Source organism: Corvus moneduloides, chromosome 9 (genome assembly GCF_009650955.1).
Source record: "Corvus moneduloides isolate bCorMon1 chromosome 9, bCorMon1.pri, whole genome shotgun sequence".
NCBI classification, from domain to species: domain Eukaryota; kingdom Metazoa; phylum Chordata; class Aves; order Passeriformes; family Corvidae; genus Corvus; species Corvus moneduloides.
In genome coordinates, this window is record NC_045484.1 from 15,019,974 (window position 1) to 15,164,152 (window position 144,179).

The following is a 144,179-nucleotide window of genomic DNA, read 5'->3' on the forward strand; positions in this document are numbered from 1 at the left end:
CTTCCACAGAGGGACGGGACTCCCACGGCTCCCCAGCGGCCACTAACACAGCGCAGCGCTGTCTTTCCGTGCCTTAACGCCGTAGGGAAGGGGGTGACCCGCACCAAACTCCGGAGGTGCTGGCTCCCGCAGGATCCGTGCCCAGGAGCACATGGTGCAGAGGAACTATGAGATCGAGACGAGCATGAGCCCGTCGTCCTGCTACACTTCAATCTCACTTCGACGACTTGTGCACGTCTTTCCTCCGTCTTGCTCCGTCTCCCAGCGTTGTTCCAAGTTTCCTGATATTCTGTAACCCTTTCAAGGAATTTCACAAGTAGCTCAGGCCACGGCACAGCGCAAGACAGAGGTGTGCATGAGCGTTCCCCCGGCATCCAGCCCTGCCCGCGGCCGGTCCCACTCTGCCCGGGCTCCCCGACCCCTCCTCTCCGGCGGCGGTCCCACACTGCCCGGGAAGGGCCCGAGGGCAAGCATCGCCCCGAACGCAGAGCCACCGCCGTCCTCCCGGCTTCCCTGTCCTCAGTGCCGTCATCCCGGTCCGGCGGGGGCTTCTCACTGCATGCGGCAGTTCGGAGGCCCCCGTGAGGGCCGGGCAGCGCCGGACCGCGGCCGCCGGTCCCTCGCCGAGATTCTCCGCCCCCCTCCCCCCCCCCCCCCCCACTTCCCCGGGTCCGCCGCGTGCCGCAGCAATCCGCGGCGCGGCGCATTCCGCGGCGGCGGCCCTCGGTGCCCGCGGATTCCTTCCCGCTGACGTCCCCCCGCTCCGCTCTGCTCCCCGCCCCGGCCGGACCCCCGGGCGGCGCCCGGCGGCGGCGGGCGGGGCGGGCCCGGGCGGGGCGGGCGCCCCTCCCCGCGGCCCCGCGCCCCCTCCCCGGCCCGCCGGGGGGGCTGCCCCGGCCCCGCGCCCCGATTGGCGCTCGGCGGCTCCGGCGGCCGCGGGGCCGGGCCAGGGGGGAGGGACTAGAACTTTCCGCGGCCGCGGGCGGACTCTCATCTCAGCCCGGAGCCGCCAGCGCCTGCGATCAGCGCCCCCGGACCGCGGGAGACCGCCGACATGACCCACTTCAACAAGGGGCCCTCCTACGGGCTCTCCGCCGAGGTCAAGAACAAGGTACGGGCAGCGCGGGGTTCGCCGGGCTTTGTCTGCGCCGGGACGGCGGGGCGGGACGGGACGAGGCGAGGCGCGACGCGACGCGGGGCTCCGCTGCCTCCGGCTACCGGCGGGGGTCCCGCCCGCCCCGCGCGGTGCAGGCGCGCAAGATGCGCCCGCCGCCGGCCTGGGATAGCGCTGTCCTTCGCGGCAGCGCTCGGGAAACTTGCGGGCACCGGAGAGCTGTCAGCGCCGAGCGGACCCGTGTGCGGAGTCGCGATTCGCGCGGTCGCCCGGGCTGCACCTGCCCGCGCCGGCAGCCCTGGCACGGGACATCCCGCTCGTCCCTTCTCCTCCCGCCGGGGCAGGGCGGGGCGCGGTGCGGGGGCCGCAGCAGTCCCACAGCCAGCGGCGCGGCGCGGCGGGCAGGGTGCCCCGGCGGGGCAGAGCCGGGCAGGGCGCGGGCGGTCCCGCCGAGCGGGGCGATGCGCGGAGGGGTGCGGGGGGGTGCGGGCACTGCGCGGCTCGCGGCCCCCCGCGCGGCGCATTCCAGCCGCATGACATCATGGGCACGGGCGGCGCGCGGCCAATCGGCGCGGGGCCCGCACAGACGCGCATTGTCCGCCCGCCCCGCCCCGCCCGCGGGGGCGCACAAAGGCGGCGCGGCTGCGGGCGGGGGTCCCGCGCCCCGCGGGGAGCCCCGCCAGCGGGGACAGCCAGCACGGAGAGCCCGGCGGCCGCCGCCGTGCCAGGGGCTGTGGTTGAAAGCGGCAGAAAAGCCAGGGCTGACAGCAGCCGGGCCCCGCGGCCGGAGCGGCGGGCGCCAGTTGTGCGCGGCTTTGCTGAGGTTCTTCTCATATTCTTAGGAACAAAAGGTGTCTCATGTTGTCCTGTTATAGTGGCTGCTACGTTGCAGCGAACAATTACCTGATAAGAGGAAAAACCTTTGCAATAAAAGTTACACCGCTAAACAAGTGGGGATAAGTTGGTGCTCAGTGTCTGTATTCACAGGCTTAAAATCCAAACCTGGTATTATTTAATAACCGGTTGTTTCTCACGCATGCCTGGTTTCAGGCTTCAGCATCCCCAAATCCTGTTTTACTTGTAGCTGAGTCGAAAGGAGAGTAGGGAGAAAAGTCGTTCCTTTAAACATTGTAATTTATGCTTTACAAAATAACATTTTGCTTTTTTTTTTTTCTTTATTGGCTTTCTCAGGATGGTTGTGGGTTCTGCTGCAAAGTTTGATGACATCATGTAACCAAATGTCTTCCAGAGTGGTTGCTTCCAGCATCTAAACTTAGTGATTTATCTACACCATTACACACTGAAAAAAAACCCCAAAACAACCCAAACCTAAAAAAAAGCCTAAAACGTGTAGTGTGTTATTGCATGTTAATTAGGAAGAAAGTAGATGCTCTTCTACTTTAAAAATTATTGCCAAAATTATGTAGGCTTAACAGTGATCCCTTAATGGGGACAAGATGGGAAGAAGTTAGTTCTTTGTTCTTTCTTTCAGTTTCTTATTGCCATCCGCTTCCTTAGGCCCTCCTGAGGAACTGTTCCAAGCCCATGCATTAGCAGAGGGTTTGAAACTGGTGTATTTCACACCTTTATGCAAAGGGCCTTCTACTTCATTTTGCTGAGTTTTGTTTCACTCACATTCTTTGCCTTCAATGCAAATATTGCAGAGGGATGGATGTTTGGGGGCAGCTCCAGTTTACTTGTTTGCAGGTTTCTGTTGCGTTCTTTGGAAATGTCATTGCAGCAGTGCCATAGAAAATAATTCAAGTGCACCAAAGAGGAATGAACTCATCTCCCTTCAAAAAACCCAAGCAAACAAAAAAGCCACCAATGAACAGCAAAAACTCCAGAAGAGATGTAGCCTTGAGCTTTTAGAATGTTGTTCTCACTGTAAGAGATCAAATTTCAAAGCAGTTGTGTTATATACAGATATATTGTGTACCTCCAATCTAGTATCTTGCATGTGTTTGTGGGTTAGATGTGTGTCTGTCTGTTCATCTGTATAATTCTAGAGGATCAGCAGATAATGTCTCTGTAAAGATCAGAAATGCCTTTTTCCAGATTTTTCTGTCTCATGAAGATTTGAAGAATTAGTTTCCAACTCCTGGAGGATCAGTTTTTGCTACTGATTATAATCACGCTTTCTAAAATATTGGCCTTTGTGCAAACTATTGTGTTATGGGTTTTTTAATGTGCTCTTAGGGTAATGTTTGTAAGTAGCTGTAGTACCTCCCTGCTTGAATGATAGTGTTAGATACCCTTGTTTGAAATTTTCAGTGCTGATCCCAAGCAATGTTTTTCTGCAGAAAACAGACAGCTTCACAGCTATGCTGCCTGAGGGTCCAGCTGTGCTGGATAAAAAAATCCTTAGGTTTTGGTTTTTATTTTCTCATTTGACATTGTATTAGTGTTCAGAGAGACCTTTTGTTTGCTGTGGTATTTGAATAGATGAATATAACATGTCCTGATACTTTTTAAGAATTTTATTTAATTGAGGTTCAGGATTCAGTCTCTAAGCTTAAAATCTATGTCTAGTTTGGTGTTTAGGGATTTTTTTCCTTTTTTTTTTTTTCTTTTCCTTTTGAGGCTCCACCCTTCTCTTGTTTTGCTACTTACCTTAGTTCACACCAATATGGTGTCTGGTCTCTGTTAGGGGTCTCTTTTCCTCATTTCTACAAAAAAACCATGGAGTTTGTGTACTGGTTCCCAGCTGTAAGGAAACTTGTCTGCATGAGAAATGTGTAGGTAGTCTTAACTAGTGTAATCCCTTTGAAGCTGATTCCCTGTTTGCTTGAGATCACAGAAGATATTTGATCCAAAACAAATATTCAGTGGGGAGCTCTTTAAACTGATTGAAATGGATGGTTTCTTCTGCAGGCAAGAAATAATTTTCTTCTTGAGCAATGGGGGAGTTTCTGCAGTATGTGAGGTTGACATAGCATGAGATGATGATGCAATTAGATAAAGCTGCAAACTCGTTTTTATATTTGTCTCTGATTTATGCTCCATTGTCTCACTGCAGAAGGTGTGGAACAAACAGGAACACTGGGCAGCAGGAGGAGAGGTTCCAGTTCATTCAGCTGCTTCCTAGTGACTCCACCCTTCCCATGGAAATGTTATTTGTATGGGGCAGGCATTTATCTTCTCCCTCCTCTTATGTTTGATGCAGTGCCAGTTTCATCTTCATAAGAAAGTAAGGATGGGCAGGAGTATGGTTTGTATGGGGAGTTAAATTTTGCATAGCATTTATTGCATGTCCCTGACTTTCCTTCTGAGCCATGCCTGTATTAGGAAGCTGTCACTGGTCAGTACCATTTTACAAACTTTCTAAAGACAGCGGAATAACTGAAGTGAGTTATCCCATCCCTGCAGCTGCCACGCTGAAAGGTCAAGCCCTAGCAAGATGGAAAAGGAAGGGAAACAAACTTTTTAAAGGGAAGGCTGTTAGACAAGTGAAGCCTGTAAACAAAATATCTCCCTATTTTGCAAGTGTGCAGGAGGGCAGTAGTGTTTCTTGCTTTCCTTCTTGAGGGCAAATACAGATTAACAAAAAATAATTGAAGTCTGTGGTGAATAATGCAAACCAGCCCTAAGTATGATTATTGTGTTCCTCTTGAAACTGCTGAGAAGAAAATTCTTGTCCTCTATTTTACCTGCTACACACCAAATAAACAGATTTAATTGCGTCCTCCAGAAATTACTTTTTTTTTCTTTTAATAAATATTTTTATCTGGGAACCAGATTAAAATAATTAACTTTCAGATTTTTTAATTAGTGATTTAATAGTGAGATAAGTTTTGGCTGTCTGTGGTTCAGCTGTTAGGCCCTCTTCTTCCTCTTTCTCATCCCTCCTTTCAAAACAGAAAAATATCCTTTTCCATTCTTAAAATGCAACTCTTCCTACTATACATTTGCTTTACCATGCCATACTTCCTCTAGACTATTTTCCTTTAACAAAATTTTAGATTTGCTCACCAAATTTTATGAACCCTAGGTAAGAATGTTTGCTGCTGATAAAATTTCTATTAATGTTGTTTGAAATGATGTAATAAATATTGATACTGTAGTGGATAAAGGCAGTGAAAATTTAAGCTTTGAGAGCAGAGGACAATAGCTTCTGTCATCATAAGTGACAGTATAAGATCTCTGCATTCCTTCTCTCTTGCACGTAGACAGCTATGTAACTTTTAAAGTAATATATTTCATTTACAAATTTTGAATTAAATTCAGATGTTTAGTTTAAAATAAAATCAGCCTGCATGACCGTCTGCATTATCTTCATTTTATTGCATGGGGAATAAATAAAAAAATCTAATATTTTAGTGCTCTCAGAAATATTGTAATAGAAATATATACTGAAAATGGAATTTCAGAGAAAGTGGCAGAAGACTTTATAGGAGCAAGCATTAAACTTCAGTTTGCTCTGGTTAATTCATGGTTTCTGATAGTAGATCATAGCTCTTGAAGTTAACATTTCCCAGCTAAATATCAGTTTCACTGTGGAAAGCATTAGAACTTTTCTCTTTGTGTCCAGTTTTTGTATTTTTTTCAAAGAACTGTGATTTTCTTCCAGCTAGATACAGACATTGGTAACAGATCTACAGTTCAAGTAAACTGCGTAACTTTGTACTTAATGGTACAGTTTTGATAATTGAGTCAACAGCAAAACTGTCCATGAAACATAAATATGACAGTAGAATAATTCCATAGTTAAACTTACCATCAATCAATATTTGGCACAATAACTACGTGCATCGCTTAAAAACATGTTGGTGATATAAAAAATGAAAAAATGAAACCATCTATTTGTCAGTTAGTCTTAAGATAAATTGGTTGTTGATACATTAAAAAAATGAATGAGAAATCTCCTATTTGTTTACAATTTCTCTGCTGGTTACTTGTTTCTGATGCTTAGTTTTACTTTGACTGACAATGTTAAATTTCAGTTACTTGCATTCAACAACACTTACTTGAGCATGGTCCTGCTGTCCTCCACTTCCAAAGCATGCTGTATTCCTTTTCTGGGCAGATGCCTCTTGCACTTCTGAGAACGTGTTTGCACCTCAGCTGCTGAAACATGAGTTTAGTCTCTTGCTGGAAATTTTGCAGAGGATTTTTTTTTCTTTGAAACCCAGTGAATCACTGGTGTCACTGTTGTCCGCAGGCATGGCATGAAGAACGACACAAATTCAGGTCAGAGAAGATGGTCAAGGCTGACTCTTTAATGCCAAAAACCCGTCTTTTTATAGCATGATTCGCAATAGAGAAATTACATGATTGGCCTATTGATTAACCTCCCACCAAAATGATTGGTTGAGAGAAATAGTTCCCATTCTCAAAATATTATTCTCAATGAACCAAAACAATATCTACTGCATTGTCACAACACTCTGCACCTGCAAGTAGTTTACAAAATAGGAAACCGTCTCTCAGCTAGTTCGCACGAGAACAGAGACTTTCATAGGAGACTGTAAAAGGTAGAAAATTTCCCTGCTTGCCTCTTCAGCATCTATACACTGGCTTTATTAAGCTGTAGTAACCTATCTCCTGGTGTTAAATCCTGTGTGTGAAGGCTTCTCATACTGACTGAGAACTGGTATTAATGCAGATTAATTAGATTTTTTTTGTTGTTTTTAGACAAGCAAGATAAGCCAGCAGTGGAGAATCTTACCTACAATGTTTCCACTCATCTTCATCCTTTACTCTCTCAGTGTGTCTACTCTACCTTGATGTGTCTAATCCATTTTCCACTTTCACTATTACAATCTCAGGACAGGTCTGTTCTCTTAGGCATGATCAAGTGTAGGTTTCCAATTCTGTGGCTACTTCAATAGAAGTATTAATACTACAGCACTAATAAGAGGTACAGACTAATGGCGATGGAGCCTATGTAGCATTGGGTTGAGAGTTCATAGCAGGGATACATCTCTTTTTACAATGAGCAGAAGCAAGTGATTTGCCATGGAAACATTTCTCTTGCCAGCAGCTGGGATGTTAGCACTCATGCCTGTTCTGCACACTTGCCCAAGCCCACAAACGAGACTTGCCTTTGGGAGCCCTCGCACAACCCTGCCTGGTAGATATGCCCTGTACCCAGTGTCACAGCTCGGGAGCCCCAGAGTAGATTAAACAGATATATGAAAGTGGCTGCCCCGGGAACATCTATTGCTGTAAACCACTGACACAGGAGTTAACTTCCTTTGCCCAGTGGTTTAAATCCCCAGAAAATTTTGACACTTCATTGCAAAGTTGGCAGTTATCTTTTGGAGTCCTCAGACCTGAGGCATGGAGCAGCGCAGGCCGTGCTTGAACTGCAGGGCAGGTGTCACTGCCCGTCTTAAGCCCTGAGTGAGGGGTGTAATTTCCAGTTCTGCCTCTCATCTTACACCATTTTTTCTAGGAGGAAGGTGATGAATGGCATGGCATAGCCAGGATTAGCTCCTGCTGCCTCATGAACCTCAAGGCAGAGGTGGAGCACCACACGGGTCTGCTCCTGTGTGGGGACAGCACAGACAGAACTGCCAGTGCTGCACCAGCATGGGGCACAAGTAGATGAACAGTGAGGATGTTGGCTGAAACTTTTGTTATGTTTAACCTTAGTAAGCACACTGTGTCTGCACTTTAAAATTTAAAGCATTTTCTGTGCCTGTATAAAGTGTATTACAGTGACCTTGTTTATGGTGGATTAATAACCTTCTAGTAAATCTTACACTGGTGGTAGAAAATCATAAAACTTGCTAAGGTTATTTTTTAAGGAGATAAGTATTGTGCATCCTTTGAATGCAAGCTCACAGTGTACCTCTTATGACTAGAACACTTCTGAAGAAAGCAAATAGAGCTTGACAGTCACGACAATTAAATGGGATTAGCGGCCTCAGAAAATAAAAACTATGATTTGCATTACAGTAATGCTTGCTTGTTTAAAATTTACAAATGAATGTGGTCTTTATGTGGTTTCAGAGTTAGACTTAGCTTAAAATTTAGAGAAAAATACTGATTATAGTCCTGTTGCTGAGTCAATACCCATAAAACAGATGAATGCACACATTCTTGTGGGAGAGCAGCACATCACTGATTTTTGTCTCACCTTGTCTTTTTTTGACAGAACATTAATTTGGATGCTTTTTCTTGCCTGCAAATAGTTTATAATTTGCCTTGGAGAATAAAGGATAGACACTTCTTTGTACTCAGAATTGTTAGCTTCTGTAGCTGCATAACAGTGGTATACACTGGGCATCTGACACGTCCTTTTAAGGCAAACTTTGTAGAGATTCCCATCCCCTATGGAACTGTACAGGAAAGGCCTTCAGTAAAAATGGGCTTGAGGCCAGGACACGTAGGGCAATTTGAAACAGATTTTTTCTAAGTGAGATCATGTGAAAATCTTTCTTTTTTTCTTTAAGAGAGACTTTTGCTTAAAAATGCTTTTTGTAAGTATCTGATTCTAAACAACTGTTAACTTGTATAGCTATGTTCAGCAGCAAATACTCTCTTTTGAGTAAATACATTTGGTTCTGCAGTAGTGTCTCACAGTAACTTATATCATTGTTTCTATTTAGTGGGGTTGAATTACAGTGTTTTTCTCAAAAACTGTTTTGACTTTCTTCAGGTGGGTGGTTCCATGTTTGGGACTTTTTTTTTTAAGCCACAGTAACCCTTCCCTCCTCCCCCCGCTTTTTTCCCCCTCCTCCTCCTCAAACCTGTTCAGATTTTAGTAGATATTTAGAGGGGGGACCTAATTAAACTTCTTGCTGCTTATACAATCTCTTTTACCCGAAGTGGACGCTATTCTGGATGTATAACTGGCAAAGGCTGGCAGGCACTGGTGCCCCTGGAGGAGCTGGCAGTATGGGGAGGCCACTGAAGCGAGGATGAAGTGCTGCTGTCACAGCCACGGTCTAGTGCCCTGCTTGGACTCTCCCCAGCGCCTTGCCCAGTCCCAGCAGCTGGGCCAAGCAGGCTTTAAGCCTTGGGAGCCTGAGCTTGCCCTGGTCACTGATACTCATTCGCTCATGGAAACCAGACTTTAACCATTCAGTGCCTTTGCTGCTTCCCTTCCAAGACACAACCCTGTCTTCTGGGGTCAACACAGGATTTTTCTTGAGGACTTTATTTAGGCAGACCTTTATACCAAGTAATCCTTAAGAGGTACAGTGAAGTGAAACAATATGTAGCTTGTGCATACACACAGGATCTGAACACCAAGTGGTTTCCTAGGTTTGGGCAAAACCGAAATATTTCTGCGCTTTCTTGCTGTTCTGAAACACTTGCATGAAGATGGAATCTGATCTCCTGAAAATCCTAGCTGGCTGAATTATAGATGGATTCTAAACAAATCTTGTCCTGCTTCGCATGTTTGTACCATAGCTCTTCCCAGGATAAAACTGGATGTCACTATTGTAAAAACCTTACTTTGCTTTCCTGCTAAGAAAGCTCTCCTGTTATATTGCTTTCCTGCTGATATTTCCACTGCTACAGCCTCTTATTTACAGACAGCATTATCTTAGTATCCCTGATTTTGCTTGAATATGAATAATTTAATTAAAAAGTATTTTTCTGTTGTCCTTAATCAGTTGACTAAATACTAGAAGTCTTCACAGCAAAAGGTGAGGCATAAAATACACATGCATTTGGGAAGGGATTTGGTTATAGTTAAGAGTTCATGGTGAAAAGCAGCTCCTGCCTTGCTGCTGACATGGACCCCACCGGAGTATTTTCCTTCTGTGTTGAGCATGGGCAGAACACAAAGTCAGAGCTCAGGCCAGTACACACCAAGCAGAAGGATGTGTTGGAGCAGGACCTGTACTGCAGCTCCTGTTGTGATTCCCGCTGTGTGACCAGCCTGAGCTGCCACTGCTTTGGTTCACTTCATAACACTGCGGGAGATCAATTAGAAGTTCCATTATATATCGTAATTGGAAGGCAATACAGTGTTAAGTCAATGAAGATGTAGTTCATGAATGTGTAGTTCAGGCACGTATCTGGTGTGCTAAGACTAAATGCTCTTTGCTTAATTTTGCAAGAAGCTTACCTTGCAAGTTCCCTTACCTTGCTGACATTGTTGTATTAATCAGGCCCTATACAAGTAAAAAGTACAAGTAACTGTTGAAGAAAAAAAAGACTAATGCCTTCTTACTATGGTCTGTCTTGATAGCAGCCTTTATCATTAATAAATGATGGTATGAAAATGTCTTTGATATGGAAAGCTACTTCTATTTGAAAGAATCTAGATGGTTTTAATAAAAAAGTAAACAAAGATTGTGAGATTAAATATCAGAGATAAAACACTGGTCTTTGAATGAATGGAACAGTATGGGAACAAAACATAACTAACAAAGTTAGTCGGCCAGTGCACCTGAGCATTTTCTTCTACAGAACAATTATGGAACCTTAAATAATTGAGGATTGAGACATCTCGCAGTCATTTGCAGCACAGCATTGCCCCCATTCTGCTGGGTGGGTATTTCAAACCTACTGTCAGTTCAGGTGTGCAGCATAATGACACCACAGCTTGCCTTGTGGCATCCTGAGTTTTGGACGCAGTGTGTATGTGCATCTCCTACCCACCCCCAGCAGTGCCAGCTGTTCTTTCTGCTTGTGTTGAATTGCTGGAAAACACTGCTTTGAAAGTTTCTACAGGGTATTGAATCAGAACCTGTTACTTTGGAGTTTGACTGTCTTTTCTGCTTTCACACTTGTACTTTCTTCTTTACTCATAAACTCCAGTGTAGTGGGCTTATGGCTTGATTTGTACGTTACTAAAACTATATTTTCATTAAATAAAAAGTTGAGCTAGAAGTTCATGTAATCATAAATTTTGTCACTTTGTCTTACTTTTCTTAGACTTTCTTCTTAAAGATGTATATTATTAGAAAATTAAATAAACATTTTCTAACGTGTTTGTGGCCATCAACCTTTTTTAAAAAAAAATCATTAAAACACTTTTTATGTGGTTAAAGCACAACTTGTCTGGGTTGCCAAATCCAAAATATTTTTGAATGTTTCCTGGATTATAATCAGCCTTATGCATCACCTACTGAACTTAAATTGGTCAGAGATATACCCAGGAGGGGGTGAGGTGGAGGACCAGGAGCAGCAGATTATCATTGTCTTTCATTCTTTGTGCCAAGTTCATTCTTGCAATATTTTTGCTGGCAGTAAAGCAAAACCAGAGTATGAAGCTGTTGATAGACAAAGTCTTCTAAAGCTTAGGGTGTGAAACCTGCATTTCTTGTGCTTCTGCTAAGAAAACTAGCAATGGGGAAAATTACGTCCACCAGAAAAACATGCTATGCATGAATTGAAAGATTTTGATCTACTACCTTTATGAAAGATAAATCTAGGCAGCTCTTACTACCAGAAGCAGCTAAAGGAAGTTCTCAAGAAATCATGTCTTTCACCTAAATTACAAAATTGAATTGTTATGTGCAAGGATGAAATGGCAGTAAGAATGAGAGGAAACTGTGTTTTCTGTATGAATACCTATCACAGGCACCTCAGTGAGCCTGTTCAGCTAATGTGAGTTCATGGAGTTAAATTGGTGCAGGCTGACAGGCAACCAAGTAGTGTCACTGCAGTCGGGTGGGAAATGCCTGTTGCCTCAGGACCTGCCGTGTCATCTGTTCATTTCCCAGTCAAGCCTATGCCTGGCATCACAGCTGGCAGCAAGGAATCAAGTACCTGAGCTTACTGGGTGCAGGCAAATTAGAGCAATAAGAGCAGAGCCTTGAGGTTTACCTTTGGAAAAAGTGCTGAGAAAATGCAGCACAGACTGTGCCTAAGCTTGAGAGGCAGAAGGAATGTGCATTTTGAGTAAATTTTACAGCACTTTCTTTAGCCAACTTTTCTGAGAGGTGTGTTTGAGTTACCAGTTACCTGCTTGCTGCTGTAGAACATAATTACTCTGGTTTTGGTAAGTGAAGAGGGTTTGAAGAGAAAAAAAAAAGGCGTGGAGAGAGACTCAGACTGAAATAATCAGATTCTGTAGTCCTATTTGGAAGGTAAATTTGAAAGACTTGTCAGCACAGTTGGGCCTTGGGGAAGGGCTACCAAGTCACAATACAGTTCACTTATAAAATTACATATTTAGAAGGCATTCTACTGGGGAGAAAAGTGAATAAGCTTGAAAGAATATATAATTTCCTGGGTTTCTGTAGTAGCAATAGATTAAAAAAGTATTCTGAGAAAGACTAAGTGATGATTGATGTTGCTGTTTCTGTTTGCAGGTTCCATCTAGGCTTTGAGAACTACTGTTCCACCAGAGTTACAGTAACAATTGTCTCAGGAGATGCTTCCAGGGTTGCTACTGGAAAAACTAAATTGTTTTCAGATGCTTTGGAGTTTTTTTCTGTTTATGCACCAGATTTTTCTGTATGATTTTTTTTCCTTTCCCCCACAAAAGAAGATTAACTAGGCATCACTGAGGTCTGTCAGGTTACCAGGATTTTCCGTGCAGCACTCAGTGTGTTGTTTCAGGAGACAGTGCTGCTTGTGATGTCAGAGCCTGCCCAGATTTGCTGTGTCATATCAGTCATACTGGTGGTGGATTTCAGAGCAAGGAGAATTAAGTTCCCATCAGGGACTAACAGGCTTTTGTTCATTGGGTTGGACCAGCTGTGTTTTAGCTGAGAAGAAATTTCATATCCCAGTGGTTTTTTGAAACAAAAAACCAGCAGTGATTCAGAATAATAGGTAGTGAATACTACTGGAACCATGTTCTGTGAAGAAATATAAATAGTTCAGCAATATACAGACTAAATAAACAGAGCAAAGGAATTCAACACCAAGAAGTATAATGTATGGTGGCATGACCACAAGGTGCTACAGTTGACAGTGGAAGCTGATGACTAAGGAGAATTGGAGTTAAAAGCCAGAAAATTGTGACTATGACAAAACATGATAAGAGCAAGAAGTGCAAGAAAAACTGAGAACATGTTTGAATAAGTGAGGGCATTGCAATAGCTGCTTGAGAACAAGAGGGAGCCAGCATTCAGTCCAAGGGCAGGCGTGTGTCCCAAGTGTTGGTGCACTCTGGGGGAAGAGATGGTAGCACTGGCTTCTTGAATAGCTTGCAAAATGTCATGAAGTCCTACTGGACAGCCAGGGGGTAGAACACTGTTCTTCCAGCCAGCAGATCTGGCAACAAGCACCACGCATGACTACAGGTATCTGTACTTGTAAGATGACTTGGAAACTTTGAGGCATGGTTTGTTCTCACTTCAGAGTTTAAACTTGTGCCTATGAGAAGAGTGCCAAGAATTTTGGATTAATGCTCATCCCTCTCTTCTTTAAAGATTGTAGCCTAAATTTTGATTTACAGAGAAAACAGTGAGATGTTGGCAGGGTATCAGTTATGCTACACATAAAAAAAAAAATTACTGTTGAATATTAACCAAAATGGATACATCTGTAAAGTTTTTGTTCTAAGTAGCATATTGGGATATAGTGAGATCTTTCAGTGTTAATGCAGTGTTCTCTGCCTTTCTGTACAATAGTCCATAATGACAGAAAAAAAAAGCATGTTCAAATACCAGGGCATACTGAATGGTGGTTTTGAGTTTTTGAAGTACTTTCCCCTTTGGTTTTCATCTGGATTGTCACATTCCCTTTACATTTGGGTTTCTAGTGCACAAATATGCCTCCTCTGACGTTTGCTTTTGCATGCAATCCAGGTGAACATACGTGAAATTAACAGGGAATTTTAATTTGTCCTTATGATGAAAGCGCATTGGGTTGATATGGCAAGAAGCTCCCCTTGACAATCACCTTGGTACCCTGTCACTTCCTCTTCTTATCCACTTTCAGTAAAAATCAAACTTTATATTTTTCCACTCTTGTGTTCTCTGTCTCAACTTACAGGGTGTGCTATTTATTTACGCTATGACTAAATAATCAATGATTATGTCCTTGCCACTCTCTGTCACCTCTGAAGCTGAAGATTAGATATGTATAGTAATCTAGTCACACCATAGAATTTTAAAGGAAAGTTTTAGCTTGCTTGTAAAATTAAAAAGAAAAAAATTAGAAAGTCATTCTCCCTCTCCTTTAATGAGAAGAGTTTACTCTTCTGTGCCTTTTTCTTGGTTACTCACATAGCCAGTATGCTCTTAACACTTTTCTTCTCCCAGATATTTTGCTGTGTAAATTTTAGATAGGTGATGCAAAAGTGTGTTCTGGAACACCAGGTGATCAACAGGAATTCTGGATAACAACTTGGGACTGGCTGTGGTCTGCCTGACTCCCCACTTCTGAGCAGTAAGGACTTTCAAGAGCTATTTCTGTCTTGATACCAGGAGAGAATTTCGCTTTCATCTTTCCCCATACCCCATCATAAAGCCTTAAAAGGGGTAGGAAAAAGATTTCATCACAAACTAGTGCCAAGCAAAGAAAAAAAGAAGTATCATCATTGCTGTCTTTGGCCTCAGCAGGACAAATCACTGCTGAAGGTAGTGCTTATTTCAATGCAAAGGATGTTTGCAAAGGCAGCACTGAAACCACAGCAATTCAGTTTCACTCAGATAGTTCCAAATTAATAAGGATTGAAAAGTTGATACAGGAACAAATTGCTACTTAAAACTGAAACTGTACAACCTTAGGCCTTAAAGCCTGGAGTTTTCCATTTGTTGTTTTTGTTTGCTTTCAGTAGTTTATGATCTAAATGTGTAAAATTAATATTAATCCCCTGGCTAGACATTAATTAAATTCAGTACAAGATGAATATGCTCCTATACTTATTAGAAATTCAGTAAGCCTTCTCTACTCAATCTTGTTTTTTAATTAAAAAGATAGTAATTTTGTGTTACTTTAAGCAAGAATATGGGCCATACCAAACTTCGCCCTATGAAGAACGTTAAAATCCAAAACTTAGGGCTCTATGTATTTTTCTGTTCACTTTGGTGAAAAAGCATATATGTAACCTTTTCCTAATGCTATCTTATCTTGGAGTAAAGTCCTGGTTATTTCTCTTGCTGTACATGGCCCTGTACTTTATTTACCTTGGAAAACCAAAATGTACAACCTACTTTGCTGCAGTTTTATATGTACATACATCTTAAGTTTTATTGACAAACACAGTTCCTATGATAGAATTGTTGATGCACTTTGACAAGTACAGGCTTTTCTTGTCAAAACTTATGACTAGAGAGCAGTTTTTTCAAATGCCTACTAGTACTTTAAATTTAGCATGCTGTACATTAAACCGACTCCTGCTGGGGAGGGCAGGAAGCCTGCAGCTTTAATCAGAAATTTCATCAGAACAAAGAAGTGCAAGCTGTTATGACACGATGTTTAACTTTGAAAGTTTTGTCTTTTATACCTGCTTTTTAACTTAGTAAGATTTGTGTTTGCTAGTCCCAGTGTAAAAAGAAGTGCAGTGTGCTTAAACTCTTTCTTGAGATCCTGTTACAGTATTTTTCCAGAGTAGCAGCAATATAGCCAGCTGAACTCTTAAACTGGAGATTTGGCAGACGCCTTGCCCTTAGCGTACAGTGTGTACTGTGTAATTTGGAAAAGATTAGTATAAAAGGACAACTGAAAGTCCATGTGATATCAGTTATGGTGTGAAGTACTGGTTAACATCATCACTCAAACTAAACATGCTACAGGCACACTGAGTAACTTCAAGGGACACAGACAGATCATTAAAGTTGGCCAGCAGAACTTCGCTAGCTTCCAGGAATTCATGAGCTTGATAAAAACAGTGATGATTATTACTGTCCCTGTACTACACACTGAGGGAGGGCTTTTACCCTCCAACATGTCCCAAACCAGAAAGTCCTACCTGAACAGAACTAGGTGTGAGGATCAGGTGTGAAGTTGCCAAAGGAATCAAGTTTAACCCAAGGATTCCAGCCTGAGGCATACATACATTGGCATAAACACATGTATATCAGTTTGTAATAGGCAAGTAACACCCAGTCTTTTCCTTCCACAACCTTGGATCACCTATAATTTTGACCACTTGTATAAACATTAGTTTCCTTTCGAAGATATTTCTAACTATTAAACCTGTATCTTTGAAGTGTCAACAAAAAGAGCAACATTTACAACTTTATATATTTTTCAGAAGAAAGGAAAAAAATTAACAGTTGGTTTCCTGCTATCTTATATTAAACTTCTGTAAAATCTTATATCCATTGCTACAATTGAGTAATTTCTACCGTATTCTGAAACTGTAGCTTTTTTTTTCATGGCACTGATGGTACTTTGAATGAAGCTACTTAGCTACTGCTTTCATCTTCAGTAGACAATGGTTTCTTTTGCTGTAGACTTGTAAGATTTAAGTATCTTCCATGAAGTATTTATAAAGGATCAAATGTTGGCACGTTGATGAGTAGTAATGGAAAAAGACATAATTTTTTACATTTATATCAAAGCCTCTGTCTTCACCTCATAGATAGCAATCAAAGGAAAACTGGAACAACTCTGATATCCACATATGGAAAATATGAAATATTCACTAAGAGTGTTACGTAACTTCTGGTTGTGCCACTGGGAATAGAAGAGCTAAGAATTTAGAGTAAGCATAATGCCTTGCTTCTGGTAGTATCTGACCTGTCACTCTCCCTGTTTAATCCCTTCTTCTCACATGTTTAAAGCCTGATTCTAAAGATTTCACATCACTAGCTTTCAGGTAGATTGAATATAATTTGCAGAGAAAATAACACCAATTTTTACTTTTTGTAACTTAGTTTCCCACTAGCTCAAAAATCAGAACAAAAATGTTATCATATTTAAGTCAAACACTGCAGTAGGTGAAGACAACTTTGAAAACTAGGAGATTTAATAGTAACGCTTTTAGTGGCAATAAGAAAAGTCTCATGTGTATAAGCATTTTTTACTTCCTATCTCTAGATAACCACTGTAGTGATATCCCAAAACAAATCCTCTTGAAAAGCTCAAGATTTGAACACATGGTAAAAGTACTCCAACATAAAGTATATGTTTTTCAGAAGTGATAAAATTCCACCTGATTATTTCTAAGGTTCCCAAGCAATGGGGTCAGCAATTTAATATTCAGTTCAGTTGTAATCTCACATATGGAATGCACTTAGTATTAAATGAGGAAAATTTCTGCCATGTTTTTTCTTTTAGATGCTTCCCAAGAAAGATTAAAATAGCCCCACTTCCAGAAGTCTTTAGGGTTCTCACTCCTACTGGCTTCCATATTTACTTTTTTTTTAATATTGGGAGAGAAAAGTTTAATCTTCAAACTGTGTGTCTTGGTGGTATGATCACAAACTAAATTTCCTTTTTTTTTGAAGGAAAAAAAAATATTGCTAGTGTTTAAAAATAAAAGCGGTAGAAACAATCTAGTTCTATTCCAGAAAATTTCAACTGCAGAATGGCTAGCACTGTCTTTAAGCTACACTGAAACTGCCTGAATTTTCAGAAAGCACAATGTTCTTTATATATGTAACTAAAGAATTGTGGAGATTAGCTCAACCCCTGTTTTGTACCCACATGCATGCTGGAATGGTGATTTTATCACAATATGAACTGTCAGCATATGAATGACCAGCCCAAATTATCTGCTGTCTTCTGACTGGGGCATCAGAATAGAAAGTTCTGGCTTTTCTATAAATCCTGTTCCTTCATTTGAAGTGGGGTACAGAAATAAATTATACACTATATGTCTTGCCTGTACACGTAACTTAAGGTTTTGTGGGTGAGGTCACTTTTGCAAGATTTTAATAGGTCTCTAATTTGTAAGAAGAGTACAATGCTACATTTCAGTCTTTTGGGGGGGGATGTTTTGGAATCTTTCTCTCTTGCACATATATTTATTTTCACACAAAATCTAAACTGACTCAATTCTGTCCAAGACTGCTTCTCTTCTATAATTTTGAACAAGCCAGCTGGGTTCTGCCAGATGTTACTGGGGAGACAAATTAAGGCTGTGATCACATAAGCTTTGCTTCCACAGGAAATAAAAAGATCCATGAAAAGTCATTTGTAAGCTAATCACCAGGTTAGGAAGGAGAAAGATGACAGCTGACTTCTTCATACACCATTTTCAAGATGTTACCCACCCCTGCTATTACTACCATCACTGTATATGAATGTGGTTGTGCTGCTGCTGGTGCTAAACTTAAGGGAAGTGCAAGAGGGGCTATTTGCCACTCAAGAGGGGAGACCACAGCCATGTCTGAAGCTGTGACCTTCAGTTAGCTTTCCTAGTCTGCTTCTAGTCTTAGCTAATATCCAAAAGGTATGATTAAAAAATAAAGTTATGAAATCTTCCTTGTCATCTTGTACAAAATAATGACCAAAATTTTACACCTTAATCAAGATCTGAATGTAGGAATGGGTTAGTCCATTATCCTCATCTGTAACTAAGGCACCATAGCACTACTATTACAAATAGTCTAAGGAAAATAAGTATTACTCAGACAAGTTTTTGAAGTAAAGCCAGAGATACAGGAATTTTCCATTCCCCTTAGAAGAAACATAGAGAAAAGAGTACTGTAATTTGTAGTTTGGTCAGTTTGGAGTCAGGGATTACTAATGCTAGCCAAAATGTAGCAATTGCCTCTATCCAAGTAATTCAGATATGTTGGAATTATAATCTCCTGCAGTATAAATATAGCTGCTAATAGCTGGCTTTTCTTGGCTGAAGTCTTAAAACTATATGTATAAAGTCTCAAATGTACATTTTGATCTAAATGTGATAGGCTGTACATGAGTTTCTTGTTAGGAGTTTGTAAGCAACTGGTGTAGCTGAGCTGATTTTCTACGTGTTAGAAATACTGCAGGTACATTCTGTGCTTGCCTGTCAGGTTTCTCAAGGTAACCTCACTTCCCACCTTGCTTACTGACCCATGCAGGACAATTAATGAAGGTGGAAGTGTTGCCAACCTCTGCACCAGTGGAAGTTATTTATCCCACACAATCTTGTGCTCAGATAACTTGTTTTGTTTGCAGAAAAAGTAGTGATGATTCAAGTGACAGAATCCATTTTGTCCAACTTGCCAATAGCGAAAAGGATTGCAAAGGTGACAGGTTTAACCTGAAGGAAGTTGGAGCTGCTTTTTGGTGCCTTCAGGGGAGGGGAACAAAGGGCAGAGTGAAGGAACACGGATGCTGTTGACAGCTGGTGCTGTTGAAGTTCACTGGTTTTAAGCATTCCTTTCACATGGATTGATTTCTAGTGACTGAAGCATAAACTTACAGAGTAGTGAAGTCTGAACATCTGGAAAATGAGTTTTTAAGTCATCTTGCTAACAGCTCTGGGTCTCTGCTTGATGCCTTTAACTTCAAAGATTATTGCAGGTTTTCTTTCTTTGCAATTAAAATATGAGATCACAGTTTATTCCAAAAGAGTCTTCCAGGAAGATCGAAGAGAAAAGAAATAGCAGGGATACTAAAGGTTAATGATAAACCAAGACACACACGCAGCCCCCAGAATCCCCAGCAAGATAACTCTTAATGTTGTAGCAACAAGGAGAAAATTTATTAGGTCATCTCCATTAATCATAAACTAGCTGTAAAAGCAAACCCACTATAATCTTCAGGTGAATAACTTCAAATCTATTACATAAAATTTTTCATGTAGTGAAATCTACATGTGAGCAGTAGTACTTGATGGCATGGCAATTCAGAATACTTGTGTTCATAATATACTATTTCCCTTCCTTACTTCCTGCCGAAGTACAGCTTGAATCAAATATTTTTTCAAAAATCATTCCTCTGCAGCTGTCAAAAGACTTTCCAGGATCTCCAGGAATTCTTACCCTAGGAAAAACTGCTACATGCTTCAAAGTGCTTTTTGCAAATAGACCTTTAGTAAAGCCATGAAAATTATAGTTAGAGGGATAAAGTGCTTACATCTGTACTCTGATGCATAAAATACCGTTTAAAAATCCAGCAGTAAAATTATTGGATAACAGCTATAGCATACTCTGAAATGGAATTGGGGTGGGGAAGAGCTGGAGATTTCTCTCCTGAAGTAACTTTATAACTGCTTGTGTTACAGATTGCCCTGAAATATGACCCCCAGATAGAAGAAGATCTGCGTAACTGGATAGAAGAGGTTACAGGGCTGAGTATTGGTGCAAACTTTCAACTGGGATTAAAAGATGGCATAATCTTATGCGAGTAAGCATTTATTAAGTAACCTTATTTTTAGGAGCTTTCTACTTTCAAGGAACTAAGAAGGGACTTTCTGAAGATTCCCTTTCAAAAGACATCAACAATAACAGTCAAACATAGCTGACTGTAGGACAGGAGACAACTTCTTTGAAACTGTTGGAAAAATGAACACTTAAATCTCTTTTATATTGCAGCTAAGATTTCTAAGTGTTTCTAAATTTAATGGCATAACTCATTTCTATAGTAATCAAATGGCACACAAAAATTGTTACTCTATTAGACTTGTGAGACCTGAGAACTGAGCTAATCCACTGTATGAACCAAGAAATTGACCATTTTGATGAAACTAATGCAACTTAAAAGTATGAGTAAAAGTATTATATGATGCCTGCACAGATGGTATAAGGATGAGATTTATTGTTTAAGCATTTCCCTCTTTTTCACCTCCCCAGGCTTATAAATAAGCTGCAGCCAGGATCAGTGAAGAAAATTAATCAATCAAAACTAAATTGGCACCAGGTAAAACAAAAAAAAACCCAACCTCAGAACTACACCTCTAACCCCCTTAACCCCCAAACAATTATTTTGTTCTGTATTAACAAATTTGCTGTGAAAGTGGTACATCTTAAATCTTAGTAGCACCAAGTTTACATATGATACATATCCAAGAGTTGAGGATGCTGCAGACATGAACAGTGTTTAACAGAATGCAGCTACAGCTGAGGTGGTTCATCAATGGCAGTTGAGTACCTGTATTTAATAGCAGCACTTTAGCTGCTCAGGGAAGTGTCAGATGGAAGAACAACTTAGAGCCCTATAGCAAGGCCTTTTCCCAGTTAAAAAACCAAGATGTTTACATTTTATTAAATCGCAACTGAGTTTTCCATCCAGGCAGTGCTGCAAGGTATTAGGTCAACAGCTTGCCTGTACCCAGACATCTCTGTATGAAGCATCTTCTTCAGAATGTGTCTGGAGAGGATGCAACATGCACTTGGAACAAGCATTGGAAGGGTTGCTGCCTAGGGTTGCTGCCTTTGCTGTTGCTGGGTCTAGCTTAATACTGTTATGTCAGCCTCCTTGTTTTCTTGGCATTGAACACTTCTAAATATGGGCGAGGATTTTTTTTTTAAGTTTTAATACCTCTTAAAACTTCAGAAGGAAAGATGAGATTTGGTCCTTACTCTTTGTATTCCATATTGCCTCCCAATTTCTACAGCACATAGTGCTAAAATGTGCTAATAAACCCCCAAGCTTATTTGTCCCAGTAGGTGAGCAAGATAATGCCTTCAGTCCATAGAAGGACCCCATCCACATAGTTATGTTTTTATTTTATTCAAAATTATCAGTTCTTGAAGTCAAATAGCATGGACATTATGTAAAATTTTCTAATTTTGAAGCAGGTTTTAGATTAGAATTTCTCTTGGAAGGGACAGACAGTTGAGACAAGTTTTCTTATCAAAGCCCACTCTAACAAAGTATATGGTACTCACTGATGGAGGAATGCCAGGCTGGATAACCTTTTAGTCTGATTTCTGAAATCAATATTAAAACTAACAAAAAATAATCCCAGACTTCCCACCAGTCACTCTTAACCATGCCAACTGTTTTGTCCAGCTTGCACAAGGTAAAGAACTTGAGTAAAACAAGCAAACAAACCAACCAACACCAGAAGGCTTAAAATTACTTTGTTTCTGATTTGAAACACTGTGTAGAAAACTGGCTTTTTTGTTTCTGTTTAGCTGGAGAACATTGGGAATTTTATCAAAGCCATCCAAGTCTACGGCATGAAGCCACATGATATTTTTGAAGCAAATGATCTTTTTGAAAATGGAAATATGACTCAAGTACAGACTACTCTAGTGGCACTGGCAGGTCTGGTAAGTATTTGTACTCCTGGAGTTGGCCCAAATCCACAGGCCAGTTCAGATGCACCCTTCCAACCCATGTAAATACAAAAAAGAGTGTCCAGCCTGTCAGGAGAGGACAGACAGTACTGAGAGTCTGAGATACTGCAGAGGTTGCACTTCAGAGGGCTGTGTGCTCCCACATGCCCCAGGGAAGGCTTAGTTCAGAGTGAGGGTTCCTGACTGCTTCCATGTGCTTACACAGAACAGGGGAGGCTCACAGGAGAACACTAATCCCTGCAGAATATCCTTTTGACTCAGGTAGCTCTGGAGTGCCACCTTCAAATGGCATAGGAAACTGGTACCTTCTCTCAGCCCTGACACACAGTCTCATGGAGATAGACCTGCTTGTGGCATCATTTGAGAGCCCAGGCTCAAGGTGTGGAGACAGAAAATACACTTCAAACACTGAATATTCTATTTTCCCTCTCCCTACATAGGCAAAAACTAAAGGTTTTCATACTACAATTGATATTGGTGTCAAATATGCAGAGAAACAAGCACGAAGTTTTGATGCAGGAAAACTAAAAGCTGGTCAAAGTGTAATTGGCCTGCAGGTAAGTATGAAATTCAAGTTTGCAGTTAATTTTTTACATTTGAGAACAACTTCCTTGCTTTGATTAACTGATACACTGTTTATGCAAAACCAGGTGCAGAATAACACTATATTCTTATCTTGGAAGGAGGAATAAGGTTTTAATTCTTGTAAGCAGTTGATTGGCTTTATAAGCTCAAGTCACTGCCTGGAAGGTTGGTTTGTTTGTTTTAAATCTTCTGTAAGAGTGATAAGGAGGAAAGGAACAGCTAGTATTAGCAGCATCATCCTTGTCTTTGGATAGCTGAAGTTCCTTGTATGGTAGAAACTTTTTATTCTCTTCTCTTTCCTTAGTAATCATAAAAGCCAAAATAAAGTCTTAAAATTCCTGTGGTAGAGAAGTCGTGGCAGTATAAATGACTCATTACTGTCCAAGGTAAAAGTTACTTATTACATTTTGAGGCATACATCCATTCCAATTGCAATGCAGTTGGGCAAATGCCAGTCACTGAAATGCCTTAGGATGACAGTTGCCTTTATTTTTCCTTTTGAAACTCAGTAAGGAGAACAGGTAATTTATTACAGGTAGTGGTCAAACTACATGAGGGAAACATGCACTGAAATTACTTCTTTTTATCAGCCATCACAGTTACCAACCATATTTGTTTCCTTAGACTGTTCTTAATGTACAAATAAAAATAATTTCTTCTGTCCACCTCTTCCTTTCCCCAATAAAGATGGGCACCAACAAGTGTGCCAGTCAGGCAGGCATGACTGCTTATGGAACTAGAAGACACCTCTATGATCCAAAAATGCAAACTGATAAGCCATTTGACCAGACGACGATTAGCCTACAGATGGGCACTAACAAAGGAGCCAGTCAGGTAAGCAGGACTGTGTGTGACATGTGCAGGGTGGACACAGCTCTCAGCCTACTGGGACAGGAGAGCCTGGAGTGGTGCCCAGTAGCAGAGTCTAACAGGCAGCAGTGAGTGGGTATAGTTCAGCTGTGCTCTTATTCAGTAATTGAGGAATTTGAATCTCTTACCTTAACCAGTGTGTCTGTGCTGAGTGTCTTAAGGCATAAAATTGACCTGGTTCTTCTAGAATTTCCTGCTGGCAGTGTTACGCCAGAAGAAAACAGTAACTTCATTTTAAGTATTAAGTAGACAAAGGCAAAAAAGAAATTGCTTACTGGCACCATCTTAGTCAGAGTACTCGTATATTCTTTCCAAAGAGGAACATAAATTGGACCTTTTTGCAAGGACTTTAATCTGTGACTTACCTACTAGTGAACACATGCTGCTGTGCTGTGCTTTGTTATACTTTAATTCCTAATTTTCAGCACTTTCAGTGAGGCATACTAGTTGAAATCATACATCCAGTAATCACAGCTCTTGACCTTCTTACTGAACCTCTACAATCCTGTTTTATTAGGCTGGTATGCTGGCACCAGGTACCAGGAGAGACATCTACGATCAGAAGCACATATTACAACCTGTGGATAACTCAACTATTTCGTTACAAATGGGTACCAACAAAGTAGCTTCACAGAAGGGAATGAGTGTGTATGGGCTTGGACGGCAAGTGTATGACCCCAAGTACTGTGCTGCACCCACAGAACCTGTCATTCATAATGGCAGCCAAGGAACAGGAACTAATGGGTCAGAAATCAGCGATAGTGATTATCAGGCAGAATACCCAGATGACTATCACGGAGAGTACCAAGATGACTATCAAAGAGATTACCATGGTCAGTACAGTGACCAGGGCATTGATTACTAGCTTTGCATCAAAAGTTCAGTATTAGTCCATTATTTTATTCAGTAAGAACGAAACTAGCCTTGTGGAATTGTTACTTGTCTTCCCTACACTATGCTTAATGTACCTAAAGAAATACTGCCTTACATACATTCCTTTTTCCTTTCTCTGCCCTTTCCCTGTCTAGTTGCCTTTAGCGCTGTAACAGTTGTAGTCTACAGCATAAACAATAACTGCATATGAAGTAAAAGGAATACTGTGAAAGGGGGAGTGCTCTCGTACAGCCAGGTTGTTTAATAAGGAGCTATGCATTCTCACAATCTCTACTTAAGTAGGTCTTTACATACCAAGTTAAGCCTTCATTTTACATATTTACAGCTTTTCTCCAGAGGAGATAAAAGAATCTCATGCTTAAAGTTACATGTGGTCTTTGCCAATTAAATTTAAGATATCTCATTAGTGATTTAATATCATTGTTATGTTTCTTAAGGTATTGTTTGCTAATGGTAAGTCCTGCATTTGTGATTGTGTATTCATTCCATTACCAACACTGACCAAACTTAGAAATAGTTGTCTTACTAAAAAGGGAGCTTGTACAAAGTCTTGAGCCAACAGAAGTTCCATGATTGATGGTGCATTTACCTTTTATTGTGCCATAATATATCCATGTAGAAATGCTTTTTTTCTTCCTTGAACTGTATTTATTGCCACACTTCTCAAACTGATCCCATTGTATTTTTATAAATAAATATTTTTTTCTTAAAGGTATGTAGACAATCTTGTCTCATTTGTTATGCTATCTGTCTTAAAGATTAGATGTCACAAGAATTATTCCCAAATAAGCATCACCTTTGCCTGTGTTAAGGGTAATGTAGAACTCTGGTCTGTTGCAGTTCAGGTTCATTCTTTTCCATGGGATTTAATCTAACAATTTTGTAAAAACCTCTCAGGAATGAGTGACACTGACTTAAGAGGGGAGGAATGTACGTCCTTCACAGCCAGGTTCACTTTCCTTCTTCATGACTCTGAGGTTATGACCGGAGATCCTTAGCTGTTCACTAAATCCCTGCTGTTTTCTCAAGGCAAAAAAGGATCACACATGTTTATTGCTGCCTCTGCTTCAGCCTGTTGCCTTTATACCATCACTTGGAGAACTCAAAACACCCTTGCTGTAGATTATGTAGAGAGACACCCAATCTTTGTGCCTGCCGGTCTGCAATCCCAGTTACTGATAGTAGAGCTTTATTCCTAAATGGAGGATGCTTTCTTCCTCACCATGGAGTGCAGAGAGGCTATACTAATTTACTTGCACTGTTTTTAAAAGGAGAGAAAAAAGAGCATGTATCAATGGGGGGCAATGTTGCAGTTTCTGACTTCTGTAAAATAATTCAAGGTTGTCTTAAAAGTGTTCACTGCAGTTTAAACATACTACATTCACATGTGAAATGTTTTATATTTGCACGTTCTGGGTTTATGAAGGATCTTCCCTTCCAGACTGGAAATTGTTTGTGTGTGCTACATTAGTTTCTATCATCTTTGAATGTGATGTGGTGATCTGACTTTCAGCTGACCTATTTGTTGTGTAAGTCTTAAGCTTATTTATTTCACAGAATTTAAATTAGAAAGGCTCTGTAGAGGTCACTGGTCCAAGCCCTGCAGCTGAGGCAAGAGAATTATTAGCAACACATCTGTTAAGACCTGCTTTTCCTGAGTGACACTATTTCTCCCCCTTCAAAATAATAGTATTTAACTATTTAGAACTATTGTATTGAATGCTGAAAAGCAGTTCTAAAATCAATAGCAAAAGCTTTGTTGTTTTTATAGTTTGGGTGAAAGCAATCTCTTTTCTGAAGCCTCACCATGCCCTCCTTCCTACTCCTTCTGAATCCAAAACTTAGGCTTTAAACTACTTGCTCACCCTTATTATGTACTTGAACAGAAGAAACAAACAACACACAAACTGTTGTCAGTATGCATGTTTTCTTTCATCCACAGAGGTATCCAGTGGAATCATAACTGAATTGAGAGTTTGAAGTAGACACCAAGCAAGACCAAAATCAAGCTGCCTTGCTTAAAACCATAGGCTGCAATAATTAGCCATTTTCTGGTAAACAGACACCAGTAGTCCCTATCTCCTATTTTTAAGGAATATAGTTATAAAAGTACCTTTCATTCTGCTGAATCTAATCTTCCATAGCTGCAGGAAAAACAAGTCCACACTTACTGGGCTGCATTGCAGGGCAGACCTCAAATTATTGGAAGTGGCTTAGCCCACCCTCAGAACCAGCAGGAACCGTATTCCCAAGAGCTGTGCCTACATACAGCCTCCTTTGCAGCTGCCTGACTACAGTACTCTGCAGGGAAAGGTAGCACTGAGAAACAAGCATTAAGTAGCATCAGCTTCTGTAGGCGTGCCTTATCCCTCTGAGTCAGGTGAGGAACTCCTGCCACACAGGAATACTGCAGCTGGAGGTTGTTGACACAATTGCTAGTGCAATGTATGTAAGACTGGGAGGTCTTGAGTTGTAACTGAAAGCTATAATGCTATGCTTTCTGTACAAATTTAATGAAAAGCTATGTGTTTGGAAGTCTTCTATAAAAATACACACAGTTCTCAAAACTTATTTTATAATGTAATTTCTGGACTAGTGACAATAGAGTATTCCTTAAACAGAATACACTCAAATACAGCTTAACCAGCATTTTTCAGTACCTCCCTTCTTTGAAAGTTAACCCAGAATTTGTAGGAAGTGTCTGTAAGAGTCCTTTCTCCACTCTGGAGCTGCAGATGCAAATGACACTGCATCATAATTGCAATGAGCAGAACCATAGAGTTGTTGAGATTGGAAGGAACCTCTGAAGGTCATCTAGGGATTAGATAAAAATTTCCTTCCCTTTTTTCCACCAAAGTTCCCGAGTCAAAGGCCAAAACATGCAGTGTGAGTATCAAATACAAACAGGAAAAAAAACCCCGAATGTGTAATAAGAACTGGGGGGGTTTTAACTTCAAAGCAAACCTCTTATGCTTTGTAAATTGGTAAATACTGTGTTTACATTGTGAAGACACTTCTGCTCTGAAGCAATCTTGGCAAACCCATGGCAGAGGAAAAGTTTTGCCCCTTTGTAAGTACTGTATCTGCACACTTCCTCAGGGTTAGAGAGCTATTGCTTATTCACGACTTTTCAGAAGTTCCCAAAGCATCCACAAGCCGAGCACCAACAGTATCCAAGGGTACAGATTTAGCTAAGGAGAGGCGGTGAGTCACAGCCAGTACATTATCAGCTTCACCTGCCAGGCAGAAAGTAATTAATCTGTTTCTTTCCCTTTTTCATCGTTTATCCTATATTCCACAACTTCTTGAAGTGGCTCATATTAAAGTAGACTGAAGTTAATTAAATGATGGATAAAAAGCAAGTATTTCTTAGCATTCCGTAGCAGATTACTAGTCTCCTTTCAACAGCAGGAGACCAGAAACAGTATTTAAATGAAACAGATTTCTTATTCAGGCCATCAATGAGCTTTTCTGTACATCATTTCCAAGCTGTGACTAATCAAGGGTTTATCAATATATTCATTAAGACAGTTCTGAGTCACTTACCCTCACTGATGTCTCACTTCCTGTATAGATAATTTACTGAAATCCCTGGTTGGCATCATTTTCCCACCTCAAACCTGTCCTGTTTTAAATTTTAAACAAAATTTAAAGGAGCGTTTGAACAAAGAGAATAAAATGTGCCACCAAGTAAAATCTAAAACTACTCCATACGCAGAACAAGGTGGAGTCCCCAAAGTGTATTACAATCAGGATCCAGGTACAAAGTTTAAACAAGCTTTAAAACTGCTCACAAGAAAATGCTGGCAGACTGTTACCATGTTAGTTTTTTTAAAAGTGTCTGCACTTATGTTCCTCTTCTGCCTAGAGCCCTGACAGTCGCTACATTCCTCCATGGTGTATTTCACACCCATGTTACAGGTAACATTTCTATATAGTATTATTTATAACATCCTTTTATCTCATGTCTGTCCTGTTCTTCTATCTCTGTCATCTGCTACTTTGTCAAGCTCTAAATCCAGATACAAATTCTTCTGCTTCATCTTTTTAATTGCAGAGGGAAGGAAGGAAGGACTGTTCCTCATCTGCCTTTTGGAGAGGACCTGGACAGTTTATGATACGAACTTGTAAAAACTACTCCCAAAAGAGTATAATTAAAAGAAAGACACCTACCTCATAACCGCTAATTATCTTGACTACAGAGAATTTCTATCAAGGGTAATTTCCATCAGTGAGCTCAGTCTGTTCCTTAATTGGCTGTTCAGATATGCAGAATAAATCAGGACACAGTCATCTCAGAGTACCTCCTCTACAAATGTTTCTGCATTTACTGATCTAGGGATGACTGACACAGCATACCCAGAGAAGCCTGAAAAAATCATGTTAGCAGACACACCAAAAGAACAGCTCCATAACCTTTTTGACTTACTAGTTTTAGTCTGACAACATAGAAATTACAAAGAGTGAGTTTATTAACAACTTTCAGACCATCATAACAAGTGTAGTAATAAAAATCAGATGTGATGACACACAAAATATTTTATTCATACAAACAGATTGTGTGTCATTTTACCAGTGCAGAAGATACAACAGATTTAGAGAACTAATACTTTGTCTTGGGGTATTGGTAACCTTTACTTCTATGACCATTTTTGCTATTGCTGCTCTACTTCCACACTTCCTGGTGTACACCACATTCAAGTCTACAAAGAGAGAAAAACAGAGTCAAATAATGTGTAGCACTCATTCTGTTTCTGCATTTAAATGTCATAAGAGTAAACTGGGAAAACAATCAAGGTTCTTTTGTATCTCAAATTCACAATCTTGCAGGGAATAATACCCACCCAGCTTCTGGTTTCTGTTCTTGGCAAAAAATTACTGAAGAATGCAATAACAGACCCAAAAATGAAAAAATTTCGTATAACTATCCCTCACTGTAGTAATAAACTGGAGGAGTGCTCTGCCTGTAGCAGAATGCCCACAGGATTGTGTGAGAGCTTGCTAGAGCCTGGTACCTTTTGAAAGCAGATCAAGAAAAATCACTGACATCTGTTACACTTGTGTAAGTAGCTGAGACAGCAGAGGACGTGGAGTAGTGTCCAGCAAGTGTGGGTGCCAGAGGAGCTGTTCCTGCAGAATCTTTCTCTAGCAGGCCTAGCTTGGCCCCCACAATGCTTGGGGAAAATCAGTCCTGATTCTGAACTTGCTGGGACAGCTTCTCAGGTTGGGCAATTTGCAGTATTTTTTCAGATGTCAGTGAGTGAGTATTGACCCTGAGGACTTTCTCAAGCCTGGGTGTGGGGAAACACTCCCTTCTGGCACCTCAGGTTTGTTACCCCATCATAAAACAGAGTAAATAAATGTATATACTGATAAGAAAGGCGAGGGGAGGGGAGAGGAGGGGCGGAGAGGAGAGGAGAGGAGAGGAGAGGAGAGGAGAGGAGAGGAGAGGAGAGGAGAGGAGAGGAGAGGAGAGGAGAGGAGAGGAGAGGAGAGGAGAGGAGAGGAGAGGAGAGGAGAGGAGAGGTGAGGCGAGGCGAGGCGAGGCTGGGGGAAGAGGAAAGGCTTCTAAACTCTGATCTTAGAGGTCTGGAACTTCAGCAGGTCTGGCATGAAATTAAGCAGCCTACCACTCTTCTGACTGCTACAGCAGGCATGTGAAAGACTATCTGAATAGCATTTATCCTCCACCCCCTTGCCACAGGCCAAACTTTCTCTTCCTCTGCTGGGCAAAATGTGGAATGTGAAGAAAGAAGAAATATTTGACCTATCCATTTTGCAATAGCAGAGGGTTTCCTGAGGAGGGAAAGCAATAGAAGAAAAAAATAGGATACTGGGTACAGCATACTGGTTGCTGTGAGATGTCAGGAGATACTTGATAACCTCCATCCCTTCTTCTTGGAACATAAAGGCAAACACATTAGCTGGCAGATAAATACATATCCCATGCTTCTGTCTCACCATAGGTTGGAGCTCTGTCCCATCTTCATTATCCTGGAATGGTGTTGTGCTTCTGTGGTTTTGCCCTTCTGTTAACTTGTTACTCTGACTCACAAAGGTCTACAAGCAAAAACTAGGGTAAGATCGTTTGTGAAAGGAAACAATTATGCAAATAAAAATACCTGGTAGAGGAAGATAATTAGCCCAGGGCTAAGAAACTGTGCTGGTTCCTGGCTGGATGACACTGAGTGATACCGGGAGGGACTGCAGAGGCAGCAGAAGTGATGAATGCAACTGAGAGGGATGAATCAAGAATTTCTGTTATATCTCCTACTGTAGGAATGAGGACTCCAGCTGTATGAAATCCCTCCCATGTCTCTCTGCCCACTGCTGCATATTGTCCTGAGGGCCACAAAGCCTCCCTTCCACCCTCAGGGATGTTTGTAACCTTATTGTAACACAGACGAGTCAAATGCCTTCATGTGTTGGGAAACTCCAAATTCTTGTCTGTGTGAGCAAACTTACTCTTGATCTTACAATGAGGAGGAGTTTGGATGTGCTGCCCATGGTTTTTCCATACAAGGGTACAGAACCTGTCCTGCTTGGAAGACTCCTTGTCCCTGTGGGAAATCCTCTCTTCACCCACAGCTCTAGGGCATGGCTAATTACATAGAATTAAGACCAGAGTTAAAGAGAAACTACCACAAAGTTTGGAAGTGGAGAAGGAAAGCCTCTGCTTCATGAAGGAAAATTGGCTTAAGAAGTATTTTAGCATTTGGCAAAACAGAGAGGGAAGAACAGAGGTCAAGGCTTCAGAGCTTTCCATTCGGTTTCATATTCCTATCCAGGCAATGTGCTTAAGTACTATTCTGAACCAAAGCCAAAGAATATGTATCTGCTTTCTTTTGTACAAAGGGTTAAGCCTATCTTTAGGCTGCCTTTTCATTGTTTTATTGTTTGTTGTTGTTCTCAACAAAATTCTATGAATATTACAGAAGCTCTAACAGCAGCATTAAAAAAATAAATAAAAACCAGAACCCAAAACCAGTTCTTCTGACATTGTCCTGAAGAAATCCATCCAGAACATTTGTGTCATATGAGCTACTCTGGCTGCTGGGTATTTGTCTTCATGGATCACTTGGCTTTTCTCTGTTGCATGGTTTGTGAAGAAACAGACAGAATTGTCAAAACTAGCACAAAAGGAAACTAATATCTGCATCTTCAGATATTCTCTTGTTTAGAAAGGGATGGCACATATATATTCAAATGCTTTAGTTACAGCACTACATCACTATTAGCTAAGTACTGAAGGTAATATAATACAGTAATTACAAGGGTAAAGACACAGAACAACCTGTCCAGAGGCAGAAGAGTTTAATCAAGAGATAGAAGACAGTGTTTTGGCAAAAGAATCTGTAAAGGTATGAAGCAGAGCAACTCAGATATGCATGAAGTTTGTTCTGAACTACAGCATCTGTAGGATGTGGAATAGATCCCTGAGCTGCTACTTGTTGTTTATTTTTTCTCATCACTGTACAGTGAGTCACAAGAAATATAATCATTAATCTTAGGGCACCTCCATGGATCAATTTCTGCACCTGGCTCATCTATTTATTTATATTTTTAAATTACCAACAATATATCTAATTAGGCCTAGTCAGCCATTACTTACAGAATATGACCTAAAAGAAGGCAACAGGTTGTAGCTAGCACACGGGAGTCAGAGGGAGCCATTTACTTCAGTTTATAAATTCATGTACTTGTATTCCTGAGTCCATCCTGTTCTAAGGTGTTGGAAAGGAAATAGCATGGGTTGTGGGTTCAGGGGTTGGGGTTGGGGAAAGAAAAAGTTCTTAAAAGCTTAGAATGTCTCAAATATCTTTGCTGTAATCAGTAGGGTTTACCAGCAGCTCCTGATCCACAAAGTATGGCTTCTCTGCAGTTCCGTCATTTGTTTCCATATCAATAGCAAAGCAAAGGAACATGGCATCTGCTGTGACTTCAAACACAGACAAAAAGCTATGGGACATCACGTAGGCAAAAAATCCAACCAGCAACAAAGGAACTACCCAAGCTTGCAACTCCCGGTGGTAGTTAAATGCCATCAATCCTCCAAAAAAAGTAAAGCATACAACAAACACCTGTAAAGGGCAGCAAGAGACCAGTGTAGCCTCATTAATCATATAGAAATGTTTCTCATAAAAAAAACAATCCGCCCAAACCCTGAGGCAAATACATCACAGCCAGTATTTAAAGAGCTCATCTCATCTGGGAGATAGCTAGGCAGTTTCCAGCATCACACAGTTGTGACACTTTGTGTTCAATTCCATGTGTAAATTCCATAGGGCAGAGGAAACCATTTGCCCTGTATTTACCAAAGACTTGTTGCAATTGGAACTGGCAGAGTGGCACCAAGGATGCTGCTATAATACAACTAAATAACACTGCAAAGTTAAATGCCTTAAATATTCTTCTCTCCCAAACTTATTTTGTAGCATTAACAACACTGAACAAAGTGTTGTTAACAAAGATAAACTTTATTTACTTTAGATAAATGAAAGACAATCAAACCTGATTTTTCACTTCATTTTTATAGAACAGTTATCTTATTTACTCTTACCTTTCCTAAAAACAGGAGAAAATCTCCTAAACAACTAATGGATGCAAGTTTAGCAGAGTTCCTTGCCAAAATACAGACAGCATCCTTTGCTGATGTACAAAAATTTGTCCCATTTATGGCTGTAGTTGTGTATGCATGCTGAAATGACATAAAATAATAATGCAGTGAGAGTGGAAAGACTCATAATCTAGATTTTACTTCAGCAAAATGCAAAGCCTTAAACTCTATTTGGAAATACTGACTTTATGAATATAAAGAGCTATTTTGCACAGTATGGCAATTTTATTTCAAATTATTATAATAACTATACTTCTAAATTCAAAGACTTTTTCTACATAATTTTTACCATTGGCAAATGTTACAGTAATGACTAAATAAATTTCTGAAGCCACATTTATCCAATTTATTTTAAAACACCGAAGTTCTCTACCCCAATTTTTGTGAATGAATTTGACGCAATTACCAGAAAACACCTGGAGTCACACTCTCCAAACTTACTGGGTATCTATCTCCAACACTGCTGGCGAACTATGTAAGTGGAACAATGAAGTTATGTATTTAGTGGGTCATTAAAGGTTGATGATTAAAAAAAGTTTACACATGACTCTTTCAAACACTTTAGATACTAGTGAAATTCAAGCTTGTGGTCATAGTCATAAAATAAACCTTTTCATGAAGGATCCTGGACTAGACCAGTGACTGTAAGGTCACATGCCCCACCCCACTCCGAACAACAGATAATGTATTGAGAATTTTACATTATATATATACATTACATTATATAGATATATATTATACCCCTTTGTGGAAACTTGCCTGGACAGGTGGGGAGGATAGAATATTTACCTTCATGGATTTGATTATTTTTGAACTTATGCATAAACTGACATATATGTCCCATTTATGGAACTCAACAAGGTTTTGAAACTATGTCCAAAATAGCAGCTAAGAAAAGCAGCACTTACAACACCTGAAACATTTCTGGGCTTTGCCAGCAATTCTTATGAGCAGTTTCCCTTTACTCAAAATACTAGAAGGCAGATTATGCCACAAAAACTTTAGTCACATCTGGTATGGTCAGTAAGAACCACAGTGTGCAAGGGATTACTGTTCTGAAGGAATTTATAAACCCAGACATGTACGTGGTGCTTACATTTCTTTCTGCTTCACCTGGAAGTAAAAAAAACCAGCCCATAAGGGGTTTGCTGAAAGTGAATTATACTGGCCTACTGAAGGCACTTCCTGTTCAAAAATCTGTTTTTTCTTACTTAAAATTCAAAATATAAAATAATTTCAGATATCTGAAGCGAAGAAAATTTATTTCTGGAAAGTCCAGTTTACCCCTGAGCAACTTGTATAGTGTACTGCAGTGCAGCAAAGCAAGAAAGCAAGAAAGCAAGAAAAAAGATTGATTAAATGCAATCAAAGGCTTTTTGTCTCTTTATTGTGGATATTATTTATATGAAAAAGAGTTATTTTTCCTCTGATAGTAAAGAAAAAAAACCAGTTTCTGTAAATATTGTACTTACATATTAGCAAATACATCCATAGATGGAAAGAGTATAAATAAAGACCATGGATTTATTGCCTACGCTATGAAAAATCAGAGACTCCAATGAACTCTACAGAAACTCAAAGAGTATCTGCATAAAAATATGTTTAAACAAGCAAGTTCACTTCATTTCTAAACAGGAAAAAATGCTTTCAGTGCTAACTTTCATTTATTCCGACGCTGTTCCCTCCCCAGCAGGATGCCGTTACACCGGAACACCCCAGGATGCAGCAGCAGTGGAGCTGCCAGTGCCAGCCCTGCTGGCCGAGGACACAGGCAAAGGGTAGATGGCCTCACATCTCGCTCCCTCTTCCATCTGTAGCAGTCACTGAGTATTTCAGACATGGACAGACTTCTCTTTATAACGTGCTGTGAGTTAAGTCTGTTTCATCATTCCCATTAAACAGAGAGGGAACAGAGACACAAAGTGGAAAAGTGTTTTCTAAGTTTGTTTTTGTCCCTTAAGAACTAAATTCACAGAGTAGATCCTGACCTGGTGAGGTCAGTATAAATTTTGCCAATAAATTAAACAGAGATTTGGTATTCATTATAAATTGAAAAAAAAGTGTTTTAAAAATTAAAAAGAACGTTGGAAATGCACATGCGCTTGTACAAACATTGTTTCCAAACTTAAAATAAATACCCATTTGTTTGCATTCTTGAAGTAGCCACTTTGGTATTCAAAGAATGCACAATGAAAAGAATTTCTAATATTTATTAACTAGAACAGTTATCTTGGAAAGACTGAAAATAACGCTGGAGACAGTACACTACCTGCACAAGGATTTGTTGTGTTACAAACCAGCTGATAAAAAATGGCATTTATAGCAGTTATAACTTAAATAATGTAAGCATTACCTAATACTCAAGAAACAAAGGCAGCCAGGTAATAATCTAATGTTATAGAAGGAACAAGAGAGAGACAGAAATTAATGAACTGCTGAACGCTACAAAACTAGTCAGACGTATGTAAAGCAGGAATATTACCAGCAGAATTGGAAGACTTAGCCAAGTGATCTCTACCTTTTAGCAAAAAATACATGTCTGTATTTTTAGCAAAAAATACGTATTTAGCAAAAAATACATGAAATATTTGGAGGGTCTCTTGTTCAGCCTAGAATCTTTTTCCATACACTTGCCTAACAAGTCTCAAGTTTCTCATACAGACCCCATGCCCTGAGCCCATCCAGCCACATAGAAATCTACATGTTGTCACTGACAAAACACATCAAACATTTAAGGTAACATGTTTCCATGAAACTCAGCATTGCACTGAAATGAGCTCAAGTGATTTCTCATCCTTACTCATCAAGGAACACCTAACACACACAAGCTGTTACCTATATTTGCAAATCATTTGGACTTTGGACTAAAAAGGTTAGATATCCCGTTAAGTTGGAAATTGCAGGATATGTGCAATAATCCAAAGCCTTTCAAATTAAAGATAGTTGTGAAGGCTAAGGTGGTAGACCACGGTCAGTTAAGAACCTGCTAACATTTAGACACAGGTTATTTAAATATGTTTTTCTACAGAATACATTCTTTTTCCATGCACAAAAGCTTTAGTGGACTTGAACATATTTGAGAGAAGGGCAGCAGGAATGATCCAAAAGGTATGGAATGTCTTCTGTCTGGGGAACACCAGGCTCTTCTGTCTGGAAAAGAGATGACTGAAGGAGGATGCAGCAAGAGGGCTACCGACTCATGAGAAATGCAGAGAGGCTGTATAGGGTTAGATGGCTCACTGTTCCTTCCAGAACAACGTCCAGACAGGGGCAGAACAGTATGAAGTAGTAGGAGCCAAATTTGAAAACAGATGGTATTTCTTCTCACTATAAATCTGTAAACTGTGAACTGCTGGACAAGGGATGTTTTAGCTGCTAAAAGTTTGCATGAATTCAACGGAGACAGGGAATTTCAGGGAAAAGGAATCAGGTGAGAGTTATTAAACACACAGAAAACACACTCAGCCCTAGAAGTCCCTTGGCTGAAATCAGATTCAGAAACAGCACAGAGACAGGGAAATATCCTCGTTCAACCTTAGCATTTACTCACTGTCACTGCTGAAGATGGGATACTAGACCTAGAAAGGGACTCAGTCTGATCCTTATGTACATGTTATAGCTCTTACAGTTTTATCTTTGCTTAATGAATTGATCTTTTACAATGGTAGCCTCTGCTCTGGTGACAAGCAAGTAATGATTGCATTGATAGATAGGGTTGGTCAGAAAGCATGGGAGACAGTGGGTCAGGAACAGCCTTTATCCTTGCACCAGCAAGTTGATCTCGTATTGCCACCTCTCTGAAGTACACAAGCCTCTTCTGGCTTGGGGCCTGGGAACTAGACACTGATTTCTCAGTGTCAGGATGAATAAATAGGGAATGGGAATGTTTACATATTTCCAAATACCACAGTATGCAAAAAAACCTATTTAAAGAATATATCCTTCTGTGCCTCACAACACAGAATGTCAAAGGTCTTGGAAAAAGTGACCTGGTAGTTTCATGAGAAAGGCGCTATGGCTCAGATCCAGGCTGTAAGTTCCCCAATTGTTGAGAATAATTGCTACTTTGTGTAACAGCTGAATTCAGTCCTCCATTCTAAGGCTTGCCTTCATAAAATGAGCTTGGGGAAGAGAGAATTGCCATAGCAACAGAATCTTCTTAAAAAAGAAGAAGGAGACATGCTGGTCTCTCATCCCAGTTCAGCTTTTTCTGCTCTGCTGGTATTTTCAGCCTGATCTGATCTTGTTGCTGCCAAATCTCTTAGGGGCTGTTGTGGTTAGCTACCCCCAGTGCAGTGTGGTGCAGCTCAGGCTGGACTGTGAAGTGTCTTCGCCTGCAAGTGTCACTGCTGCCAGTGGAAGCCCCTCAGAAAACGAAATCCAATGGTAACAAGAGGCAGTGACTGTGGCTGCTGCGCAGCAGTTAGTGGTCTGGTGAGAAAGTTGTATCATGACTCTCAGTGGTGGGAAATGAAAGCAAGGCAGGCCTTGTGAGGCCCCACTGAAGGGATGAGGACATACAAGACTGGAAGGGACTTTCAGCCACTCCAGTCCCTGGCTATTTCAGATTAGCACATTATACAAAACTTCTCTTAAATGGAAAACTCCCTCTTTACATCACTTAGGACTTCCCCTCTCCAAGGCTTTACATTTGGAGCTATTCCAGACAGTTGTCCCTCTGGTCCTTAGGAACCTTCTTCCAACTTCCAGACAACATTTATTCATGAAAAATTTACATCTACTGATTTTTCTGCTGATCTTGTCTGGCTTTTATCCCTCCCTGCTGTCTCATAGATGACTAACGGGCTTAGCTCTTACCCTTCATTTGTCACACGATTTTCCAGTCCCCCCAGTGAGATAAGACTGAGCACGTAACCAGCAACTTGTACAATGGCATTTATCCCCCTCTTTCCAGCACAAGTATTTAATCTTGTACCTTCTGGGACTGACTCTGTGCTTCCTGCAGCCTTGTTAAATAAAGGCTATTGTGCTGTGGCTAACAAACAAATGGAGAATATTCTCCTCCTCCACTTCTAATCAATAAGCACACAGCTAATACAGAAATGGTTATTTTTTGTTCCTAGGCTAATTACCATCTGTAAGGAGCATTCAACAACCTCCTGAATCTTCCCAAGCAGTCCAAAAAGCACAACTTTCATTTATTTCCATTCTACCTTATATTCGCAGTCTGGACTTACTGGAGAAAATTTCCAACTTTCCTTGCTTCCTATTCTCTGTGTCATCTACTCCCTCCATGGCTGTCATCCAGTGGGTAGAACCAACACAACTTTCTCCTCAGAGGGTAGTTGGGTGTCCCTTCCTGCTGCATCACAGTGCTACACATGGGCTCCATTTCAATGACAGGGTTGGATCAAAAGGATCCTGCTTTATGTGCCCATTGCATCATAATGACATCATTACTGGGGTTGCTTTCAGTGGCTTCTGCACTTAGTGAGAAAATGTTCTTGCTTGGGATTTCTGAAAGAAATCAAACTGAAGATTTCCAGAGAGCTGTTCATAAATTTCTCTGCTTAAAAGCACTGAATTACCAGTCACTTGCTTGAATGCCTTTTATTTTCTCTCTCTCTTTCCCCTTTTGTTTCTTCTTAATGGGATAGGGAGGAAGAGAAAGATATCAAAGTAAGAATTAGTCAGCTTTGTTCAACTCTGTTCCCTACACGGTTCATCCTACAGAACAAGTAAAGACCTGAGGAATTTTATTTGCTATTATTACATACATAAAGTCTGTAGAAGGAAAGTAAGCATATTTAAAATACGATTTCACTGAAGATTAACATTTTATCCTCGTATTTTCAAGAGGATTGAAAAATTAGCTCTGTATCTAGCAGCAATTTTGCCAGTAAAATTAAAATGTAGTATTGCTTTTGGCAGGAAAAAGAACTACTTGATGGGGTGAGGCACAATGTGTTTGGCATGCAGAGAAGAACTTGCTTTACAATAGTATGCATGAATTTTGGATTTATCTAGGTGAATTCTCCACGAGGCACTGTGGAGAATTTTGAACAATCCCCTGAAACCTCCTGATAAACTTTGGATGGAAGTCTAAGAGACAATGACTGCCATGGATATACAGCCATTGGACAGACTTGCTTCTGGTTTATTACACTAGACAGTTGCCGGCTTTCAGTCTCAGGGAAGGGTCTCTGTCGTAGGAAATGAGGCTCACACACTGCTGCATTCACTGACATTCACTGACAGCCCAGAAGGCTACACTGCAGCAAACATGCTGATTAACACAGAGAAGCCACACCCTGCTCAGCAACCCCTTTAGAAATCCAGGCACTGCACTTCGGAGAGGTCGCTTTGCCAACTGGCTGCAGATGGACCCAAAGCGGACACAGAAAAGCAAAACTATCCAGTTGTATTGTTTTTTAAAAACGTCACTGCAACAAGGCTGTAAAGGAAGAACATGTGAACACTTTGATGTACCTAAAGTTAAGACTGCCACGAAAGCAGGAGAGACACAGACCTTGTAATTCCCTAACCACATGAAAAAACAGTATACATTTTTTACAGAAGAAAACTTTCAATCTCCTAGATTTTCCTTGAGATGATTGGATATGTTTATCTGGAACATACTGAAACCATCAGAGCCAGATGAAAAATCTGTGGTAATTCTGACAAGTGTTGGCAAACAGAACTGTCAAGTAAGGATAATGACTTTATATTCAGAAAGCACTTTTCAGCCACAGAACCCAGAGTGCTTCACAATTGTTACTAATGGATTATACACACACATGAATCACTTTGCCCATGACTGAAGTGGAACAGCTTAAAGAGTGAACTGTTTAACAGCACATAACAACACTACGCCACAGTTTAGCACAGGATCCAGTTGCAAATCCAACAGAAATTTAGAAAGGCTGAATGCAATTGTCTGTATTGCAATCTGCACAGAACACTGGGCTTACATTACCCCTCCTCCAAAACTATCCCTGCAAATACGACAATTGCCAGTATCTAGCACAGCACTGTGTCATGATGGGAAGATGACAGGGTAACTCCTTGGCCTGTTCCAGTTAACTTCCAGGAGAGCTCTGAGTTTGCAGAGAATGAGTCACTTCAGGGATGCATGCAACTATTAAAGTCAGTATTAAATCCCACATGCAGGATGGTTCTCCAGCCCAAAAAGTACTCTTTGATAACATAATAGAGCACTTGGTTGATTCTGTATGGGAAGAAAGAAGCTTGCATTCTATCACCAGGGTTACTTCCTCCAGCACCTGTTTCTCATCTGCAAGTTCTCAGAGGGAAAACAAAGTACTCTGTTTAATCCTGATTAAACTTGTGAATGAAGGAACACAAAGAATTTAAATTACCTAAGCAGCATAACAACAAGTTGAAGAAAATAGTGCAGAAGTGATTGGATCTTGTTTTTTTAGAGTTTCAGGTAATTATATGCTTTTCACTATAGTGAAAGTAATACTAAAATAAAAAGCAAAGAAATTGTAAATAGTAAGGAATGATAATGTACACAACGATCTTTGGACCACATTTTACAACAACTGTTCCACATTTTAGGTACAAAAAAAATCAAAATCTAAACTTAAAGAATACTTTGAAAATGTTAGAAACACAGGTACAAGCAATTTTTTAACCCCTCCCTCCCAAGTCCTACTCTCAAGTCCATGTTCAACATCTATGGGAAATTTCTAGGTTGCTCCCAGCAGGTTTCATCAATCTCAGTAGGAGCTCTTAGGACTTCACTACTTCTGTAAATCAAGCAATATGTCAAAGCTGCTTAAAGCTGTGGACTTTTTTCCTTCTTTTTTTTTCTATTTAACATTTGGCCACAGATTTTACAGAATCAAAGACTAAGATTTTCAATTGCAGTCAAAATATATTTTTTTTAAGAAATAGGCTTGAACAGATTAGTTATAGGGGGAAAAAAGTAAATAAATAATTAGATCCATTAATTACTCTATGAGATGCAATAACCCAAGACCAATGTTACATTTTCATACAGATAAAAGTTCTATTAAAATCTTGTGGCCTATTCTTGCTTTTTTTCTTCTCTAACTGTTGCCCAAATTGCCCTGGATTTGGAACATATGGACTACCATCACCTTGCTAAAAAGATGTTCAAAAAACAAAACAAAAGCAAACACTGTATTATGATCATTAGATTAAAAACCACAACTCATAGAAAAACAGAAATTTGCCAACAATAGATTAGGAAACAGGAAATCTTTTAAGGGAACAAGAGCTACAATATAGCCCTCTGAAACAAAAGGAAGAACATTACAGTAATTAATTCTTTTAACAAACACATAGCACACAACAGCTGGAGAAAGTAAACACTAGGATGCTGGATATCTCTTTGAAAGGCAGGAAGCCAAGCCAAGGGGAAAGGGTGACTACAAATGAAAAGCCTGGAGTCAAAATGAACATTGATATTCCTCACCAAGTCACTGACCATAAGACCTACCTAGAATATGTAGGCCTGGAAAATTCAGAGATTTCACTCCACAAGTTTTAATCTAGGGTGCAATAAATTAAAACTTTCTCTTCATAACTGTCCAAGATTAAACCTAATTTATGTATCTTCTTAGGAGAAGAAGTCAGACCCTTTATCAGAACTGTCTTGTTTACTTCACTACTACCTTCAGCAATGAGAACAAAGAACTCAGAAGTCAGAGAGAGAGGAATCAATTTGAAAATATGACTCCCTTTTACATTAAGAATATCACAGTCCTCAGAGATAAAAACAAGGCAATGACAAAGACAAAAATTAACTATTTACAATTATATATATAAATCTGGAACACACGTAGAGAAAAGAATCGGGAAGGAAAAAAGAGGTGTCAAGTATCTGTAAAACTGCTGTATGTCAGAAATCATCCATTTCCAATAAAAACACCTTTACAACAAGACTGCTAACATCATGGCTCATATTCCCAGATCTGCTGATAATGGCAATCAGCCAGGAATTCAAGTTTCTTCATTCAGGACTTTCAGGTGGAAAACACTGTAATTAGTTTAATGTCACATCTCCAGGTATGTTTCCTAATTCTTCATTGCTTCCTCCTACCTGAACTCTCCGTGTTTCAGGACTCTGTCTGGCACAACTCAGCAAAATGTTAAGTCTAACCTACAGAAAGAGCAAGTAGACCTCTGAAAGGGCTATCTCAAGCTACATTAACAAGTTTTCTAAAATCTAGCACCTTGCATATTTGCCAATTCCCTGTTTCTTTGCAACAAGTTTCACCTGCACTTGGAGGTTCTTTTGTTTGTTTAGTTCAGGTGGCCAGCAGGAAACTTTGGCCTGCATGCTCTCCCTGTGGCTTTTTAGACATGCTAAGGGGCAGGCACCCACATGCAGTATCCAGACTAGGCTGAGGGACAGAGATGACAGAGCATACCTGGTTGAAGTATCTTAAGCAACTTTCCGGGCAGCAAACACAGCAGAAACAGCAGCTGAACAGGCACTTTGCATTCTTCTGCAATAAAATAAAATTATTGGTCACTGGATACATAATTAGCCTCAAACAGAACCACCATTCTAGAAACAAACTTGCTTTACAGGGGACTGACTCTTCTGATAAAATTTTCACTTAGACAGCAGATATTTCAATTAGGATTTTAGGAATTGTTTTTAATTCAGGCCTTTCAATATTAATGATTGAAGAGCTGTGCATTTTTTTTTTTTTTTTTCTTCCTGTGGATGGAAGATTCTTCTCTGGGAAAAGAAAATAACTGCTGTGAGCAGCTTTGTGAGCTAACAGCTGCCTGGGGAGCAAAACAGGCAGGCAAGCCAGTAATCCTTACAGCACTTCACAGTGACCAGGGAGTACAGGGACAGATTTTTAACTTTATCAAAACCCTTCCACAGTTCTGAAATGACTGGTACCCTAAAGAACACTAACAAAAGAATGGGTAGAAGGGCTTATATGAACATACATGGGTTTTAACTCAGAGCATACATTCATTTTTCAGGACAGGAAGAAAAATCTTATATTAGAACAGGTTATTCATAGACCATTGAGCTATTAATTTCATAGTAAAAACTGAGCAGTAAACCTTAATGTTTGTTCCACGCCCCGACACCCCCATCACATAATGAGCTCAGAACAGTTCATCAAAGAGATGATTCAAGACAAGAAAAAGACATCTTGGTATCCACAGTAGCCTTCCAAATTTAAGTGGCTGTTTTTCTCAACAAAAGGAAATTCAGTTCAAGGATACTTGGTTTTTTTAATCTTATTTTTCCAGAGATCAGAATGTTTTTATCTTGTTTTGGAAAGCAGAGATCTTCCAGTCACTATTGAAAACTCAGGTCCAAACAACTACCATTTTTCAAGCAGAAACCACAAGCCTCTGAACTTTTTTCAGAAAGGTTCATGAAAATATTCCAGGAATAACTCCTTCAAAATGGTGACTATACATGCAAACTCCTGACAGAGAATACTTTACTCTTGCTATGTATTGCTGGAGAAATGATTTTAGTAAAACTGTATTATCTCAGTAAGTACTGTTTGTTAAAAGCCTAGAGCAAGGGATCTCCAGTACAATCTCCTCTCTGATTCTGCTTGGAGACTTCTGCGTAGAAAATGTCTTTAAATTTACCTGCAAGCTTGCAGACCCCTGACTTTTTCTCTGTTCATAGAGGACAGCAACATTTTTTGCAAGGGTGGGGAAGCCTGGCTGAGCCCTACAAGAACGCAGCGTCACTTCTCATCCTTTAGTACCACGACTCTGGCCCTCAATGAAAGGGGGGCCATAGCCTGTCCTTTCTGCCATGCAAAGGAGCAAGGTTACTCTTGGGAGGATCCTTCCAAGGACTGAGGACACAAGCTGCCCAGAGCACTTTCTAGCCTCTTTAGCAGCAGTTACAGCTATGGGTCATATCATTGAATGCTTGGGAACTGGACCAAAAAGGAGCCTGTGGCCCAGTGCTGCAGACACAAATAATCTTTATTTGCTAATTAAATCTACAGTTACTCAGATTACAAAACCATGTAATGAGCAAGTCCACTTATCCTGCTTTCTCTAAAGGCAGAAAATATTCTAAGTTGTCCCATCAACTGTCATTATAGAATGTTCTTAGTTAACACAACACACCAAGTTTTATAACCAAAACTTTCAAATGAAAGCAACATAAACCCAGACAACAAATTTCAAGTGTTTTATTACAAGAGGTTTTTATTTAAGCATTCATAACCTATACCAAACACATGCCTCATAGGTATGATCACTGTAAATATCCTGTCATAACTATACATAACATGCTTCAAGGCCAAGGTAAACCCTAGAGGAAAAGGCCTACATTTAAAACCTTTTCTTAAATCTTCTCCTAAAGTCAGGCCTATGCATTCATACCAGACCTCCCTCCTTGCAAAAGTGCCAGAATTACCTACAGTGGTGTATTTCCGGCAGAAGAGAATTGATGTGGAGATGCATGAAAGGTAAAAAGGAGGCAAAAAACCATTCAAAACAGCCCAGCTCTTTGTTTAATGTATCTTAAAAGATGTGTTTTGGATACTACACAACTCTCAGGAATAGTTCTTATGTCATATACTCTTTCTATAAAATCATATTACAAGGCAGATGAAGTATTTTCTGTAACAGATCTTAAATCTAACAATAGTATTCTTACTTTTGCTTCTTAAATATTTATGATCCAAAATTTTTTAATAGAGCAGTCTGCCAATTTTTATCTTTATCCTTCATAAAAACCTTTATCTATAAACACTAAATAAAGGTGGGTTTAATATTGGTATTGTCTGCTTTTAAAAATATCTGAGTTGAGAATAAAAAAGGAAGCATTGATGTCTGAGTTGAGAGGGGAAAAAAAGCTTTCCTAACGAAGAAAACATGATGAAACATAAAATCCATGTAATATCATCTAATTTTAAGCAAGAAATATATTTTTCACTTTTTTTGCCCCATGATCTCATCTTTAAATCACTATTTTTATAGGGTTACAGAAGTATATACCTACCTTTTGGTTTAGGATATTGTAAAGGTACAAGAGAACAATCCTTGGTATTCTCAGTATTGTGATTAGAAATGAGCCTTTTACAGCAGTTCCTAGGTGGTAGCAAAAAAGAACTGATATGGAAGACAAGACTGGGTGAGGCGATGGGTTATTTTTATTTCTAGAAAGAAAAACAAACAATTTAAAAATGGTTTAGAAACTTATTTAAGAAGATAAACATTGTGTCTTTTTAGTATTTGGAAATTTTAAGAATTAAGTTTTTATCTCCTTTCCTACTTGAACTACTCCAGTTTTTCTACTGACTTCATCTCAGTGTTCCTTAGTCCCAAGAAAAGCAGCCAAATTTATAACTTCTGGATTAGTTTAATTCTTAAGAAATTACTGTTTTCTGGAATGGAAAAATACCTAGGAAAAAACTAAAATGGAAAATAGGAGACGTGAACAATATCTGAGAATACTCCTTGAACACATCTCTCCAGTTTCTGTCACTTCTCTTATTCTCTGCAATCTTTTATTTCACTCTTGGTTCTTCAAGATTTTAGTCTGAGGGAATTAATCCACTATTTCTTCTTTAGTGGTAAAATTAAAACTAGAAAATAAAATTGCAAGTTTTCACATGTAAAACTAAGAGTTACTATCTACTTTTATAGTTGCAATTTGGCCAAATTTGGTTTTAAATTTTGTTAAAATGATTAATGCTTTTTTTTTTTTTCCCCACAGAACAGGCTTTCTTTTATAATGGAATACAGCAAAAAGGAATATCATACTATATGTTTAGAATTACAACCTGAACTAAAAAACTTGTAGTTCTAGCACACACTAACCTGTAATGTTTCAGAGAAATAATGTCTCTGTCAAAATCAAAACGCCAAAGAGCAAAAACAAAAATATGGCCTAAATACAAGTCTTATTTTTTTGCTTCCTTTATAAAGGTCAGTTTAATGTCAGTCATTTACAGACAGTAGCATGACACAGCTCTCAAGAATTTATATAAACCTTAGGAAATCAGCTTAAAGACACTCCCTCATCCCTTGTCAAATGCTGTAAAAAAAAAAAAAAATCAACTAAATTAACACTCTAAGTACCTTCAAAAACGTTTTATAGGATTGAAAAACTCCATACTGATCAATAGTCATAATTAGACCTTCTATAAAGTAACTCTTAAGCAACTGGCCCAATCCTGAAAAATTTAGTTAGGCACAGAACCAGCAGCCATTTGACTAAGTAGCTAAGTAAAGATCAGACCTAATATCACAAACAAGAAGCCCTGTTTTCAGAAGTGATTTCTTCAAAACCTCTGTTATCTTGAAAAATCAGTAGTTTTCACAAGAAATAAAAAAATTAAAAGGCACCAATAAGAGAGTGACTGGTTTGGGCTAAGAAGCTCTAAAAATATATTTTTATTAAAGCCTCACTTCAGAAAGGATTTAAATCGTACACACTATATTTCAGAGAGGGATTACAGTTCTGCAAGAATCCTGAAAGTATCACTGCAGTTCATTCAAAACACAAAATTTTTGCAGTGGTGAAGTTGTATTTAAATATGTGAATATACCACATTATTTGAAATAGGAAATTCCAGCAAAGCAGTTGCTACATTTATTATTTTTGTTTTAAAACCAGTGGAACAGCTCTGGGGATAGTGGAATTTTATACAGAATAAGGCAATTTGGGGGTTTTTTTAAAGCCATCAGGTTTCTGTGTTAGAAACACATGCATCACACTGTGGATGAATTATTCTATTCAGATTGAGCCATTGTTTCTTTCTCCCCCATACACTACCTTACATATGAGTGTCAGTTTGATCTCAGAATATAAATTGTTAAGTTTCTGCAAGTTAAAGGTTAACTAGTGATAAGAAACACAGAAAGGATAAAGTTTATTCCTGTGTTAATAATATACTTGTTACTGAAAAGAAAAATGAAGAAGGGTTTGGTATTTTTTACATGACTAAATAATGAGCAGGAATGTCAAAATTTGAAGCTTAGTTTAGATAAATTTTTACACATTTGGAGGTTATTCCACACCTTCTTTTCCTAGCAAAGGAGTTTTGAAGAACAGGGTCTGACAGGGATTCTGCTTTGTCTCCAAAAAGATTAGAAAAAGAACAGATTTTCCTTGTAATTATTGTTCAGAGTAGGAAACATAGGAAAGAGGCTAAACACAGCAACAGGTGATGGTTGTGACTGTAAACAAGCTCAAGATTGACTCAATCGTCCACCTATTCCCATCACTCTCAAGGCTGAAGTTTCACCCACCTTTGTACATTATATGGCTACAGTCCTGACGTGACTTTAGCACAAGCATACAATCATTATGCAGTGGATTCTGTGCAAGTGAACTCCACTGCATGTGCACAAGGTATCAGGGAATCTGCCTGATGGATTATAAGATTGAGTAGAGCCACAACTTGCTTTTCCTCTTTGGTATTTCTATTTTATGTTATCATGAGATTGTTTGATTTACATACAACACTACTATTCCAAAATCCTGTGGATCTCCATTGAATACCACATTATCTTTTAATAATTTTATTTCTTCAGTACTGTCAATTGCCTTCATTTACTTGTGAGCTCTGTGACACTCAATATCTTTTTTAATACTAAGTTCCTTGATTCAAATGGTCACACATGCATCTTGGCTTTTATTTTAAAACCATTTCTTGTGAGAAGAAAAAAATGTAATCTTGACACACCCAACAGACATAGACGTTTGAATGGGGGGAAAGGGTATTTCTTCATTTCTTTAAAATCCTCTCCTCTTAAGAGCTATGCTTACGGTTTTCTTCATTCATGCCTCACCAACTTCAAAGACTGTCTAAAAATAACTTAAGTATAAAATACTTTAGAACTGTTAAGGAATGAATCTTCTATTCCTCAAGTAAATATGAATCTCAATTTTAAAAAAAACAATAAATTACAAGATTTTTAATAAAACAGACATTATGAGACTAACAGAGACCACACAGACTATACTTCCAACCTCCCTTTGATCTGATCTCAAAGCCACATGGGACGGGTCTGACTACATATATGCTGGTAGCTCTTTTAGGTCAAGTATGTAAGTAGGGCAAAGGATGTCCATAAATATTGCAGATATATTTGAACAGGAAGCCTTTAAAAGTGGGTTCTAGTTCATCTCTCTGTGACCTTGGTGCACATCCATAAACCTTCATTTTTTACTTACTGGGAGAGATATGCACTTCACTTCTCTTGGAAGTTGTGGTACTGAACACCTTAGTCAGGTAGATAACCCCAATCCTTAATTTCAAATCCATGCACTGACATACGTGCACTGGAGCTACTAAAGAAGCTCAGACATGGACAGGATAGTGATGCCTGTGGCATGGATCAAGTTACCGTCTCACCTTCCTTTACTGCCAGAGAGAGGGAAAGGCTCATCTCCCTGCAAAGGTAAATACATAACACCTAAGAATATCAAAGTGAGAATAAACCTCAGCAGTTGTAAACAGCAATTGTAACAAAGAAGGTTTTTTAAAAGACTGAGCCCTTTTCATAAGTTGTAAAATGTAATTGTTAAGCAAAAAAATTGTATTTATTTTTATTAAATTAATAAAAAACTTTTGTGTATTCATGTTTCATCTAAAATAAAAGAAGGCAAAATCCATTTTCAGTCATGGTATTTACAGGCCAAATATATGTAACCTGTAATGCTAATCCAGGTAAAATGACCCCCTGGCCACCCCATTTGCAACTCAGCTGTGGTTGTTTGCCATGCAGCGCATTGCTGAGTGTGCTGTGGAAGGAGATTTCCACATGGAAAGGCTGTGCTATTTCCTCGGAGCACTTACAGGCCAAGAAAAAAGCCTGTCTGTAAGACCCCATAAACAAACTCTTGTGACATGCCTTATGATGCTGCCTCAGGGAATACACTAAAAACACAGAGCAGACAAGCTCAGAATTGCTGGAACAGCTTGAGATAACCCTTGCCCTTGCTGGTGTGACTGCTCCTGCAGCTAAGCACCCTCTCCCCATTCCCACACTGCTCTGCATCTCTGTGGATCTGTGCTGACAGCCTAAAGGCCAGGACAAGGGATTACCACCACAGAAAAGTTGCATTTCCTCTTGCAAACACAAGTCTCTCAACACAGTACAGGTCATCTGGCAAGCAAGGGGAGAGCTTGACGGTAGTTACACAAAATGATACCAATACAATTGGGAGCAGGAACCTTCTGTACTTGGCAGACAGTTCCTGCAGCAGTAAAAAATAGCTAGAAGGCGGAAGCCCCCAACAGAGCAGTAAATGTCATCACAGCAGTTTCTACAGGTGCTTCCCTGCTCTACATGAACAAGATATGGACAGTGCCTTTGCCCTGGGGATTTATCTGGTGTATTGCACCAAAATGCACTGCAGCACAGAGCCCAGGAACTCAGCAGAAGTACTTTACTTTCCTGTGCTTTCTCAAACCAGTTAAAGCGAACCTTTAGTGCCTCAGCATTCAGCTGCTAAATCAATGTGCTTAGCAGAGAAGGGCAGCTCACTATCCACAGCAGCACAGCCATGTGAGTTCCACACCTTCAGCAGGAAAAAAAGAGATGACATCAGAAGTAAGAGTTCCTCCCTTTTCAGGTCCTATTATGACATGTAAAATAAAAGGGTGAGGCTATGCCACTCTTTCAAAAAGATTTCAACCTTTAAAAAAGCAAAGTTTTAGGTTTTATTTGCTCTTACCTAAGCACCAGTTCAGTGGCACAGCTGTTGTTAGTGTAGAGAATCCTGCTAGGGACAAGCTCCTGATACACATGTTAAACATTGTCCTGCCCTGGCTTTTTGGATGGAATGATAAAATATTGCTTAAACCAGGGGTGGGCACTGGCTGTTCCTTGATCTTCCAGCCTTGCTGCTTTGGCTGGAGCAGCACAGGTCACCCAGGTGCTGCAGGAAACCCTTATGGAGCCAGTCCCGGAAGCAGAGCCTGTGCTGGTGTCTCTGCTGGGCAGTGGGGAACACATCATTTGGAGACCTTCCAGCAGTAGCCTCTGGATCAGTGACTGAAACACCCAAGGATACATTCTGGAGACCATCAACGGAAACCTGCTTCCTAAGTTTTGGAGGACCCAAAGACATCCTTCCCAGCTGCCCAAGCCATATGGCCCTGGGCAGCTGCCACCAGTGCTCCAAGGGCTCCAGGCTCTCTCTGGCCAGGCGCCTCACCTCAATCTCACATAACCTTCCTCAAGGGTTAATTTTTCAACAAATTGAAATTATCACGATATTCCTCTAATACAAAAGGAAGAAATGCCTTAAAATGCCAGAGTTTTTCATAGATCAGAAAATGTCATCACTGGGCATAGAAGAATAGAGCACTGAGGACAAGAGAGCTCATAAAATAGTTATGAGGAAAAATATTATCGGGAAAATGCTCTCTTCATCAGCAAAAAACTCAACAACATATTGTGAGATTTAAATCTTCTCCTGCAATGAGTGCATAAACCAAATTTAATTTCATTTCACTTTTCCTCATTTCCTCCATATTTACATTTCTGGGCATATAAAATTCAAGGAAGTTTGTTTGCACATGTCTAAATACTTAACAGTGTTAAAGCGTTTATAGTTAACTGAAAATATCTGCACAGAATGAAAAAAAAAAGTTTTAGACCAGGCAGTTATGCAGGCAGAACACATGGAAACCCAGAGCAGGGATGAACACTTACAAAGAGGTCAAACTGCTCATGAATACATGAAATTACCAAGGAACAATATATTGCTTCTCATTTGGAGCTAATGCAGTCTCCCGGAAAAGGGTCAAATGCAGCCTATGCCTTCTGAATGGTAATTCCCCCAGAGTCAACAGAGCTCTAACAGCTTGTATCAAAGCTCAGTTTGGCCCAGCATCTCCAGCAGCAGAGGTGAGTCACATTAATATCACACACATTGTAAAATCTTACTCAAGATCTTGCAACAAGCAACTTAATTTTGTAGTAAATGGGATTCCAGATATTGACATAATTGCAGTCTAATTGAGACTATTTTTCATAGAAAAAGATTGAAAATAAATGCTGGAAAATCCCCAAAACTATCAAGCAGCAATTCTGCACTCACCTGTTGAAATAACAAGTAACCACTGCTCCAGCAATCACCATTTGCTGACAGGCAAGAATGAATTCACTAGTCCAGAGAAGGCCAACGAAATGATACCATGCCATGTAGCAAATTCCAGACAGAGCTCTGTATTCTACTTGTCCTCCTGAAGTGGACTCTGCAGTACCTGAAGTTGGGATTACACCATTGTATTATTATATATATATATATATGCCAGACAAGGGGGGAAAGGGGAAGGGGGGACAGGGACATAGAAGTACATAGAAGTGCTTCTGTGCACATTCTCTTAACTTCTCTTCAGTAAAGTTACAAAAAAAAAATTCCAATGCTATTTAATTCTGTCCATTCTAACAAAGTTAGAGAGACAACATTTTGTAATTCAAATTGAATTTTGAAAAATAAAATCTCACAAAAAGCAAAAGATTGTGTTTAAATTGGGATTGAGACACAGCTACCAGTAAAGAGGAAAGCTATATATTAGTAAAGATTTCTGAGAAGACATTACTCAAGACTTAAGTGACAAATAGTTCAGAAGTAAATGAAATCTTAATTTTCATGATTTAAATTTGAAACAAATTCACAGTTATAAAATGCTTTAGGGTTTGGGATTCTTTTTTTTTTTGTAAGAAGCAGAAGAGAAAGACTGCAGAAAAGTATTAAGGATACATAACATACTGTTGCAACAAAACAAAACAAATATTTTAATTGCAATTACAAATCAGAACCATAGTCATTAGTTTTCTGTTCTCTATACTTTGAAATCTTTGTGCAAAATACAGGCACATAAATGTAGGTTCTCTGGGGGGAAAAAAAAGTAGACATCTGTATGGTAGTATATGCTCCAATGTTAGTACTGTATCCAGGAACATGGACAAATTAAGTTATTCAAGCTAAAAACATTCCTTCCACTTCTGTTACTCACAAAGAATTTATTCCATATTCATAAATGGCTTTTCACAAAAGGTGGGGGCAACTCAGATTCCTCAACAATCAGACCTTTCTTTGTGCCATCCTATTTATGGCACTTGACTCTGAAGGCTAGTCAAGGGATAATGGCATTAGGACCATTTGATCCTAGTAAAAGGTCTCTAGGTTTCTAAGATGCTTTTTTTTTTTTTTTTTTTTACCAAGCCTTAAGTCTATTAACCTTAAAGAGAAACATGTTCACCAAACAAAACAATCTCTGGAGGTGAGTAGTTTCTTATTCCAACTCCATGAAAGAAGTAACAAAGTGAGACAGAACTGGCTACTCCTGCTAGAACAGCAATAAAACTTAAGCTTTAATACTACATGTATTCATTTGGTGGACTTGGCAGTGTTAGATTTACAGCTGGACTTGATGATGCTAAAGGTTTTTTCCAACCTAAATGATTCTATGAGCGTGTGTTCTCCTCCAGGACAACACACCACCTTCAAGTTCAAAACTGCCACTTATACAAAGCTATCTAGGAAATGGCTCCTTTCTGGCCTGTTTTCTATAGCCACAGAGTTCTTATTCAAGAATAACTAAAAGTAGAAACAGTAAAGATTTGTTTCGGCAATACCATCAGGTTTAGACAAGCTTTTCTTAAGTTTTCAGAACCAAGGTCTATTTGTCTGTAAATTAAGAAAAATATTCATCTACGCCATAGTAACACTGCAACATTATTTTAATGTGCTTTGAAGGATCAGAAAGTGCTACATGGATGCATAAATTGAGACATATGTTCTAGATATTTTCTTTTCCCAGAGGTTAACAATATTGGCGGAACAGGTAAGCTCTCTCCAGTGCTGTAGAGTTGGTCATTCACAGAAATACTGTTGTGCTTCCTATATACTCAAATGTATTTTAAGTCTGTGAAGTGCAAAATATTTGATAGTTTAAAAAATCTACTACTCAGATCTCTTCTTGCAAATTCTCCGTCATTCCTCCCCATCCTGTGCCTCCCTGGTTTTAAGTTTGCAAAAGTAGTGGGTTTTTTTAAGGGAAGTTTTTAGGATATAATCATTTACTTAGGTCATTAAAACAAGTGAGGCACTATATAATTCTGAATTCAAGAGATCTTTCGTTTTCCATATTTCTTCCAGAAACTCTAGACTGCCTTTTTCTGCAGTGCCAAACACGCTCATTATCCATAGCCTACAGCCCTTACTGACAGAACTTAAGCAAACAATTTGTCAATAAGATACAAGGTGTCCTACCTCTCCATTTGCATGCAAAGCCATTATGCCATTTGGTAGCAGAATTAAGCACATTTTCCACCATACAATCCACCTGAACATTTCTTTTTCCAAAACAGGCTTTTTCAGGCTTTGTTTCTGTAGTGTTGGCATGAAGACTGATAAATGTACATATGGCAAGCTAATTCTGTTTGCTTTTTACCAGCCTAATGAAAAAACCACCTGCAGTAACAACAGTAATGGCTTTGTCTTTCCGGGACAACCTTATACTTGTACATGTACACAGTGCTGCGCTCAGCTGCACAGAAATCAGGCAGAGCCACCTGCGAACTCACCTTTGATCACTTTGCTGGTCAGGGATGGTAAACTTTTTTGTTACTTCACAAAAATCTGTTTACCAGTATAAACATCTGTGTCTGATTCCCCGTCTTCTGGGCCTACCAGACATGCATGATTTTGTCAACAGAACTACATGCAATGCTATTTTTCTATATCAGTAGCCCAGATAAACTTTAAAGCTATTCTAGATAACCTGTTGAGAAAAGTATATGCCATTTTCCCCATCACTGTGCCGTGATATATCTGTTCATACAAACTAAACTTTTTCAACAAAGTCCTGAAACACAGTTTAATCTGTCAGCAGAATATTTTTCTCCAACTACACAATCATGAATCTTTCCAGTGTACCATACACTCTTAGTGATAACATTAACAAGTCAGTAAAGAACTGAAGTCCGTACAGCTGAATTACCAAATCTGGAAGCCTTTGATCAGGACAAATGTTGATCTGCTGCCAGTACTTCAAAAGAAGTGATGTTAACAATGCCAACAGGCACAAGTGTTTGCAGCAGAACCCAGGAGAGTTTCCCTACGGGACTCGCAGCTCAGGGCTGCTCTGGCAGCCAGCACAGCAGAGCAGTGAGGCACCAGTCAGCAGTGGGTGCACGCAGTACCTTCAGCTACATTCTGGGACTTCCAGACTTAGGTCAGATGTCCTTACTCGGCAGCTGCTGCTGCGAGGTTTTGCTGATGCCTACAGCAACAGGCTGTTGTAAGAGACAAAAATTCCTGGGAAGTCTAGTCCAGCAATTTCCTTATCACAAACAAAGAGCCACTGACGAGAATACTGAGAGCCTGTTTATCAGTTCCTGTTAACATGAAAATGTGTTGTGCGCCTCCCACTGCTAAGTGAGGAAAGGTTCTGGAATCATACACTGAATCTTAGTGCTTTCTGCAACAGAATTGATTGTGTTATCTTATTTAGTGCTTTTTCATGTAAAGGTATTTACAGCTAAACTACGTGATTGTAATTGGAATGTCAAGGCCCCTGCAGGAAAGATATTTTTATTGCTCATTTTGCTGCTGCACAGCTTCACGTGGCAGTTCTGCTGCACACTTGCCTGTAGGATACAACTTCATTGCACAAAAAAATCACACCACCTTCTCATCCTACATGCACAGTATTTACACCATGTGGACCTCACAGCTCCTGTGTGTTGGAAGGTTGAAAGACATGCTCTGTTGTGCCACATGGCCACATCAGTTCTGCTGTGAAATACCCACAAATCAGGAAACAATAAAACTCAATAACCCTAAGATATATCAGCTTTTCCAAAGAACAGCTGAATTCCATTCTTAGCCAGCTAATGGTTCTTACTGGTGCCACTGCTTGTGCTACCTAAAGTCTCATGAAGTCTTGGCATTTCTCCTAGTTTTCTAGGTCTGGAATTCACTCAGTCTCTGCTGCTGTTACAGATTCTGAATTACCAAGGTACTTAGGCAGGTGCCTACCTTAAAATGCATAAGTAGTCCCACTGATTTTAATAGGATTATCCATGTGTTTCAAATTAGTCATGTGCATAAGTACCTTTCAAGTGCAGGCTATAGGTTTCTATAGTTCCCAAGAAGTTAGATTTTTTTCTCACAGTTAATACTGACTTTTGGAGGAGATGTAAATAAGGTGCCTGCATGGTTGCATAATGATCAGGTGCACCACAGCTGAAGAGAGGATCAAGTGCTCCAGAACCATTAAGATGCAGAGACACCATAAATATTATATAACTAGTGCAGATTCAAGAAAAATGTTAAGAGCAGGTGCAGCACAGCAGCAAGCCAATTTCATTTAAACCATCTCTCTGTATTAGACAAAAGACTAGTGTCTTTGCAAACATTTCATTTTTTCAGCTTTCTTGGTATACTTGCATTTAAAATACAGCCTACACAGCCCCAGAAAATGTATTTGCGAGACAAAAACATCAAAATTTCAAACCCAAGAAAATCACCACCTGTATTTTACAAGCTTAATCCTAGATAGTCAACTATTTGTCCGTGAAGAAAACAAATTGCTCTGTAAGAAAAAGTGTATCTTTGGAGGTCTTCAGAGAAGTACTCTCAAGTGGTGCAAAAAGCCCCCAAACCTCAAAATAAAAAGAAATATCTTCCACTTACAGGACAATTGTAGGAAACTAATAAATAATACAAAGTGCATTATTAACCATACAGTTCTGTATGCATTTATCGTTACAGGATGTGTAAGTACTAGTCATCCTAGAACAGCAGAACAACCCCCAACTTATCTTATGGTGAGCTGCTTTAATAGCCAGCATTTCAGAGGACTCATATTTGGGTCGAAAATTTGAAGTACAACCTAACGGAATATTCTCATTACCAAATCTCGTTTACTGTTCATCATCCAAGTTTTGAATCACAGAACAAATCTGACATAGAGTAAGGGACTGGAAATCCAAACAGCTATCCAGCTAACGCGGACCCCCTGACACCCGTACAGCTCTCCTCAGCCTGAGGGCTGAATCAAACAATCCATTACTCCTTCCGCGGAACGCCGAGGGGCTGCGGCAGCCTTTGTTCCCGTGTTTCTCCGGGAGGAGTTTCCCACCCCGCGGCCATGAGCGGCCGGGCAGCCGTGAGGCACTCCCCGCGGGCTGCGGCGCCCCCTGGCGGGCGCTGCTGCGGGGCTCCCCGGGCCGGGCGCGGGGGGACAGCGAGGGACAGCGAGGGACAGCGAGGGTCCGACAGCGAGGGACAGCGAGGGACAGCGAGGGACAGCGAGGGACAGCGAGGGACAGCGAGGGTCCGACAGCGCGGCAGAAACTGCCGCCACCGACACAGCCGGGACAGACACAGAGCCGAACTCACCCAGCGGCACAAGCGGATACAGAGCGGCATCTTCCATCTGCATTCAGACTGCAGTGTTAACTGAGAAGTGATTTGGGTTATTTATCAAACGCACATACTCTTCTAAACATGAACATGCTTCTAACAGGAAGATCTTATAAGGACTGACATCTACACTAAAAATATCCTGCCACAATACCTCCATCCATACCTATGTTTTACTAGGTTGCTCATATAAGCAATTTATTGGAAATAACCTTCCCTTCTTATGCAAAATCTGAGAAAAGTCAATTCTTTTAAAACTGAAACTTTATCATCACTCTGCTGTGCAGCAAGCTTATGCTGCCCTCTGTACTATATTGTTTGCATCACTTGCTGGAAACATCAGCTAGGGAGAAGACAAAACCTAAAATACCTTTGAGTCAGGAGTTGTGTGCTGCACTATGAATGTAGCAGCAGGTCATAAACTGAATCCTACTCTCCAAGAAGGCAGAGGAAAAAGAAAAAAAGTTGAATGAAAATGCCTAGCAGGAAACAGAATATAACCGATGAAGGAGAATGGCACAACATGGAAAAAGCATAAAAAGCCTCTCAAAAGCAGTTTTCATTGGATTTTACTCCCCTGTGAATATATGTGGAATTTGCTTTTGGATATAATGTGCAAGTCACTATTTTCCTGCAAAGTCTGTAAAAGCATCCATTAAATACCCAAATAATTTCCCATCCTGCCCTTAAAATCAAGCTTCTTCTGTCACGTGAGATAAAATCTTTCAACTCTTCTAATGACCGCTGCATTTCCAAAAGCTCTTGAATACAACAGACTCAGCTGGCATTTTCTAAACTTAGATATAACAAGGGCAAGCTTTACATCCTTATGTGTGCATATTAAGTCAGCTGGATTTAACATCAAGGATGTAATATTTCCTCTCATAGTTCTTGTTAATTATACATTTAGAAAATCTGTGTGTTATAATTAATTTTATTGTCCTGTTACTAAATTTACTACAGTTAATGTTTATCTTAAATTGTATCTGATCCAAGCAGGTGCATGAAATGAACAGTTGGTTGATAGCTCAGAAGATGCTCCTTTCTATAAAGCCTGGTCTGAAGCAGTGATAAGGTATCCCACAAGGCCAGTTTCAGAATTACTGCTGTCTGTCTGATCCATACCTAGATGCTATAAAGATTTTGCAGAAAAGCTAACAACATCAATATAGAGCTGTGTCCAGCAAACAATGCTGCTTCTGTATTGGGAAAATCTAACTCAAAGGAGTGTGGAGAAGGAATATCCACGACATCTAAAGCAAAGGGCATCAGCTTGACTATTCATTGAGGAACCACTCACAAAGAGACAGCAGGCGAGTCATTTGGCCACGCTAGGTCTGACCCTTTTGCAGGAGAAGCAGGTTATCAGCGGCTTCAAGGAGCCATTCCTGACAGACATCAGCTATTCAGAAAAAAGCAGCAGAAACAGACTTGCAAATCTGGATGACTGGCCAATGAAAGCTGGAGGGAAACAGATCCCAATCTAGCCTAAGCAATGGGTGTGATTCGCAATGCCAGCATGGACTCAGCTTCTAGTGTTAGAAGTGAATTTGGTCTTGTAAAGAGCCAGAATTAACTGAGATGGAAGCAGTTGTGAACTAAGAGGAGTGAGGTACCTGATCCATGGAGGTAGGGAATACAGCCAGCTTTGCCAAATGGGCTCAGCTATGGAAAGGCTGGAGGCTTTCCTGGCCTAGCAGCAAACTGTAAGTCTGTACTAAGGAGTTACTGCAGCCACTGTCTCAAGCGATGGTGGAAACCCAAAATAAAATGGTAACACACAAGCACTTGAAGAATAAGACTGCATTTGGTTTTCCACACAGAAATCACTGCCAAGTTTCAGAAAAGAGAAAACCCATAAACAAGGGTCTCCGTCCACATCAATTCTACATCCGTTTCAACCCAAAGGATAACAATTAGCTCCTAACAGTAGCCCTAGAAATTGAAAGTGAAAAAAATACCAGCCTCCAAATCATAATACTTTTCATGGACAGAGGCTGATGTCTACATGAAGAGTTATCTCCAGAGCTACACAGCATTTAGCTTCACTTCTTTGGGTGATGTTCCAGGGAAGGACAACCTCTCTCTCTTGGATGGCATGGTGCTGGGCCAAGGGACAGCATCCAAATTACCCTGGTTCAATCTGTGACAGATCTTACAGTTATATCCCTCAGTAATACCATTTCCATACTAAAAATCTGTTCTGCCAAATCTTTCATAGTGCTTGACTTTACACAGAGCACCTCCTCTACAACTGCATGAACCACTGGATTAATCCAAACACTGTTGCACTGGTCCAAGTGATAGCAATTGCCACTGAACTACTGCTCTGAAGCAATGTTCTGCCTTTGTGACAATTTAATATTGTTTAGTTAGAGGAGACAAACATTCTCATTTTGTAACAATTGCACTAAAAGCTGTCTCCTCCTTCCTGTTGCTTTCTTCATTTAAGGTCACCAAACATATAATGTACCCACCACAATCTATTAACAAATAAATGAGAAAGAACAAACTCAAGTCCACATATGGAAGCAAAAGGGAAATGTAGAAGACTCCAACAAGTGGGAAATAAAATAAAGGGAACAAGTAACTCTGCCATGTAACAATGCTAGCCCACATTTTATACACCAACACCAAGAGGTCCCACATGTAAGAAGAGAACTTAGGAAATGGATAGGATTCAGTCAAAAACATGAAAATCATTTACTTACCTGCAGTTCCTAAGCTAAGTAATACAGCAACCCAAAATACCCAGAACACAGTGAGAATCAGAAAGGTCCAGAGTGGTTGGAACAGGAGGAAAGGAATTCTGCCAATGATTTTATCAACAATTCGAAAGAGCTGTACTGCAAACTGAAGCCTCTTTCTTAGTACAAAGATAAGGGAGAGCAGAACAACCTGTTACAGGAAATAAAAAGACAAGTTATTGGGGGTTTTACCTCAAGAAAATTATCAGAGTTGTCAAATGTGGGATCAGAGGATACAGACTTCACAAAGACATGACAGCAAAGCAATTTAGATAATCTTACTACACATTGGAAAATCCACCTGAGACACTCCCTATGTTCCCAAAGAGCCTGTGGATTAATATCTCGTTTTCTGCAATAATTGCTGCTGAATTTTTAAACAAAATAGGTTTTGTAAAACTTTAATTCTTCTAATGCAACAGTTTGTTTTGCTTTACAGCAAACGTAAATGTACATTAAACACTACACATTGCTTTCACATACCCTGCATGTCATGAACTTTTAAACTTTCTTTCTACTCAGGTCAGCTTGCCACTGTTCACTTTCACAATGGTAGGAGAACCAGTCCTTTCCTGTAGTCCACAACAAAACTAGTTTGAGAGCTATGTATGTATGGAAGCAAAGCAGACATAAAATGAAAACTTATCTAAATAAATTATTGTCTTCCCAAAGTAAGAAACCAACCCTCCAATAACAAAACCCTGAGTCAAAAACCCCACAATAACCCCAGTTCTTTGTACGTGACAAGGAACTATGAACAGCAGTTAAAAGGGAGGTTGGAATATATAGAACAATAAATACAACCAGTGGCAGTTGCTTCACTAGTTTTTTTGCCTGCTCTAGAAAGAGGCTACCAGCTCTGAAGAGAAGCATAACCTGCAGCAGTGGATGTTCCCACAGTTCTGCAAACAACAGTCAGTTGTACTGGAACACACATGCATTCAAAGAAACTTTTTCTTACCTCTTTAGCATCAGCAGATGTAAAAAGGTCATGACTTATGGAGGATATAAAAAAATCATCTGTGACACATTAATATTTGTCACTGTAAACTGTCAGACTGTTCATATCTGGCAAATTCCATATAGATCTTACTCATCTCTAAGAAAACAGGACAATCACTTTGACAAATGTCTCATGAAGCACAAATTGACTGTACCCTCAAATTGAGCAGTGGCTCCTTCAACATTGCAACATCAGAGTGAAAAAATCACTTAAGAAGTTGCAAGCGGCACTCAGATTTTCTGTTGTAAAACAAGATCAGTGAGAGAAAACCAGAATTTGACCCCAGAACTTGAGGTCTAGACAATGCTGCCTGTGTTTCACTGCCCCTTTTATTGTCTAAAAGAGCTGCCACCCCTTTCTCCTACTGACAGGGCAGGATGAATCCACAGATCTCCTGTCCATACTCAGCCAAAACCCCTGTGTTTGTTCAACATGATTGTCCAGTGAGCTGATGCAGAACAAAATGGGGATGGAAAAAAATTCTTGCATTTTTACACCAACAACATTAACACTGTTTGCACAGGTTTGAAGTGTGGCAGGGCTGACAAACAAGTTTCACAATGAAGTTACAGGTTTTTTTGTCGTTTTGATGGGGGCCTAAAAATCTAGTTGGAACTAGATTTTTCGGAATCTTTAGGGTCCCTTTCAACCCAAACCATTCTATGATTTTATGATTATATTTAAATGCATGTAAGAAGATCTCAGATTTTATTCTCATTTTCCAATGTGAATAGAATTAGGAATTATTTTTACTGTTGCAGAACCACTGTAGTTCAAGTGTTCAAGTTACAGCCTCTGCCATTGCTTAGGGCAAAACATTACTTACAGTAACTATTGTTGAGAAGACGGCATATCCAAGTAGGAACTTTACGTTTTCCTTTTCTGTTTCCAGTTCAGTGCTGGGATCATTCCTATAGTCATAATGGAGCCACCAGAGAACACCTGAGATGACTGAGCAGACCAGAGCAGCATGAGGGTGGGCAGTGCATGCTGTTGCTGGCAGGCTGATGCCTGCCTGGCCTCCCTCCCCAGTCTCCCGCCCTCCCCGCTAACCCACACGTGGCTCAGGAACACTGCCAATTAGCAAAGTGAGGCACTGGATCAGTGATCACAGAGAAAGTTCCAATAGTCAGACTGAGGTAAAACCACAGCAGAATGTTTGGATTTCTTGCAGTTATTCTAAGGCTCAGGCATGTAATTTTATTGTGGAGATACAAAGCTAAATTTAATGGCATGACAAGCTTTAGCCAGACGCATTCCTATGGTTGTCCCTTTCTAAAGCAGGCAGTATAAGAGCTCACTAAACATTCTTTGAAACAGTAACATTTTCATAACTGCATTCATCTGCCAAAAGAAATGTTTTTTCTAGGCATCTATAAAAACAATAAACATCACCCTCATCCTAACACTCAGCAGCTAGAACAGCACAGCCAGACCTTGGCACCAAAAGGCAAGCAGGCCTCAGTTTGGAAATGACTATGGTAAGCTGAAGGTTACTGAGGATAGCCATGAAAAAAAGGATAACTGTTTGTTCAGCTGCTAATCCTTCAGTTCAGTGAAACAGTAAATATACTTACACAACAAACCAAAAACAACCAGTGCAATCAGAGTATGGATGAGGAGGGTCTGAATGAATCTGAAGGCTAAAACCAGTATCAAAGAGAAGGCTGAAAAATACATGTAGTAAGTTTGAGTGTTACAACCTTTTGATTTTAAATATAAATTTAAGGTTCTTGTAGAATTTTGGCTTTTATTTTTAAACAGTAGTCTCAAAATCAACAGCATTTAGTAAAGTTGGCAACCTTCTTAACATTTAAAGCACCCAGTTACCTGTAACTTAAATAACAAGGAACCTATAGCTGATATATTTCACCACAGGAATTACTAGCTTTTTAAATAACATTTTATACAAGATTTAAGTTCAAGTGCTCATGCTGATGTCCTTTTTTTAATCAACAATTTCTTACAGTCCCCTAAAATGAGGTATAGAACCATGTAATGAAACACAGAATCTGGTAATTCAGAGGTCTGCATTTCACCAGTCTATTAAACGCCTCCTCATAAAACCTGACCACTCTTTCTTAAAAATAAAGAAAATATTAAAATATGCCCCGAGAATATAAAAAAAATCCACTTTTGAAATAAACATATAGACTTATAAGAAACATTTTAACCTTTTAATTGAATATCATTATTCACTTTTTACTTATAACCTTACCTAGTGCAAGGACACTCAGTCCTATCACAGTATCTCTTCCTGCCAATATTCCACTCAGAATTCGGTGAAAAACATCCATTTCATTAACCATACTTATTAAGACAGATGCATACTTGGAATAGCATTCAGGATTTTGTGGAACACATCGATTAAATAATGGAAAAGATTTACTGAAAGGTTAAAAACAAAAGCAGTAAAAAATATTAATTACTGGACAAACAGTTTAAAATCCACAGAGATCCATCCTGCCATTCTCCACACAGAGCATTCTGTGATAAAGGGTAGTTTTATCTATCAACTGAAAAATAAACTCCTAATGGTGCCATGCCTGTTTCACTATACCAGAACAGATCCATTCAAGATCAGCCTGGGGAAAAAATTTAACAACTCTCTCATTAACTACTATCACCATCAGCACACAGCTCCTATTCCCATTCTAGTCAGGCTCCATCTGCTTTGCTCCCATGTGTTTACGTAAAAAAGAAGTTCATGCCAACATAGCTGTAACCTATGCTGTTGTAGATAATTCTAGATCACAAACAGTTTGCATTGTTTTTATGATATTTAAGCATTCTAAAAGCCACACCAAAACAATGTGTACAAGGTACAATTAATAGCACCAAATATTTATACAAAATTATTTGTCACTCCCAGCCAAGCTTCTTGCATATATTCATTGTCCCACTTTGGCAGTGCTGCACTACAACAGTCAAAGGCATATTCTTACCTGAAAAGGAGAGGTTTTGTCATCAACAGTTAAAAATTCCTCTAACTAGCTTTGCTTCTACTATGAAATATTACTGTGCAACATGAATAACTTTGCTAAGTTCCTTGATAACCAGAAAAAAAGCCTAGAAAGTTGAGGAAATAAGTGAAACATGCCATAGTTTTTCATCAATTTACATGCTGTCCCTTGATCCACTGTATGTAACGTTTTTATGTGTCTCCTACTCTCTTCTGTTCACCTTGCTCTTCCATTTTCTCCTGTTCAGACCAGATGACTTAGCTCTGCAGAGAGATTCCAATTCTCTGCTGAATTTTCATGACATAGTGGAACTTAAAATTATGGGTTTAAGAATTTTGACTCACAAATGCCAGATTATAAAGACAGCAATATCCACAGATCCGTGCTTCAAGCCAGCTGGCTATAAAGTTATTCTGATGGAAATTTCTGGGCTCAGGGTAAGAAGCAAAGCCCCAGATAACATCCTTGGCATTGAGGGAGAGAGCAAAAGTCTGTGCAGGAGGGAAGTTGTTCCTCATATGGAGTGCTTTTTTCCTAATTTGGAGAGGGAAAACTCTCTAAAGGGTAGAAGAATGAAGGGAATGCAGTCCTTGTTTATTCTGTGGGACAGGACACTGGCATATTCACAGTCACAAAAAAGAACTCTTAAGGATACGCGGACAAAAATAAATAAACAAAACAAAACCATCCTGACTGTGAACTATCAAGCCAAACACAAAATGTGAGGAAGTAACAATCCATAAGAAGCTGTTCAGACTCAGGGATATTATAAAATACCCAGTAATTCTTACCTTGGTGGAACTGGCAGTGTGGGACAGAGCTGAGCTGCCTTTGGATTTAGCGTGTAATTGGAAACATTCAGGTTGTAAATGCAAAGAAAAGAACCTAAAAGGTAAAAAAAGAAAAAAGTAACTGAAGATTAGTAAAAACTTGAGAGAAAAACACATTAAGAACTACGTTTTGTTTGCACTTCTGGTTTGATCCCTTAGCAGGCCATTGTCATCCCTGATATTCCAGTGAGAATGCAAGTAACAAATTAGGTAGTTGAGTAAATCGAAGGCAAGCTCTGCAGAACCCTTTGCCTTCTCGATTTAACTACACTTATCTTCCAGGCAGGCACACTGTTTGTTCCACAGTGCCATACTTGGCTATTAATCCTTGCTCATAAGGATAAGAGAAAAACGTAAAACGGGGGAAGCCACAATAGAGCTAGGCCATCATGAGTTAGAAGAGAATATATATGTATGCAGAAACCTAACTTGCGCTGGTATGTTGGTGAAATATTACCAGGTACTCTGCTAATAATACTCTGCTCCATTATACAGCGCTTCTGGGAAAGAAAGTCTGGATACATCCAAGCCATTCAAAATGCAAGACTTCTCTCTGTTTTGACATAAACATGTAAGCAGCTGCAGCTGGAATTTGATACAATTATGTTTAGTTAGACTGAAAATACTTGTATAATACCAGAGGTTTTTACACCTTTCTGTACATACCAAATGATGTCAAACTACCTCGAAATTAAATGGAAACAAATATTGTCAATTTAAATAGCAATCCGTGCCAAGCAAAACATCAAAACAAAAAAAGAATGGGATACTGACCTCTAACAAAAATGGCCTTTAACATTCATATGGTCTGAAGTTTCTACAAACTCCATGAAATAAGGCTTAGGCTACAGATTATTTTATTTACATGTTGGACATGAATAAACTGGAGTCTCTTTCACACAACAGCTACTTCTGATAGCATTTTCATCTTGAACACCAGAACCAAATAAAATTTCTAGGTGTGTCCTGGTTTTGCTGGGAAGTGAGAGGCTGTGTGGTACTTAGGTGCAACAAAAATGGAATAGCAAAACTACAACAAAATGGAATACCAAACATTGGGATCTGATGTCTAGAGGGATAAAAACACTTGTGTCTTCCTGGAATTAGTAATTCCACCATAATTTTAATTAAATTTAAAGGAACCAATTGGACAAGTTTCTCAAACAGCATATGAACTCTGGTCACTTACTGGCACCCCTTCCAAACTTCACTAGTTCATTCTCAGAAGTCAGTTTTCTGCTACATAACCTCAGCACTGTGCAGGAATTGATCAACAACTTTCTAATTAGCATAAGAGAGCTAGAAACTATGGCTTTGAAATAAAGCAGAAACAAGACATTTTATTTTCCGTTACCATGAACTGTTCAGGAAATCAATGGTAAGGTATGACTCCCTAGTGTAAGAAACATAAAAAACAAAGTGGAAGCTGCTCAACTGTTCTACAGATACACTAAGATACTCATATTCCCTGTGGCACACCATTATTCCTTGCAAAACTCTGGAGATCTTCCAAAGAGTTGAGCTGCTCTTGTGGACAACTTGACACGCACAAGGAAAGTGAACTGATTCTGAGGCTTTGTATTTCCAGACTGCATGAATTCAGAAAGAACACATACCTAGAAAGAAAAAAAGATCCTCTTCTCAAAAACATGCTTTCTCGGTTTGCTGTAAGTTTTAATTCTGAACCTTCTTTCCATCTTTTTAAAGTGCTACAAAGCAAATGAAACTTTTTCAGAAGGAGTCAGTAGAATGACTGGGAACTGCAGCCTGCAACTTCCGTAAGTACAAAGATTTGCCATATAGAATGACTGCCTGTTTGGTTGAAGTCCCATTTAAGACCCTCTTTAAGAAGGCAGTTGCATAAAGCATAACAATGCAGCACATTTTCAAATTCTGTTTTAACTTTTTAATTTCACTCCTCTTTTGCACTACTCCCACCTTTGTTGCCTTTCAATACAATGATGTATAGATACACAGATGTATATGACTGACAACTAGAAGATATGCATTTTACTAACTTCTCAAACATTTGATTTATTTAGACATTATCTGATGTACTTACTTTTTATTAGTCATGTCCAATCCAGAAAGATTTGCTCCTTCTACAGGAGTGTTCTTCCGACCACATATGTTCCCAAAGCTGTCATATCCAAGCACAAGTCTTTCTGCAGCACCAGCCACCACAGCATAGCCACTTATAAACATCTGTTAAAATATTTTTCTAATGTGAAAGCCTGCTACGATAGCTTTTTCTTCCCATTTAATAAATATTCCTTTTAAGTCATACATTTTTGTCTTGCAGTTGCAAACAGTTAAATCTAAAATTTACCCCTCTGCACAAGGCCAGAGCAAGTCATATGGACAAGTTTAGCCCTATTGCTTCCTTAGAGCTTTCCTTCATCTATTGTTGAAAGTATAAAAAATAAGCAGAATAACACAGGAGAAGAAAGATAGAGGTCCTGATTAAAATAAAAGCATTAGTAAGATGCTGAACACTGTCCCTAGCGAAGTTCATGTGTGTCACTAGGCAAGATCACTCAAATGGTGATTTTTCATGCACTCACGGCATCTCATTTTACAGGGTGACCTTCAAGACTCACCTGGGCAATAGATCTGCTGCCATAATGGGTCTTTGAAGCTGCTAGTGAATTTAATCAGAGGTATTTTTAAACACCAAGTATAATTAATATGAAGATTACCTGAAATTTCGGAAGGAGCACTCCTTAACACATGTGAAAAACCTGGAGAAAGCTACACCGCACACTTAGGTGACACTGCCCTGACCTTTTAGTTGTTCTGCTGTCAGATCAAAGTTCCAGTAGATCATCTTCCTGTAAACCCCAGAGGCTGCTAAGTACCTCTGCTGGCCAAGTAGCAGCAATCCTTAGTCAAAATAAAACACCTTGTCTAGGAATGCAGCTTAAACCCTCCTGTACCTCGTGAGAGCCAAAATAACCCTTGGAAAGTACCTTTGCAAGTGCCAAGAAGCAGCAATTCTTCTCTGAAACTGGTGAAGTCCTGAGCACTACTTTACCCAAAGGCTTGTCTCCACAGCACTCCAGCTATTGAAGAACTCAGTGACCCAATCTTCTCCTCTTTCCCATGAGGTGCAAGTCCCATTTCACATCCACCAAGGACAATCACTAGGCTCTGTGGCTATGCGCCAGCTGCTGGCAGCAGCAAAATTTCTCAGTCCCACATTAACCACTACTACTTTGAATGGATATGGCTGAATATCGGCTGTGCTCGAGACAGATTGCACATGTCAGATCCAGCACAACTGCTTTCTTACTTAAGCTTTAGAGCCTTTATTTGTTTTTCTACTTTTAATGCTTGTGACTAAAGATTGGATCTGGGCAAAAACATGTCTCAATACACAAATGTGTACATACGTGCTTCTTTAGTCCTCATTTTTGCTTATAGTAGACTCTTATTTTGCAGTCTTAACCAGTTCAGTAATTTTTAAAAATTATGATGGCATGTTAATGCTGTCTCAATATGGACATCTTTGTAAAGACTCCTCAATTCAAGCTGACATACTACTTGTGGATGTGATTTGCTACAATAACAAAATATTTCCAGATCCAGTTTGTTTACAGAACAAGTATTTGTTAATAATTAAAATGGTCTCAGAAGGCAAGAAATGAGCTGGAACTATAACTCAAATGAAACAGGCTTTCAGAAAAATTCTGGCATTCTTTCTAAAGGTGGGTATTACAGGTCCACTGTGTAGGTGGTTCTTTTTGTTTTAAGTGCAGAATCCTGGATACAAGCCATAAATATTGTTAAGTAACAGAGTAATAGCTGCAGGAGTATATCTATATATGGCTGTGATACCCATTTCCACAGAGCTATTAATGTGATTTCAATTTTTTTCACTATGTGAACAAATTAGAGTTACTACATTTTCTTGAATGTTTTAAAAATAAGATCAAACACAAGAAAACTGATACATGTATGCAAAAAGCTATTTCACAGAAACTGAGCAATAAAAACAGTGAGAGAAACCAAACAAAAATCCTAAATCCTTACCATTTGACAGGTTTCATTTGTGGCATTCCCTCCACTGATCAAAGCACTAAACATTAGACAGCAGGTAAAAAACAAAAGTTCACCATACATTCATGCAGTATTCAAAATCTGTAGGTAATATTCTGCATTAGCTTCCATTTAAAAAGTTACTATGCATGGAATTAAAAAGTGTATTTATGGGAATCCTGAGTAGACACAGACATATCATAAAAAACCCTATCCACACTTCAGAAAGACAAAGCCTGTTCCCAAAAGCTTGCACACTGTTGTAAGCACGGGACAGATAGTGACTTAATGTAGCATCAGATGGACACACGTTGCAAGATATTAAAGCCACAATGAGTAAGTAGAATAAAGAGCCCAGTCCGAGCCAGGACTGATTTACAAAAAAGCGAATTCTAAATAACCCAGCCCTTTGTATACACGGTATCTGAAGTACGCGGGCAGAACTCAGAAGTGCGACAGACATACACACGTCCCTGGGCAATCCCACTAACACTGGATCTGATTTTTCCTTCCAGGAAAAAACCAACCAAACAAGCGTGCTTACCAAGCCAGCCCAGAAAAGACAGAAGAGGAGCAGCCAGAGTGTGTCTGTGCACTTTCTGTAAGCGACTGGTCTCCATTCCTGTAGTTCAGAAATACTATCTCCAGAGTCCTAAACAGAAAACAACAGAATAAACTTCCTGTGAAATTAAATCAAGTTCCAAACTGCGGAGATTTCAGTAAGCGCGTAACTTGGCACTCTCAATGCCGAACACCTGGCAGCTCTCTGCCGCAGCGAGGTGCGCTGCTCCCCCGCACGCCCCGCTCTCTCTGCCCGCCCCCGCCGGTGTCCCGGGCACGCTCCGGCCCGGAGCTCACCTGCCGCCGGCCCCCGTTCCGCTCCATGGCCGCGCTCGCCGGGCCGGGCCGGGCCGGGCCGTGCTCCGCGGGGGCGGCGGGCGGGACCGGGGCGCAGCCGCCTCGGCGGGGCGACGCTGCCCGGGCTCGGCTCCAGCGCCGCGGGGCCGGGCCGGGCGGAGCGCCCCGGCCGGGCGGTGGCACCGCCAGCAGCTCCGCCCGCCGCGGCGGCCGGGCCGTGCCCCGGAGCTGCGGGGCAGCTGCGCCGGCGGCGGGGAGCGGCACTGCTGCCCCGGGGCGCTTCACTGCCGCAGCCCGGCTCCCGGGAGAGGCGCTCGGGGCCCGCAGCGCTCGGGGCCGGCCATCGCCCCGCGCCGGCCATCGCCCCGCGCTCTCGGGGGCCGCCGGCAGCTCCTCCACAGCCTCAGGTTTATACAGGGCCCCCGGCCAGGGTGGCAGGTTTATGTTTCACCCTTCATGAGCTTGTATCTGGGAGTAACTGAAGGTTTGTTACTGCCAGCACAAAATGGGGGCTGTTCCTACCTGTAAAGCCCTTTGATGCTGATAGCCGTTTGGCTGTTCTGGCTGCATTATCAATACACAGTCAGTCATAGGTCCTTTTCAGCTTCTCTTTGGTTGTTGTTTGTACAGTTACATCACGCTGACGTGCTGTTTTAGGCGATACATACCTCTCGTCTAGGTTCATAGGAATTTTGCATGCAGGAATAGCCTGCAATAACAGGAATAACACTAAATTAGGTCAATCCTTGTAACTCAGATGACCAAGGAATGCAGGAATTATCAGCCACTTTTAATAACATGTTTTCTCTGTGCTGTCCCTGTTGCCTTTTTAATTTTATGTTCACTAAATTCAGCTCAATAATTTAGAGAAAATTACAAATTGAAAGGATATTAAAAGAATGGTTTTGTTCTCTTCCTGACAGTCAGTGGAACAAATAAATGTCCTCTTTAAGAAGTAACACAACATCTGCAACTGCAATAAAATTTAATTAAATGAAAGGTGTTTTGCAAAACTGTTTAAGAATCGGTCCATCTTGTATAGGAGACACAGCACTAGGCTAGCCTTGTCTAGAGAAGAAAAGCAAAACAAACCCAACATATTCCAGTTCTCTGGAGAAAGTGCAGCATAAAGCCTTGGTGACAAACGTAGGTAAATAGGTAATATCAGAAACAGATTTTTTAAAAAAAGGAATTCATCTCTGCCCCAGAGCATTTCAGAGTCCTTCTAAGCTGACTGGAAATAACTACATTTTTCCAAAAGTTTAAGTTATACAATATCTCCAAAATTAACATTCTTACTGTTTTGACAGAACTTGGTACAATTCTGATTTAAATTCACACACACACACACACACATACACACCTTCCCAAGAAGAGGTTCTGAAGAAACACAGCAAGAAAGATTTCTAAAAACTCTATGTCTTACAAAGGATTTATTAAACTGTTTAGTTCCCACCCAGCTCATAGTTCTTGTCTTTATCAGCATTCTGTCTTTTAATGCTCATTATCCATCAATTCTTTGGGAGTTTTCATAATCTGGGTGAAAATTAGAATAAAATTCTAAAACTGAAAGGGTAGTTTTTTGCTTATAAAACCTTAACAGAGAAAATAGCTTTTCCTTCACTTTGTGCTATTGCGCTTTAAAAATATGTGGAAAAAGCCATTTTGCCTTGAAATACAAATGTGAAATTTCACATGAAACATAACCTTTTTTTATAAGAGAAGTTCAATTCTTTTATTATATTAAGAAAAATAACCAAAATTATTAATAACCTTTAACCTAGACACAAAGAGTTTTCTGAGACAGAATCATTATCTGATTAAGAAAAATCATCTTGAACAACAATACCAGTGATGAAGGCCTATATTAGAATCTGATGACTTGCTGTCACCACATGCTAATATTTTGCTGTTGATCTGGCACTTTTTGAATGATCCTCCTTAAGATTTGTGTTACATTCTTACTGTGAACAGAGGAAAACAGCAAGTGGAACAAATGTTTTTTAATAAACTCCAGAATCCAAGTAACCAAAGTTCATGTAAAAACACTGAAATCAGCAGTAGAGGCCTGCTTGTACTGAGCAGTATCAATCATAATTATTTCATTTCTTCAGCAAGCCTAGCAGAAATTATCTTAGAAATACTAGAAAATAACTCAAGATTAGAATAGGATTTTTTTAAAAAGAAATTTAAATGAAATATTTTAACTGTAGTACTTTTTTTCCCTGAATTTCAAACATGATCAAATAAAACATTTATTCTACTTAGTAGCAGCTGAGTACTTTTATCATGTGTCAGTAGGTGGGGCTCGGTTCCCAGTTTCGAGCTCCAGCTCAGCACTTGGGATGAATGCACAGAGCCTCACACCATGGTGAGCCAGTATTCACAAACGGGGATCCCCATGCTACAGCTGAAGAAAATACCAGGAAGCAAGGCTGAGATCGGACCAAAGGATTTAAACATCCACATCCAAAGTGCAATACCAAAAACTCTCGCTTGTTATTTGTCCAATCCTGCCCAAAATTGCCCAAAAGATCGAGTTTGAATTTTCTGTCCTACCGCTTTGAGAGGATAGAGCCTGGTTCTGCAGCTGAGTCATTCGACCATTCGGTGAGGAGCAGGGAATTTTAGAAGTGACATTTTGTAGTGTTGAAATAGAAATGAGATGAAAATGAATTCTGGAAAAAGAGTATTATTAGAGAACTTTTCCTTTTATGTGAGCACTAATGACTTGGCCAGAGAGGTGTCCACTGGCTTGTGCTCTCTCTCTGGTGAGAAGCCCATATTGGAGCCTTTGGTTTCAGTCCCCTGGTCTACATGCACAAGATGCCAACTTTATAATACAAATATCTTCATTTCAATCTTGTATCCAGCTACAGCCACTTCCATGGGAGATTAGTATGATGAGGCTCCACATTCACTTATAAATCTTCGCTGATCTTTCAAGTACGTAATGTTTCTTGTAAAGGAAAAGAAAATATTTACAATCTTGGAGTACCCAGGAACTCACAGTGATTTATTTGTGTTTTAAGACATTAACCATTCAACCTGCTTGGTGTGTTGCAGTGGGGGAACCACAACAAGGGAGATTAACACTTACGCTTCCAAGACTAGTAGTTTTTAAAGGATATTTTTCATGTTAACCATCTTCAGACATGTTTATCAGCATCAGCAAGAGAGATGAGCAGCAGTGTAACTTCATGGGCATTTTTCGACTCTTTGTTTTTCATGAAGTCACACAGAATATACAGAAAAAATCAAATAAGAAATTAAGCTTCCTGACTCCACGGCTCTCCAAGCTTCCTGACTCCAAGCTTTAATCAAAAAGTTCTTATTTCTTATGAGTGTAGTGTTTATTCACTGAGAATGAATCCTGGTGCTGTCTGCACTTAGGGCTCAACTTTCTTACCAAGAAACCTACCTGGTTAAAACTGGAGTAGGAATGTGGATTGGGAGAGGAAGATGCTAAATGAAAACATGACAGTTCCCTGCTAGACTGGTTAAGTGAGATGACTATCCCTATCTGTATCCCCTTCTGGGTAGGACAAGGAACAGACACCAATTACTTTAATAACAGGACACAGCAACTGAGAAACTCAACTCAAAAGCAAACATTTTCTGCCTAATTAGAGAAGGTGCAGCTGAGCATAATTTCCATCACTCTCAAATGGTCTTGCTTACATACAATAGCTTAGCAGGCAGGCTCTGTTCTCTGTATGTAGCTATGCTTCTTGGAATATCCTGAACTGTAACACCCAGAAACTGAACATAATGCCTCCTATTATGTTCAAGCTGCTAGTCAGGTTTGCATTCTAAGACCTGGTGTTTATGACCTCATCTCACTTGAACCATTGAGCCTGAAATTTCTTATGGCAGGCGCTGAAGAGTTTTGGAAAACATCAGCACAAATTATTTAGCCACTTTTAAGAACGAAATTAAAGAAGCAGACAATATGGTATCCCTTCTTGGATAGTAGTAAAGAAATTCTTACACATTATTTGGATCAGAGATTTTTAATGGACAAGGAGAAAGAAATGCTTTCTGCTTTTTCTCATATTTGAGAAACTTCATCCATATTTACCCAAACCACTTTGATAAATCACAGTGTATGCTCAGTCAACTTGACAAGCTTCATAGCTAAAGAATCTATAGACTGTGCCTGCATGGTGTACTGCAGACTTGACAGAGACAGTCTGGGCAACCCTGATATGTGCTTCTGACCTGCCACATACTTCCACTGTTTTGCCTTCACATCAGTGATTGTCCTGATGGAGAGCAGGCACAATGGACAAAGACTTGTCCTGAGATGAATGTAAAGAAAAAGGAGAAATGGATATTGCTGCTAAACAGATTCCTGGAGCTGATTAAGAATACCTTGGCTGATAAGGAAAGCAGAACCTAGCAGCTCTCTGAGGATTAGGGATTCAAAAAGGTGAGTATAATGAAAGCATTTAACCTAATGCTGTAAACAGTAGGCCATTATGCCTCTGTTGAGCTACAGTAACAGACTGAAAGCCAGGACTGGCTCAGCAAAGACATTAGAAACAGAAGGAAAATGTAAGTCCAGGACAGTAGGGGAATGGCAGCCAGAGAGAGGAGGTGGAGGGAGGACTGGCATGCAAGGGACAGCATGCAGGATTCGAGGGAAGGGTGGGGCTGGATGTGAATGAGACTGAAAGACAGGAGGAAATGGCTGAAAAAAGGAGGTGAAGATTGAAAAAAGTAGGAACTTGAGAGCTAAGGGAGGCTAGAACTAGTATAGGGAGGCATAAAACTGACCAAGGAAGAAGAGGGCAGATTGTGAAAGCTGTATGGGCATAAACAAGCCTGCATAGCACAAGTCCTGAAGGTACATAAAAGATTAAGACCGTGGGGAATGATAAAGAAGATCTGGGTCTGCTACCACTCTCTTTCACAAGCAGTGTATCACCTTTCCTCTGCTGTCAGCAAATGTCCTCAGTGTTGACCTGAGGATGCTCTGACAGTCTTGGGCCTGGCTGACAACCTGCCAGTTTCTGATCAGCCTGCTAGTACTGTCACTGCTCCACTGGATCCACTGGCTGACGTCTGTCCTATGTATCTAAAGAATCCAATCCTTCTGATGACTTGAGTTAGTTTCTTTATGATGCTCCATGTTAGTTTTTCTGTTTGCACATCTAGAAAACCCCACCTCATCATACATTTACAGCTGGACTCTTTAAATGCTCTTTTATACATATAATGATGAAAATGCACAAAAGATAAAATAAGCAATATTTTTTTTCCTAGTAATTTGATGATTTTTGAGATGCCTACTTCTCAGCCTTCTCACTTGAATTTAACAAATTAATAACAAAATTAATTAACCAAATTCTTCTGGACATCTCCAATGCATTGAGAAGCTCTGTTTTTATTTCAGGATAATGATTATTGAGTAGCTTAGCCAGGGGTCTAGAAAAATGGAGTGTGTACATCTTACTGCCTCTATAGTTTTAGATTACTGCTGCAAACCACCATTCCTCCTGTGATTTACCAAACATATGAATCATTCAAGGAAAGAGTGTAATACCACAAAGTTAATTTGTTCCACTTGCCACACAAGCATGCAGAGATCTGCATGAAGAGCCCTTTCATTCCCGTCAGTACACAAGCTGGAGCACAGCCTGACCCTAGGAAAGTGTTTGCTGAGTTGAACTTGATAATAAACTTTAGAGGTGACTCATTTCAAGGTTTTAGAACAGAGCAAGAGGATCAATGTTTCGGGATCATACGGTACATTACCTACCCAGCCAGACAAGACTACAGCTGTACCTTTGTGGGAAATCAGAATTACAATGTACTCAGGGTTCTGACTGGTAAATGGCATGGGTAGCATAAGATGAAAGATCTTGAGCTGGAACTATGTCTGTGTTTCAGGGCTGTTTATGTCCCTCTCTGGTCCAAAGGGCAGACGTGCCAGTACACCTGAGCATCTCAATACAGAGAACAGACAAGTAATATTGCTCTTCACAGCATCCTCTCAAAAAGCCAGGGAAGGGAACTGCTTGAGTTTCAGAGGAATTGAAAAGTGTAAGTTCTGGATTTGTAAGGTTGGGGAAGGATGACTTGTTCTGTAAATAGTGTAAACAGGAGGAAGGATGGAAGACTTTCTTGAGAGAAGCAAAGAGAAGGGAATAACCTAGGATAAACCCAAATCAAGCGGGGTTGCAAAAGGAATCAAGTTGGACCACATGAAATCTGGAGAAACATCTGCGACCTACAGAGTCGGGTCTAGTTCTGAATGAAAACAATGAGATGTTTTCATTAGCTGGGTGGAGACCACAGTATTGTGGTTTTTATCAACACTGAGATAAGCAGCATAATCATTACAAGGACTAGAGGGAAGTCTTTTCTGCCAGCACAAGATGCTTGTAAGGACAATTTACATTAATGGAATTGGCTACTGAGTGTTTGCCAGCGAAAAATAATCGTGTTGAATCCAAAGAGACAGCTTGGACTGCCGGCCTTTCAAAGTGCCGTGACTGCAGTAGGAGCGGCTGCCCCGTGCATTTCCCACTGGATGTCACTCTCGAGCAGTCCTGTCAGCCTGTGCTTTGCCACAACAGCGCGCTACGAGCTCCAGATGGCAAACCCAGGTAGAGAGCATTGCTTTCCTACAGGGTCTGCTAAGAGGCTTGAGTGCAATTTTGTTGTTGCTTTCAGTTTTGGACTTTCCAAGCACTGCTTTTCACTGGTTCTTCTAGCGGAAATGTCACCCTAATTTCATGGATTTATTGTGTCTAGATGTTTATTGTACGGAGGTTTAACAGCATGCACAATTCTCTCTGCATTCATCAGCTGTCTTTTTAAAACAAAGTCTGCTAATATCTAGTGAGTCTTGGGCAGCAGCATATATTATTCTGCTTTTTCTTCCTAAAAATAACACTGGTTTTATATAGAGAAGGCATTAGACCATCTATTTTATTCAAATGCAACAACAGCATCGGCAGGCAGCACAGAATCTACTCAAGTTAGTAGTCCATTTGTAGATTTCATTGTATTCTCTGCACAGTGTGGCCTATTACTGCAATTACTATACCTGAGAATACTCATTATTTTAGTCAGGAGTTCCGGGAAAAGGGTCTTCATGGAAAATAATGTGTTTCTGCATAAATTTTGTACAGCTTGACAGTATCCAAAGTTCCACTGCAATGCATGTTAAAAAGACTTAAAGATACGGCATCTTTATTGCTTGAAAAGGGAATACTGAACACCCTGCTTTGCTCAGCCTGTTAAGAGCAGGAGGAAAGGTGACTAGCTATTTGCTTAGTGCCAATAGGCTCCCTTGTCAAAGAATCATCAATCTGCTCTCCAAACACTGATGTCTGAATGGCCCTTTTATAAAATCTGCATGTGGCCAGTCATGTTGAGTCAGATAATGGCCCACGGATGTCTGTTATTTATCTGACCCACTCTTTATACTACCTTTGGTTTACCTTCATTTTTTTACAGAGACTTCTCATAAATTATCTGATCAATTTATGTTTCACCTTAATTAGTCATGAGAAGGAAGTCAACAAGAAAATCAACTTGGAACCAGCAGTCACCGGTGGTGTTATAGAGTATGAGACGGCACGACTTACGTAAACAGTTTATTCATCTTCATTAAACTTACATTGAATCAGCACTCTCTCAGATGAGTAGCTCTAACTCATAGAATTTCTGCCTCCATTCTTATAAACACAGCTCTTTATAGGGTAAGAGTGCAATAGCTGAAATATTTGCTAAGAACAGTGGTTTGGTCTGCAAAACCTAATTAAATGTGAAATAGCTAGAGAATTCTATTAAGAATTCCTGGAATCTAATACTATGAACAACTTTTTTCAGAGAGAGGAATCCTGAAATCTAAAGTCTTTTCCATGATAGTTAATTTTTTCTCATTATCCAAAAATATATAGAATATTGTTACATGTTATATATCGAACTTTCTTATAAAATTTTATCCTGCATATATCCATGAAGTTCAGCTAGGCAGAACAGCTGGATTCTAAAATCAGAAGCATGCACGTCATTGGCCAGCCCTACTCTGCTTTCATCCATTTGCCTGCTGGTAATTCCAGTATCAATATATAGTTTCATACAAAATATAATTACTTTGTGTCAATGTTTCCATCGATCACTTAAAGTGAAAGAAGAAATAGTTTTCCTATAATAGCAGTAAGATCAATATTAACTAATTTTGTAGTATTGTCACTAAAGTTAACTTTCTTCCATTACTAAGATTAAAGAACTGCATTTTTCTGAGACTTCAAGTAAGAATTCTGCTTCTGCAGCAACAACTCATCACTCTGTCCATAATGCTTGTTATAAGCAATCTTATTGTGTAAAATGTTATTGTGTTAGGTAAATTGAGATACAGTCTTACACTGAGACCTATGTAAAGCAAAATGTATATAAATGTCTAGATACTGTTGCAGTTTTGATTTATTTTTATCTTTGCACATAAACCAAGGACTGTTATTCATCTGTTGTGATTAAACCACAGAAAAACACTATTCCTACTCTGTCACATTATGGGTAAAGTCATGGGATAGCTACTGTACTTCGATAGCATTCATGCAGCAAAAAAGAGTTAGCATGCTACTAGCTGTTCACAACAAGCTACATTTGTCCTAGTAACTGCATGTCATTACAGTGGAGAAAACTATGAGGCAATGTATGATACAAAAACACTCAATGGAAGGTAAAAATATCTTCTTTGAGCAGCTATTTAAGGAAACAACATATTGCATCAATCATTGTGTGTTTAATAATGGAAAGATATTTTTTAAAAAAGGATGTTGACCCTCTTTCTAGTGACTAAAATTTGAAGTTGTCAAACTGACATGAGCAATAGCAGCATACTAATTTCCTGTCCACGTAGCATATTTGCAAACCATAATGTTGCTGATAACGCTAACTAGGAAAATGTAAAACCCAAAGGATGTGGATGCATCTGGGAATTCCCATGGTCCTTCCTGTGTACCAGTAAAGCAATGAGACAAAACAAACGTCTATGGGCTAATCATGCAAGCTCTTATTCACAGTTTGCTACTCTTCACCTTGTTGACCTGTGAACTTTACACTTCAATTTCCCTGTTTAAAGTCAATACGAAGTAATTCAGCTTTCTGTCAACACTTGGCTCAGAAAATAAATAACATGTCATATAAAAAACTATTTAGAAATTGATTGCTTTGGATAACTCTTCTAGGAGAGTTAGAGGCAAAAGGTGATTCTGGGCTGTTTCTGGCTTCTCTTTGAACCCATATAAACCCATGGGTCATAGTGGTTTGGGTGGTACAGCTCAGAATGGAGTATTTGAAAGCACACCAGGGCACACCAGAAACCTGCACTCACAGTGGGCCCCATACGATTACTCAATTATAGTAATTTGTTTCCTCACTTTTGCAGGAAAAATTTGCATGAGATTTGGGTTAAATGTAGGGATATGTCCTTAGATAGTTTTCCCCTTCTTCTGTGCCTGACTTTCTGCTGTCCAGCAACTATTTTCAGCCCTCCATGCCTTAGTCCTGCCTTTTGCTTGGTAAACTGGTGGCAGCTGTGCTCATCTACTCTCCTAAAGCACCCTCCAATCTATGTATAAAAGTATGCTGACTTTGCCACAAATGGCTTTGTTTATTGTGTTTGGCTGATTGTTGTCTGCTGTGCACCATACTCAGTGTAAGGAGAAAAATACATGTATTGCATATAAGTTACAACTTTAGAAGTACTCATGAAACAAGACTGCTGAAATTTTAAAATTAGTGGCCTGCATACATCCATTTTCCTATTTCCACCTGATTTATTAAAAAAAAAAATCAAACATTCCATTTTTTACTGGGGTAGTAGTCACCAAAACCAAAGTATTTTTATTTTGATAATGTAATCGTAATAACAACATTCAACTGTGATATGTTTCCCTCAGGAACCAGCTATCTGCAAAGAAGTTTCAACATCCACATCATCAGGAGTCACAGCTGGAGCCAGATCTCCTTGAATTATTTTGAAAATAATTAATAAACACAATAGTTTTGTGTGCCATCTTTCCACAGAATAATGGAATTTCCCCTCTCACTAGGTCCCAGAGAAGTATATATTCAGTGTGTATCTGATACTTTAAAAAGAACAAAAGGCATAACCCACAGAATTTTAGCATGTGTGGTCTGCGTTACTTATCACTCTTCTTCTAAGAGGGTTATGAAACAAATACTGGGGGTCAAAGTAAATAGTGTTTCAGCCATGGTATAACAATGCATGCCATGGATGCAGCCTGTTAAACGGCATCTGATCAGATCTGTTGGAAGTAGCTGTAAGTTTTCTTATCCATATTAACAAGCCCTGTTCCGTGTTTCAGTTTGTGTTGCTGTGGAATGCCCTAAAACCTTTGTTTGAAACTGAAAGTGTAAAGATAATTAATTTCCAAATATGGTATTGTGTTGCTTTATACCTTATTTTAAAAACTCTTCTGCTAATATGTTTGTAAATCATGCCATTAGTCACATCTTTCATGTTGCAACTTGCTTTTCAGGCTTTTCCATGAGAACCCAATGCCGGTATTTTAGTGTTCTACAACACTTCAGATTTTCGGAAGTATCTGTAATTTTGGGAAGTTCCTCATGTCTCATACTCATGTTTGTTGCAAGTTTTTATAATTTAGAAATCCTCATGTGTAAATCTCATTTCCTGCCTACTAGTAATCAGAGAAGTAGCTTTTTAATAGCGGCTAAAGAGTTTTATTTTTCATGCTGTTGTCCATTTTTCTTTAGATTCCATCTCTATATATCATGTGGCAAAGAGTGCTAGGTGTAGTACAGAAAATTTGGTGAGACAGAGAAATCAAAACAACTGATGTCTCAAAAGTTCCATGGTCAGAAGCAAAAGCTCCTGCAACAGGAAAGTTAAGGAGGAGAGGAGAGATGCCTCAGGACAAGGATATTAAGTGCTTGAGTCATCAGAGAGAAAACAGACATTAGGAGTGCAGACAGCAAAGTTTCTCAGACAATCTCTTGCAATTTTTTCTTGGTTCTTACTTACAAGTAAGAATGAGTATTATAGACACAATGAATTCAGAAATCTCATGAATCTCACTCCTAGTCATTATTTCAGTAGCAAAATACAGAAATGGACTAAATCCTGTCTGTCTATTACGAAACATTCAGAAGGATTGGGAAATATTAAACAATAGAACAGTAAGGGATGGGGACAAAACCAAAAGCAGGTATTCAATACGATTGTCATCTGTCATTTCTCACTGTGATAAAGGAGAAAGGGATACTGGTTGTTAATATTTGTTGCCCTTCCTGATGTCTCAACAAATTAATTCTGTAGCTGTCACACCTCATACCTGAACATCTCCAGGGATGGAAACACGTTTGTCAGAGTGTCCCTGTTTTCTGTGGTCTGTGTATATTTATTCAGGGACTTTGAATTAGCCATACTGCTAGTTGCTGATGCCATCCAATCTTTGATGTTCTCAGAGTACAGACTACATGGTAACAGCTGCTCAGATATTCACTGTCTTTTACAGTAGTTACTGTGTATACATTTTCCTCCTATAATGAAACCAATTGAATAATGACTCATTCAGCTGTTTCTTCTGTTTATGAAACGACACTGACTAATTTCTTTTATGTTGTCTTTTTCAACTAATGCATTTTTTTAAACTTTTTTCCCCCTCACTGATGACCGGGTCTAAACCAAACTTCTCTCTTCAGCTGTGACATGGCTGATCACAAGTATGTTTTACTGTTATTTTCCAGTGATAAGAGTCTGAAAACAAATACTGAATGGACAGTTTCATAATAAATATTTCACACTGGTAAACAGAAATACTCAAGTGTTCTTGCATGTAAAATGGATGCAAAAATTGATAAATTTCTGTAATCAACTTGCTGCTGATAAAAAGCACAGGCATTTCTTGCCCTGTGATTTTGTAAATCTGATTGGTGTATGGCTTGCAGCACAAATCAGCTCATAATTGTCAATATACTGCATATAGTTAATAACACTGAGGAGATAATTTCCTGTGTTGTCTGTGTTTAAAAAGTGATGACACAATAATATCAGAGCCTGTCAAATAACACTATATAAATAGTTAAAAACTGTAGTTGAATAACTGATAGTTAAAAACTTCATTAAACCTAATAACTTGTGCCTCAATTTTTTTTGACTCAGACCTACCCACTTTCCAGCCTCCCTTCCAGTACAAGTAAGCTGGGACCATAACCTGAAAGTAATGGCACTGTGAGGATACAGGTGACCAAATATTTTGAGTTACAGGACATTCCTGAAAGCAAACATGACAAACCAGTTTGTTACCAGTTGGCTACATGGCCACATGTACCTTGTATATTTCTCTAAACTGAAATGTGAATAGTTAAGTCACAATATTATGAACCTTCAGCATGAATGTGAATGGCTGAAAGAGCAGTAAGGAGGGGTGGATATATGAGCAGACAATGGACAGATGAGCAGACAATGCAAAACTATCCATCTGTGGTTTGATTCATAGAAATGAGTGGCCCGGGCACAATGAGAGATGGACAGCGTCATTACGTGGTTTCATTCTTCTGAAAGGAAGCAATATAAAGAGGACAGAAAATAGAATATGCAATACATTCCTTTTTTTGTCTCTAATATACTCCTTTTGTGGTTTATTTAATCTGTTTTTAGCCTATTACACCAATGTTGAAAAAGAGAAAACAAACGAAAAGTAGATAAAGGAAAAAGAGTGATAGAGACTGACTCACTCTGATTTACAGCCCCATCAAATGGGGCTTGCAGGTGGTCTAAATTGGAACAGCCCTGTAGTTACAGCCTATTGGACAGACAGAAAATGTCTCTGGAACTGCCAGGCTGGAATTTCTACAAAAAATTACAACTGACAGAAGCCAGTTGTAATAAGAGATTAAGTGGACAAATATACTTAGTAAAGTATTAAAAATAAACCTTGTGTATATGCCTCTACTTCCAGTTGAACTCTAGGTAGGCAGTAATCAGCCTGTTACTGGGAGGCACCGCTGTAGGTCAGCAAGACAACAGAAAGCAAAATGCAAAATGACTGCAAAAAGATTATTCCTCTGTCCACCTCACAAATGCACAGCAGTGCATGCAGCTAGTGGAGTTGTGTCAGTGCTTCCTAGCAGACAGACTGCCACAGGCTCCTACAGCTCAGAAGTCACATTATTTCTATATTCTCTGGATTTTTCGTGAACATGTGTAGAACAGTTAAGCTGTAATACTGTAAAGCAATAAATAACACTGTGCTTACCCAAACAATTAGAACTTATTTATCTTCCCTTGAAATACCAAATAGTAGTGGGCTACATAATGGCTTTTCCCCATTTCAGTTAAGCAGCCATCTTACCAGAAAAGGCAGCCAATATCAATCTAGACTAAACAGTATGTTCATCCATGCAGTGATGGGGCACAGCTCAAGACAAATGTTTGCCCTGCTGCAAGGGTCCTTATGAGACAGAGAAAGGGCCCCAGAATACATTCCAGGACCTGACTTTGCCTCTCTGAAAGGGAACAGAAAGATTCATTGTGCTCCAGCTCCTCCAAGCCATTGTGCTTTGGAAAATATAGCATCTGATCCAAAATTTAATAACCTTGTGTAATCTAAGTGGGCATACATTTATCAAACTGTATAAAATGTATTTGCTGTGCTAATTGCTCTGCTCTAAGGCTTTAAGAGGATGCCAAACATGAACAGTTGAATCTGGATCGGTGTTGATCGAAGTGATCTGATCAAGGTTTTTTCTGCAGGATATCTGTTTGACAGTAAAAATGTTATTCTGTCATTATCCTGTGGATTATTCATGGCCTCTAGAATTAGCCTACCAATCTTTTTCTCTTCCATTCTACAATTTGCTGTTACAGTGCTATTCCATTCCCAGAATTGCCAGTAATCATCTTACTCCCTCTTCCAGTTAGCTGTTGACTGATCTAGAAAACAGTGTAAAAATGCCTGAAGTCAATGGGTCTGAAAGTCTGTAAACAATGCAGGAAGGAGCTATGTGGTTATCTTCACATTACAAAATATTTACTTAACAATCATCTCTAAATTGTATACATTAGGAAGCAGCTGCTCCAAGCAGTCTTCCCTCATCATGGCTTAAAGTGAAGTAAACCCATAAAAGTGGAAACGAGATGTCGTTAACTCTCTTTCATTTATACTACATGGAGTCCAGCCGTTTCCAATTTAATGCAATTATTTATTCCTCTGGGAAGATAATGACTACCAAAAATAACAATCTGATGAATGATTATTAGCAGTAAATACAAAATGTTTATATCACGTTATGTATGGAGCCCTGAAAAAGTCTTAACAATATTGAGTCATTGACTTGACTAACTTAACCAGATGTAGAAGATGTCTCAGGTGGGGGAGGTGGTGCTAACATAAGATGTGCCCTCTTTTCAGGCATACATTAAGGATCAAAACCATTACCTACTTCGCCATTTGCAGGACATTGCTGTCTGCACACAGTAGGAGAAGCAAGGCTTGAGGAACCATACGTAAGTAATGTTGGCTTCTGAGATGTTGTATTTTTCCCGTAAAGACAAAAATATCTTTCCAAACTAATAATACATGTTTACAAACAGTTCCAATGGCACTCAGTTCGCTGCAGATGCTGCAGATTCATATCTGGCATCAGAGCCAGTGCTGTTTTTTGCAGGATGCAACTGATGAAACTCGCAAAGGATGAGGCCCTTTGAAATCTTCGTGTGCTGCATTTTTATGAGTTTTATTACTGAAATGTTTTATTAGACAATGCAGAAAATGGGGACATGAAAACTCCTCAAACTCCATCTCCCTGAAGACATTGAAGGAAATACTATTTCATTCTAAATCAATTTGAAATGTAAGCAAATGGATATTAATGTTTTAGAATCATGAATATTTCAATGTGGGGGGTTTTTTCTGATTATGTCAAAATGCAGTATTTTGGCATTCTGGTTCTTATTTTTTTCAGAACTCTATGAAAATGTCAATATTTCACTTGTGATGAAAATACATTTCAGTGATAGTGTTCTCCATTCTGATTTTTGCATTACTGCATGAGTTGACATGGATCTACATTGTTTTAATAAGTCTGCGGCCGAAGTATTTTAAGAGTTAAGCATTCACTAAATACTTATGTTAATACAAAAGTGTTCTCAATGCACTGATGAAATACTGTAAGTAAAATTGAAATTTTCACTCCAGGTATGTTTTTGTAAAATAAAAATATATTATCTACTCACTGTCAAAGAGAGTCTGTATAGTCTGAAACTTAACTGAAACTCTCCTCTGCCAGCTGAGTCTCAGAGTTTGAAGGAGATGTGGAATTGCATTTGAGTTTTAAGACTCTAACTATAGCTATTTATTAAGAAGAATCCAGACACCACTGGAATTGCACTTCAGACCATAATAATTGATTTGACAATCCTCAATATAAATAACTTAAAGTAACGTAGGGACATGTCAAAATAAGATGAGAAAACAAAGTATTTGTTTTCCTGATATATGTCAAAGTCAGAGATCCTATCGCCAGAAATAAAAATGTTTTTGTTTTCTTCTGATGATCAAAAATGTATGTGCTTACATAGTATATGAGAACTCTCTTGGTTATGGTGTCAAATCAGAAACTAGAAAGGACTTTTTTCTTCACACTTTCATTTACTTAAGCAGACAGGAAAAAAAAGGAAAGAAAATTTTAGGAAAAACATGTCAAATTTACTTAATTCCATAATGATAAGAAGAAATTCAGAAAGATAAACCTCTTAAACTCGAGCTTAAGAGTTTCTGTAGTTTAGGAATAATGATGACCACAATTCTCAGTGGAATAAGTCTAAGTCAAAGAAGATCAGGCCATAAAAAGTAAAATATGGAAAGTACTTAATCATGTGAAATCAGCTACAGAAGATATAGAGAGTGAGTCACAACAGGTCAGTGCAGAGACCTGCCATCTGTCATAGGTTAGCAAGCATAGTCCCGGAAGGGACATCCTTGCTAAGGGGTGCTTACAGTTTCCTCTGGGAACTGATAGAACCTATCAGCTGGCCAGTTTGAATATGGACAATTCCCTAAGCCACTTAAAGTTGTGATCACCTCTGTGATCCACATTTAAGAATAGGCAAACTCCCCCTCCAAGCTCTCTCTCATTTCTGGCGCTGGCACAGGTGGCTGCGGGCCCCGTGTGGGGGCCAGCGGGCCCGGCCAGGCCCTGCTTGGGCCAGGCCGGGCCGGGCCACGGCCATCCTGGAGCCGATGGACCTGTTCCAGCCATGGAACCCCCCCCCACTGCCTTGCCGTGGGCAGCTGGAGCGGCTCGGCTCTCCCCCCTCTCCACTGTGATAAGAAACATTCAACATTCCAGCTGCAAAGCTGCAAGGCCGAGGTGAGAGTAACCCTTTTTATTGCTGTGAAGAGCTGAAAACCTGAGGGAAGAGAGAGAGGAGATGCTTAAAGCTGAAATTCTGTTGTGAAGCTATGATATATCAGAGTATCCTGTTGTAATTTCATGAAGATATGGGGGGTGGAGTGTTCAACTAGTAAGCAAAAGCACCTGCGCTGAGATAGGCAGATGCTGACACAGCTGTAATTTCATGAGAAGTTTGGACAGGGAGATATGAACCAGATGAGGACTTTTGCTCCAAACGGGAAAGGAGAAAACCTCAGTCCCTAGAGATGCTCCCAGAGATAGTCCTAACGATGAAGATGAGGAAGACCCTTTGCTCCCAGGGAAGGAGAAGGGCCTCTGTTCTTGTTTCTGAACGGCTCAACCTTAAAATTGTACCCCAAAAAACTTCAAGAGTGGACCCTTGAACGTGGGAAAACCAATTGCTATCTGTGTGTGTGACCTTGAACAAGCTGCAAGTCGGGGGAAGGGACTCACACGCAGGCAGAGAGACTCCTCTTCCTAAATGGACTGAACAGTATTTGGAAGTGGGCGGCTGTCTCGTTGTGATAATGTTTTCATAGCATGAGCAAGAAGAGACTTCTCTTTCTAAATGGACTGAACAAGGTTATTATGGAAGTGGTAAACAGACTGAACATCTTAAGGGTTGTCTTTTTACACTGTCAGTGGGAGAAGGGAGGAAGGTGGGGGGAGGAGGAGAGTTCTGAAGGTGGTATAATTTTTTTCTTTCCTCTTCTAGGTCTGTTAATAAACTTCTTTATATTCTTTCAAGTTTGGTGCCTGCTTTGCATTTCTCCTAATTCTTATCTCACAGAAGATAAACAGTAATGAGTATTTCGGACCAAACCACTACACTAAATTGGTGTTTCCGCCCGGTTACAAACCGAACCCGCGACACCATCCCAGGACCCATGTGAGAGTTGTGATACTTGAAATCTTGTCCTGCATTTCATTTCATGCCTGTCTGACAGATTAACGAATAGGTTTCTACGCTCAGTAAAGCATAAACTCAGTGCTCATCTTAAGAGAATAAACCACAAATTAGTGAGGTTTGGAGAGTATCTGTGTTCAGTTTTATATGTGCCACCAAGCACATGACACAGGACAGTGGGACTGAGCTCACAGTTTGTGAAAAGGCAGACAGGAGACATGGAATGGGGAGTACTGGGAGGAGGTGTGATGCCAGTGGGGGTGCAGCCCAGAACTTCGGGGCCCTGGGCTAAGAGAGGTGGTAGGACAGGCAAGGCAGCACTGAGGAGTTGTGGCCTTGTGCTGTTTTGGAAGCAGAGCAAATCTGGTGGGGTGAAGCTTAGGGGTTGGGAGGATGGTTTGAACCAGGTGTGGTAAGAAGGCAGATGGCAGGGCAGGGTTCCAGGGGCAAGGCAGGGATGAAGGAGTGAGACCTGGGGCAAGGGAGGAACATGGGAATGAAGCTTGAGCATAATGAGGAGGTGCAGCTCATGGCACCACTTCAGCTGTGGGGTAGGCACAGAGGTGTGGGGCTTGGGGCTGAGGAGGGCCACCAGGATGGGCCAGAAACACAGCGAGTCCCTGGCAGGGCTACAAAGAAGCCAGTCCCCAGCAGCGCTTCTGCAGCACTGGCTGAGCTCCGGGTCCTGAGGGACGGCTGCCAGGCCCAGCAGCGCTGGGAACAGGACAGGCACACGCGTGGCGGCGAGGGCGCGGTGAGAACATGGAACAGCACGGATGAGAGGCTATGGAATGTTGAAATGCCCAGACCTTGGTTCTGTGCCCACACAATGATAAAGAAGGAGAAAGCAAGAACTCACACAGAGCAAGCAGCAACATGTTCTGTCCCATGATCCTCCCTGGAAACACTCGGCAAAACATGAGTTGCTGTCTACAGTGATTTGTGTCAAGTGGCAATGACATGTCCGAGGGGCCAAAAACTGTCTTCAGTGCACCACAGAGCAAGGCAGGAGACTGCAGCCTGATGATGTATTTTCCTTTGAGGCAAAGTTGATTGAACGACTTGTCATTCTTTCCTTTTCTGCTTTTCCATCTACTTAGCTGAAGGGTTGCCTTTAATACCTCATCTGCCATGGAACAAATTACATTTCTAAATTATTTTAAACTACAGAACTGAAACAGTTCATGGCATCATTATTGTTGCTTTTGTTACTATTATGTCTCTTTTTTCTCCAAAATATGTCCTTTCCCTAATTTAAAAAACAAACATGGTATACTCCCTATGACAAGCTAAAATTTAGCATCTAAAATCCCCAGAGAAATTAAAAAGAGTTGACTCCAACATATGAAACTTGCTGAGTAATGCTATCCCTTAAAAAAAATTCTGCTCTAACTCTTTCAAACCACATCCTTTAGAAACAGACCTTACTACTCCATGTTGCATAATGTCTGTGACAGTTGTGCTCCTTATCAGTTTTATTAGCACTTAATAACTATACAAATATTTTCCAGTTCTTTTGCTTGTTATGTCTGTGTATGGTTATACTAAACGCTGTGTCAGAAATTGCTGTGAATAGGACTGTTACATTCCTTAGCACTGAGCAGTAATCTTTCTTTGGAAAGAGGAGGTGTAATTCCTTACTTGAGCTTTTTCCCTTGTGTGGTGTATACATATTTATACATACACATATGTATGTGGCAAATATATGTGTGTGTGTATATATATATATATATAAAAATACATATGCACACTGCTCTATACATGTCACAAAATATGGTGTTTCTGAATGTTACAGTTCATATGTCCTATAATCTGCATATAATATCTTACACATAAACGATTTTACAACCAGACTGCATTAGAGTCACATTTTAGAGTTCAATGCCTACTGGTAAGAAGCTAGAAATAAATACCAAAAGAGTTAATTTTGTGTCATGGAAAATAAAACTTTATGCAGAAAAGTAACAATGAAATGAAAACAGAAAGAGAGAAACTGCTCTCTATCTACCTTACTAAAAGCTTACCATATCTTAATTCTGCATTCCTTGTGAACCTTAAATTCCTATCGAAGTTGATAAAGCACAGTAAAGTGAAATTTGGGGTTTTAAAAATCTGTTCACACAGATTAGTGAATGAATATTGACATGACCACAGCAGTTATTTTAGGACACTAGAACAGAGAGATAAAACCATGTTTACCTCAGGTGATCTTCCAGGTGTTATTTCTTTTGTTGGTTAAACAGTTCCATGACTAAAGATGTCCAGAAACACAGTGAGATGTGGGAGCTATGGATAGTATACTATCTAGTACATAACCTCTAAATACACTGGTGTTTATAGAAATACAAACTTTATTTTCTAACATTTATCAAAAAATGCAGTGAAATCTCTAACATTTATCAAAAAATGTAGCTAAATCTGGGATGTATTCAGCTGTGACAGTAAGAGAACACAGTTTTCTATTTTAATAGAGGAACTTTTGAAGTCATGTAACCTTTAGCCATTGTCTCTTACGGGAGAGAAACTTTGTCTAATCTCCACATCAACATATATTTGTCGATTTCAATCCCTTTGCCAAAGGCTTTTCTCCACTGACCCAGAAGTTTTGCTTATTAAGCACATGACTTCATGCCACTTGCTTTGATGTGTCACTACAGTCAATCAAATACTATTTCTATTTCATGGGACATTTTACAAAACTGTGAGAAAAGATCATGGCTCTCACAGTTACTGTTGAACTGAACTAATATGGAAACAGATATTACTTATCCTTACAGCAATATAAAGATGTATGTGTTTATACTTATCAACAAAAGCGTCATAGCTGTCAGCAGAACTGACAGATAAAGTTTGCAGGTGTCTTTGACCAAGACACTTAACCCCCTGTGACCCAGTTTCCTTATCTGAGAATGAAAAACAGTACCACCTCGACCTCTACTTTCCTTTTATAGTTTTTTTCAGTTGAAAAAAGTAAGTTTTGTTAATATAATTACTTCGGTTTGCTTTCTCCAAAATCCCTTTAAATCTAAGAACAAATATAAACACATGCTTCTTGTTAGTGGTCTGCTAGTAGGGAAAGAATACTAAATACCCTTACATCTCATTGTTTCCTACTATACACTACCTCAGGGAGGAAGTCCTTTATGGAATAATATCAATAATCAGTACAGTGCTGAACTACTTGAAGATAATTAGTTTGGGTTCAGAGGCAGGGACAGCTAAAAACTTAAAACTTGGGGGTGATTTTAAATGCAGAGTAGGTATTTAACTGTATCTTTAAACTCTAGGAATCTATCATGATTTCAAAATCATGATGACCACTTTGTGAAAAGTGATTATTGTCCCCAAAGCATTTCTGACAGTCATATTTGCTTTTACTTGAGATAGAAATAACATAAGCAAAGTATTTCTCAAAGAATTTCAATGCCTTTGGTTTTGATGCTGGTCAGAAGCCATAAGTCTCTGGTTTAGGCTGTTAAATCCTTTTCATAGCATATGCAAATATGCTATGAGATAGTACAACTAACATGATACTAATATGGATTAGTTTTGCACAGTCATGGCCTCTTAAAATTGAGATTGTAGTATTTCAAGTACTCTTTTCTAAGCTACTAAATTTTTAAGCAATGTGGTTTGGTAATGATGGTGTAAGACGTGTGTCTGTTTGCTTGATGATGCAAACCATAAAGAATGCATGGCGTTTATTCTCTTTGTTCATTTCTGAGCATTATTTCAGGTAGTGTTTGAGACTATCTACATGCTAGACATTCTGGAGCCTGACTGCTTACAGGATGTCTGTCTTTATGCAGTATTGTGATAATTGGAATCATCCAGCACACTTTTGCCAATGGAAATGTCATAGATACAGACCACTCTCAGCTTGGAGATTTGTTTTGAGAAAGTCTAGTCTTGTTGACTTTGAAGGTACGAATCTGTTTTTGTGGGCTTTTTGCACAGGGTTTGTTGGTGGGAACTATGTTGACTTCTCCTGAAGTGACTTCTGTTAGGTATAAACATTTATCCACATATTCAGACTACACTTTGACAGCTCTGCTTATATAGTGGTTTAAATTTAAGTATGTCTTTATAATTAAATTGTGTATCCAGACTCCCTGAACACAAGCACAGCTATGCCTGTTCAGCCCAAGTCTGCCACTGCACACCCCTTCACACCTTGCAGCAGTGTCAGCTGCCAGCCAGGGTGCCATGCAGTTCCACGACTCAGTCTTTCACACAGAAGTGCCTTACCAGAAGGAGATGTTACCAAGCCTATCTTAAGCAATGCAGGTACCTAGAGCACATCAGGCTCCCAACTCGCCTGGACTTGGGACTCGTATTTCCTTTGGCAGAATAAAGGCAGGCTGTATACCAAAACAGGGTTAGAGGTTTGTTTCACACATTTCCAAATAAATAGAGATCTTTCTGTATAAATACATCACAACTTTTCCAATAGGTTTTGTTTTGAAATTTTTTATTTCCAAATACTCAGGAAGAATCAGAAATTCAGTATTTAATGTCTTCCTGTAGGGTCTTGGAACAGACTGTTGGAGTGCAAGGCCTCTGGCAGAGTTCTGAGTACACAGGAATCACACATTAAGAGCAAAGTTCCTATGAGTTTGGAAAGATTTCAGCCATATATTTGACTTTAAAAAACATCTGTCTTCATTCATTTCCAGCATGTTTATTTAACTTGAGGCAGATGTCTGTCATTAGCCTCAGGGCTTGGCTCCCTGAGGCAGTGTTATGCTCTCCACTGCTCGCTGCTGCTTTTTGAGTTTCTGAACGAAGAGCTTTCAGAGCTCCTCATTAGAACAGACACAGGCATAACAGGTCAGAAGCCAGACTACTTTTTTCTGAGGTAGAGTTTATCAGTCCACCTATTTATTTCCAAGTCTCTATTTGGGTGGCATATTTTAAGAAATTGAAAAAAATGTCACTGGATGCCAAACCCCTCCTTTTTCAAAATTGCTGCTAGTGCACTTTCCCCTCATTACTTTTCTGGTTTCTTTTTGCAATAAAGCTGCAATAAGCCAGTACATTCCTGGCACCAATTGGGTCTACCTATTTGTGGTAGGACTAGCTGGGTTTCTAAGAAACTAACAAGCTGAAGTACTGGCCCTATAGCCAGCAGAAGAAGGGATCAAATTGCTTTTTTCAGCTTTCTTTTATCCAAACACGAACCACATTATGGGAATATTAGGGGAAACACATTCTGCAATAATAATTTGTCTGTAATTAAGGTTTTGCTTTTGCCAGTGTGGGAAAAGAAACATTCATCTGGCTTCAGTGCTGGCCCCTCAAATCTGATTATTCGATGCAAGGGAGTTGTTGGAGTTACTTTTTTTTTTAACTGGATTTCTGTGTGCTAGGGAATAGAAAAAAATCAATTAAATGTCTCATCTGTGGCTTAAAATCTATGCCAAGAAGCTGACTGAAAGTTATTAAATCAAAATTCATGCTTACAGAAAGAAAATCTATTAGTATCAAAAAATATCTGTGTTTGCGTTTTGGTAGTTATACATTTTCAACTCACAAACTAGCCAATTTACTTTCAGAGATTAAAAGACTACTATTTTATAAAATTTAGAATCATTCATTACATCACTCAGTTCTCAAATGCTTCATATTTCTTTGCTCCATGAATCTGGAAAAGATTGATACAAAAGTGGGAGGCTATGGAAAAGGAAGAACATCTGACTCACACAATTGGAAATCGTGGCCAAACCACTCTGCAAGGAGGAGGTAGAATGTCCTGGGAAAATTGAAAACTATTTGTTGGAAACAAGAAATGCCAGCTGTGTTCAATGGATCTGTGTGAATCTCTGTATTTGGTGTACTGCTCCAAACTTGTACTCACCTACACACATTTAAAATTAATGTGAGAGAAACCAATACAAGCAACAACTGAATTAATTAAACCGATTAAAATAAATGCACACTTACTAAGACCTGCGTTTGAAAGGATAGTTTGGATATTTATATATTAAATTATGTATATACCTGTAAATATTAATAAGACCGATAAGTCTTACAAAAAATAGAAATTTTCTTTTGACTAAAAATCCATTTTTATCCTCAAAAGTAATGCAATTGATTGCTTAATTAAAAGTTTGTACTAAAGACAATTCTATTTTGGAAAAGAAGAGACTCCTTTTTGATTTTTGGAACTGTTACAGTAGACTGCAGTTATGCATGTGACTTGAGCCATCTATCATTATTTTTTTCATTACTAGATAGCTTTTCTTTCCTATTTGCCTTTACTGCATATATGGGAGACCTGTTTTTAACCAGCCAAAGTTTATACAGTGATGTCCACTGTTAAATGTATTAACACCTGAGATTTCAAAATATTTCATCTGCGCATGAAAAGTTAAGTAACCAGGGCACTGTAACTGTGAGAGTTTCAGCAGGGCATATGGGACCTCTCCAAATGTGATAGAGGGGAGAGGCTGGTGAGACAGGAGCAGCATACAGACATTGCCAAGTGCTGGCTGAGGTCCCAGTCCTCAGGGATGGCCACATTCACCTATAGCAGCAGCAGTGCTAGAGGTGCTGGATATGGGGTCAGGCACTGAGGCTTGATCCCTCCTTATTAGACCCCAGACTGGCTAAAGGCCACATGTGCTTAAGAAGGTTATTTTTTTCCTGCAGTCAGCTCAATCACTTCATTCTTTCTGATCTGCAATAAGGGCAGAAAAGTTTTCTGTTGGAGCTGTGACAAACATTGCTTGGGCTGGGTTACCTGACTGCAATGGAAAACGTGAACAGGGCTGCGGGAGCACGTGGCTCCAGAAGAGGTGGTATAGAGGAAGGAGCAACAATATATCTTTGAGACAGAACTTGGTCCCACTAGTGGTTTGTATCTCAGCTACAAAAGGCAAAATATCTGATGGAAAATTGCTTGAAAATGGTACTGGGCTACCAAGTGAGAGTTGGGAGAGCAAAGCATCTTGTAAGGTGCAAACCCAAATGTTAAAGTTTTTTGGCACAGTTTGGCTTAAGTTATTATGAGTGTTGCCAGAAAACATGAAGACTTAGCAATTTCAAGAGGAACATGGATGAAAAGAGAGGTATTTTTTAATCTTGTTATCAGGAGATGAAAAAATCAGAGGCTGCCTCTTTGTGCGGCATCTCGTGTATTTCAGAGCCTAGGGAAGATCCACCAGATAATGCTGTTTTTTCATGTCTGTGTATGTGTGTTGGCTGCCTCTGTGAAGCTGTACGTTTTCTAGCCTATGCACGGGAAGACAAGTAAGGTATTAATTGTTGCTAAGCAACGGTGGTACCCAATAATACAGACCTAAGTCTGGGCTGCATGGGCCTGGCTCCTGAGAGGAGTCTTGGAACATTCAGTGGAAATATACTGTCCTCCTGACCCTCACTTGTTGATCATTAGCCAGTATCCTGCTGAAAACAGTGCTGAGACAGCAGGGAGGTGTCTGTAGCCCAAAGGAACCTGAGGGGGGGAAAAAAAGCTTTGGAGTGCAGCGCAGTACCAAAGCCCTGGGGAAATACCTTGGGAAGCAGACCACTCCTGCAAACCCTCTGTGACTGTGTGGGATTCTCTGGAATCAAGACAGATTTTGTCCAAGGTCAGAGAACCTCGTGTTTTGCACATGCTGTTCAGCAGATGGTTGATTGGCTTCCTTTATTCTGAGGTTTCCTGGGGATGAAAATCCCCGGCACAGTGAACAGGGAATTGAAAGCACCCAAAAAGAAACAAGATGTTCTTTGGGCTTTTCACCATTTGAATGACTATATGGAAGGCAGCCCAGCAAAATACTGGAGTCTTTCTGGGAATATGATCAGAGGGTCTGTTTGTTCTTTTGTCTTTGTAGTAAATGCAGCAGCCAGATCTAATGTTTACTCAACATCCTGGATGGATGAAACACTAGAGGGGTGCAGGAAGGCATGATATTGTATAACCACGATGACACTGGCAAACAGCATGGGCGCCAGGATTCAGAGCTACTCGCTGCTTGTTCTAGGCCTTGACAGGCTCAGTCTCCTGTTTAGACAGAGTCCCAGTAATGTTTTAGAAACTGATGTTCAGGCAGGTGATACACCTTGATTGTCTCTAACAACAATTTCATGGACAGAGCAGAGCTCTTGCAGAATATACAAACTGCCCACTGCACTCCGCATCAACTTGGCTAAATGTCCAGCGAGGCATGAATAGACAAAACACTTAAGGTAAAGCCTGAAGAACTAAACTGCTTTTCATCAAGAATTAAGATAAGCCCTCTTCAGGTAAGGCAAGATTTTCACTGGAATCTCCTGTTCTATTAAGCAACAAAGGAAATTTTTAGGATGGTTTCAATGAACACAAAAGCATTAGGTGATCTGCTTGCAACAGGAAAGCAAAGAGTACACTGCAGTGCAGAGAAGTCCTGTATAGATGCACTTGATAAGATACAAAGCCAATTATGGAGCATTCTAGAGTTTACTCTGTAGATGGGTGCTTCTGAATGGTGTTCTTACTCCTGTGGGATTTTGGTTGCTACTCAGTGGCTGACACAACTAATTCCTCCTTTACTATATGTGTGGAATGCAGTCAGTATAAACTCATTGAGAAAAACTTACATAACTCTTTCAAGAGCTGCACGTAATTTCTTTGTCACAGGTAAAAGTTACTTAATTTCTTGTATTTCCCAGCATTCTATTGCTTTGTAATTTATTACAAAAATGTTTTGAATAGACTGTGGAGTTCAGTGGCACAATGTGAACTTATTCCAATGAATACATACATAATAGAACTGGGTTCTCTGACAGTATTTTGATTGGAATAGTGCTCATATGGCCAGAAACATCAGTGGAATGAAACTCTGGCATACTTTTCCTTCAGCATATTTCTTGCAAACTGCTAGATGATGAAGGTCATGACTAGAGTCATCAAATCTTCTCCACCATTTCATGTGATAAGGAGGAAAGAAATACGGGTTTGTATAAGAGGTCTGTGCAACAGAAATACACATACAGGAGATTTTAACTTCATCTAAGATGGTTGTCTTAGATGAAGTTAATAGAGCTGCTTAGAGTTTGCAGAGGTCTTAGGGCAAAAGATTGTAACATTTTCATTGCAAAACATATTCCATAAAAGTAATACATTTCAACCCTTCAAAGGAAGAACCTGAAAACAAGCTGCTTTCTGCCCTTTTTTTCTTCCCCCTTTGAGACACAGAATTATACCCATGCTAAAATACAAACTCCAACTTGTTTTTCTAATCTGTTTCACAATACAAAAATACAGGAATTTTGCTATAAAACCTGTCTAGCAGTTTAAATGGAACTGTATAAAAGGAGTAAAATAAAAGTGCATCTTTGGCCCACAAGTTTTACTTTTTTGCATAAGTAGAATTTGAACTCTATCTACACTATCTAGAATTCAAAAACAAGAAAAAAAAAAAAAGTGGAAAGATAACTTTCTTTCCCTCCTAACTTTGAGAGGGCTAAGCATTGCCACTTGATGGATGTTCCTGCCATTTCTATTGTACACCTAAAAGAACCAAAATAAAACAGAATACCCAGAAGAAATACTGGGGAGTACATGCTGCTTTTACAATGGAGCAAACTAGAGTGCAGGGTTAGCTATGGTTTTTCACCCCTATGAAAGCATGATCAGCTGAGAAGTTGAGTCCCAGGTACCAGGACATCCTTAGAACCACACCTGAAGGAGGAAGTTCATGCTTGGGAACTAAAACCAGTAAGCCATTCTTGGCAGTTTAGCAATCTCCAGTCGTGAAGCAGATTGCAGATATTCCCTAGATGTGAGGTTCTGAAAGCCAAGGCTCCACAGCAGCAAGTTGAATGAGTTAGAAAGGAAGCAGACAAGGCTCTCTAACAAGGTACTGCATGGTATCACAAGCCCTTTAAAATATATATATAAAAATATATATCTCTATATTGTTTGCCAATTACACATTTAAATAAATCACAGTTTACCAGTGAAAACATGTTTGATAGAAAATTGACAACAATTCCTGCTATTGCTTTTTTATAAGGCCTCCATTCACAGCTGGAAGAAACATTATTTCTTACATAATTTGTTCCACTTGGCTTTTCAAAATAAGATCTAGCAGATCCAACTAAAACTAAAAAGCTAAAGTAATAAAAACCCAGTCAGATGAAGGCAAAGGAATGTCAATCTCACATTCCTTGTCTTCCTCCGGTGTTATGAAACCAAAATCATCAGTTTTTTAGACTCTATTAATATCTAATAGGTTATCTCTAATGGACACACATCAAGAGCTGCAACATCTAACTTTACGCTATAAATGCAAGCAATAAACCTCTAATATTAGTTTGTGCTCTATTCTAAGAGCATATATAAATTCACTTAGTTCTAAACCTTTTTTAAAAGAAGCCACATCCTTAAACTCTGTGCTACCAGATAGAAAAAAAATCCTGTGTGGATAGCACTCTAATAACATAATGTTAATTTTTGGAAAGAAGCAAATTTTCGGAAAGCAGCTCTTCTTTCTGGAAGGGATATGCATGACCTGATGGACTACAGATGTGTACCGAAAACTGCCTTTGGCCTCTTTCATAGAGCGCCAGATGGTCTCACATCCTGAGATTCCTCTCACATATGACTATTGCCATCTATATGCTTAGTCACTAGAGCTATAAATAGTCTAATTCCTGCTTCTATTTTTTTTAAAACCAGCAAAATTCATCAGCCACTTTCAGAGGGAGATCTTCCTCAAGGAATTAGCAACAACTTGAACACGACTGGTTCAAATAGTACTTGTTAAAATTTACAAAAATGCAGATATATCAAGTAGTTTCCAAAAAAAAAAAACCAAACTTGGATTTGCTGCCGTGAGTTCCCACAAAGAAATTTAGCTTTTAGTGGTTGGTGTGGGAGGCAATGGTAGGAAGGAGATGGTAACAATTACTAGTTAAAATTTCAGCCCTTGGCCTAGTCTGTCTCCTTTTGGAACTCACCACATGTATTCTTTGTTGCAAAAATCTGTTAATAATTATTGTTCTGGAGAAAGCACTCTGGTTTTCATATCAGATTCCCATGGTTTCTGCTGGGAATGGTTCTTAAAACAGCAGAAAGGAGCCTCTCTAACCTTGTGCTTACTGCATTATTCTCAGCATGTTGCCAATGATACCACATTTCTGTTATATTGTACTTTTACCAGATAGCCATAAAGAATGTCAAAAGACTATGAAATGGTCTGGTTTAAAACTCATTGAAGAAATAATTGGAAAAAGACTAATGTTAACTTCAGAGGTTTTCAATTCCAAAGGATTCTTTTCACCCGCAGTGCATGACTGCTTCCTCACTTTTCTGAAAAATGGTGAATTTGAAAGGGACTGAAATCTAAGTTTCAGTCTCAAATTCTTCACATATTTGGAGGATGTAGTAACTGAGGTCTGAATTGTGCAGCTGACCCCACACTAATGGCTGAATCAAGCACCTCAGTTACAGGCACCTTAAGGGCATAGGTTATTTGTGCCTTTTTAAAAAATTAACCTATTTGATTGCCATACATATAATGCACTGGGGGGTGGGGGTAAGGGGAAAGGTCACCTGTAAACTAGAAAGTTTAACCAATGGTTTAAAAACAGAATTAAAAGCAGAAAAAACAAATCAGTAACATTTCAAGTTTGGTTGCCTAATCCAAAATTTGTTATTACTGGACTAAACATTATTTTGTTTCAATTTGTTAAAGTGAAACCCTCAGGTTTAGGCACATTCACACGTTTCTTCATTCCTTTTTTTTTTAAGTAAGAAAAGTATTTTCCTAGACAGGTAGCATAACAAAATATCTGAACATATTTTGCTAAAGTTTAAACATCAGTTTGAATTTTCTGTATGGTTTTTCGTTTTGCTACAAATTAAACTAGTTAAATGATCATCACAGTGACAAAGAAATAACTCCATTTTTAGAGAACAGTTTCTCTCAAATCCCTTTTAATTTCATACACATTTTAAGAAGTAACTCCTCTCCCATGGCATTGCAGATTTGACTCACATATGATGATGATGAGAAGAAAGCTGTTCTGTGACACATGTTGGAACTGCTATGAAATGCCTTATAAGGTATTGCCTTGGCTTGGCCTGCAGCATATTTTTCTGAGATGGTTTTGCATGATTTGTACGCAATAAAAAGTTAAGTAATCCAAAATCTGCAGATGTACGATGAGGAAAAGGCTTGCAGGGATTAAATGATGTAGGATTTTAAACATATAAACTACAAAACCAGCTATCAGTAGTCTCCAGTGACATGGCTTAATCCGGTTTATTATGAGAGATTCTCGAGTCTTTATCTTTTCATTTAATTAGAATAATAAAGATTTTAGAGAATAAACAGAGTCATAGGTTCAGCCCAGAAAAGAGGAGACTGAGGGGAGACCTCATTGCAATCTTCAAGATCCTCATGAGGGGAAGCAGAGGGGCAGACTCTGATCTCTTAACTCTCTTGACCAGTGGTAGAACCCAAGGAAATGGCCTGAAGTGTGTCAGGGGAGGTTTCGGTTGGATATCAGGAAATGGTTCTTCACCCCGCGGATGGCTGAGCGCTGAACAGGCTCCCCAGGGTAGTGCTCACAGCACCAGCCTGACAGAGGTCAAGAAGTGTCTGGACAATGCTCTCAGGCACATGGCGTGACTCTTGGGGAGTCCCGCACAGGGCCAGGAGTTGGACTCAATGATTGTAATGGGTCCCTTCCAACTCAGCAAATTCTGTGATTCTATAAAACCTTCATTCCACTTTCTGCTTCATATTATAGCCAGAGTCTGCATAATCCAAGTAAAAATACCCTTCAAACTGGGGGAACAACCCCCATTTGAAGAAGCACAAATACACGGCTTACAGATTTTAGCTGTATGCAATAGCAACTACGTTTACAATGCAGAAGGTAAAAATAACTACTTTCACAAAGCCTGTACTTCCTAATGTATTCTATACCAGTCGTGCTTCTTTAGGACACTTCAATTATACTCCACTATATTTTTTATTTCTTCTGAAGACCTGCTTTGACCAGGCTATGGTGTGAAATACTGAAAGATCATGGTAATATCTCATTGTAAAAAACTGATGGAGAGCTAAAAATGTCTTTATCTACATCATATACAAACATAGGTTCATTTGTTCATACACTAGCCCTCTCCATGCAATTTCTACATTTTTTTTTCAAAATGCCTAATTATCCTAGTGAACACCAAGACCTCAGCATGGTGCCTTCATACCAGCTGTAAGAAGATGCCTCAGATGTAAAGAGCTGTATAAATGAGACAGTGTGGAGGAAAGAGACACAGTTTCCACAGCAACATATAGGAACATGAGATGCAACACAATGGTGGCCTTGTTTTTTGGACTTGGATATAGCTTATGTGGAACACAGAAATATGCCAGAGTTCACAAATCCCCTTCAATTCCTAGTAACTTTTCACATTTACACTCTTAACTCTTGTTCTTTTGCTGATTAGGGCTGTTCAGCTGGATTCCTGTTCATCTTATTCCCGCTAGTCTCTGGGTTCTAAGATCACTCCTTCTGCCCTCCAGTCTCTCTTCTCCATTCCATTCAGTGTGTTTCTTCTCCTTTTCTGTCTCCCCTTTTGAGTACTTCCTCTCTTAGTAGAATTTCATCCCTGCTCCTAAGCATTTATTAGCCACTTCCCCCTGACACAGTCTTTGATTTCTCCCACTCTTGTTTAACTTGCTCCCTTTCTCTCTTAATAGGAATCTTCACAAAGCTGCTTCTAGAATGAACTGATTGTAGTGGGACTATGACTAACCACCAGGAAAACTTGTACTTCAAATACTTTCAGATTCAGCGCTGCAGTCCAGAGATCTCATACCTATTTTTCAGTTACCTTCAGTGCTCCTGTTAAGAACAAGCCTAGAAAACTTTTGTCAAAAAAGAAACACCAATAAATTTTTCTACCCTGTTTCCACTGTCAGCAAAACTTGCTACACTTCTTATAATGTTCACTGAAGTTCTTCAGGGGTACCGGCAGCCATACATTGGGGAACATGAAATGTCTGTGGATCATGCACTTTTCAGGATCAGTTTTGAATGTAGTTGCACACAACTATCATTTCCAGGAAAGAGCTATCAGACACACTCTCTGGTAAATGAGGCAGTCCTGACTAGGAGTTTGAAAAGCAGGAAATTACCCTTCATGTGACAGCACCTTAATGTGAAAAAAACCGTATCTGTGACAATTTTAACAGTTCAGCACTTTGCCATTGCCAGCATGTTTTTTTATGGTGTCATGCCACTTCCTGTCCTCTACAGTTGGCTTTAAAGCATTTTAATCCTGAAATTTTAAATGCTAAATTAGAAAGGAAAACTGTATCTTCATCAATTATTCCATTTGTTTCAGTAAACAAGACAGTGACAATGTTATTACAGCATCTGAGACAGAAAGCCACCGAGCCAGTGAGCCTAAATGACCCAGTGGGGTCAGCCTTAACATCTCCTGACTTTATTTATTTCCCTGCTGTTGATCCAAATTAAAGCCTCTATACCAGTTCTACTTTTGATCAGTCACTTCACACCAGCAGCAAAGCTGGACTTCACAGAAGAGGCATGTAACTTAAAGCTATAGTTTGGATCCTTGTGTTAGAGGATCCAGCTGTGCAAGCCTCTATTTGTTCAGATGTGCTTTTCTTCTCAGATGCTCACTCATTTCCTCAGATGCAATGAAATTTCCAGGTTGCCCAATAAGTCCTCTGATATAATGTTATTTTAGGGTAGCTTGTATAAGAAAAGCCAGCAGCTTCTAAACTTTCAGGCTGACTAATTTCCAGTCCCTTTCTTTATAGGCAGAGGTGTTAATCATTGCTCCCCACTGTTCTGTTCAGGGGTGTCGCCCAGCTAGTTTATAGTAAAGGCATATTTTGGAAGACAGCTCTATAGGTCCCAACCCCCTCTTCATCCCATAATGTTTTTTCAAAGAAAGCTCCATTATTGCCATTCCAGCCATGCCTAGAAACAGGTGCATGCAAAACCAGATTTTTCCCCTTAACACTGGAATATCCGCTGACCATGCTCATGAGCTACATTCAGTGCCAAAAAGCTACCAGTGCTTCCAGGGCAGTAACATCGGAACTCTGGGTTCACCTAAGGAGAGGCGTATCGGGCATTCTGTTAAACAAGTCCTGTGACAGATGAAGAACAGCTGCCTGTTAGCCTGGGAAAGAGGAGCACTTTATCCCGACAGCAACTGGACATGCTCAGAGTGGAAAGGCTCCCAGGGTACAGCCTGGGGCAGTGAGAGGGAGATAGCAAGTGAGAAACTGTATAGACTGAAGACTCCTTTGAGAAGGGGATTGACCTGCTGCAGAGGGCAGCTCTAGTGCCAGTATGAGCTGTCATAGGTAGAAGAGAGCTTTAATAATGTGAGGTAGGAGCAGACCTGTTGGTCCTGGAGACCAGATATCTACAGTGGTTTTACAGACAAGTAGAGTAGTCCTGTGACCGAAAAGTCCAACTACAGCTGGCAGATATGGAGTGTCCAGGAGCAAAACACAGCAGAACAGTGTTTCCTATTATTACAGATTTACATTTTTCTGGTTTGTTATTTGTATATCTAATGATATACAATTCTAATTATGTACAAGCTATCTTAAAGGAAAAGGCATATGTGGCATGGAAGGGCCTCAGGTCCTCCTCACATCTCTGACTGGCACAGCTCAATATTGTGTCTTCCTGTTTTCTATACCCATGAGGATGTTCTGTGGTTTATGGAAAAGATAAGACTGCAGATTGTAACAGTCAAACTAAGTGGATTTGTCAATCACCTGAAGAACAGCCATCTTGTCCTTCCCTTAATGAACCAGAGGCCCAGCTGCATATGTAACAATATTCAAGATCTATTCCATTGCATTACTAAACTCACAAACATGAAGAAAGTGGTTTTAGTATTAATAATAAATTCCTGACCTTTTTTTGTGCACTTAGCCTCTCACCATTCATTCTGTGATGCAACGATAAAAGAAGGAAGTGAGAAATGGAAATTCTGGCACCAAAAGACAAGCTCAGAGCAGAATGAAAAGGAAATATCTCTACATACTGATCATTGAAGAGGTGTATTACAGGAAAGCAGTGTCAAAAATCTTCTCCATTAATTCATATCTGAGGATAAGAGAGTTTTCAGCTTATATTTGTTTTAATAGCACAAGATGTGAACTAATTTATTTAATTAGAAGAGTGCAAATGCATTTTATAAAAATTTTGAAATCAGCATGTGTTTATCTGATTCCATTTTTACAGTGAAGCAACTTTGGCTCCTTTATTATGGCTTTCATTTAGATCTTGATAACTTTTGAAGAAAAGAGAAGCAAACTGTATTTCAATTTAAAAGCCTTTGTCATCAGTAATAGAAGACTTCCTCAGCTGGAGTGCTAACACCCAGATTTGGTCTCCTCCTAACACTGTCAGCTCTGAGCCTTGTTGCCCTTGCACAGCCAATTTGATCCCAGGAATACAAAAATTGATAGTTTGAGGGCTTTGTTATAGTTGGTTCTTTTCTTTTTTTTTTCCACTTTGTCATTGCAGAAGATACAGGAAGAAAAAATTAATTCGATCTATTTATGCTTACTCTAATGAAGCACACTTGATCTTAGCAGAGAAGTACTAGCACAAATAACAATTAAAGCCAGAATAAGCAATTTCGGCAGAAATGAAGCCACTGAAAAAGTTCCTTGTGAACAGGACATGTTATGATACATTCACTCCGGAGATTTTCAACAGTGGAGTTACACAAAGAATTAATGTAGCCAAGGACAAGAAACCTGATCATGTCAAGAGGAGCGGCATTTACTGTGTCAATACATACATCAGTCATCAGTACAGGAACCTGATACAGCAAACAATTTCAAATGCAGCTGGACTGTATAATGCCTTGAAAAATGAACTGTGAACTCATCTGTACAACCCATTAGAGGTCAAGGAGAATTCCACAGAAGCAGTTATGCAAAAGGAACAAACTGTAACCACCTCTGAGCAGGCACAGAAACACACACTGGGACATTTCCCAAAGTGTAGGGGGAAAATGAGCAGAAAGAAGGCAGCAAAGCATAATCAGGCCTTAAGCTCTCTCTGAAGGATGGTGCAAAGATTTCCAATGACTCGTCCTTCCTCTTGGTTGCTGGGATTCAGGCTGCCGAAGACTGAACAAATGACTGCCATTTAGAGAGAGCAACAGTAAACTATGAGGAAAAAGAGGTACTAATAAAGCCTATACCTTTATGGGCTTCACCACAGGAGAAAGCTGAGATGCCATAGGGCATTACAACTCTAATTCACCAACTTGTTGAGCCATATTAACTCAGGACTAAGCCTTGCACACTTAGACTAACTACTAAATTACATTTCCAAGATCTCAGTATTTATCATTAAGCTTTCAACCACACAAGTTGTTTTTACAATCTGCCTTTCTACAACATTTTGAGTTATTTGCCTATAAACTGTGAAGCCTTGTTATTTGTATGACACCTTTGCCCAAATGACTCAGGTTTCATTAGATGCATAAAGAAGATGAAAAGATGTATGACTAGAATTTTTTTCTTTTATCTGAGATTAATTTACTTGAGAGGTGTCACTCAAGCTGTTTCTGCAAAGGAGGCAGCCTGGACCAGTCCTAGAGGTTTTAAACTTGCAGCTTAAGGAAGTGTCTGAGTAATAGCATCTGCTTCATAAAGATATTCTGCCATTGTGAATAATCTCAGGCATTACAAAACCTATAATAATATTTACATTTAGGTTAGCAGCAGTTGTTTCCTGTTCTTCACATCAACAAGTGAACAGGTAGAATTTTTATTGTGCAACTAAGGAGGGCATATTTTTCTATTCTAAAATTATTCTGTTATTACAATAATTTCGTTATTTCACTAAAAAGAAACAGTTAAACTCTCAATTTATTGCTCATTGTTTCTAAAAGCGACATTGGATTGTGATGAAAAACAATTGGGATAATTGAGTAATTGGAGAAAGTAAAACAATTGGAAGAGATCATAATTTTTCTGATTCTATGACTCAAATCTGTTCATGTGTCTAGCCAGGAAAGAGACTGAAGGTATTACAAAACACAATGCTTTGTTCTTTTTCCTTTTACTCTTCAGCTGGAAGGAAAGGAATTATTTCTCTTTTATTCACTAGCATTAATTGTGCCTCTAGTGCAGTACCGAAATGTTTTAAATATAAGTTGGTGCTACCATGCTCTGATCTGTGGTGAGCCAACTCTAGGAGCTAAGCTAGTAGAGAATGACTATTTTATCAGTTTTCTGGCAGTTTACCTGTCAAAACAGTAACATCAAATGCTTATGTCAAAATACGTAAGGAAATAGGGCTGTGGCAAAACTAAATTACCTTGGCTGAAGTAATTCTGGAGCTTCAGTTTCACTGTAGGATTGATCTGATTCTAACATCTGCAAATGAAAGCATCTCTTACAAATCTATTTACAAGAATGCCCCTGCCGATGACAATGATTCACGCACTAGGTTCTTTCCAGCAAGACAAAGCCAGCAAACAGCTAGAGATGTGTGAGTTAACTCTAACCTTGCTTCTTGGTGTACTTGTAGCAGTGATGTTATAGAAACTAAAGAAATATAGCATATTAGGAAAGTTCAAAACTTTAGAAAAAAGCTAGATCAAAATTACTCATATGGCTTCAGGGTTGGAAGGCATCATTCAGCTTTGCAGTGGCAGCAAAGAAGATTCCAAGAATGAATCGGTGAGGGACTAGCCAAATCTGAACAGTCTTGGTGCAGTAAATAGGGTCTTTGGGGCATGCTAGAGGCTGTAACAGGGGTGACACAGGTTGACAGATCTTCTCCATGCTGGAGGTTCAGATGTTGTCCTAGACTTACAATGAACTCTGTAACTGTGGAGATGGCTGTGGTCTTGCAACTGAATAGGGTTTCCCACATCTACCTTGCTGCCTCCCAGCATCTTCCTCATCCTCTTCCTCCTCTCCAGACCTCAGTACAGGACCATCCCCCAGCCCAGTCTGCTGTCTTATCCCCTGCCCCATCTTCCCCCTGTAGTACTTCACCCATTGGTGCCCCATGCCTGTGTCAGCTCCACTGTATTTCCTCCTCTGGCTCCTTCCACCACTAACAGCATGCGGGACACCAAGGGAACCGAGAATCTATCTCTTCCAGCAGCACTAAAGCTTGGGATTATATTCAAATGGATCTGCATGCAATGTACGGTGCAACCAGCTCAGAGGGGGTCATACAACTCCAGCAGGAGAACAGGAGGCACAGTGCAGGCCCTGGGGTCCCTCTTGTGCCTCCTCAAAACCCCTCACCAGGCTCTCCTGCTCCCTGTCAGAGGCCTCAGATACCCATGTGCCACATGTCAACAGCTGCTCAACCTGGTGAAAGACCCAGGGACAGAATACAGAACAGGGACAATGGGGTTCAGCACTCTCTTGTTTACAGCATTCTGTTCTAGTTTCTAAAACTGTGAGTTCCTGAGCCAGGAGAATTCTTGCTGCCCAAAAGAGCCTTTCAAAGCTTCACATAGAGATGATAGCCTCAACATAAATCACAGAAAAACAGGGAAAACCAAAACCAAGCTTGGCTAGCATTGGCTTTTTACTGACCCAGTTTGGTTTTCTGCCCAAACTATCCACTAAAGAAAATATAATAAAATCTTTCTGCACAGAATTTTAATGTCGTGTCAGACTGGACTTTGACCCAAACTAAACAAAATACTCACTGCACAGCGTTTGTACATCATACATCCCTTTATCCAGAACATTCATGGAACAAATCAAAGTAGTGGAAGGCTACAAGTTCTTAACACAATTAGTTTTCAACTGCTCCATTTAATATCCATCTGTTCACTCATAGGTAAATAGACTTATCTCTTTTACTAAAATTCCTTGTGTTCTGATTTAAACATTTTTCAGTATTTTTCCTTATATGCTTATATTATGCATTATGTTAATACATAATACCTTATGTATTAGCACCAGTAATTACAAGTAATTACAATGAATCAGGTGACTGCCGAAACACTGGAATTACAACCAAGGCTGGTCAAAAGGAGTTAATTGGAACTTGTCCTGAGACAGACTTCCTAGTAGCAATTCAAAACTTGAATAGACTAATTGTGACAAGAAAGGACTTAACGTAATCCTGCTTTTGATTTAATTCCTAATGTTGCCTTTGTCTGCAGTACCTCATGAATTACTTTTCGTCTTCAAGTATCTTCTCGATTCTTCAGCATAGCCTAATTGTGATCACAGCCACCAAAGTTTACTAATGGTAACACTTTAAAAGCACATGTTGGAAGTCTAACAAGTGAGATTTTGTTCTAATACCACGTTTCCCTTGATTTGTAATATCATTTTAATCCTATGTATACTTTCCCTAAAAGCTTTGATAAAAAGGCAGCAGTAAGTACACTTGCTGTGACTATAAACTGGTGATGAATATGCTGTTATACAATGTTAATATGCTGGGATGTATATCAAAGAAAAGTTGGAACACAGAGCTGTGGGAATTTGAGACTATTGCAGATGCCAAATCAGGTAATCTTTCATAAAATGCTTAATTATTTGAGGAACATTGGGTTGGGATTTGGGTTGGTTTTTGATTTGTTGGTTTTTTTGGGGTTTTTTTCTCACTATAGGACTGTTCTAAAGTGTGACTAATAGTTACTTAATTCCTTTGAGAATCAGCCTAAGAGTATTGATAGTCACCTTGCACTCATTGGTTCTTTTGCTCATATTTTGTTTTAACCTGAACAGCTGTTTTTTTAGCAGTTCTTTGTTTTGTCTCTGTGCAGGTGGCACAGACATCACGTGGCACAGACATCATAGTTTGGGAGTTTCCAAGTGTTACTTTTAGATAAGATAAAGTCTCTGAGATTTTTATGTCAGCTGGAATCTCTGATCCCCTGATCAAACTACTAGCTGCTTTCAGACTTGTGGAACCGTCAGCTCTCCTGTCATTGATGTGGATGATGACTTGCACAAAGCCACTAACAATTCTCTGTTGGAAATAACTCTTCTCATACATCACAGTGTCACATATATCTCATCCAGGCTGGTAACAGCCTGAGAGCCTTAGAGCCTGCTTGCCATTCTGGGATTAGTGAATATCCTAGGGCTTTTTCAACTACGGTTTGTTTCCAATGTTTTATGCCAGAAGACTGAGCATTTTGTGGTGCAGGGTTAATTAAATATCTGTTGGTGTTTATGTTTGTTTGTTTGTTTATTTTTGCTGGTGGGTTTTAAAAAGTTTTTTCTGTCTACTTTAAAACCTTACAAAAGATTAAGGTAGGACTTAATGACCAGTACTTGTCAATTTACCATTTTATGTAGACACAGTGAAACTATTGACCCATTAGATTTGCTGGAACTGCTAAAAAAGTGAGGTATATTAGATTGCTTTGTCATAATTTTTTTTTAAACTTGCTTACTATACATTATCTGAACTCAGAACAACATTTCTGGAGTTAAAAGCCAGTGTTTCTGTTAATCTAACTACAACATAGAGAACATACAAAACTCTGACCCCTTTCAATCTGAGTTGGTTATCTTTAATAGCTGTTGAAATATTGTGGCTATTTGAATGAAAAATGAAGAATGAATGTGTGTTTAAAATGAAATGGATCAGGACAGCTATGAGTAACAATACTTAATGTACCTCAGTGATGAGGATAAGAGAAGGTTCACATGGTTTGTCTTTAGACTTTTAACTTTAAATATTGAGATTAAGACTTTCAGTTTCACCTCAGGCCCTTTCCAATCAGTGAAGATACAATACATCTTTGTTCTGAATGGTCCTTCAGAGTAGCCCAACTTAATTTTAGTGGTTATACAGGAAGATGAAAGAGATTAGCTTCATAATTTAGGTTAAAGTTGAATGTTAATTAATCTAAATACACATATCTGTTCAATCCACTGCATGGTACTGCAGTATTGACTTCGTAATGTAAGGCAGTACAGACCAGGAGTGAGTTATGATTGCTATTTGTGTGCAAATCCACAAATTTGGCTAGACCTGTAAGGCATGTAGAAAAGAGTGTGATAAGAATTCAGAAGCTTGGTCTGAAGCTTTCAATGTCAAAATTCAAGTACATGTGTCTTTATGAAATAGCTGAATTGTATCTACATCCAAGAAAGAACTTAAGTAAGATATAAAAAGTTACTATTACTACATTGCTAATCTTCATAAATTCCTTAAACTTAAGAGTTGCTTTTGTCTTAGAGGAGTTTTTATCCTTACTTTCTTAGGTATTCTGAGAAATGTCCATAGGAATTACCTGGAGAGCAGGCAGAACATAACACGAAAGAATTTGAAACTAAAATGGGCTAGTTCTTCAGTCTTAGAATTTGCAGTTTGCAATCTGCCTTCACAGTGAAAATTACATCACTTCAGAAATGAGGGAAAGAGAACAACTGCAAGAAGTTTCAGGAAGTTTGCATGTAAAACAGCTCTTGCTCTGCTTGTGATGACATGACACTGTGAGTATGGGCCTTTTGCAGGGAAATTGGCTTAACTCTGAAGTTTTTCATTTCAGGCAGTGAGGAACGCATGCTAGAAGATTTCTTTACTAATTCTGTCAACTGATTGTAGTTACTGCTATGAAAAGAACTGTGGAAATACTGAAATTGTTTTGCAAGCAGCTTCAGTAGACTTGCTGCAAGATGCACTCTGCTATAAGGGCACTTGTTATACACAATACTGTAACTGGTGACTATAGAACACCATATACTACTGTTCTCTGCTGTACTGTACAATGCCCTACTGTAACGGGTATGCTTAATTTTCTAATGATAAGGAGAGACAGAAAAGACAAAGTTTCACTGACTCCTCAGTCTTGGAATATACTAAGGAAGAGGGTTAGTACCAAAAAGTGAAGTGAAATAGAAATGGGGCTGTGGATATGACTACATACGCTAAGTGGACTGGGGTTAAGCGTGGCAGGTCACATGCAGCTACTGTCTAATGAGCACAGTAGGCTCAGAGTAGAGGAAACAAAACCAGGGGATTTAGCAACTGCACAAAAAACTCCTCAGCTACTGAACCTGTGACCCTGCAGCTTACATTGGTCAATGTTATTTTAGTGACTTCATGTGGAAAAGAGAGAAAGCTGTTCAAATATTTAAATTAAAAATGTCAAGCTATCTTTTTAAAAAACTGTACTGATATTGAGAGGAGGACAGCTTGTTGAGAGAGGGTAGTATGGCTGTAATACTGATCAATTTTTCTTCTGTTTAAAAAATCTGAGGCCTTAGAAGTTATTTTCTAAACAAATATATATAGCAATTTTATGATTTTTTTCAAATGAAAATAGTAATATTGCTGAAGGGATATGCTAATCCTCAGATTCCTTTGTTTAGAATTAGAAAATAGATTCTTATGAGAAGTGTAAATGGTGGAACTGCATACATTATACAAAGGCAATAATGATATTGCCTGCGAGCACTGAGAGTGCCTCCTCTGGGTTTAGCTTTCCAAGACCAAACTGAAGAGAATAATTTGCTTTCCTGTAATGGTCACTCCTGAAAATGGTGTCATAGGGATGGCAGATCAGTGAAGTCACATCTCCTAACAGAAGAACTGTCAGTTTGACGCATGGCTTTCTAAATGGGGAAAATTGCACAATTTCCTCAGAAATATGCAAAGGTGTCTTCATTTAAATACTGGTCTTTTACTTTCCGTATTCTTTTACATAAAAGCAAAGTATGCAAAAATATTTCAAGATTTTGAAATTTAAGTTTTTTTTAAGTTTCCTCGATTTCAAAACATCATCAGAGTCAAAAAATGACATAAAATCTAAATTCATAGATGGTTATTTTCCCATATCATTATCATCTTGATCCTCAGGTGAAATAAATTTGTGGTAGTTCCATTGTATTCTGCAGTTATACATCTTCACATGAGCTGAAAATTTAATTCAATATTTTAAATTAAAACATGTCTAGAATTTTAAATTTGGTCTGTAGTTGTGTAGTCCTTTCAAGTTCTTGTTATTAAAACACTGACCATTATTTCTCTTTAGACCTTTCAACTATCTCAAACAGCAGTCACCTAATTCATTGGTTTTCTCTTTATCAGTCTCTCTCAGGTACTCCAACGAGAGGTGAGATACCTGGATACTACACTTTTTTACTTGTATGTCTCATCTGAGATCTATATTAAAAATAAAATCGTATTTGTTCTCCCTTGACTGCAAGAGGCTGAGGACCACAATATCTCCATGATTTTTTGGTGTATAAGCAGGTGTGACTGCTTATGTTTACATACCATGATGAAGCTAACTAAATAGTATCTATTGTTGTTAATCTGAGTTACCAATACAACAGACTATGTATAAGAAAACCAATTAAAAGATAGGCTTTTTAAGTCACAATATGTCCCGCTCCCACCCCAGTGGAAAAATCATTCTGAGGAAGGGCACACACATGACCAATATAACAATTGCAATATGTGCAAGAAAAAAAATAACAATACAGAGAAAATCATACCAGTGAGTACGGAGATCAGCGCCAAAGCAAGCAACAAAACACATAATTTTGAAGAAAGAGAGGCAAAGACATGCTGGGAGAGCTGCATGACAAACAAACCATCAGGAAATAAAATCTAGAAGGAATCTAATTTAGCAAACTGCAGCCAGGCATTTTGGCTAGACTGTACAATTTACATAGAGGCCTGTGTTGAGGGTGTGACTTAGCTGCATTTTGTCAAGCAACTGTCATCACACCATCAGTTGCATAGTCTTTTTGAGTCTCTGAAACTAGCCCTTATTTCTCGTCCTGTCCCCCAAGATGAGGGAAGCTGGGGTACTTGGCTTTGACAAGCCTTAGTCTCTCTGGACTTCATTATTACTAACACACTGAGAAAAAAAAGTGTTCTTGAGCACCCACACTTCACTTTGCGACATGTCCTTGTGCAAGTCATGAGGCAAGACTGGAGAGAGACTCACTCCGTGTACCCACCCATACTTATCTCTGAAGTGTCTGTTGCAAGTTTTACTGAAGGGCAAGGTAGTACCTTTGAACAGATGCAGCAGACACATGTCATTAAGCAATAAGTGCTACCTTGATCACTTTCTTTATTAGTGCCAAAAGCTTTAATCTCTTCAGTGGAATGTGTGTATTTATTATAACAGTACACACCCAGAAGTGTCTCACTGGAGTTATAAAGCCCAACCAGCACTACATTAAATAAATACAATTTCTCTATCTTACTAAGATAAAATATTTCCTATTGGTCTGTTTGTCTTGTTACAGCAGTGAGCCATAACCTCATTTTTTTGTCATACTGCTTTAGTATTTTATCTCAGGTGATCAGTAATTCCTTGGGCTTCAGCATACTTTGATCACATGGGTCAATTGGTTGTGACTTACTACAAGGACACAAAATTTCTGTTAGAGTGCTGAAAATTTTTGTTTTCAATTTTATCAACATGCCAAGACTGGAACTACAAATGTCACTCAGGAAGCAAGTTACCCTAGATAACATTTGCATTTATCAGAAGTCATCAAAAGCCCTGTAACTACAGTATTGGTTGAAGCTATGTTCTAATATTGTGAAATTTTTAAAGTTACAATTGAATTTGAGTTTGTGTCATTTTACTCAATGAATCAAGAAAACTTGTACTGACATGACTGAGCCCTAACCTTTTAAATGTAAATTGAGGGTAAGGAGAATGCTAGTGGATATTATAGGATAGGCATTCTTTACCAAAAAAAAGCCCTACCAAACAAAAAAAGAATAATGTTAAATGCAGTGCTGATTTGGAGCTAAGAAAATTTACCACTGATACGCATTCCTACAGTATGCCACAGCAGCAGGAATGCTGAAAAAGAGCCGTCAGCAGCAGCTTGGCCAGATCCACCATTGCATTTGCACACATGATGCACCCTTCACGGCTTCTGCAGTTTGGATGACATTTTCTTAAGATTCTTAGAAAATCTGTGAGGTCAAGTGCTTGACAAGGGAAAACATTATGCTCATTTTAACAGAAATCTTGCTTCCTCTAAAGGCTTACTATACTTAGAAAAAAGTGTCCCTCCTGTTTTCATATCATATTAAAAACATGTAAGAATTAATTGAGTGGTTTGTATTCTGAAATTACTTGCACATTTCTCAGTTTAATGGGTGTTTTTTTAATAAGGGGGTCACATTCCTTAGTTAAAATTCCCAGTGATGGTATTAGCTGTTCTCTTTTGTAATTTTTTGTCTCTTTTTTTGAAGTTTGTTCTTCAAAACTGTATGCTATAATAATAGCTGAATTAATCAGTTGAGGTTTTCAAGCAATATTATATAAAGATTTTCATGCTCTTATAAATTAATAGACTTAGCTCAGTGATTTAAAAACAAAATTTGTCTCAAAATCAAGAATTCTTAGGAAAATAACTTCTGAAAAATGGCTGTTTTCCCTGTATCCCTTGGACTGTAGTCAGTCATGAGCTCAGCTTCCAGGTTTTGAAGGCCCTGTGCTAGTAACACTGTTAATTGAACGTAAGTCTGGAAGTCTGCAGAAGAGTGCAAGATCAGAAGCAGTGAGATAAATACAATGACACGAACCATATCACTGAAAGCATTTTCTTTGTCATCAAATCAGAATCCAAGCAAGGAGGGGGGAAGTTCTTATCTGTGTATTCACAGTGCTGCTAAAGGAGAATGACTAGTTCGGTCTTGGCAGTCTTCAGCTAAATAATATTGATAACACATGTGGGTACTGTCACTTTTGGATATATTCCTGGGAATTTACACCTTTGAGTTATATAAATTTATTTTTATGTCTGGAAATACCCATATAAATCAAGATGTTATTCATGGAGAGTTGCCCCTTTTTGTCTTTTAAAAACTGCCTTCTTAAGAAAAGAGAACGAGGACTACTAGTTGTAAACAAAAGTAAAAATAAGGAAGGAATAAAATCATTCAGCAAATAAATGACTATCACCAACACAACAAATACAAAAAAAATCCTATGACTTCATGGCCTATTTTTATTCCTCCTCATAGAAAAGCAAGAAATAAAATAGTTCAAGCTGAATTAGCTATATGCACTTTTTTACTAATTTTCACAGGCACTAATAAAATGAGGCCCATTTCTTCTATGCCTCACTGCTTGTAGAGCCATTTATACATTAAAAAGTGGGTGATGACACCACAAAATCAAAACTGTAAATTTCATATTCAAAACTTTGTAATGGACAGTTTGCATATGCACTAGTTTCTGAGAGCATGTTGATTACAAGAGGGAATGGTAGCAGGCATAGCAGAAACCAGGTTAAATTAGGATCCAGCATTGCATTAGGGCACGACTAAGAGTGTCTTAATGTGCTGAAAAGCTACAATTTCCGAACTTCTCTTTTTCTGATGTCACATCCTCTTATTCAGAAATCCTTCATCTGTCTCTCATGTACTTTTCACCTGCTGCTGCACATGAGGAAGTATATCAAGCAACACTTCAGCTCCAAAAAAGGCACAAAAAAGTTCACTTGGCCTCAAATAAAGAGACCAAATGAAAAGCAAAAAGCATCAGAGTTTTGAAACAAAACTCTATTACACAGTTCTGGTGCTGATTACTGGTTCTGGCTAGAGTCTGACAGGAATAAAGCAAGATAATTTGGTTCTTCAAATACATTAAAATATGTGCTGTAGAATTTCAGAGCATCAATATCAGAACATTTGAAATGGATGTTTTACACAAAGCTGCTCTGTCAAGCTGAAAGTGGTACTTAGCAATATCTCAGTGTAATCTATGTTAATATAGGTACCCACTTGCAAAATGGGAAAGAGCTGCTCCTTGGGTCAGGTTCTAGCCCAAAGTAAATGCAGACTCATAATCAGGCCAATATTAAATGAGAATGAAAGTTTCCTTCCTTTTCACTTGTAGCAGTGCATCCTTACTGGTAGTAGCAAACATGAAAATGCACAGGCAGGTTCATGTATTTTTATGCTATCACAGAGTCACACAGGACAACATGAGGCTTACAAAGTCTGCGGGACATAGGCTGTGCTTTGTGGTCATACCCTCTCACCCCACAAGGGTTAGCAGTTGGGAATGCAGTTATTTCCCATCTGGAAATGATCGTGCTCTAATGTTTTAACTTTGGATGTAAGTAGAAAAGATTTGTTGGCAAATTTAAAGCAGGATTAATGTGATATCCACTGAGCTGACTGTCAGAAGATGACATTAGCTAATGATCCCTTGACACAGAGGTACTGGTCTTGAAAAGGAAACAAAATCTATGTATTTATGTGTGTATGTTTTAAGCCTGTTAAAGAGGCAGATACTATTGCTGACACATGCAGGTCTTATACGTTTAAATCTCATATACTTTGAACCTGATTTTCCTCTCCTTTCCATCATCAAATTAAATCCATAAAGCTTATGTAAACAAGATTAGAATGTGTGTCCTTCTAACAGAGTTGTACAACTACACAAAGATTACAAATAAATGCAAATTAATTAGAACTAGGTGACCTAAAAGTTCCAGGTTCTACAGGTTCAGACTTGTTATGAACTACATACCATCAAATTATAAATCTAGGTTGTAATTGAAAAATCTTCTGACAACTCCTCTCAGATCTAGAGAGAATTAATGCTTCTTTAGTAATGGAAGTAGTTTTTGATCTACCTCACACTTTAGCATTAAAGTGTGAAGAAAAGTGTGTTTTCTGTGTAGAAGGAAAATCTCTGAACCTGAAGCAAGACACAAGCAACTGACTTTTACTTGCTGTCTTTCTTCTGGAAGCACTGTTGAAGCAAAATTAGTAAAGGGTTGGGTAACTCATCTTCAAATCAAAGACACTTGAAAGAAAACAAAACAAAAAAGGTCAGTATACATTGCAGAATGCTTCCAAGACTAATGACAAAAATACTTACAAAGCTGGAGTTGGGTCTCTGGGTATATCCAGCTCAAATATATTCTTTGCAATTAAAAAATGTCATTAAGAGAAAATGCAGCCTCTGAACAGATAAACATTTTGACTGTGAAGCTGGATTTATGATGAAAATATTTGTAATACAGTTAAACCTGTGTAATTTTTTTGGTCTAAGGATTTCTATATAGTTCTCTGCATACTCCAGCCATATAGCTGTTATAGGTCAGTTCACTTATCTGGCACAAGTAAGCTATTCAGGAAGAAAACAGGTTAAAAACATATGTAATGAGTACATATTCGGCATTTTTTTCATATATTAATTGCCCCTGTATCTGAAAGCAAGTGATTATAAGACATTTCATCTGGGACTATTCTCCTGAAGGATAAATAAAGTCAAGGATACAAAAATAACTTAATGTTAACAATATCGCCATTGCACTTAACAGTCCCTGTTACTTGCCTGACAGAAAGAGAACCAGGAGAGTTGGTAGAACAAACCTGAAAGGAGATGGAGAACCCAGACAGGTGAAGGTAATGAAAACCCCCAACTAAGGGGAATTAGCTGCTGAGCAACAACTGTGGAAACCTGTGGAAAACATTGCCATATTTGCCAAATGATCAAGGCAAAATATAGAGCTATTACAGACACTAACTAGAGTGTCAGTTTAACTTAAGAGCATTTTTAGCTGCAATTTTCTTTCTTAAAAACAGGGTTTTCTTTCAGAATTAAATTAGATCAAGTTATGGATGTAAGTTACGGGAGACAGTGAAGGGGAGGGGGTAGCAAAAGAGATTAATGAAACTCTGCCTGCCTTTCTCAAACGGGAGTCTGGCAAAATATCCAAAGAGGCAGAACAAAACTTGCCTGTTTCTTTCCTGGCAGCTAGGAAATATGTTTCCCTGCATACTTCTGCTAGCTTCTTTCAACTTTAAATTTCTTCTGTGTCATCAAGACTTAGTCCAAAAAAGTGTCTGACCCCATTCTTCCTTTCAAGTAACACATAAAAGCCTTTGTGAAGGCTTTTCTTTATTAAAAGTCTAGTATTTTTTGTTTCTCAGATTCCTGGTTCAAGTGAATCACTGAGCAATGCATTAGTCAATTCATGGGCAAAGCAGGCCATATTTATATTCTGAAAGTGTCTGAGTTTCAGTTGTTAGTGCTTCCTTCTTTCTTTCCCAGAAAATGGAAGTGTCATAATCTTTATCGTAAGAAGGCTTAGGAATTAGCACAATCAATGAAAGAAAATTCTCAGTGCACGCAGAATTCAAAAACCTTGTTAAGAATCAAAACTGTTAGTTATATATTTTGCACACCACTACACGACTTCCCAATTAATTCAGTCGGTCTTTTCAAACAAGTAACAAGGAATAAACACTGAACTTCAAACAAGTTTGGGGTTTGGACATGAATCTATAAAGTATTGAGAAATATTGAAGCCAGAAGAACAGAAGGATTGGATACAATCTTTCAGGTTCTGGGGACATAGCTTTGGACTCAAGACAAGAGAGAAAAGTCTGAATTTAAGCAGAATTGTACAGTAAGATTCTAGATACTATATTAAAATAGTTTGGAAGCTGAAATTCAGCCAATTCTGGCCTCTCACACTGGAATTCCACCTCCCCCATTGAATGTCTGTCTCTGCCTGGAAGTACAACATGTTTGAAAAGGTAACACCTCGAGTTCAAATTCCTCCTGAGATTTTAAAATTCCAAGGTGATACAATCTCAGCTCAAGCCTCTGCTGTTTGTCAAGAGGTGCTTATGTCAAGCCTGCTTCTCAGAATAAGAGGAGAGAGGGAGGAAAACATCCTGTGAAACATTCGAAAAATGCAGTTCAAGATTCTGTTTGCCTAGCCAGGTTTCATTTTGAATTGAAGTACTTTGAAGATCTTAAAGCTCCAGCAAAGTTATTAACAAAATAAAATAATATTTAAGGTTGGAATTGGGTAATCTAGATGATAATATAGGCTCCTTTATTCTAAAGCATTTCAGGAAAAGTTATCAGGGCTGATCATGAAAAAAAAAAAAAGGCAGGAAAATAGAAACACTAACAAGGACTGAAGCATCAGCTCCACAAATTTTTTAGTCTTCTTGGGACTGCTAGTTAATCAGTACACTGTTATCTGCCTCCAGTATCTTGCAATACTGTGCAATATTGTGTTTGATAAAGGAAAGGATCAGCACAGATGCTACAGATTATTGACAAAGAAGGGCAAAGCTACATATATCTAGCTAAATCTTTCCAAATCTTTCTGTATCTTTCAAAAACCGATGTGCTGCTAGCACAGGGAGTTGTTATTGAATTGATACTCAGTGCACACCCTGACCTTTATCGGCACAAAGGCATCTTCTATGTGGAAACTATGCAAGTTTTACAGTCAATTTTTTCTCCTGCATCTAGGACTTGCACTAGAAAAGTGGAACTACCTCCAACAAGATTAACTTCTGGACATACAGGTATGTGATTCAGCACGAGGCACACTGCACTGTATCTATATACCTGAGTGAATGTAAATATGCTTCTGCATTATTATCAGGCTCAGCCTTGTTCTATTTATTTCTCCTTCTTGTGTCCCTTTGGCAAAAGACAAAGTGATAACAATTGCACTGATTAACAGGCAAAGACTATACTTGCTTTGCATACTTTTTGAACACTAACCTTATTGGTTTCCAGAGAAATTAGAAAAGGAGACATACAAGTCTACCAGTCCTTTTTGTGTCTTGTACGTTATGTTCTGCTAAAAAGAGAAGAAAAAGAATGAATGAGAGGCATAACAAGGAGGAGCCTGCAGTAAAAAAAGAGAATTGAAAACTGCTGAGAAGATCAGGAAATTAATATAAAGCCAATTCCCCAACTGATTTTAAAAATAATTTTTTCTAGGGACCTAAATGAACCTTTCAAGTTTAATGCAACCCATGAAAGATTGCGGGGAAAAGTGCAAACCTAGAGGACAGGACTGTGTTTTGTAGGAAAGAATGAGTAGAGAACTTTATTTAATAAGAACTTTCATTTTTCTTATGTCTTGTGCTACATTATCCTATTTTAAAAGTGCATAGTTCTAATTTTTGTCTAAATGCAAGTTAGCTCTGAGTTTATAAGACCCTTTAAAGCACTAAAGTATGCAGCATTTGGAAAAGCAATAGTGCTTCAGAATTTACACTAACCTGGGTACCTGCCACCAGCAACCAAACTCCTTACTACTGCTTCACCAAAGCACTGAGGAGCCTAAGTTTGTAACTGGAATCTTACAGGAGGATGACTTGGACTTTCTGGATGTCTTAGATTGCTGAGGAGTATTTACTCTTCATTTGAAAGGTACTTTTCCTTCTATTCTAATAACTGTTGTACCAATCAGATACCAATCACACCGTTTAAATCAGAAGGAACCAAATGAGGAGGTGGGGGGAAGAGACACATGGACCAAGACGTTCCTGTGGGTATCAGCAGGAGTCAGAGTAGTTTAGATGATGGAGGCTGATACCAGGAGACAAAAACTGGTCTGATGTTATTTTGAAGTTAAATATCATGGGGAAAGAACAAGATAACTGGACTAAAATAAAATCAGTTTTTCAAGCTTAAAATCCTAGACTATATAGCTGTTAATAAAATAAGCTGAAAGTACACATTCTGATCATAACTGATCAATGTTATTAATTTTTAATTAATTTAATTAAAAATGTTTATATTTTTTCTTTGTTCTAGGGAAAACACTCGACATAAGAACATATTTCCTCTATGAACTTTACATTCTTTTCAATTACCCTCCCAAAGCTCTAAGCACTGCTAATCAAACAGCTACATGTTCAAAGTCAACGGTTTGGAATGCCAGCATTCAGGCTTTACTGGAGACCCTAACTTGACTCTTAACACATTAAAACACAAAATATAATGACACAGTTGTTTTAAAATCCTTGAGACTTTCAGGGTTCAACATTCAGCCCTTTGCTGCAAACCACACAGCTTTTCTAGCTCAGTACTGGTTACTGGACATTTCTCCCCAGCCCGTTTTTACTAACTCCTAAATCAATTCACACAGTCACTAGAAGCGCACTCCGTGAGCCCCGATATGGTGAAAGAATGCATTTGGGTGCTGGCTGCTACAGGACTGCTCCATAAGCAGGGATGTAATGCCTTAGTTAGCACCAGTTTATGCTGTAATCATCTTGTCCTTAAACTGGCTGAGTTAAAATTGTTCTTGCATTCAACGACAGAGAATGAGTATGTCTGTAAAGAATAGTGTAGAGATACTTAACAAAACTCCTTCAGACCTTGTCCTCAAATCAGATCTAAGATGTTTCTTTCCCTTTATACCAGACAGAAAAAAACCTAATTCGTAGCAGTAATATCCCTCCCTTTGCATATATTTTTTTGTCAGGGCTAAAATTTTATGGTGTTTACACTGACTTCTACAATTTGAGTTGACAAGATTTGCTCTTTTCCCCACAATCTCTCATGTGTTGTAGCAAACTTGAAGAGTTCATTTAGGTCCCTAGAAAAAAATTCCTTTTAAAACCCAAAGCAGCAGAAAATATCTAGTAAGTGATATGGTCTCTGCCAGTATTTTATCAATACTAGCTGGCATCAAAGAACAGTAAGAATCAAATCCCCCTTCATCTCACAGTAAAATACTTCACATTTTAGTGAAGTAAAATTCACTCTTTCTTGTCATGATGATGAACTCAGCTCAAATCACTCTGCATTAGCCTTTTATGTATTTTGATATTTGCTTTGTTCCTTGAAAATAAAATTTCAAGTCTGACACTAGGGGCACAAGTATACTAATTTGAGAAGATATTATGTCTTTTCTACATTGTTTTATCATTTTTTTAAAATGTCACTTTACAGTGATATTTAATTATTCAGTAAGCTGTGAGCAATTATGTCAAGTTAAATAGATAATTAATGTAGCATTCGAATAGTGTTCTACTGGCATAACAGGCTGTTTGTCTGATTATCAAATCCAGAATTATTCTCCTATAGCTAATCTGATCCATTTTTAAATTATCTTTACTGTACTCACTCCCACCCCAGCAAAAAAGGCAGCATCAGAAAAGTAATGTAATGTCAAAGAACAAAGACGCAGGATATTAAAGAAACTCAATTTAATTTTGCTGGTTAGTACAGAATGGGGTTTTTGTTGTATCAAATTACTCCAAAAGAGAAAGTCATTTTATGAGAAGATTAAACATTACAATAGCAAAGTCAAACGGAGTGCTGTTTACCTGTCAGAGTGCCTAAGAATAGGTTTAATGACAGTCTAGGGACTACATTTGTTCAAATTGAAGCTTTGTTTACCTTACTCACGTAATTGCCTAACCTTCAAAGCATGCTGATATCAAATATTTTTAAAGAACACTGAAATTGACTAGCACTACCTTCACTGAGAAGTTATTTATGCCTCATCTAATATTAATAAGTCAATATTTTTTAACAATCTGTGAGAGAAGGGAATAAGATTTACTAACAGTTGTAAATAACTGTCTAGTAAAATGGATTTATTTCAGTCCTGAAATTTAAAGAGTTATGAGCTGAGACTGAATTCAATATGAAAAAAAAAAGAGGCTACTCTTAATGTATTTCCTCCTTTTAAACAAGTTTTATTGTCACTTAATATTTATGTTGCTTTTAGGGTTTTTTTTCAGTTTGGTCTCTTCCTCACAAACTCAGGCATGAGAAGAAAACCTGAATAAATAAGGTCTAGTAGTTGCGCTTGTGCCTAACAACACTTGGGAAAAATAAATCTTCTGAGGGAGATGCATAGGAACCACAGGATTAATTTATGTCATTAAGATATAACAGGGTGAACTAAATACTCCAAGAGGCAACTTCACAACTGGGACAGAACACCTGGAATAAAGGGAAAACAGACAGCATCACGGTGTCAACAGATTCAACCTTGGAACACTTTGGTTTGGTCAAACGAAAGCCAAACAGAAGAAACTGATACAATTTAGTGTCTCTATCTCCATAGTTTCTGTTGTGCTCCAGAGACATTTATCACTACTTTTGTAATTGCTTGTCCTCTAGCAGGAGAGCGTCACTAGTAAACACACACAGCTGTTCAAGCACTACAGCAGCACCCGGGCACTCCTCACAACACAGCTGTGCTACTGCTGTAGTCACTCGCTTTCTGAAGTCTTCCACGCACCAAATCAACCAAAGCATAGTTTAGATTTTCATTTACACAATCTTATTTACCCCAAGACATCACTGAAGATCACAGAAATAAAATGCACACAAATATGTTGGTCAAATTATTTTTCATGAAATAGTGCTGCAAAACAAGATTTTGAAAAGGGTAGTAAACACATCACACATCATTCTGCAAGTAAGAAACAGGAACTTGGAGGTAACGCCAAAACAATGTTGACAAGAATTTTCAGAGTGGAAAAGGCTCAAAGCCTCCCTCCCTGGGATGCCTGCCCTGCCTCCCAAGCAGGCATCATTTCCACACAGGATCCCAGAGCCCCTCCAGACTCAAAAACTCCTCCAAGATTTGTTCCTGTGCTAGTGTCTCTTTTTAAAGTATTCATACGATAAATGAGGAGATATGTGTATGACCAATGTGGAAACAACACAAATTTTTAAAGCAGAATTTCAGAAAAACATACAAGTATTTGCTTCAGGATTTCTACTATCAACAAGAAATAAGTATTTTACCTCTGACTCCCCTGTAAGAAATCTCTTCTGCTAATTTTAATTTTTATATCTATTTTGTTTACTCATTAGTTGTTTTCATCAAGTGAAAGGAAGATCCATTAATGTCAGAACTGGATTTAAATTTTAAACTAGTTCTATCCCAGTGAAACTTTATTATTTTCTGTTAAGCTACATGTGATTTTATAAAATCACATGGTAGCTTTAGAATCACAGAATAATGTATGATAGTTTAGATAATAAGAAAATCAGCGATTCACAAGGAATTCATGATACTGGGACTTTCACTGGTATGGAGATTTCAGGAATAAACACAGCTACTTTTAGATATAAAAGTTGATTCCTCACTCCATTACACTAGTTTAATGACTTTGCTTACCACAGGGAAACTGTACTAATTAAGTTTCTGTGCATCAAAAAGGGAACTTAGTAACTAATTTTATAACATTATACAAGTCCTCTTAATTACAAATATTGTTTCTCAGTGGTATTTGTGAGTCTGTGGATGCATTTATAACCCAGGATTTGATAAAGCAGCTCTGCAAGAGAAATACTAAGATATTTATGGAAGCAGGTACTAAGTCAGAGGTTGTTACCTAAATTTCTGGGGTTTCTAATGAAATATAATTAATTGTATAATTACATTATTTACCCAATCATATGGGTCACTTAGACAAATTAAACAAAGATTTAAGTTCAAGATAAATATCAGGAGGAGTTTCATTGTGGATAAAGCTCTCAGTGATTTCAAATCTTGCTCACACATGAATTTTACACTATTGGGCATGACAATATTGCTGACTTTTATGCTAGCACGGAGTGATGAATGCTTATAGCACTACAAACTTTCAAAACATTAATAACTATTACAAAATTTTACTTACAGTCTTGCAAAACCATCAGCGTAAAGAAACCAATCTGTCACTGATGTCACCTGAGGCATTCCCCTTCAACAATTATATATGACTGTACAGAAAACACGATGTGGCAATTGCTTTGCTAAGCAAATAATTATTTGTAGCTCTCTCTAAGCAAACCAGTTTAGAGACTTGGCAGGTTATACAGTAAAAATAAATACACGCACCTCCTTAAAAAAAAAAAAAGAGTTTCACAGATTTAGTTTTGATTTTCTCCTCACTTTTCTCAATTGGTCCCATATCATACATATCAAGGAAAGAAAATCTGCAGAATCTGCTTGCATTCTGGCAAACCTTCCAAATGGGGAACAACTGTGATTCCATCCAGTTCACTAGAGTTAAGATGTCACAGAGTGGAAGAGGTCGTCTAAACTGAAGTTTGCAGCTGGGTTCATGCTCTTGCATGTCTCCCATGTATTCTAAAAAGTCACAGCGAGATCCTGGTCTCCATCAATAGAAATGTTCCATTTATTTCAACACTGAAATAGATTCATTTGACTTGCTTTAGATGCCTATACTAGGAAAATATGTACTTCACCTTAGGAATGAAATTTTTCTCAGCTGATTGTAAAATGAGCACAGGATGACTAAATCGGTTAGAGACATGTAGAGAGATGATGCCTACGTTTTGGCATTCCACCATGGGAGCCAAATACTAAGTTTCTAGACAAATTGCCAGAGCTCTACGTCAGCAGAAGGCTCTCCTGCATGTAGCAACATATGTTTGGAATAGGGCACAATTTTTCTGTGTTAAATGAGCTGTTGAAATACCATAAAGTGGGCAGGAAATGTGACCAGAATGTCACAGTTAAGTCTCTGGCTGCTGAGCAGACTTCAGAGGCATCAGCCCATGTCAGGCTGTGTGAAGTTCCTCTCCTCTCCCATGCTGGTTGATGCCTGGAGCCAGGCAGTGCTGAGCAGTTCTCATTCTGTAGTCAAATCCGCTCTTGGTCAAAGAAGAGAAAGAAGAGCAGAGGTGGCAGCAGCAGCTCCTCGCCTCAGTGCTTCTCCCCTTTCCATCGCACCAACCTGATCTAGCTGCACTGACCCCTTGCATTCTGTCTTTTCCCCCATCTTTCAAATTTTCCCCTCAACTTCCTTCCCTCAGAATGGCTAGCTTGGTAAAGTTATCCTACTTCCTCCAACCACACAGCTCCCCTCAGCTGGTAGGCAAGCTGGTTTAAAGAGTTTACTCTGGCAAACCACTGGCCTCCTTCTCTCCCGCTGCAGCAAGAAGGACATCTAAAAGCCCAGTGTTAGTGAACACGGAAATATCTTGCTGGAAACTGGAATAAGGTAGCTGTGATCACACTGGTTAGTCTGGACAAGGTCTGGATGGTTCCTCACCTATCTCAAGTGTAGGAGCTCTTGACAGAAGACATGTGAGTACGAAGGAATGGGCAGGAGAAGGGGATCCTGAGATTACCTGCATAAAAACTGGAAACCACCTCTGACCCACTTTTCATCTTCTGTGACTGAACTACATGAAATTAAGTGGAATTAAAGCCTAAAGGTGATTTTAAAGTTTTATATAAGCATCTATTTCTTTAAACATGTGAGCACTGTTTTTCTTTTTAAAGTCCTTTGAAAATCAACTGTGATCTTCTAAGGTCACCATCTTGAAAAGCTAGACACACAAGATCTGTATTCTACACCAAGATAAAAGCATGCAATGGTTTTGGCTGATGTAATGTTGGCATACAGCTACACAGAGACAGTACTGAAATTTGATCAAAAACAAAGCAGGAAAATGAGAAGGTGTATGGCTGGATTTTAATGAAGGTATGACAGTAACTTAAGAATCATGGGTTTAGGTGCACTTTAGAGCATACTGTATGAATTCCGATGCAGACTGTGGTTGACATGGACATTGTAGTTTGTTCCATATGCATTTATTTTGCATTATGAGAGAAAACGGATTGCTTGCAGACAAGTATGCGTCAATCATGAAAATTAAAGGTAATTAAATATGAAACTTCCCCATTAGTCTTCTTCTCTTACCTATATGTTCCACGTAAATTGTACCAAATCAGCATCAAAATAAAAAGAAGGATCAGCCTAAGACTGTAAATGTGTGGGTCCCCTTGAATTATGACACAGGTTCTACTGCATGGTCTGTTTCCTACCTTCCTATGGCAGTCCTGAACTCCTGCGAACACAGCTCCCTCTAGAGCTTAAATATTACACAGAACCACAACATGCAACCCCTGGGTAAAGGTTTAAGGGGTCACTGTGACAGCCCCACACAGCCCAGGAGCCTGGCACAGAGGTTGAGATGCAGAAAACCTTCTGTCAGAAACAGATTCCCCGTTCCTCTGAAAATGGCATACCTTTCCAATGTGACCTTATAGGAAAAGGGTTAACAGTCCCTGGTTTATAGGAGAGGTGAGGTACTAAGCCCTGAACACCTGAAACTTACTGTCTAGTGGGACCGGTGAACCTTGACAGGGTTCATGTACGCACGGAGTGAGGGAACAGAGGATGTGATCTGGCTGAGCAGCTGTGTCCAGTGTCCTGTGTGGTGAGGCAAGGACTGGCATATTTAGCCCTTCAGAATGTACAAGATCAAAGTTGATGAATCCAACATCACTTCTGCATGACCGGCTGCCTCACAGAGCAGCCACATCCGAGCTGCGGTGCCCCTCGACAGCCAGCTAAAGGTTTGCAGTGGATGAAGCTGGTTACCCAGCAGTGTCTAGTTTCACCAGTACTTCAAGAGGAGAAGGGAGGGGTGGAACAAGTGCCTGGTGACACCAAACAGGCAGGGGGACACGGACCGCAGGCACGTCCAGGTGTGCCCTCACGTCCAGGTGGGCCTCTGCCGGGTGACGCGGTGCCGCGCCCGGAGCCCGCGGGACACGCCGGGCCCTCGCCGCCCCTCCCCTCACTTTCCTCGAAGATCCCCCGCTGTGCTTGCTCAACCCGGCGGTGCCCGACCGCTTCCGCCGCGCTCCGTGCCCTCGCCCCCGCTGGGCGGCCCCGCGGGCGAGGCCTCAGTCCCGCCTCTCGCTGCCGCGCTCCTTTATAGCCCGGCGGCGGCCGCCTGCCGCAGCTCCCTCACGCCGCCCAGGATGCTGCGCGCCCCCGCCCCGCCACGGGCGCTGCTGCTCAGCGCGCTGCTGTGGCGCCTGGCCGCCGCCGGTGAGTGACGGCCCGCGGGACGGGCGGACGGGGCGGGATGGCAGGGATCGGCGCCGGGGATCGGCCCCTCGGAGCCTCCGGACAGGCTGTCTTTGAGGGAGCCTGAGGAGAGCTGCCCCGCGCTGGCGGGAAGGGGACAGCGACACTCGCCCTCGGGCCGTGGCGGGTCCCGGCTCCGAGCCGACCCTGCTCCTGCAGCGCTCCGCCGCCCGGGCCGCCCGGGGCTGGGTGCTGCTGTGGGTTCCCCACTGGCTGCGGCCGCGCTGGGGAGCGGGGGCGGCTTCGGGGTTGCAGTTGCAGTGAAGCCGCAAGATTTCCTCCCCTTGTTCCCAGCTCCGAGCTTGTCGAAGAGGTAGAGAAGGCAAGCGGGTGAGGGTTTTCCAGAGGTTGCAAGGGTGTGAGGGGTTTTCCCATCCGGCTTCGTCCCAGGCATTTCCCCGAAGCAGCTGTCGCTGGCTTCCCCTCTGCTTGAGGGAGACACGAGCTCATCCTGGGGTGGCCCCGCTCAGATGTAGTAGGTGTGTAGGGTAACCACTGATTTTTAAAAAGACTTTATCTTTCTAAAATATGTAAATGGGAATGTAGGCGCTAACGCTTTCTGCAGCAGATACAGCTAGGGATGATTTTGAACTGCACCGCATTTGTTCAGTGCTTGCACATTCTCATGTGTATCTTCAAGCTTTTGTATCTTCTGCAGACGTCTCGGATCAAAAAGAAAGTATTAAACAGAACTCCAAATTAACTCATCAATTTCGGAGTTACAAGACAGAAAACAATTTTCTTCTTTTTTTTCACTTCTGGCAGAAGAGATTCCTTTACTAAGACAAGCAGTCCTTTAGTAAGGGCAGGACTGAGCCTTTTCCCCAGAAAAAACGTTTCCAAGTTTCAATAAATGGCAACTGCTTCATTTAACTAAACACTGACTGCAGGGAAACAGGATTTATATGTAACATGACTGATGACACCCTTTTCTTTTCTGTATTTAAAGGCTATGAAGAACTGCCAACAGCAGTCAATATAACTTGGTCTTCAATTAATTTTAAAACTATACTACAGTGGCAACCAAAACCATCAGGCTACTTCTATACTGTAGAAATACACGGGTAAGTAGATAACACCAAGATATGTTCATTAATGGCAATTGAAGAAAATTAAAAGAGAGCATGTTGGAATATTTCTGAGGAAAAGTGCCCAAATGTTAGGATTTAGGAAAATTGCCAACCCAGCTGTTAATACTTCTTAAGTGTCCAACTATAAAAATATCTGGTTTAGACTTCTGGTTTTGCCCACTTCAGAAATGGAGAGTTAAACTTTAGATCAGAATTTCAGTTCTGGGGTTTGGTGCTACTGGAGAGACCCAGCCAGAATACTTTGAAAGAGTTGATGCTCAATCTGACATACCACGTATTATACAGAACTGCACCTTTTTATGTCTTTCAAGGTGTCTGGACTTGTGTCTTCAGTCTTGGGAGGTGCCTAATAAATGAGTCTGCATTTTATTCTGGTCGGTGAATCACAGTAATTAATAATTGTCTTGTTGGGCTTTGTTCGTCTACCTCTGTTAAGACTTCCTCTGTCATCATGTTTTATGTAACCTGTAAGATATTGTGGACATAAAACGTAGCCAACTTATGTAAAGTGTCTAATGCCTCTTTCAGAACTGCACTAAACCTTCTATGAAGTTCAGTAATAAATCTGTGCTGGTTTTAGCTCCCATTTTAATACATAGAGCATTATTAAACATGCCCTAAAGGGAAAATGCATCATCAAACTTCCTACATATTAATGGAAAAGTGGTACTGTAGTCTCTACTGTCTCTAAACGTGGCATAAAAATGAGTGTTCTCTCATGACTAACAGGTGAAATACCAGTGTAATGGCTTAATGCGCTCTTTCATTCTTTAAGAGAGTGATTAGATTAATGGACTTAAAAGCACACGCTTAGCAGAACAAATTTTATTAAATTTTTGAATTTGGAGTTTCTTTCCAGACATTTTACTTGCAAAAAATTGAAATCTGTTTGCCCAAGATTCAGTATAGAATCAGGTGTAGTTCTGCAGCAGCGGCACCTCTTTTGACTGAAGTTGCTGTTCCAGAGGAATTGTGCTTAAATGTTTGCTTTCTTGTACATTTACAGAGCACATTTGTTCCATCGCAAAGATCAGACCTCTGTCCCTTTTCAGTGCATCTCTTGTGGCACTGTCCCCAACTATCTGTGACATAAGAAATGTGGTGAAGTGAGAAGGGAGTTCAGGTGACTCTGAAAAATGAAACTTGATCTACTTTGAGGAAAACCTATTTGTTAATATTCAAACAGTCAGCACTCGCTCTTCCAGCTGAGATCACCCAATTTTTCTTCTCCTTAATTCACCAGCAAAAAGAGGGAAAAGAATTGAAGGAGTAATAGCTAATCTTTTTTCATTCCTTCTTGTGAGGGAGTAAAATGAGAAATTAACACTTTTTTCATAGTCTCATTGCTATTTCACAAGTAAATGGACCTGCTTTCTATCACTTAAAAATCAAGAGAACTGCATGAGTCGGGTCAATATTTTTAAAATTGTGATTCTGCATTGAAATTTGCTATTACTGTCTGGTGCTTAGTGGCATTTGCATAGATGCCAAACCAAATGACATATATATGGAGGCTTTGTTGTCACATTAAACAATCAGTGTCAATAGAGCTTCCCGTAACAACTGATGTTTCTTAAGGCAGTAGTTTTCAAATGCATCAAGCATAGCACCTTCAAAGTGATTTATGCATCTTATATTTTTTAAAATACATTCTGCAACTGCGGAAAAATGCAAAATCAGAATGAGTTAAGGTTTCTATTCAGTTCATGTAAAAGACTGAATTTTGGATTCATATATGTGTCCTATAGCATATATCTGTAGTTAATATAGATCATACTTGATTTACTTGATTCTGCTTTGAATTGTGAAATACCGCTGTACAGGACAGTGGCTTTTGAGGTTTTCTCTTCTCCTTTTCAGCCTAATACCTGTAAGACTGTTCTACTGGATGAGGGAAATCTATACAGTTTGAGGAGAAAAATGTTTTTCAGCATATCTAAACATATAAGTATCTGGTTTGAAAGTATTGACACTTCTTTCTTGCTCTTTTCAGACGGACATCTGACGTAAAGAGAAAATGCATACTGACGTCAGAAACAGAGTGTGATGTTACTGATGTGCTCAGGAATGTAAAGGAGACCTATACAGCACACATATTGTCTGTAATGCCCATGGAGATGGATAACTTTGAAGAGCCACCTTTTGCAGTCTCTGAAAAATTTACACCTTATAGTCAGAGTAAGTAGGATTGCCAATTAAATCTTACTATAAATTTATTTTCAATATTACTTCTGTTGATTTAGACAAGGTTTAGATTGAGCTTAAAGGGTTTTTCTGTAGATTTTTACAGTAGCCATGCTGATACTGGAGAGAAGATATTCAGGTATAAAGCTTTCCCTGTTGTAGGGGAGGGTGTAAGGTTTTAGTTACCATTTGTTTCTCTCTGCAGTGAGTAGACCATTTCGTTAACATTATGTTCTGGGTGAAGATACTTGTCTTCACTGTATTACTTTGGCTTTGCATACTTACCATAGTTTTGAGGAGGGAAGGTAATGGAGGGAGGAAGGAAAAAGAGTCATGTATAAAAGATGATATCAGTTTTTTAATTCTAAAAATCTTTGTTTAGCTGTTATTGGAAAACCAGAGATAAAGGATTATTTACAAAAAGGTTCCAAACTGAATGTCGTGTTCAAAGATCCACTTACACCATATCTATTTCCTAATGGAAGCTTTCAAAGTATTCAGGATATCTTCCAGCATGACCTGGAATACAAACTCTATTACTGGAAAGATCAAAGTTCTGGAAAGGTAAGGTGTAACTAGTTTTTATTCTGTAATAATTGTTATGTTCTGTACAGTTACACAATTTCTGCGCTACCTTAAGAGCTGACACTTGAAATACGTTTTTCCTTTGCAGAAAGATGTAACAACAAAAAGCCGTACGTTTGAAGTAAGCGTTGACAGCAGAAAGAACTATTGCTTCTATGTGCAGGGAGTCATTCCCTCCCGCAGAGAAAACCGGAACGGCCAGGAGAGCACGGTGCTCTGTACCAGTGTAGGAACGAGCATCCTGGACGGTGAGCATCGGGTGGCGTTTGTCACCAGTCTTTAATGCTCTCATAAAACCCCACATCTTCTCATTGTGATGCCTGCTATGAAATAAACTGTTTGCTATGTAACTTAGAATACACAGTTGGAACATGGAAACGCATGGGAGGAACTCACACTAAGTAAGAGTCCACCATCCATAGTTAGTTGGAGCTGGTTTTTGGGTTTTGCCCAGCTGTTTTGGTTAAATTGTCTGAGTTGATGACTGGTGTCTGAGGTTTCAGATCTCATCACTAGCCTTCAGCTTCATTTTGCTTTCCCATTGTTTTTCTCAGATCCTTCCAATAGCAGGTGCTAGTAAGTGCTTGAAGGATTAGCTCTAAAACATAGAAGTGCTGGAAACCTGCATATCCATTTACTTATAGTATGAACTGACCTTTAGTTATGCCAAAAGCAGATGATGAGAGTAAGACTTTCTTTCCTGTTACAAAGTCAGAGGTTGGCAGATTGACTTCTTTACTGGTAAATAAGTTAGCAAGTATAGGTCAATCAGCCAGCCATTTCAGATTAGCCATTTGGATAACACTTTCTTCAATATAAAGTCATCAATATTATTTAAATAATATCACACTGCTGTACTGTATCTTTCTTCTCCACGGGTAAGAATATTTGCACTCTAGAAAAGCTCTTCTAAAATGGCAAATGAACTCAAATTAGCTTTCTGTAGTGGTTTGGTCCAAAATGCTCATTACTGTTTACCTTCTGTGAGATAAGATTAGAAGAAAAGCAAAGCAGGCACCAAACTTGAAAGAATATAAAGAAGTTTGTTAATAGACCTAAAATAAGGAAAAAGACCCATGATACTTTCTTATCCAGAAAATTTACACAAAAGTGATAAATTACAATTTTATTACAATTTAAATATAAAACTCTTCTCTTGGTGTTTTCTAGCTTATAACCTAGAATAGATTTTCACTTGGACAGAAATAATGTACAGGCAGGGGAATGGTTTGACTTATTCTTATGGTATTAGCATGGTACTTTAGCACACTAACTAAAGTAGATAAAACCTAGAATGAACCAGGTGAAATAAAGCTTTACCTCAGTTCAATTAATTCATGTTAAAATGTATTCAGTTCACAATGAAGTGGTGATTCCACTTCTGTGAGACTGTAAAACAGTGAAAGCATTTTTTCATTCAGAGGAATGACTGCTAAGAGTTTGTGGCACTGTGGCATTGTGGGTTCTTATAGCTGAATCTTGGATTTTTTTCCCCTACAGAATATGGAACAGAAGTCTTTATCATCATAGCAGTGATAGCAGTTGCTGTTATCACTCTTGCCATTGTCCTATCAGTGGTTCTGTGTAAACGCAAGAAAGCAAAGAAAGCAAGAGCTGTGAGAGAAAAGGAGCTGCTTAATGGTGTCTAAGGAAAAAGTATTGCAGACACTAGTGGCAGTACCAAAGCAAAAAAAACCCAGCAACAAAAAAAACTAAATTGGGTAATTGGGTGGAGCCTTTTAGGCTCTCTGAAACAGGAATTCTGAAGCCCAAACTTTACGTGGATTACAAACTCCACTAGACAGTCCAGAAGAAAAATCCACATATCAGGAAGCTCTGTGTCATTAGTGGCCAGAGGCTGGAAGAGCATTCTGGTGACCTGTTACAATCACAGAATCATAGAATATGCTGAATTGGAAGGGGCCCAACTCGACTCAATCAAGATCATCAAGATCATCCTGGCCCTGCACAGCACCATCCCCAACAGTCACACCATGTGCCTGAGAGTGTTGTCCAAACTCTTCTTGACCTCTGCCAGGCTGGTGCTGTGAGCACTTCCCTGGAGAGCCTGTTCCACTGCCCAACCACCCTCTGGGTGAAAACCTTTTCCTGATACCCAACCGAAACCTCCCCTGACTCAGCGTCATACTGGTTTTTTGAGTCCTGTCACTGGTCATGAGAGTGAAGAGATTGGTACCTGACCCTCTGCTTCCTTTGGTAGTTGAAGACCACAATGTCTCCCCTCAGTCTCCTCTTCTCCAGGCTGAACAGACCAAGTGACCTCAGCCACTCCTCATGCAGCCTCCACTCAAGGCCCTTCACCATCCTTGTTGCCCTCCTTTGGACCCTCTCTAATAGCTCAATGTCTTTCTTATATTGTGGCACGCAAAACTGTCCCCAGCACTCGAGGTGAGGCCACCCAAGTGCAGAGCAGAGCGGGACAATCCCCTCCTTTGCCATGCTGTGCCTGCTGCCCCCCAGGACAGGGATGTCCCTCATGGCTGCCAGGGCACAGCTGACTCATGTTAAATGTGCCATTGACCAGGACCCCCAGGTCCCTTTATGTGGCACTGCTCTCCAGCCTCTCGTTCCCCAGTCCGCCCGTACGCCCAGGGATGTCCCATCCCAGGTGCCGAATCCAACACTCCCTTGCAGAACTTCACACAAGTGGTGATTGCCCGTCTCTAAACTGTCAAGGTCTCTTTGCAGACGGATTGCTCCTGGACTGTTCCCAAGCCCCTTTTATTGTCCTGTCTGAAACAGGATTCTGAACTAGAGGTATGTTTGACTTGATCGGTATGGCCTTATTGAGCCAGAAGATTTACGGTACTTGTGAGGGGAAAAAACACTACTTTTGAAAAATAGGTGTCCTTGACCTAACTAAAAGGAACATTTTTCTGTTTCTATGAAACAAACCCTGTATTTATCTGTCTTTTAACAATATTAACTGGTGAAATAATCTGTTAGGTCAGATGTGACAAAATTGCTACTATTACTTCTGCATTTCCTGGATAAAATTAACTTAGTCTGTTTATCTTTGGATGTAGATAAAGGTAAACAAACTGAAACTACTACACTGGCAACTTGTAAGAAACACTATTGAAGCAGGTATTTGCTATTTATCTGGAATGTATATCCAATTACACTACACCTAGAGTTATACAGACAGGGGAACCTGATAGTTCCAAGTAGGTGTTAGAACAAATGCTTGGCAGGATTTGAGTCAGTAGTAACTCACTTCAGCAAGCACTAAATAGGTAGCAGTATTTACTGCATTTTGAGCATCATTTTTAATTAGACAGTTGATGAATGTTTTCTGTGGTATAGATTCAAATCATCTTGGTGATGGGATTTGGAGATACCTGTTGCTTTGACTTTTAGTATTTATTTTATAAATGAGAATCTAATTTTTATACTGGTGATACCTGTATTTATGATGGTAATTTATACTTTTCTAGTGAAATAAAGGTGACTGGAAACATAAGTCTTTCTTTTCCTTTTCAAAACAATGTACAGTATTCATTCCAGAACTAACTTAAATACATATTTAGGAAACTTATTTTGTGACAGTAGTGTGGGCAAGCTGCCACAATCTAACAAGTGTGTAAAGTAGACTAGCAGGGCACCTGTAAGGATAAAACTAGGAGAAGCCACAGTTCACAAACTGGAGGTTTTGAAGAGTCCTGAGTCACATTTCTGCTGGCCACTTACACGAGCAGTTAGTCAGGGTTTGCATTCACAGCTTCTCCTTCCATTCCCACAGTGCTGCCTGTACTTGTGCTTCTGGCACCAAGGCATTACAGGGCCTGCCCCAGAGATGAGACTGCTAGTGATAGTGATCAGCATACACAAAACACACACAGAATTAAGAGAATAGAAAAAAAAAGATCTTGTGCTTGGAACTAATTGACTATGGATCTCAACACTTCATACATGCCTTAAAAGAAGATACCTGTTGTATTCATGAGAAGAAATACCTTACGAAGTTAATATCCCAATCTAACAATCTGTACACAATTGTATTTTGTATTTTTCATCCCTGCTGCGCTATAGATACCATCTGTGTATGGTTTAAGACTCCCATGAATGTGTGAGTGTGGTTTAGGGGGGGTTTTCTTTGTTCTTTAATTCCTCTTTTTACAGAGGGAAGAAAAATACCAGAATTCCCCCCCCCCCCCCCCCCAGAACCCTGTTTACTTCATACTGAACAATAAATGCTTAAAGCGTTTTCTGCTGATGCATAAGCTTTGTATGGAGAAGGAATCTTACAACGGCAATCAAAAGCATGAGAGCTCGTGGGAGTAGATTTAAAAACATTCCAGAGTTGCCATCATTACTTCCCTTCCCCGTGGCGCTCTGCTTCCTCAGCTTCATTCAGTGTTGGGCTCAGAAAAGGGAAGAGCTAATGGGAAAAGGAAAGCCTGTAGTTACAGCATAGCATTTATTAAACTAGACCATGTAGTTGCTTGTCATAAACCACAGAATGATGCTATAAATCATACTTCATTACTTAAAGAGATTCTTGGTTTGTTCTGAATATGGGGGGAGGGAAGGAGGGGAGAAGAGACACCCACAGAAATGCAAACAAGTGCCTTAAATGGCAAAAGAGTGACCCCTGACTACACGAGTTCTGGAAGCCTGAAGCACTTGTTTCCTAGCTGCAGTATGTTATCATCCAACAATGCTGAGTAACCAGAGTCACGGGGCTCACAGATCCTGTTTCGAAGAGGTTTTTTTCTGTTTGTGGAGACAGACACACAGGGAATGGATGTGAGAAAGGGAAGGCTTTTCCTGTGCACATAAGTTCCCTGGCTCCTTCCTCTAAGCAAGTTTCTGCAAGCAAGCATGTTCCTCCTAATGCTCCCTATTCCCCTGTTCCACTTTGCTCCCTGACATCTGAAAAAGGTATCCAACGATTTCAAGTGGATAAATACACTCACATAGTTCCCTCACACAGTATTTATGTCCTCTCCTTGTACAAGTGAATGTGTAATAGTGCACACTGTAATAAGCCTGCTTTAAAACCACATTCTTCTTCACATAAGTGAATAAAGGCTGATACTGTTCTGCTACTTTTCTGTCAGCCCTAACAGCAATACAGATAATAAAATTACTGCCATTACTTATAATGAACAACTGTAGAGGACTTCATAAGTGTATGTATGATGGATATGGCAGCAAACAGCTTAGCTATTTCTAGCAGACTCAGCTTTCCAGTGTGAGAAGGCTGCTGCTGAGAGGTATGTAATGATAAGAATGTGATTATAAGCTTAACTTGGATCACTAGTTATGTGGCAACTCAGGACAAAGAGTTTCTGCATGAAGTGAGAATAAACAGCTGTGATAGATTACCCTCTTGGTTCAGTTTTGTAAAGCTGATTATCTTGCAGGTTAGTAGTCATTGCCACACAGTTTCAGAACCTTGTAATACACATTATCAGACCCAAGAGTCAATTGAATAATCTTCTGATTACACAGAATTTATCCACATACAACTAACCATGCTTTCTATAGTTTATGTTTATCTGGGTGTTCATGTTTGAGAATGACAGGAAAAGAACAACCTGCTGGACAGGACAGAAGCAGGAACTGGCCAGTTGAAAATTTTTCCACAACCCTTAGGTGTGGTGTTACTCACCATGGCATATGCTCCCTTATGGCCTACACCCAGTCAGTCCCTTACAAACTGCCACAGAGAGCTGCCTTCCCTTATTTGATGTTGAGTGCCCTCCAGTGCTCTACAGCTGAGCTTTTAGCAAAGCTCAGGGCATAAAGATGTGCTGCAGATCTCTTCCTTGCAACATATAATGAGAAATCTTCCCACCAGTGAGATCCTTCTGCTTCTTCCGGCTCAGGCTCTCATTCAACCCACAGAGCCTCTTTCAGCATCCCCCCAAAAGGACCCAGGAAGAACATCTTTCCCTGTAAGTCCTCAGCCTCTAACTGTACCTGAATTAGCCAAGTTCACAGCAAGATTTCCCTCAGGGATGGCTTCTTCCAGTAAAACCTGCCAGTAGCTGATTATAAACATGCAGCCACATTGACTGCCTCCAGGGTTTCACAGCCAGGCCCTGTCTCATATGTCCAATTGCAGGGATTGTGCCTGTTCTCATCTTGTCAAAATCTGCACCCTATTAGTGACATATTTCAGTGACTGGCTCCTGTAGGAAGCTTGAAATGTTTCTGCTCCTGATTTCCCCTGGCTCCTTTGTTGATGTTTCCCTTCCTCTCCTCCATCCCCTACTCATTTCCATTACTTATTCTTCAAGAGAGATGAACCTACTGCCTCATTTCTTCAGACAGCTAGGCAGGATCTCATTTCAATAAAAATATAGAACCTCAATAAATCCATATCCCTAATCAAAATCAAAAACCTTAATAGCATGGAAGCATTATTTTTTTACACTCTACAGCTTCCTTTGGTCACTATTATTGAGACAGTAACTTCCAGAACATTCACTAGCACTACTCTGAGTATGTTATTGCCCCTAATTACATTTAAGTGTATTTTTTTGTGTCTTGTTTAAAATAGCAATGAAGTTATTAATATGAACACAAAGAAGCTTTACAGTTCCAGATCTCATTTATACTCCCTGATGCATTTTATTCTACTTTTAAGTTTTCTACCTTATTACTTCAAGAAATATTTAAGTAGCAAAGTACTGACATTGTTAAATTAAAAAAAAATATTTCATTAAAAGAGGTTTAATTGAAAACCCACCTTCCTTTGAACAGAGAAATAATTTCCCAATGAGATCACATGGTAATTTTTAAATTAGCTATTCAGTAATTACACAACTCAAGTAAAAAGCTAGTGTAATAAAAGTTAGAGTGACAAGTGAGATTTTTAAAACCTACTCCAATAAGAAGCACTCATTATTCCAGGGAAAAATGTGGGTTTGTTTGTTGGGGGTTTTTTATTTAAAGAGTACATTCTGGATTAACACAAAAAGTTTTCCCTCTGTTGCCTTCATACTTTACCATCCATTCACCCCAAATATGTATGTCTCCAGAGACATAAAACTCAGTCTGATGTCCCAACTTTTCACTTTATTCCTAACATGATCACTTGCTTCCACAAACACCAAGGGTGCCACCACAGCCCTGTATGTCAGTGCTGCAGGAGTCACTCCAGGGGGACTGTGGACACCACACCCCCGTTGCTCCCCTCACTGTGATCTATCGGAGCAGCGGCCCTGCACGTACAACTTGGACTGTGAGCCACCTCCTCAACGGGAATTCTGCAACTCGTGTCTGGCTTTTATGCTTCTTGTGCCTAGAAAAGGTGACACCAAGTGGTAAAAAAAGGCATAATCAGTACATTAGCAATCCAAATGTTCCTAAATGACTAACACACTGAGATCCAGTTTGAATCCAGATTTCACCAAAATTTGGAGGAAAAGGGCACAAGAAATTTTTTAGATCCTCTCTTTTCTAATAATGAAAAGGAACAGAGAGTCTGAACAGCTCAATAAGATCTGATATTAAGGGTAGGAGCAGCTCTCTGCTCTTGAACACCTCCCACATTCTATTCAGTGCTTCCCTCTGACAGCTTCTCCAGGAATCTTCAGTTGTAACATACCCTGTGCTGTCCAATATTCAAGCACTGCTGGAAACAAGGCCCCAGTTAACAATCCATCAGAACTTACCTATTGTTTGCATGTCGGTATTAAACCCTGCACAAAACCATACTCCCTTCACCTGACAAACTTCTTTAGTCTCAGAAACTCAGGAGCAGCTCAGAATTAAATTTTCATGCTGACTGTTAAGCTTCTTACCAGATTTTCTTTCCTCAGTATCCTTCAAACAGAAAATAGAGCCCTCTTACTGCCCTTTTAACTCTTAGTTAGCACTGGAGAACTGAGTAGATTTGACCTTGGCCCTTAATTCCCTACTAAGCTCCAAGTTTTTGCAAATGGTTCCTGGCTTTTCAGAGAAGTCTTGTTGCAATATATAATACTGCGTCCAAGTTTTAAGAAGCCTCCAGCACATATGCCTTGCTTTTTAACCATTATTTTTTCCCAACACAGCAGCTTATTAACCCCTCTACAGATGCTTCCTCTTTCAGTGTGTTACCAAGTCTGTCACATCAGTTGCTTCTGACATAGCTGTGTTTAGCTGTTGCTTTTGTGTCAACATATTCCTGCAGTAATATACTACAATTAAGTAAATAAATAAAGGTTAGCTTATTTGGGGGAGCATCTTTACACTTGTCATGATTCACGATTAAAAGTAGTCAATTGTTTTTTAGGACCTACTTGCACTAAACTGCGCAGGATAAGGAGACTGAGGGTATATTTGGTTACATAGAATGTCTCTTCAATTGCACACATGGAGCTTCTTTTTCAGAGCAGCATCCCCCAAACTTCCAATAATCAAGCTTTAAAAATTAGCTTTGATTTTTGCCAAACTCCTAAGTCATTTTAATGGAGAAAATTTGCTTAGTCATGTAGGTGGAGTTCCCTATTTCTACCCAAGTAAACCAGTCTCAGCATTTTTGTTCTGTCTAGAAAGAATTGACCTCATTTTTCCAGTTCTGTTCTATTTTGGTTCAGTATCATGTGTAGATGCCACTTGTTTCCCAAAATGAGGGATGGGTGGGGAATAAGGATATTAGTTTGTGAAAGATACAGTCCACATGAGTGGAGCAACCAAGTTTCCCTTCTCTCCCATTTTAAAATGCCAACTGGATGATTATTCTTGCACTATTGCATTCATTGCAGGATTACTGGCAAAACATCTTCAGTTTCCCAAGTCAATCCCCATAGAATTTGCCTAGGCATATTATTCCTATTTAATCCCTGAATTTATTGTACTTTCCAAATTATTCCCTTAAAACAGCTTCTGTCTGTGAAGTTCCAGGCTGCTTGTCACTACACTCTGCTTTTGAATACAAGGAAAGAAAATGATGTGGAAGTTCAAAGAAGGCTTTGAAGATGACATTTTTCTAAGGTTTTAAACATGAAAGACAAGTTGCTTTCATAATAATCTAACTTGGCTATATTTCTGTTTCAAGATGAATGATAGAATAGTTTGGGTTGAATAAAACCAGTTCCATCCTCTCTTTGAATGCACGTGACAGGATGGGTTTCCTCAGAACATATAAATAAACATATTATAGGAACATGTAATGTGCACAGCCACTCTAAACTTCCCAGTGAAGTTTCAGGCATCATATAAAAAACTGACTGTGTTCAGAGCACTGGCAAGAGCCTCAAACCACAACATGTGAAGGGAAAACCAACCAACCTGACACAGCTGCACATCCCTGATTAGTAAAACCAAGAAACCTCTTTCCATGCTCAGGAAAGGGACTGGCACAAACCATCTGGCTATGTACACCTAATAAAGAAGCAAACAGATTATACATAGAAATAACTGCTTTGAACAGCAGCTTTGTAAGCAGAAATTTGAACTTGTACACTGTTGATTTTCTTGACAGAAAAAAGTTGTGGTTTATTTTCTCTATAAAACCTAGGCAACCTTTTCACCCCACTATTTTTTGCAGTGGGATTTCAGATGATCATTATCACGGATGTTTCGATGGACACCTCACGGTACTGACGACAGTTAAATTTAAATTTTAGTAATGGATTTTTAACTTCTACCTTGACTTATTGTATCTAAAAAATAAATTTAAGTATTAAACATCCCGTTGACAACACAGAAGCTCCTTTCTTTCCTCTTCTCTAACTCATCAGCCTAATTGAACGACACTTTGATTTCTAAGATTGCATCCTTGGTTGAGACATTTTCCTTCAAAGGGAGCTCTACCCTTTAAGAATGCTATACAATACACTTGTTGCACAACTAATCTCAGTTAAGAAAAGGAAAAATCCATAGTGGTTAGCATTAGAAACCGGTGATCACTTAAAAACCAGTTAATTCAAGCATATCTTGGCTGCACTTTTACACTACTATGTTTCAAGTATCCTGATAGCTGGTATGTCTACCACAATAAAGGAAAACAATTAAAAATTACAAATACAATAAAGGTGGAAAGTGATTAACTTATTATCCTCAAACTACAAAGATTAAAGAGCATTCAAAAGAATTACATACTAGTATTGAGGTAATCTTATTCAGGCCCTTCTAAAATCAACAAAGGGAAAAGAAGTGGCCAGCAGACAAAGCAGAGAGAATCAAAGAATATTCTGAGCTGGAAGGGACCCACAAGGATCATCGAATCCAGCTCTCAGGTAAATGGCTCATACCTTATTAGCACCACGCTATAGCCAACTGAGCCAATCTCAGTGCAGATTTAAAGCTGATTAATGCATCTATTATCCCACTGCTGTAATTATGTGTCCTTCAAGTACTGAGCTCATGTACTTGGTTAAGCCTAAACTGGATGGCATCACCTGGCTGATTCCAGGGCAAATTGCAGAGAGCACTGCAGGTTTTTAAAGCTGAACACAAGACAATCGGCTCATTGAGCAACTCGACATTTGTTGCATATGCATTCACTGTATTATTACAGAATTCCCATCACATGATTAAGAAACATGAAAAGCATAGATATATTTTATCTTTAGATTTATTATTATTATTATTATTTCAGAGGCACTTAATGTCTTACATTTATAAAGCGCCATTTCCCCCTCCAAAACACTTTACAGTATTTACACACAGGAATGTTTCCCACCACCGTTGAAATGCAGCCATCTGACTATTTCCAGTACCATCTTCAAAGCACCAACAATTCGAGACTGAAAGTATTCATCAGTATGTTGTCTACTAAGATAGTTCAGAATTCCATGTCATGAACTTCCAACTTGTGCTATTAAAGAAACATAACTAAAATACAGTATCACAGTGCAATTCTGCAACAGAACTGAGACTTTGATCATTTTCATTAGATTTTTTTACAATCTCTCAGTAGATCAAGTCTATCTCGAACACTTTAATGTAAGGCCTTTTAAGAATATAATTCTAAAATAACATTCTTTTTTATATTTTCTTTATAAGCCTCCCTTACAATCAAGCACAGAAGAATATTTTTCTTTCCTTCCAGTATATTTAGAAACATCAAGTCCTGGCCCTAAGGAGATACCAGCATCCTCAGTTTCAACAAACTTCATGGCATCTGAAGGCAAACCTATTCCTCCTTGGTTTTGGAGATGGACTTTTTGTTTGCTTGTTGTTAGTTTTAAAAATAAATACAAGTTTACACAAAATTCTGTTACAACCAGTAAAATTGTAAAGTACAATTGGGATTGGCTGCTGGGGGTGATGTAAGTGTGTTGTGTATGGTTTTGTTTGTTAGCATTAAAAATACATTAAAGTATTCCAAGTTCACTATTCTACTGCAAAAGTCTGACCTAATCACAAAGATCATAGCAACTTCCTCAGTTTAGAGATTATTTTTTTCTTTATCTCTCTAAAAGGCTACTAAAACATCCCTTCCAAAGAAGTTGCATTTGTGCTGAGAACTTTCACAAAAAAAAAAAACCCCAAACCAAAAAACCTCCCCACATAACAACCTATCTGGCATCCCTACTTTTGTGGTTAGAATTCAAAAAAGACTACAACCTCACACATAGCATGCTGCTACCTGCTATGGTATGGCTGATGTGAGAATCTAAATGAACAGAAACAAGAGATTAGTGAAATCAGGCATCTATCTGCCTTCCTGTAAAACAAGCACAAAAATTATTCTGGTACCTTATTCTCTTGAATATGCTATACTTCAGAGAGAAGCTTTTATGATTTTCATTGATGTGTTATATTCTGATTCTATTGTGGTCACTAGATTCTTGTACCAGGATTGCTGATTGCATTTGAGTACTTCAAAAGAATACTGACAGATAGGGGCAAGAACTATGGTAAAAGGAAAAAAATATTAACAGGTAGCAATTTCAACATGAAAGAAAATGACTAATCAAACTGGGTAAAAATTAACAAACAGCAGCACATCCAATTACATATCCATTTTATAAAAAGTAGGGGCTTTATAAATCTAAACCCTTGATAAAAGATGCAAAAAGTACAGATGTATTGCATATTTTATGCATGCCTTCATGTAGTGCATTCCTATATTATATCTTACATGGAACACTAAAAAACTACTAGACCTTCACTGTACAACAGGTATTGGAATTTTTTTGTTTTAAAGCCTAAACAGCAATTCAGTTGAACTATACCTTCCTATTCCCTGATCACAAAAAACACCTTGCTACATTTACATTTGTCAAAGTCAAATGACAACCACAGTAATCATTTGTATGGAAAAAACAACTACAGTAAACTGTTGTAAAACTTTGTTTCCTTTGAGGGGATTTGGAAGCTGGAACAAGAAAACCAGCAAGGACTGGAGATCCTTAAAAAACACAGAGAATCACTGGCAAATAATATATATCAGAAATCAAGAAACATCATGACAATAAGAGAACAAACATGAAGAATAAAAGCATTGTTTCAGGCTTCACAGCCTAGAAGACCAAACAGAGAGTACCATTATCACTTGCTTTCAAGTTCAGACCTGAAGGGTAGCTAAAACTGTGAGATCATCAGACTTTTTTACAAAGGGAGAAAAGGAGGGACTCGGAAAAAGTAACTGCTGTATTACAGAACTGAACACAGGACAACAGTCTGCTATTTCACAGATTAACATTTTCAAGCCTGTTATAACCTCTACTGATTTGAGGAATGACTGGACCCACATTCTTTTCTCTGTTTCTTCTTGTGGGAGTCAATATTTCTTCAGAGCTAAAAACATTCACAAGCTTGTTTGGTACAAGGATCATCACTTTTTTTCCCTCCCTTTTTTTTTGGTGGGTCGGTCCTTTCCTCCCTCAATCTCCTCACAACTCCTCATTACCACAATATTTCTCTGACAGAAAAAGGACACTTGGGGTGGAGGATGGATGAAGCTTTTGCTAAATTGTGAGAGAATGGCAGCTGAGCTGCAGAGAGAACTGCAAGGACAGACAGATGTTAAAGAGAATCCAAATCCCAGCAAAGAACAACCTTATTTTTTTTTTTTTAACACCAGAAGGAATTAGTTTTGTCTTTTAGTTTCAGTTCATCCTTTTTGAGCAAGGGCACATTGGCTACATCACAAGGCTTGGACAAGGAAAAGGCTCTTTCATTTAACAGGGCACAGATCTGAAGAGGGGACAATGTCCTGCACCATGTGAGATCTCTCTGAAACATGCGTAGAACAGAGCAAAAATCCAAGACTGCTTTGCAGGAACAAGAGAGGTAGCAACCCTAATTTTAACAGGGCTTTTCACTGAAGGGAAAGAAGGTCTACAAAAGTCAAATCAGCCGATTTCAAATGATTTGCATCCCAGGATGAATCAGGTTACACTAATTTAAGCCCAATTTAATTTAGGCAGGTATTTAAACCACAAGAATAAGGACATTCTTAGTACGTATCAATAATTAAACCAACATATACACAATTAGCAATATCCTACCTAATAGTAAATGCTTAACAAGCTGAGTAATTTTATGGTACATTGTCTGACATTCTACACACTTCCTGTAATCATCAGTCTCTGTAGCAGTTCAGTTCATGACTTTAAGATCCAAATTCAACTGTGTCTTCAGTTATTTTCTTGAACTCATAGTTTCCTCTGCCATCCATATGCAAGTAGAACTGAAAAAAACCAATATGTTATTAACCACCTAAAAATTACCAGGTCTATAAAGACCTAAGTAAATTATATTTTTAAGTACTTTTAAAAATCTTTTAAAATAATTTATAAAGTTTTAGCAAAATCTTTAAACTCAGCTAACCAGAGGGTAAGCTGCTCCCACCTCACACTTTATTAAATTCAACTGCCTCTGTAAAAATGTTGAACTGTATTTTTGCATATCATACATCAGTCTGCTAACAGCTACATCTAGACTTAACACTGTTCTCTTGGGTTATGTGACAATATTTTGTGACAATATACTTAGGGTACACATTCACCCCTGTGTATTAATTCAGTATTTTTACCCACATGTACAGCCTCTCTGCATAAAAAGAACAGTAAAATCTTCGTTTGCCATAAAAAAAGTCCATGTATCAGAGACCTTTTTTTTAAAGCATAAATGTATTAGATATAATGAAAGCAAAAACCTCCATGCTGTTTACTGGATTCTAGTTTAAGGATTTCTTTGAGTTTAAGAAAGAAGACTTAAGCCTCTAGCAAGCCTCTCATATTTTATAGATACATATAAAAGTTTTGGATAGCATTCCTTCATAACTAAAAGCATTAGAATATATCAAATAGTGAAACAGGATTATGAAAAGTAAAACCTTAAAAAAAACCAAACAGAACATGACTTACTAGGATGTAAAATGACAACACCTTGAATCACAAAGACAATTTCATCAAGTCAGTCAACAAAACCCACAAATATTCTTAATGAAGCAAAGACTACATACATCATGATGTTTCCAAAGTGACTTCCTGTGGGAAACCGTGAAGAGAGTGATGCCAACCTGTAAGATGAAAATACCCACAAAACAGTTAATTCTTCTCATGGGTTAGGTGTCATTTATTTTTCAGTATTATATCAGATGAAGATCTTAA

General features: G+C 39.3%; 4 protein-coding genes across 12 annotated transcripts in view; 2 read left to right on the forward strand and 2 right to left on the reverse strand.

Moving 5' to 3' along the window:
- The first annotated feature begins 946 nt into the window (after positions 1 to 946).
- CNN3 (calponin 3) lies at positions 947 to 25,168 on the forward strand. Of its 2 annotated transcripts, none has more exons than XM_032117411.1 (7): positions 947 to 1,111; positions 20,085 to 20,206; positions 20,653 to 20,719; positions 21,940 to 22,077; positions 22,545 to 22,661; positions 23,377 to 23,523; positions 24,077 to 25,168. In XM_032117411.1, exons 1-7 carry the CDS (start codon positions 1,055 to 1,057, stop codon positions 24,422 to 24,424), a joined length of 996 nt encoding a protein of 331 aa, XP_031973302.1. In that variant the 5' UTR covers positions 947 to 1,054; the 3' UTR covers positions 24,425 to 25,168. The 2 variants fall into 2 exon arrangements, with proteins under 2 accessions (XP_031973302.1, XP_031973301.1); XM_032117410.1 differs by lacking the exon at positions 947 to 1,111 and adding an exon at positions 4,174 to 4,304.
- A 3,733-nt stretch (positions 25,169 to 28,901) lies between these two features.
- SLC44A3 (solute carrier family 44 member 3) lies at positions 28,902 to 69,560 on the reverse strand. Of its 7 annotated transcripts, XM_032117404.1 has the most exons (17): positions 69,394 to 69,553; positions 68,558 to 68,665; positions 68,008 to 68,053; positions 66,038 to 66,180; positions 65,455 to 65,591; positions 63,937 to 64,030; positions 62,401 to 62,570; positions 61,760 to 61,849; positions 61,009 to 61,133; positions 59,144 to 59,330; positions 51,093 to 51,258; positions 45,033 to 45,189; positions 42,454 to 42,531; positions 33,014 to 33,151; positions 32,298 to 32,534; positions 30,415 to 30,513; positions 28,902 to 29,156 (listed from the first exon to the last, which is right to left on the reverse strand). In XM_032117404.1, exons 3-17 carry the CDS (start codon positions 68,008 to 68,010, stop codon positions 29,151 to 29,153), a joined length of 1,830 nt encoding a protein of 609 aa, XP_031973295.1. In that variant the 5' UTR covers positions 68,011 to 68,053; positions 68,558 to 68,665; positions 69,394 to 69,553; the 3' UTR covers positions 28,902 to 29,150. The 7 variants fall into 7 exon arrangements, with proteins under 7 accessions (XP_031973295.1, XP_031973292.1, XP_031973293.1 ...); XM_032117401.1 differs by lacking the exon at positions 68,008 to 68,053 and having other exon boundaries at positions 69,394 to 69,554; XM_032117402.1 differs by lacking the exons at positions 68,008 to 68,053; positions 69,394 to 69,553 and adding an exon at positions 68,872 to 68,962.
- A 24,576-nt stretch (positions 69,561 to 94,136) lies between these two features.
- F3 (coagulation factor III, tissue factor) lies at positions 94,137 to 131,596 on the forward strand. The gene is given in 10 exon segments (XM_032118274.1): positions 94,137 to 94,263; positions 125,373 to 125,434; positions 125,436 to 125,508; positions 125,511 to 125,575; positions 125,578 to 125,752; positions 126,741 to 126,855; positions 128,876 to 129,060; positions 129,449 to 129,630; positions 129,740 to 129,899; positions 131,152 to 131,596. Coding segments are annotated over 10 exon segments (1,293 nt in total). The 3' UTR covers positions 131,301 to 131,596.
- Positions 131,597 to 140,170: 8,574 nt separating this feature from the next.
- The window catches only part of ABCD3 (ATP binding cassette subfamily D member 3), a 28,617-nt gene continuing 24,608 nt past the window's right edge, over positions 140,171 to 144,179 (reverse strand). For both annotated transcript variants that reach the window (XM_032117408.1, XM_032117409.1), the window contains exons 22-23: positions 144,032 to 144,088; positions 140,171 to 143,254 (exon numbers count right to left, since the gene is read on the reverse strand). In XM_032117408.1, coding sequence (XP_031973299.1) covers positions 143,177 to 143,254; positions 144,032 to 144,088 — 135 coding nt within the window. In that variant the 3' untranslated portion in view covers positions 140,171 to 143,176. The remainder of the gene's footprint in view (positions 143,255 to 144,031; positions 144,089 to 144,179) is intronic.

Coding starts and splice junctions, on each gene's coding strand:
- SLC44A3 (XM_032117401.1), bottom strand. CDS start 69,462: ATGACTGACTGTGTATTGATAATGCAGCCAGAACAGCCAAACGGCTAT. Junction 59,331..61,008: donor TCTTCTCAACAATAGTTACT/GTAAGTAATGTT, acceptor TTCCTGTAACAG/GTTGTTCTGCTCTCCCTTAT. Junction 45,190..51,092: donor GTTACTTGTTATTTCAACAG/GTGAGTGCAGAA, acceptor TTTTCTTTCTAG/AAATAAAAATAACCCATCGC.
- CNN3 (XM_032117410.1), top strand. CDS start 4,236: ATGGGGCAGGCATTTATCTTCTCCCTCCTCTTATGTTTGATGCAGTGC. Junction 4,305..20,084: donor AGTTTCATCTTCATAAGAAA/GTAAGGATGGGC, acceptor CTTGTGTTACAG/ATTGCCCTGAAATATGACCC. Junction 20,207..20,652: donor GATGGCATAATCTTATGCGA/GTAAGCATTTAT, acceptor TCACCTCCCCAG/GCTTATAAATAAGCTGCAGC.